This window comes from Echiichthys vipera, assembly GCF_963691815.1.
Source record: "Echiichthys vipera genome assembly, chromosome: 21".
Taxonomy (NCBI): domain Eukaryota; kingdom Metazoa; phylum Chordata; class Actinopteri; order Perciformes; family Trachinidae; genus Echiichthys; species Echiichthys vipera.
In genome coordinates this window covers 8,693,597-8,824,158 of record NC_139846.1, presented here as the reverse complement: position 1 = coordinate 8,824,158, position 130,562 = coordinate 8,693,597, and the positions used below count along the sequence as shown (strand labels likewise).

Sequence of the window (130,562 nt, the reverse complement as noted above, 5' to 3'; positions counted from 1 at the left end):
GTGCTAAAGTAAAGGCCGTCCAAACTGAGAACTATTCCTGTAACCATGACTGTAAATATATCATCTTGAAAATCATGGTCCACACCACAACTACAACGAAGACAGTGGCGAGAAATTCACTTTCAGAGCAATTTGATGAACAGTAGAAACACTGACAGCCAATCAAAATCCATTAAATATACGGGGTGTCACGTTTGGTCTTTACTGATGTCCTCTTTGACGATCGCCAGCAAATCCTTTTGCTATAAAATCTCCCAGGGACAGTTAAAGGGGATGTACTTGATATTATTATATAGCAGCAAACATATGTGTGCTATGTAAAGATGAAGTGGAGTTATGGCATCCTGAGCAGAGAATTAAATCACTCTCACTCTGTGTGTTGTAATCACAATTTATCTGTTTGACGGTCAGTTTTTCAAGTACAGAAACTTTAAAAAGGCAAAATCAATAGTCACCAGGAAGAAATAAAATAAATCTGCTTCTGTCTACTTTTATCTGAAATCCATGAGCCATTGTGTAAAATCGTCTCCAGAGGTTAATCTGCCAACATTGTTATAATTGTCAATTGAATATGTGCTTTGAGAGAATGGGGACGGGGTTAAGCAAACACTTGAATGATGAATTCAATATTTTTTTCCATCGAATTTAGAAGTTCTATAATGTTTTTCTCACTAAGACCCCACATAAAAACAAAACCAATAAACTGGTTGTACTGTACAGCCATTATAAGCCTGAAAGTATACATAGGTGTATATAAATATGTGATCTATTGATTTGATTTGACTTGATATTATTGGCTCCCATTGAACACACCACAATGCAACATATACTTATGGTTAGGCATCTCCAACTGTATAATGTAATACTGATGATGATGTATATTTAAGAAGCAGCCATTGCCATGACTTTTTCCTGTGATTGTGTGATTGTAGAGTTAGTGAGCCAGTTGCTTATCATCAATCTTCCTTTTGACTTCAGCGTAAAAAGAACATAAAAAACATGTGCGACATATTTCTTTTGATAAATCAGATTGCAATTCACCGTGGCTCATGAAAACTGAACATCAAGCTGCACAAAAGGCAACAGAGTGGTGTAAGGAATGGTAGAGGGGTTATCCTTCAATGACAAATCCCATCACAGCCATCAGCATCACTGACAAAGTGTGCTTGGCACTTGCTGTGCTTCTGTAATTTCCTGTTTGTTTTTAGGATGCACATTTTTGTAATAGCTAACTAACCCTGCACTTTGCTAATACATACAAATAAATTAGCTGTCCTAGCTGAGCCAGTTTGTTCATTAAAGGCCCTGAACAAATGTTCTCAATAAAATTTTGCACTGTAAGTGATGCCTTCCTACATCAACGCACTATTTTCTGCCAAAGTTAGGTCAGTTGAGGTTATTTTTTACATAAAAGGGGCTGGGCACATGTTTCTGTACTCCAGTCACAATTTAGCAACATTTTCTTTGACTCCCTAAAAACTTGTTATTTTACGTCCTGCGTCACTCATTAGTCGTGTTTCATTGAAGGTCAAGCGTGTTTAAAAAAATCAAAACACTTTTGAAAATCTGCATGAAAGAACAATTGAATTTGTTTCCATTATCTGGTGGTTGGGGTGAATAAATGAGTCTACAGCGTAGTTTTGTCACAGTTTGGCGCTATAGGCTAGACATGGCTGTAATCCTCCAGTAAAGAGAGTTGAAGAAGTAAAGGTTACAAAAGTCTTTCATTCATGTATTTTGATGTGCATTTTGAAGTATCACATAAGAAAAGCCTAATGGAAATGGCGGAATTCGATAAAACTTCAGTTGCTCGTTTGAGGTTGTTTTTGCCTTTGTTGAAAAAGAGTTGATGCGCTAAATATGGATATGGAAACACCTTTGCAGAATAAGTTTAGACGTAGCGTATAATTTATGGAGTTGCCTATTTTATTCACTCCAACCCAGTTGACAGAAAGTTCCTAATACACATTTCTTTTTTGGGAAATTTCAGAAGTTTGCTTAAAATGCGCTTTATGTCGGTAGTCGTTGCACAAGTTCAAAACATAAAATCACAATGGTGTGGTGTTTATCTTTACTCTGATACATTTGTACATCATACATAGTTATTGAATCTATAGTAAATGTAAAATATTAATTACGGCTGCCAGTGGTGGATTAAGGTGGTCGGAGGCCCCTAGGCTACTGTTTGTTTGGGCCCCCCACATAATTTATCATGCTTTATCAGAAAAACCTCCCCGCTAAAACAGTAGAAGAGTCCGCAACCTTGAAAAAAACTCGAATTTTAGGAATTTTCTTCAGTAGATCTTGGTCCTGTTGTTCTTTCAGTTGTTGTGCTTTTCTCTTTTGTGGTCCTCTATCACATTTCCTTTCTGACATTTTGCGCTGTACTGTCTAGTAACAGTGAGTACCGTATCATTTAACAACAAAACTGACCTTATGAACCCGGGCATATAATGGCAGCTGATTGGGTAAATGTGTCCCATATCTATTCCATCAGTTACTTTTTTTTTAGGTTACTAAGGGCCCTAATAGGAGGCAAGTGTTTTCCCCATTGTAGTAAATTTAATTTTTTTAGAAATAGTCTGGCCAATCCTGGGCCCCTAGGCTGCAGCCTAGGTCAGCGTGTGCATTAATCCGTCTCTGATGGCAGCAATAAAATTCAAACACAGGTTTTCAGGGCCTTTACTCCATGGTAACATCCCTTAGGTGTACAATCTGGTTAATATTTTGATATTGTTTTTAGTTCAGTGTTTCTCAGTAGAAGATCAATCTATATTTCCAGCACCAGTGTGTAAGAAAGATTTTGTTATAAAAAGTTCTTAAAAAGAGTAATAACAATAGGTTTGGAATTAGCTTTATAGTTTATCCATTTAAGAACACTGCAGCATTGGTTTAATTTATTATTTGTTTATAGACTACATATAATATACAAATTATCATAACCTTATACTGATAGACTGTATAGGCTATTGTATTAACTAATACACCCATTTTTGATTCATATATTCACTGAGGATGTATGTATATATATATATATACTGTACATTTATATGTATTGTTCACTCAATCACTCAGTGATCCGGTGCAGATATCTATAGGTATTTATCTCTACTTCTTGTTTATGTTGGTGACTACTCTGACCTGGGTGCACATCTCCTGTGTTTCATTGTCACTGCTGCTGCTGCTAAGTTCTTCCTACAGAGATAATAAAGGTTTCTCCCTATCTTACCTTTGTTAGTTATCTCATAAAGACACTTGAACACATTTTTAGGCTAGATTATCAGATATGTCAAACTGACACAAAACACAAATTAAATTGGTTTTAAACTACAGTCACTAAATAATGTGTTTTCACTTTTGCTGCCACTCTTCACAGGAAAGATTTTCCTGCTCCACTCAAGACTTTTTCATGGAATCAACACAAAATAGGCTTTTTTTCCCCATCTTGTCTTTTCCTTCGTCTTCTGCTCAAAGGGCACTGCTGAATTGAGAAGGAAAAACCTTCCACTTATCATACATAACACATCCACTTGATCTGATTTCATATTGTTCTTTCTTTAGGTCTGTACTATGAAACTACTATTATGGAATACCAAAGGCCCCGGGTCCAAAGTGAAAAGTCCCATTAATAAAGAAGAGATTACTTTCACTTGCTGTCAAGGCCCTGTGCTGCTAAAGGATTGATGCTCTCACATTAAATCAGCCCCTTGAAAGGTCCTTCCAAAACTGTATGAGTGCCAACTGTATAGGTGATTTTCTTTTCTATATTACATTTCACTTTCAGGGCATGTTCAGTGGTATTATCAAGGCATTGATGTTGGGATTTTACTTTGTTTGTTGGTTTGGTCATTTTTTAAAAACGGTGTATTTGTCATCAATGTTTGCCCATTCTTTTGCACTTTCTTTATTCCTTTTTCCTTCCTCCATTTCTCTCCTCAGCCACAGGGTTTGTTGTTCACTTTTTGTTGTCAGAGCCATCATTCAAAATGCAGGGCTTTCTTCTGACAGGCACTGAAGCAAGGAAATGAGAAATGACTTACACAGTTTAGCTCCTCTTCATTTTCACTTGCCTTATTATTATCAAACACATGCAAGCGCGTGCACGCACACACACTGCACACACTTTTCACAGATGATTAGTGAAGTCTCCACAGCAAAAAGACACCCAAATCTGTAAAATAGTGAGAGGTTTTTTGTCAACGTCCACACTCCGTGACATACAGTAGACTTTGACACTGCTGAGAGCGATGGCCCTTGCACACCACTAATTAGATGTCATTCATAATTGATTAAAGTCCGAATGTAAATAATAAATGGAAATTTAATTTTATTTGGTGTCTTGTCAATTACATTTACCTTGGGCACCTCTGAGACTGGATGTAAACACGACTGCATAAATGCAAAAATGATTTGCCAATCTGATTAAGCTAATTGTGTTAAAGGGCAAAGGGAGGCCTGACATGTCACAGGTTGTTTTTATTTCAGTCTTTACACATTTTTTTCTGATTCAATTTCAAATTCAGGACATGAGGAAAGGATGGACCGAGGCTCTGGTCTTGCTCTGAAGGCCGTACTTAAAATCCGACACTTAGCCGATTTTGACTTTTACTTCTTCCCCGAGAAGAATGCAAAAATAGAATAATTATACTTTTCTCTGTCACTCTTTATGCATGAGGTAGAATGTCAATTGTAGTTTTTGGTAGAAAATTATCCAATTAATCATCCAATGAAAGCACACAGATGACAAATCCAAAAGGTTAGTGCTATCTTTTTCCCTCTCTGTGCTGTTTATAATACAAAGGACAACACATTTTAATAAAGTTTGAGCCCAGAAAATAACTTTGTGTTATATATATATAACATAATGCAAAGAAACTTACCTGATCAGAGAAATTGCTTTAAACACAATACCATACGCATGAGTGTTATATCACATTGCTTGATTCTAGCCATCTTTCTTATACCCATACTCAACTGCATTCTAGAGAAAATCATTACAATTTTCACTACATTATTTTAGATTAAAGACCCTGAATATGCACAGTGTTTTGAGCTACATGGCTGATTAGACTTACTCAGGGTTGACTTGTTCAAAGCTAGGTATGCTTTTTATATATAGGGACATTTAGCTGGTTATTCTTGCTAGGGCTTCTTTTACTCAATTGGAATAATGCATGTAGGATTTTTAATTGTAGCTAAGTATTAGTATTTAGTAGTGTTGTTAATTTTACGAGATGTTCTGTATTTTCAACCTTGAACCTATTTCCCCATGTATTTCTGTGTAATCGACTAATTGCAACAACTTTTTAAAATAAATTGAGTGCAAACACTGGCCACTGTGAACAGCGCGGCAATGTACTCGCACAGGGCACCTGTACACCAACAATATCAACTCAAAATCTCTGCTCTTGCCACTGACAGGTTCAGATTGTTATCATAAGTGTGACTACATTATTAAAGTTGCTGTCATCCTGCCATGCTTTAGTGTGTAGCCCCGCTCTGTCTGTAGCTCTCCACTCTTGCAACAGCATTTTCCTTTATGAAAATGTGCTTTGGTAGGATGTCTTCTGGCTGACAGTAGTGTCCTGGTCAAAGTGAAAGGTGCAGTGTATCTGGAGTTATGTAGCACAACTACGGCTGCACGGTGGTGTGGTGGTTAGCGCTGTCAGCAAGAGGGTTCCAGGTTCGAATCCTGGCTGGGGGGGTTCTGTCTGCATGTTCTACCCGTACCTGCATGGGTTTTCTCCTGGTTCTCCGGTTTCCTCCCACAGTCCAAAGACATGCACGTGTTAGGTTCATCGACTACTCTGAAATTGCCCGTAGGTGTGAATGTGAGTCTGACTGGTTGTCTGTCTCTGTTTGTCTCTATGTTGTCTCTACTGGCGTCCTGTCCAGGGTGGACCCCGCCTCATGCCCGATGTCAGCTGGGCTCGGCTCCACCCCCCCTCGACCCACGATAGGGACAAGCGGTTGAAGATGAGTGAGTGAGTGATGTGACACAACTTCTGCCATCTGTCTGTATCAAAAGGTAACGTTAGTCTATGTAAGCTGCATGAAGTGTAGCTTGGCACAATTCAAATATGTGGAAAAACAAAGTTATTTATATCCTTTAGATAACACAAAGCTATGCTTCACAATACTCTCCCTCTCATAAGTCCAACTCCGGTATCCTCCGGCAGCATCCCTTGAGTTTTCAGAATGAGATTTCAGAACAAGACTATGACGTCTTTCCGTAATACATTTAGACATCTAATAACAATCTGAGCAATGTGGCATGAATTGACTTGAATTGTCAGTGCGCAGGTGCCCAGTTTGATTCAATGAAGCCCGGTCCACAGCGGCCAGGCTGCACCCTTGCGCTCAATACTGGACCAGTTTAAAAAAAAAACAACTGTTGCCACACACACACAGAAATCCATGAGAAAATACAGTCCAAGTTAAAAATACTAAAACTCCTCTTTAAGAAAAGTAGGTGAATACTTATTCCATCTCTAGTGATGATAAACTGAATATCTGTTGTGTTGCATCGATTTTGCGGCAGTTAAATGTTGTGTTAAAAGGTTAAAAAAGCTTTTGAAGCATTTATTTAAAATATAAAATAATGTGAAAAAGTTTATATCAAAAGTTACTTGTATGATTGAATTTATCTGAAAGGCTGGATGACCTTAAAACAGTTCACTTATTTTTTATAAATTTATCTGGATGAGCATAACTATAAAACATAAATAACAAAAAAATTACATGAGCGAAGTTGATATTTTAAACATTGGTATCATTCCAGAATTTCACAATAGGCGCATCCCTAACTCTAAGACATCAAATTGACTCAATGTGACAGTCAATTGTTTCTTTGTTAAATTTTTTTGACCAAACGATTAATCAGATTAGGGGCGCACTCACACTGTCCATCCGTACCGTGCACCGTGCTTTAGGGTACTTGTCCCCCCCTCCCTCTCCCCTTGCGGGCCAGGCCCGTTTGTACTCAGGCTACCTGGGCCTCAGCATAATGCTTCTTGCTGCCTATACGTCATCACGCCGTAACACGTCACACGCATTGATTGACGTCATTGTGATGCGTCGCTTTGTTTAACAAATCTTTCCATAGACCTCAGAGTTTTTGTGCGTCTTGTCCGACTGTTTTTTGAATATTTTCATCCGACCAAATCTGCAGTAAACGCTCCACCTCCGTGTCACACCAACGTGAACCTTTCGCCGCCATTGTTTTAAATGTACGCTTCACAGTAAAAAACAAAGTGTCAATTTAACTCTTATAGAGTTGAATTTATCTCCGTTTCAGATAACATTTGGTCCCACTCAAAAATAGAGTAAAATTTACTCTATGGCCAGTGTCAAATTTTCAGTGTCAATTATACTCAATTCAGTGTCAAAATTAACAATGAAATGTGTAAAAATATTTAACACCTAGTTTGTTTACACTGTTCAGAGTATTATGATTACACTTTATAGAGTTAATTTTACTCCAAATTTGGTTCTTAAAATGACACTATAATGTGTAATAATATTTCTCCACAGTGTTATTTTTACATTTTATTATATCTAGGTGATATGTACTATACTACTGAACTGCTTTGATCTAAATAATAATTAATAATCAAATAGAAATAAAACACAAAAACAAGGTTACAGTCACAACTTCCTTTAATGCTCACCAGATGAAGCAATATGGAACAACAAAAAGAGCTGTGTCATTCACTCCATAGGACATCTGTATGTCAAAAGGCCTGGGATAAGGCAGTTTGTCAACATGAAAGACAACAAAATATTGCTTTCTCCTTGTTACTTCATACGCATGGAAATGTTCTTGAAAACTTACAGTAAATAAAGGCAAAGTGAGCAGCAACATTTTTTCATGAATTATCACAACGGACTCAATCTGGTAAAAGAGAGGCAGCTCACATTCAACTGCACCACAAATAACCAACTGTTTGCGGTAAATAAAACCATTGTGTTTAGCCCAATTCACTTTCATAACTTGAACACTTGCATTGCCTTGACAATTTCAGAACCACCTTTTACCATTTCTAAAGACAGCATTTTTCCAGGACCAATGTCTAACCGACTAAAAATTGTTGAAGATCGCCAAATACATGCCATATGATGCTGGTGTTTTTTGGCCAGCGTTTTGGTGATATTTTTAAATGACTTGAGCTGTCTCTTGAAAAAATTATGCTTGCCTTCATAGCGCATGCACCAACTATGAAGTACAGGTCCTATTTTCTGGATGCAGCGGGGATAATAGATAAGAAAATGGTGCTTTGGTAAAAGTTTTTTCAGGGGATACAACATCTTGAACAGTTTGTGGTTTTCCACAATCAAATGTTTTAAATATACACACATTCCTTGAGATACTATGGCAGAAAATACAATGTTTATTATTTGTAGTAATAAAAGAAGTAGGCCCCAATGTTGGTCAGTAAGAGTTACCAAATCTCCAAAGAGGAGTGGAGTATTCCTCAATAAGCACCATGACTGAACCGCATTTAGTCCCAGCTCATTAGACTCTCCACCTAAATTCACTGCCACTGGCCTATTGTTTCTCTCCATGAATCCATAATCAAAACTTTGTATTCTTGAATTCAGCTCCTCCAGTGTAACATGTTGTTCTTTAAAATACAAAAACAACAGCTTCAGTTCGTACTGGGCCACTCCCTCCAAAATGTCATGCATCACATCAACTGAGAAGTTCTCAGTAGTGTGAAAATATGTCAGTGAATTCAATAAGCTTGATCTCTGGACACCAAAAACATATGGAGGAGATGGATTATCAGCCATTTCTTGACAGTGAGCTGTGTGGGTGTCTTTTGTGCGCAACACAATTTTTGAAGACTCCTCTGAGAATTCTGTTTGAAAGTCATCTTTTTCAGCTAAACAAAATCTGCAACAGTACCTTGCATTGAACGACTCCACCAGACCAAACAAGCTATGTATGCCTAAATTATCACCAGTAACCTGTACCACACTGCCACGAACACGACCACCGTATAGCGGAATTTCAATACCATCTTTCTCTAAAACTTTAATGTCTCGAATAACAGGAGCAAGAACTTCACTAAAACCGTACCGTTTAAGATCTTGTGTATGAAAAAGGGAACACAGGTGTATGTTGGCCAAAAATGAATTCCATTTTGGAGAGAAGTTTCTTAGGGTAAAATATATTGCACCCAGTTTATGAATGCCTCGCTTGGAACCGAGAGGATTTGCAACCTCAAAGTCATCGTAGAACATTTGTATCTGCACTGTTTGCTTTTCAGTTGAAAACAGAGGGTGAGTCTTGAACAATGATCCATCACAAATATCTCTTAGTCTCGAGTCATCAGTGTCTGATTTTTTCAACATTTCTGCAACATACTTACTTTTAAATATCGACTCCAATGTAGATAAAATTGGAACATACATGAATTTATCTTGAACAACCATCTGATCATATGTCCCAGTCTCTTTATTTCGTCTTGTGTCAAATCTGGAGCCAATTACACATTCAACTGGTTCTACAGTTTCCCACTTGCTGGATAAAAATTTGGATCGCTTGTATTCTGAATTAAGAATTGTGAAAGGATTCTCCAACCCATCAAAACATGCTTCAACTTTCTTGCATGTTTCACTTTCTCTTTCATCACTGAATACATGCTGAACAACAGTTTCTTTAGCATGCTGCTGGATATCTTGAACAATCTCTTCCATGGAAATCACAACAGAGTTAACTACACTTTGGCCTACACCCCCTGCCTTTAAATCAGAAATGACAGATGCACAACTATTTACAAGGTCTTCTGCAGATAATGCAGACTCTGCTTCTACATGGTCAGACAACACATCAACATCACTGGCATTATTTGTGTCAAGAACACTCTGGTCTGGTGAAAAATCACTTTCTCCTACAGAATCAACTGAACCGCTTACGTGGCACTTGTTCAGGTGCTTTCTAAAGCCAGAAAAGCTACCAAAAGAACGTGGGCATCCCACTTGGCCACATTTAAGATGAAGAGTTCGGCTAGTACAGAGACCATGAATTACCTTAAGGTGCTTTATAAGGCTGTTTGGACTCCCATGGTTAGTTCTGCAGAGAAAACACCTCATTGTTTGATCTAAGCAGACATGAATGCATTATTCTTGCTCGCAGTTCTGCAACTCTGGGAGTTTCTTTTGTTTCCCCAACGTCAATGTTGTAGATAGTTGTTTGCAGAAAAGTGAAAAAGTTAGCAAGGGAAGGACTGTACGAGGTACCAAAGATGTAATGGGCCTTAAATAGTTCGTCAAGGGCTCCCACTGAACCTGTTGCCTTACATGGTAGTGCATACTTGTCAATTACAATAAAGAAGGTGTGGATGCTGCTTCTTGTAGGCCCCTGAGCGAGTAGGTAAGGCTGGCTGCTTTGGCTGATGTTGTTTAGATGCTGCTGTACACTGGTTCCAGCCTACAACCAAACATTAAACAGCAATATTTAGACACCAATCTCTCGCAATAGATCACTGTACATGAAACTGAAGTGATGAAAAGCATATTACAAACAACTGTCCAGCATACTTTTATGAATTTGATGAGGTGTTCCACAGCCTGACTTGCAGACATCTTCCCTGGCCTCTTCCTACCCTGGGCAGATGGTGGCAGGAGATGAAGGAGCAGCAAGATGGCTGACATGTCACTGTCCCAGCCTAAATGTCAAGAAACATCAGGTTAGCATTAAGATAAGATAGGTTACAATTCATTATATCATTGATATCAAGTCAAGTGTGTTATTGTGCCTGTTTTCAGAAATCATAAAATAAAAAGACAATGTATAAGATATATAAAATATGAAATATTTATGCTACATGTGCGTTGAACTGGCAGAATTACAAACAGTCCCTGTCTTACCATTCTCAACCACAACAGTTGACTCAGCATTCCTCATCAAATATAGGAGCTCTGTGCTCGGTACAAGTCCGTGGCACTCTGTGATTACTTTTGCTTTGAGACTGGTGGGCCACTTTTCCAAAAATTTGTTTGCCGTCAGTTCATCAAACAGCAGCCTGAAATCTTGTTCTATCTGTAATACAAAAACAAAGTGCAAAGAAAGGAGAGATGAGAGACACTGCATGTATGATGCCCACTGTGTGCGCCCACATTTGTGGACTTAAATTATGTTGTGTCATGTCATAGATAATGTGTGTGAGAACTCGACTGAAGTAGCCATGTCCTGCCATTAGTAAGACATTTTCTCAGTTCACAGACACAGATACAACTGTTAACAGGAATCTGCAACTGGTACCCATAACACATGCTGTATGGGATATTTCATTGATTCATCTAATGAAGATGTAGATGTGGATTTCCAGTCCTGGTGTATCGAGAAACCGTGGGAAGACTGAGAAGACATCTGCTGCTCTCTTTTCATCGTTGACCATTGAATGACGATAAATGAAGGTAGCTTTCATCTTCTCACGGACAGTGTCTTCATCAGCAGAGTGTTTCAAAACAGCAATAGCTGCTTCCACTTCCTCATCCGATAACACTTTGTCAGCAGTGAAGGGTCTGGGTTGACCACGGCCTGGCCCACCACCTTGAGACAAAACACAATTTTATTGACTCCTGCCTACACAATTCATCAACATCATATGTAACTGATAAGTACACATACTCTTGGGAGATCTGCTAGTAGAGGCACCTCTTTCCTCTGCAACTTTTCTTTGAATGGTCTTCAACCGCCATGCAAGGTATCCAGAACCACTCTCTGGATCGTAGTAATGTTCCTGTGTAATTAAACACATGCAGACTGACTATACTATCTACATTTCTAATGGCAATGAAGTGTGTTGTAAGAACTCTTTTACTTACATATCCATGTTGTGAATATGGGTCTGCCAGATATGGAAACAGAGCAACTATCCCCTGTGCGTACATCACCCTGACATTTTTAGGGGGGGATGTCCTAATGTATGAATTCAATGATGACAATCACTCAATTAGACACAATTAAAAACAATCCAATATTAACAATGTCTCTTTAGAGCCTACATGTATGAATCTTACCCATGTGTTTGTGTCATCTCAGCAGCAAGTATGTTTATCATCTGTCTTCTGGTGGCATCTTGCAGGGATTTGGTTTTTGCATACTCTTGCATGATGTGTTCGCCCCCAGGCTTTGTTGTGAGGATTTTTTCAATCAACTTAAATGGAAACAAAATATACAGTCAGAAATGTTTAAACCATACGTACAATGGAGAAATTATAACAGAAAAACACCACCCATCAAATCAAACAAAATCCAGATTAAATTTAACAATGTCCACTACCCACCTCTTTTGCCTCTAAGTTTATGTGGCATGGCCTTTTAGGTTGACTTCCTTCTGCAGCGGCTGCTTCTTCAGGAGGGTCACACATTGTGAAGTTCAGAATAATTGTATCTTCAGATGCTGCTGAGCATGATGATGATGATGACAGAGAAGCATCTGTGCATTAAAGAATATGCACAAAACAAAAAAAAAATAGAAATGTTATTACTCCCATCCCAACCTTTAAGTTTAATATGAACACATTTGTGAATGGTCAGTGATTACAAAGTTCTTCATTGCTCAACATGACTCGGAAGGTTCCAGGTGACTCCTTCACTAATTCTTCAAAGACCTCTCCGTCAACTTCTGTGTCAGATTGGTCAAATACCTTCATATTTGGCTGCCTACATTCTGGTATGTTAAATTTTTGGCACACTGAAGTAAAAGAAGGAAAGGGAAAATTATGTTACAGTAGCAAGACCATTTCCTTTTGATGAGAATCAAAATCATAACTAAGTGGGGTGAGCCTCATGTCTTCACAAAATGCTATCGAGTTGAAACTTAAGTCAGTATTATTACCATGCATTTAAAGGCACAGCAGAAACAGTTATCAACTCAGAGGAATGTTTTATGGTGAATTAGGTGTATTAAATAAGTAAAAGGTTGTAATATTGTGTTATCCTGATGTACTCACTAACCTTCTTTCATGAAGGCATCCAATGTTAGGTCAGACAGCCTAACATACTTCTGCTCCCCACCAAATGACACACGGAGCAGCATATTCTATGAAAATAAACAAAGGTAAAAACAAAAAAGCAGTTGAACAAAGAGTTACCCATTAACGTGCTTACATTGTTCCATAACCTGAGCCTACTTATCACAGTCCATGCTTTACACTTACATCTGCTTCATTACTGTGAACAAGGCAAAGTGGCCATAGTTGAGTTAATAAACAAATCAAAAATATTTATTACACATATCTATTGAATGAATGTTGCATTCTGGAGCACAGAGGAAAGGAGACTGGACTTAAACTATGCCGATGTATGCTAAATTACCAATTTCTAAAATGTTAACTCCTATTTTGATCGACATTGTGTCTCATTGTGTCTCAGATTATTAATTTCAAACAGTGAGCCGGTCGTTATGGAGAAATAAACCCAGACAGGGTGAATGGAACCCGACACGGACAAGCACAACTTTACCACTTTATTCCTTAGTGAGAGATAGCAACAGTACAGTAGGCTAACTGACAAGCGCAACTTTGGCGGCAAACCGACCAACTGACCGTTAAGCTAACCGCGAATTAGCTTGAAGCTTAGAAGTAGCTTCAAGCTAATTCGCGGTTAGCTTAACGATTAGCGCACTAGTAAACAATAACATAAAACGTTACCATGAGACAGGCAGCATGTCTTTGTGTGTGCCAGCATTGAGGAAAAAGATACGCAGTTAATGGTTCAGCTTAATTGACGAGAAATGTCAAACTTCTGAACTGCTAGCAAGTTGATAGTTGTATGGGACATGTAGCTACTGACAGCCATTCAACAGAGGAATGGGCAACACGTCCTCAATCAACATTTATGAACCGATAAAACCGTGTTGAGAGGGAAAACAATTATTAAGCGTTCATAATGTTACTCACCCGACCCAGGCACGACTCCAGACCTGACCTGCTCCAGGTTAACCGTCAATGTGCTCCAGAGTGTTCAACACGTCAAGACTGGCGCGGATTTGTCACTCTGTGGAGTTAAAGTTACACTGCACGTCTGCGGGATTTTACACTGACTTTTAACTCTACTCTTAGAGTGGGTTTACTCTCCATATAGTTGTAAATACTCTATCTAGGTTAAAATAGGTTGACTCTGAAATATTGACACTCCATTTTTTACTGTGTGGTCCGTCTTTTTGTTTTTTTCTATGTCCGAACAGGCGCACATAAAATGACGTCAGAACCGCCGTAGGCCTTGTGCTCGTGCTCGTACATGTGCAAACGTGCTTTACAAATGCCCACCTCTCCCAAACGGACCGTGGCCGGCCGGCGTGCCGCAGCTAGGCGCGGTACAGTTGTACTCACACTGATCCATCGAACTAAACTTTAGCTGTGAAACGTGCTTGGGCAAGGTGAGGATGGACAGTGTGAGTGTGCCCTTAAAAAATTATTTGCTGACTGTTATTTTGAGGTTTTGAACAAAATTTATTTACAGTCTTGGCAGTAATGCATGACCATGTTTGACTGGCTCGAAATTTTAAATATTTATGGTGTTTTTTTAGCAGTTTTATTTTGGTACTCATTTATTCTGAGGTCTATATTAGGCCTGGTTAAGTTGGCCCAAGTAGGACAGCCAGACCATGTAATCAACTGTAGCATAGTGAAATAATGTGTAAAGTGTGCGTGTGTGCACGTTATTGTAGTGCTCTATATGCAAGCAATTTAAATAATCACAACTGGCCATCCACCGGTCTCTTCTTTGTTTTTTGACGTCTGCGTGGGTCCATTGTGCATGTCCATATTGTGAGGAGTGTGCACGTTGAGTCAGAAAAAAAGCCATCGATGCAGTCCTCAGAAGTAGCACATCATTAATAACGGAGGGACCTTTGAAGATCCTGCATAAATGTCTAATTAGGTTTGGTAACCTTTAGGAAACTCAAGTGGGTGAATACTAAACAGGTCCGGAGATCTTGTACTGCATGGCAAACTAAGCACTCAACATGTGGGAGAGAGTGCTGACATTGAGAAGGTTTGTCCCTCCGTCTGAAAGGGCATGCAATTTAAGCCACATTACAAGCACGTCTGAAGTCATTGGCCAATTTCTGGCCAATTTATCGTAGTTAACCATCCTGTGTACACACGTCATCGTGGAGGTGGAACAAAAATATGCACTGTTTTTTTTGTCTTGCCCTTCAAGCTGTGTGGATTATTGTTCTGTGTAGCTGTGACAAGCCTGCATGGCATTTAGAGGACCCCAAAGTCGGAGTATTTGAGCCACCAGCCATGTTCATACTGATAGTGTTAGAAGGATGTGACCTGGAAAATACCACTGTGAAAAAAAACCACTAGAACTGGTTAACACTTCACTGTCCTTGTCTCTGTGTAAAAAAATATGACATGACATTAGAAATACCGCCGTCTTGTGTTTTAATAAACGCCCTGCTGCTATTGAACTGCTAGGCAACTCAAATCTAATTTGACACTTTTATTACTGAGCACTTCCAGACATATAAACAAATGCAAACTACTGTTTTTAATGAAAAAACAACTACAAGTGTCTTAATCTTAAAGATGTTATGTATCAATTTTCCGATATATCGATCCAGATCCAAATTGCACTTGTACAAAAAAATGTCAATTTGAAAGAGTTACTAGCCATTATCTAAAGCTTTACCAGCACATTTCTATATTATTTGTGTCTCCCAATAGAGTTCAGGCTGCCCAGATTTTCTAAAAATAATCCTAGACTGTCCCGGTCATGATACCTCCACCTCCCTGCTATAAAGCAGTATAATCATACACATCCCAAGACATACATCACAGGCTCTCAAACATATTTATTAAATGCACCCCCAGACACACACACACACACACACACACACACACACACACACACACACACACACACACACACACACACACACACACACACACACACACACACACACACACACACACACACACACACACACACACACACACACACACACACACACAGAGACACAGTTGTCAGAGCACAGTGTAAAATCAGAGGGGCTGTTAATGGAGGCGGACAGCTCGGTTGCTGCTTCATCAAAGTGAGAAGGAAATGCAGATCTCTGTCCTGCAGGATGCAGGGAATTGGATCAGCTTCCTTCTGTCTGCTGAATTGAAACACATACCAGCAGGGATAAGACAGCCTTTACTACCAAACAGTGACTCTCTAATGGCTGTCCACGGGAAATGTTTACTCGCTGTCTCGCAGGTGTTGATACGCCCATCAGGAACCCCACCTCTTCCCCCTGGCCAGATAGCTTTATTTAGCTGCCAGCTATGTTGCAACCTTGAGGATATTTTCTGTATTTGATTGATACAAGAAGCCCTGAGCAGTTCAAACTTTTCTCTCTGATCAAGTTTGGTATCTGGTTTATGATTATAGAAATACAAGATAATAGCAGTACCACTGAGCCTGCAACTTTCAAATGTAAGTGATTCATCTTTTTACCAAGGAAAGGTGATATGAGGACATAAACTGCAACCATATTATTTACGCTGAGGCATCTAACCCTCTAATATTTTCTGTGCATTTAGTTGTTGTTGTTGTGGGCAATGTGAGCACAACTAGTTTATTATTAATACACTTTTTTATATCATGTTTGCATTAATGTTATTTGATTTGTGTTTGACTTGCTGGATTAGCCACAGTCCTGTCTGTTGATTAAATCCATGAACAGCTGTTCTATCTATAGATGTCTCCAGATAATGTCATGATAATAAATCAGTGTACAGTACATGTGGTAAATGGGAACCTAAATGACGTAAATTCAAATTATAGGAGCATTTTTTTAATATTGTTTAAGATTCACGGATTGATTTGTCCCCATACTTCTCAAAAGTGTTGTGAGATATATATCGATAAAATAGTATGTACATCATATAACTAGAATGTATTTCAGGTTATATGATTGGTGTACTACTTTCACTACATCTTCAACTTTGAACACTCCTCAAATAAATGTTCAAATCGCATCGACCTTGCAGGCACATTAAGATCCTGAGCCACTGATTCTGCTATTAAAGTATAAGAGTTATTTGTGGCGTTGCTTATTTGTGTTTCAATATTAACCTCTAATTACCTTGGAAAAGAATGTCTTTACTTTACAGCAGCTACCTACTTAATGTGTGAGACAGCAACAAAAACAAGTTATACTTCCTGCCATTATAGGTGTCAAAACAAGGTATTTACTAAGACTAAATGCTGGAGCTACAGCAATTCCATCACAGCGCATGGAACAATCTACCAGATGTTTTGTCATTAGGTATCAAAGCAAGCACAGTTTGTCTCCACCATTCAACGAGGACAGGAGGTTTTTACAATAGCATTTAAGTGAATCACTTTAAGGCTGATGTTATTTTAGGAGAAACCATGTCAGCCCTTGGGAACAGTATATGCAATATGTCTGCGCCATCTTTTGACTTCAAGGTCAAGGTCAGGAAAAAAAAATCTCAGTTATCTTCTTTGTTATATTTCATCAACTGCAGCCACAAATACAAAGTTTAAGAGATGAATATAATCACCTGAAATACCATTCTTACTCCCACGCCTCTTTTCATTCTGCTTCTGTCTCCGGAGAGCGACAAAGAGAAGGTGTCAACTGGGTGTGCCATATTGATGGAGCCGGGGGTCTACGGAGACCTCTAATTTTCTGAGTGAACGGTCCCAGAAAGAGCTAATGATATGTTAATGTTGAATGGCAGACAATAGGGAGGCCAAATGACGACAATCGCAATTACCTCTGAGGGACATGCCTTGTGTGGTTTTGTCACGCAAACAAACTCTGTAAATACAAATAATGTGCGGAACACTGGCTGAAAGGACTCCGGGGTGGCTGACAAAATGTCATGGATCCGAGGAAAGAATTGAGGAACTGGAGACCATGAAACTTATACTCAAACAATGGTGACGCCTCCGCACTTTGTTGAGCTCTAGAAAAAAAAGAAACTCAAGGAATTAACTGCAACTCATTGTGAGGGATTTGCATCTTTCATTCTCCTATGAGAACAATTATGCTGGTGCATATCTTACCTTTCCAAAAAATGTCACAAAACTCTCTTTGAAAACTTTAGATTGTTCCCTTTTGTTTATAACTTTTCCACCACTCTGGCTTGGCAGGGATACGGGATATCATTATGCTTACTTTAGCTGCAGCTGCAGTGGCTGTGTGGGGTGAAAGCGGTGGGAGGAGGTTAGTTTTGAATGGCACAAGATTGAAACATGCCTCAGCGGATTTTTAAATTCCCAGGTTTCCAAGTTTTACCCCCTTGTGTGGCTTTACCTGTGAATGTTTCTGTTAGGATGGATGTGTACCTGTTTGGCTAGGCTTAGATGGAGATTGCTTTCCCTCTATCCCCTCCTCTAGTGTGTGCAGCATATGGCCATTGTGATGGAGGGTAAAAGGAAATGACAGGCCATTTGAAGATGCTCTAGTCCCTGCATTATGAATAATGCAGAGGGTGCAGCGAGCAGGTTCTCAACGCAAGCTTCAAAGTTTATCGGCCTCCCCTGTCTCCCTGGGAAAGAGACTACAGTGTTTGGGGGGGATTAGACCAACACTGAGCAGGGACCTGGTCAAACTCAATTAAATACAACCAGGATAATTCCATCCTCTCATTGTGCCATTCGTTTATTATAAATAAACCCAGCATGCTCGAACCTTGAAATGACAATAGAAAGGCAAAACAGCCAATGAATTATTAAGCAGGGTGTCGACTGTTTGCTTAGCTGCTTCATGTAAAAATCTGTAAATTAGTGGACGACAGGAGACATGATCGAAGACCATTTTCATTAATTATGTCAAGACAAACACCCTGAGATCAGCAGAGAGGGGAATCTCCCACAGTGGAGTCAGACTTTTGTTTTTTTGCAGCTCTAGGACGTCTCACTCCGATTTAAACACAATGGTGGCACTAAAACGTGCATAAGTGGTGTTAAACCTTTGTTGACAGGTTGTAATAGTCCCATTGATAGATGATTTATTAGTCATCCTGATCTGACTTTATAATTCAGCTGAAGATGACTAATAAATACGAAAAAATACCTGCAGTAAATATTGCTGTTTGTTTAAATATGCATGTTTACGTTCACACTTTCTAGAGTCTTTTGAGATTTAATTAGCCCTGAAGCCCCTTCTGATGGCAGATGTAGGCCCACACACACACACACCACACACACACACACACACACACACACACACACACACACACACACACACACACACACACACACACACACACACACACACACACACACACACCACCACTGAGGCTATTGTAGCATGTAACTATTTTCCATGTCTACATGATGAACAAACATGTGTGCCACCCACATATACTGTGCTATATCAAGCCAGGCTTGGCTAATGATGATAAACCTACGTAAATGTAAAAAGTGCTGCTAATTAGGCCTATGTCGATTATGGCTCATTAATGCTGATGTTGCCCTGACATGTTTTTGCCAATCATCGCTGGAGAGGACTCCAGTGCATCATTTTCTAATTACTTTAATTCATCATTGTACTGACGCTGCAGGCATGTTTATATCTGCGGTCACATGTTTAAATGAGAATTAGGGGAAACATGACCCGAAATGAACAAAAACTAGGGTGTTTTTTTTTTTTTTTACAGAGTGGACTGCCCACTCACTCTTATTGTATTTTGTATGAGACATTGCTCCAAAAGATTTTCTTTCAGCTATCCAAGTCAAAGGAATTGGATGATGTAATAGGGATTTTCCCAGGCTGAGATTTCAAAGCTCAAAATGTAAAAAAGTCACAGAGTTAGAAGAACTAGGATCAGAAACAATCTGGAATATAATAATGCTTGCACCAAAAACTAGACTGGACATAGTATTATTCATGACTTAAGTAGGACCTATTATGCTCATTTTCAGGTTCATATATTCTGTGTTTTTTTTTACTTAAACATGTTTACAGGCTTTAATGCTTTCATGTTTGTCTGATCCTGCCCATGGCTGCTGCTCCTGTATTCACCTCTGAAACTCTGTCTTAGCGCCTGTCCCTTTAAGACATGATTGTAACAGAGTATAGTGGCAGGGGCAGACTATGAGACAATGGGCCCCCTGCTCTGTCTACGTAGGAAGAATACACCGAAATTCAAAGAGTCTTACTATGGTATTATTATTATTATTATTATTATTATTATTATTATTATTATTATTATTATTATTATTATTATTATTATCATTTGATGTTGTTTTGCATGTCTTTGTAAATGTTTTACATCTATTTTTTATAATTTTGCATCTTTTTATGGTGGTATTTTTAGACATTTTATGTTTGTTCGTTTTGTTTCGTCTTTGTGGTCGTTTTACATCTATTTTTAATCATTTTGGGTGTAGATGTCATCCCAAAACATCTACATTCTTAGTCTTAATGACTAAGAATGTGTCCATTCTTAGTCATTAAGCATCTCTTCGTGGTTGTTTTGAATCCCTGCAGTAATTTATTGTCTCTTTATAGTAATTTTTAGCCCTTTTTTGTTTTTTTCAGCACACTTTATTAGTCAAGTCCCCTGACATTTTGGCGCCTGGTATAGTGGCACTTTCTACCGTGAAAAAATCACCACTAAAGGTTCTCAAACAAAAATGACCCAACCAGACATGTTCCAGCCAGAATGTGATCTGGAATTGTGGAAAGGTAACAGCAACAGTAACCAAGATTACAACTTTCCCGGATGTTGGCATGTAGCTACACTGCAGATGACCATATAAAGAAATCCGACACGAGATGATGTAAGCTATCGAGAGTCGAGAGTAGGAAAAACAGTTGGAAATCTGAGGTTTGAGGTTTTTTTTTCCTCACTGTGATTATTTTTACATAATGTTTACCTCATTAGCATTGATCAAGTTTAATATAAAAACATGACATTGTAACACATATATAAAAAATAGGCTTTCTTTAAACAACTCTGTGCCTAAAGTATATAAAGCCATTATATGTGCAGATAAATGTGCATGAAGTCAAAAACCTTCCCTCCAACATGAGCCAATTTTGACATTTCTCACAATAATATTGTTGTTTTTGACCTTTCTGAGACAAAAACAAATGAACCTTTTTAAAGCTGATAGGAATTGCTCATCCTGACAATCACATTTCATATTTTCCACTAGCAAATTTTCCTCCACTACCTACTTTATCACTGTGGCCAATTGCGTTGGACATTGATGTATCATTGATGGATCCATTTGGAGCTATTTTCCAGTTATTATCCTAATTTTCTCTTCTTTTACACCCTATTACCCCAATCTTGCCACTTTGACCTACTTTTCCTTGCATTCCCCAGGCGCTTCGGGAACAATCTGTTGCACTCCTACTCATGCACATACAACTCAAGAGAATTATTTATATTGCCCAGGTCTGGGACCAGTCTAATTTGTGTGGAACTATAGAGTACACAAACCTCAGGTCTGACATTTCTCTTGCTTAAGGCAGGCAAACTGTGAGCGCCGCTGAGAGACAGAGAATAAAACATGGTGCTGCATCGGCCTTTGATCTTCCTTTCCCATTTTTTCTCTTTTTCAAAGGATCAGTGAGGAGTCGTCCAGCTGATGCCTGTGCAGGGGCCCCATTTCTCCGCCACCAACAGGCTGCCCCCGACAGACGGACAAAACATTATTTATTTTAATTTTTGTTCTGCGTGAGAGCAAGAAAACTGAGACAAGACTTTCTTTGGAGTTTCGTTTCATGCTGGGTAATCGCAGAACTAAATATTCACCAGCATGCATAAATGTGTGAGGACTTAGTCCCCAGTTGGCTTAGAGTTAAGCTTCTATTTCAACTCATTCCTCCACCTCCGTGCTAGAGAGGAGGGCATTTTATACTTGAGTTAAACCCTATGATGACGAACCTATAGCAATTTTTTCTCTTTAATACTGTATTTATAACCAATTCCTCTCATGATTAACTGCCTACACATAAAAATGCTTGTGTTCATGGTTGTTAAGTTAATGCCTTATTTTCTGGCACAAACATCACACGTCCTGTTAATCGTCTCTTTCTTAAAGAAACACGATTAAAGAAATCATGCTGTTTATCACATGCGATATATTGCTGTGATTTACTGTAAACACAAGAGAGCCATTGCATTACAAACAATCTAAGACACTTGTACTGCAAGTGGAGCCAAAAGACGAATGAAGAAAACCATTTCTTTAACAGGCAGCCAAGAGGTCAAACTCTATTAGCGATGTTCCAGCAGACAATCTGAGGAAAAGTCTGTTCCTCATCTCCCAGAGAGTCTCTGAAAATGGGCACCTCTTTGTCAGGGCAATTTGTTGATGATGCATGGTTATGATAAGAATTGAGTGAAGTGTCTGTCGCTTTCTATGGCCTCCAGAGCCGAGGCGCCAGGGCCAACACGAGTAATCAGCTGTGGTCCAGATTGAGCCCCTGATAGCAGAGGGTCCCTGATTGCTCATAAGTACCCCCAGGCAGCAGCCATTTAAGACACTCTCTCCTGATTTTGATTGACAGATGGTCAATCAAAATCAGCATCTTTGGCGCAGCTGCTATCTTTGCTGGAAATGACTTCAGATGTCTGTGTTCAGGTCTATCTGCTTAGACAAAAGAAATGTCATGAACTCCATATGTGATGTAGCAGCTGTATCTTGCTATCATATCACAGCATCTGCATTGGTATTATTACTACTACTTCCTGCTCCATGAAACTGAGGAGAGTTGTATTTGTTTTTTCTTTCTTTTACATACTGTACTTCACAAATAACATCTAACATATATATATATAAGCCTACCTTTTCTGTCAGGTGTCATGGTGTTTTTGTACATTTGACACTCTTGGAGAGTGTTAGCAAGCAACGATCGCAACGATCGCATCATCCAATGATTACAAATTGTGTTAATATTTTAAAAGTGTGGTTTTGAATTTACCATGCAAGAGGCTATCATGTTGGTAACCTGTGAATATGTAACAATGAACTCTCCACATCTCATCCTGTAGCTTTGTGTGAACGGCATCATAATGAGCACACACACACACACACACACACACACACACACACACACACACACACACACACACACACACACAGGCACACTGACCTTGTTTACTCCTGACTCACACTTAAAAAATCTCAGATGTGTGTTTTTTTTGCCAGGTTCAAAGCTTTGGAAACTGTGTCAATACCTGTAAGGAAACGGCATATTTACCAAGCAAAGATGCATAACAAGTTCATTGCAATCTCTTGCATCACTGTGAATTATGCTGTCAGTTGTGCTCATGAACCTCTCTGCTGTCGAGATGCAGTGACAACCGAGTCGACTACTTTTGAAGTTTACTCTACTCTCTGTTGTGGGTCATCAACTGAGTTGGATTTTGCATGTTTAAAAACAGTAATGGCCTTGATTTAAAAGTGATTTGATTGTGATTTCAATATTTTGTGGCTGCATTTTAACTGAGGGCGCTACATGATCTTCCATTCCAGGACCAGCAGGCTCAGGAGCAGCTTCCTCCTCTCTGCATACTGTTAGCATTATGAGTAATCACACTCTGCACTATATACACCACTTACTATGTTCATAATGTACACCTCAGGGTATTTATACAGACTTTTAATACTGTCCATACGGCGCATACTGCATTTACCTAGCGTATTCATAGCCCTTTCTGTTTGTTTCACATTTTATATATTCCATATTTTATTATGTACATACTCTGCACATAGCTCTGCATTTAACTGCTTTTTGCGCTGCAGGTTTGATGCGGAACAGCATATTGTTTTTTTCAGTACCTGTACTCTGTGACAGTAAAGTTAAATCCAGCCTACTGTAATCAGGATTTTGTTTCATGACATAATGTTCTTTCTCATGACTTTATTATGACATAGGCCTACTGCAGTATACAATGACTTTTTTTCAATCATTTTTCCAATATGCCTTACTGCAACTTATTTATCAACATTATACTGTGGCTTTTTTCACATTCCACAATGATTTTACGACACACGATACTATGATTTTTTTATGACCTACGGTACAATATTTTTCGACAAACTATACTATGATTTGTTTTTTAAAATATAAAACTGCATGCATTTTGTATTTTATAAGGACTTTATTACAGAATCGCATCGCATTCACGAAACAAAAAAGCTTAGAATTAAGAGATCAGGATCTCCTAATGATGAAGATAGCCATCATCAATCCTCTGCTGACCAAGGCTACAGGATAGGGGCTAAGGCAGTAGTGGGTCATGATGAATATCCTTTTATTTTTTTCTCGATGTGAGGAACGGAGAAATATTGTTTCTTAATGTGAAGGCATTAATATTAGTATGTCAACACTGCACAGGTATCTCACGTAGTTGTGATTGTTCAGGCCGGTCTCTCTTGCAGGAGCAGTTAATAATAATAAAATATTGATATGACATTATTAATTACATTTTTCATTAGGTAAGTGTGTTGGTGTCCCTATAAGGGAGAGCCTCTGACTTTTTATAACACTATATTGTAACTTTTTCGACATACTATACTGAGACTTTTTTCACATACCATTCTAGGACTTTTTCGACATACACTATACATGTATGTCAACCTATTAGGCTTTTTCCACATCCTATATTATGACCCAAAATAAAGTACAATGGCTTCATTAAAACATATAATTCTGACATTTTTTGACAAACTATATTATGACTTTTCATAATACTATGATTATTTTTAATGAACTATACTATACATTTTTTAACACATGTTTTATTACTTTCAACACACTTTACTATGACCTTTTTTATTTCTTTCAACTACTACACTGACTTTTTTTTATAACGTTTTGGACATAATATACTATGACTTTTTTACTTTTCAACATACTATATGGCTATTTTTTATTACTTTCAAAATACTTTTCTATGACTTTTTATCATAACTTTTTTGACCTACCATTCTATGACTTTTTGAGATATATAATAAAATTACTTTTTTCAATTTATTATACTATGACTTTATTCCAACACTCTAAACCAAAACTTTTTTGTAGATTTTTCAACACACTATACCATGACTTTTTTATTACTTTTCAAGATACTATACTATGACTTTTGTATTACTTTTCAACACACTATAGCATGACTTTTTATTTACTTTTCAATATACTAAACTATGACTTTTTATTACTTTTCAACATACTAAACTATGACTTTTTATTACTTTTCAACATACTAAACTATGACTTATTATTACCTTTCAACATACTAAACTATGACTTTTTATTACTTTTCAACATACTAAAGTATGACTTATTATTACTTTTCAACATACTAAACTATGACTTTTTATTACTTTTCAACATACTAAACTATGACTTTTTATTACTTTTCAACATACTAAACTATGACTTTTTATTACTTTTCAACATACTAAACTATGACTTTTTATTACTTTTCAACATACTAAACTATGACTTTTTATTACTTTTCAACATACTGAACTATGACTTTTATTTACTTTTTAACATACTAAACTATGACTTTTATTTACTTTTCAACATACTAAACTATGACTTTTTATTACTTTTCAACATACTGAACTATGACTTTTATTTACTTTTTAACATACTAAACTATGACTTTTTTACTTTTCAACACACTAAACTATGACTTTTTATTACTTTTCAACATACTAAACTATGACTTATTATTACTTTTCAACATACTGAACTATGACTTTTATTTACTTTTCAACATACTAAACTATGACTTTTTATTACTTTTCAACATACTGAACTATGACTTTTATTTACTTTTTAACATACTAAACTATGACTTTTTTACTTTTCAACACACTAAACTATGACTTTTTATTACTTTTCAACATACTAAACTATGACTTATTATTACTTTTCAACATACTGAACTATGACTTTTATTTACTTTTTAACATACTAAACTATGACTTTTTATTACTTTTCAACATACTAAACTATGACTTTTTATTACTTTTCAACATACTAAACTATGACTTTTTTATTACTTTTCAACATACTATACAATGCCTTTTTTATTACTTTCAACATACTAAACTATGACTTTTTTATTACTTTTTAACATACTAAACTTTGACTTTTTATTACTTTTCAACATACTAAACTATGACTTTTTTATTACTTTTCAACATACTAAACTATGACTTTTTATTACTTTTTAACATACTAAACTATGACTTTTTATTACTTTTCAACATACTATACAATGCCTTTTTTATTACTTTCAACATACTAAACTATGACTATTTTTATCACTTTTCAACATACTAAACTATGACTTTTTATTACTTTTTAACATACTAAACTATGACTTTTTATTACTTTTCAATATACTAAACTATGACTTTTTATTACTTTTTAACATACTAAACTATGACTTTTTATTACTTTTCAATATACTAAACTATGACTTTTTATTACTTTTCAACATACTAAACTATGACTTATTATTACTTTTCAACATACTGAACTATGACTTTTATTTACTTTTTAACATACTAAACTATGACTTTTTATTACTTTTCAACATACTAAACTATGACTTTTTATTACTTTTTAACATACTAAACTTTGACTTTTTATTACTTTTCAACATACTAAACTATGACTTTTTTATTACTTTTCAACATACTAAACTATGACTTTTTATTACTTTTTAACATACTAAACTATGACTTTTTATTACTTTTCAACATACTAAACTATGACTTTTTTATTACTTTACAACATTCTATACAATGCCTTTTTTATTACTTTCAACATACTAAACTATGACTTTTTATTACTTTTTAACATACTAAACTTTGACTTTTTATTACTTTTCAACATACTAAACTATGACTTTTTTATTACTTTTCAACATACTAAACTATGACTTTTTATTACTTTTTAACATACTAAACTATGACTTTTTATTACTTTTCAACATACTATACAATGCCTTTTTTATTACTTTCAACATACTAAACTATGACTTTTTTTATCACTTTTCAACATACTAAACTATGACTTTTTTATTACCTTTCAACATAATATTTGATGACATTTTTTCGACATACTATGCTATGTTTTTTTTCATATATATAAAACTATGACAACATGCTATACCATGACTTTTCTTTTTACTTTTTTGGAAATACTGCATTTTCTACGACAGAGCGCATATATCATAATCACCTGAAGCTTTTACATAGACCACAGATCGGCCGCCCCAAAGCAGTCAACCTACGGGAAACACTGCGAGCTACCTCGAAATGTAGCAATATAAACTTTTACATGTCGAGTTACAATCTTCAATTCTGTATTATTTTACTGTAATAAAACCAAAAAAAGGCCAAAAAAATATATTGAGAAAAAAAAAATGTTTACTACTGGTCTGAAATAAATCCCACAGTCTTTTAAGGAACCGAATGTCAATTTTATTTTCAGCAAAAAGGATATAAACATCATTTGCACAATTCTGCCTTTTCAAAATAAATAATAATACATATTGGTTGTACATGTTGACACCCAACTGTAACATAATTTGTTTAATGGAAAAACAAATTATCATACAGTGTGTCCTTTCACCACCAATTAACAAACAAACCATGGACATTACTGAATCATTTCTGAATGACAATATATGCTGGACTCTGCAAACTACAGAAGCAAAATTAATTTACTCACAAACTTCATCCTAGTAAAGACTGTCACTTCAGAAACAAATAATTTTTTTCTAGAGTCTAGGTTACGTGAATCTCGCTATCAAGCACAATATGGACTGCTCCTTCAACAAAGCTTTGTCATGTAGCAGACCAGGGCCCCCCTCCTTGTACAAAAGCATAACAACTGAATCCTGACATTTTATAGCTCAGAAATCAAACATTGGACTTACCAATATAAAGGCGGAAGAGAAAACAGACTCAGACAAACACTACATTGCAACATCTGCAAAATGTATTGTTAGGAGAATAAGATAAATTATACTTTCCTGTTTCAATCAATGGAGACGTCAAACTGACTGTCAGTCTTTTTGCTATTTGCACAACTTATGTCTTCACATCACTTCCTTAGCATGTCAACTTCATGTTTATACGGCATGAGTGCAGCTGCACTTTTTCAAAGGTGTTGAACGTTATGAGTCCATGAATAATGTGAAAAATGTTTATGAAAAACAGCTTCTCATTACCCTGATCCCCAACCAAAAGAAGAGAGAAAATAAAACCCACCGAAAATTGTTGTCAAACTTCCCATGAGCAGCCAAGTGACTGCTGATTAGCCTTCAGGGACACAGCATTTCATGAGAAATGTTTTTTTTTAGCACAAAGATAGCAAAGGAATGCATCAAAGCAAAAGTGCTGGGTCCCTGCCCATCGCTGGAATGAAAGGACAGGTGCATTCCCATAAAAATGCTCCAACAACATGTATGCATTCTGCAGTCAATGTCTGGACTGGAGCCCAAAATCTGAAACCTTTAATGTCTTTTGCACACAAGGTCTCCTCTTCAGTCAAGCCACTTTTGAAGTCTGTGTCAAAACTCACCATGGCACTCTTTTGAAAAATCCACACAAGGAGGTAAACAAACCCAAAACCTTTGAAGTCAAAGTGTTTTTCTTTCAATCTCTCTCGTGTTGTCTTTGAATCTTTTCCTCTGTTGCACTAAGGCAGACAAAATCATTATCTCTGACAATAAATTACTCTTTTTTTAATTTTTGAAGTCCGAGAAATGTTAAGAGAGACATTTATAGGCTATGAGAAGACATTGGCGCCGTCGCTATTGCCGTACAGGTCAGCCAGCTTTTTAAAGCGGGGTCCCCAGTTGCTGAGATAGTCATAGTTCTGATCTGAGTCTGTACTTAGTGACTCCAAAGAGCTTAGTGACTCTGCAACCGAGCCGCTGCCTTCAAAAGCATATGTCTGCAGAGAGTCATACGGTGGAGCTGACGGATCCACATCAGCATCCTTAAGTCGCTCCCAAATAAACTCTCGAAACACCACGTTGTCCGGCAGGGATTTATAAGATTGGCGAGTAGTTGAAGGGTAGTGAAAGAAGGTGGGAGTATCTGGTGTGACGTCTCGCCTAACATTGGGGTCTCTGATGACATTGAGGTTGCGAAGGGTAACCATATCGAAAGCCTCCGTGTCCTCCTCTCCCCCGCCCTCGTCGTCGTAGCGGACGATGTTCTCTCTGATGTCTCTCTCCTCCTCGAGAATCAGAGGCTCTTTCCTCCTCCGACGCATTGTCACAATTAGCAGAACCATCACTGCACGGAAAGGGAGAAGAGATGTCAATTTTGACTGACAAGTTGCATATTTTCTGTACCAGTCAGCAAAAAGATGCAGGGATATGTGACTTTTATATATATATATATATATATATATATATATATATATATATATATATATATATACATACCTGTAAATGCATAGTACTGTATATTATTCACTTAGTTGAGAATACTCTGCAATCCTCCATATATATACTGTATATATGTAATTACTTACATGTAGAGTAGATAGAGGCAAAGTAATTGATAAATGGTTGCAAAGAAGCTAAAAGTAAACAGCAAACTCAAAGTAATTGAGAAAATGATTGAAAGTAGCTAAATTAAACATTTAAATAAAAGTAACATTCAGCTCACTCTCTCCAAACAGTATTGATACACCACTCAAACATTGACAAATAAAATATACAAAAATATTATTATAGGCTCATAATATCCTCTTTTATATGAGTGCTTAATAACATCCTGTTTAAAATCAAATCAAATGAACACATATGAACAACGTCAGTGATGGGTTTTTGAGTTCATCTGGCAGGGCTCTGGGAATATAAAGGTTGAAACACCACTGCAATCCAATTAGAATTTACAAAACTATAACTGCAATATAATATATCGTGCCCCTCTGTGGTTTCCACCACCTACATTTTCCTTCAAGACATGTACTAATCTCCACCAAACTGGAATCTGTGTCCCTCTGAGATCTTACCAGAAGCCCTCCTCCAGCCGCTGTTCCCTCTCCCATACATTATTGCTGAAAATAACTCTACGCCCAAGCAAACTGGCAAATGTCTAATGATCCTCTATCCATCAATGTCAAGCCGGTGCCAGTGAAATATCGTTCGGTGGGCCCATATTTCTTTTCCTTCTCCAGCAACTGCAGGCAGCTGAGAAAGAGGCCCAGGAACCGAATTCAAACACCACTTCACACCCTCTAATAAGGGAGCAAATGGAAGAGATGGAAGGGAGGAAAGTGTCACATGGAAAGACTGCAGGAGATGAATGGGAAGCTCTCTGTAAGCTATTTGGTGACTGCTGGTACCGTACACCAGTTTTTTGAGAAATACCTGGCACGGCCCCTCCAGTCTAATACCCACTAATATCTGTGACACTTATTTTAGCACTTTAAGACAGAACACCAAGCATTTCTGTGGAAGATTGTTTCCTTTAATTTCAGGGACTCGAGTCATTCTAAATTCTTTCCGATTCAGTGGGGCTTCTACAAAGTGAATTACAAAGTGGCACATTGAAATAGAATATTCTCAGTGCTTTCCAGCAAAGCTCTTTAGGGTTTAATGCCTTGAAGGCAGCCACGATGCGTCACAGACTGGATGCTGGCCAACATCGAGTCACGTCCTACAGGGATGAGCAGGTGGAAGGCCGGGCATACAAATATTGAGTCTGTGACAGGTACTAAGGGTCCTGTAAGAAATTATTTCCAGCCCAGACAGTTGAGCAAACACACAACTAAGACACAACTCTTCATAACACATTTACCAAAGATGTCCGCTAAATGAAAAACAGAAGCAAAGGAGATCAATTCAGTGTTACAAAGGCTTTTTGCTATAATTGAATTGTTTAAATGATCTACCCAGCACAATCGATACTGAACAAGGTGAGTTTTCAGTGCTGCCCTTTCCTTACCAGCATGCATCATTGAATGCACTTTCTCATTAGAGTATTATTTTTCTCTAGGTGCTGTGTGATTCTGGTGAAACTGGACTGATTATTGACTCATTGCCTGTCTCTGTGTTGCCGTGTAATTCCTAAGCGAGGTTTCAAACAGCTACAGAAATTAAAGGTTTTGTTTATGTATGAATTTGTTAGGAAGAGCATGCTTGTAGTAGTGTTATCCTTGGGTAATGTTATGTTATCAACAGTTTTGGTTACATTATATGGTTTATAAAATACTATGCATTGAAACTGCTACTTAAGTTAAAGTATGTCAGTATAATCAAGTAAATGTACTTACGGTTTTTAAGGTAAAAGCACCCAATACAGAAAAAAATGGCCCTGTGACTGGTATATGATGATATATTATACAACTATTATTACTCATGCATTAATGTAAAAGCAGCATTTAGTGTTACAGTTGAGGTGCCCCCCCTCCACTTATTACTTATAATAGGTTGTCCTTAAATTTACAATATTTCATATCCCAATTTATAAGCTCCTCCTGTATGTTTTGTACGCAACAATTGTAATCTTTATATAAAATAATAAGAAACTTAAGCTGTCAAATCATTGTAGTGAAATAACAAGCTCCTTATTTCCCTCTGAAATGTAGAGTAGAAGTATAAAGTAGCATGAAGAGAAAAAAAAGTACAATCCTCTCAAATTTGACTTTGTATATAGCCCATCTAACCTCTTAATGAACAGTATTTAAGTAGGGTTTTTGTTTTGTTTTAAGGGGCTTAAATCATCCAGTGGTTGCTGAGTTTGAATAGGATATCAAATAATAATCAAGTGAATTAAAATTCAGCTAAATCGCTGATATTCTGGATAAAACTGTTAATACATGGGGCAGCTGGTGGCTCAGTGGTTAGAGCATTCGCCCAATGTAAAGAGGCTGAAGGTCCTCAAGGCAGAGACATTTCATATCTGTCTTCTGCAATAAAAAGGCTTGAAAAACTGCCAAAAAAAGAATCTTAAAAAAACTATCAATACATATTATTTGCTCTCGTGTCACTGGACAGATCACAGAGCCTCCTGTAACTGTTCTGATTAAAAGCTTAATTAAATGTGCAAATAATTATCCAGGTGTTCAGAATCGTATATAAAAAAACATCATGGGGTATTTTACATGCCCAACTTGTACAGAAGATTTTTATTTACACACAATGCAGAGTATTAACACACAATATGGTAGTTATCTGCCCTCAGGTTGTCTATTTTGGAGGACTCAAACCACTCAACTTGCTTTTGTACAACAAGTAGGGTTGGTATGCATAGGTTATACAGCATTACAGTAGTTGAACTTCAGTTCATAAACCATAGTAGGCGTATAATTCATTTTCATTTTTGACTTAAATTGCACACTATTTTCTCAATTATTGGATGCATTTTTTAGTCAAGTAAATACAAACAATTTACCATCACATTGAGTCAAGGATATCTTCAAATTGCTTGTTTTGTCCGACCAACAGACCAAAATATCAAAGATATTCACAATAAATCCTCAATAAATGACCTAAACAATTCAATAATTGTGAAAATAGTTGCGACTGGCAATCATTTTACGTCTGCTGAGAGAACTGAGAGAACGGAGAATAAGAAGCACAGAAGAGAGCTGGTACAAAAATAAAGGTGTCTAGACACATGAGGAGGTCTCATGCGTCCTCGTCAACATGACAGATATCACTCTCCAGCACAAATGACATTGCAACAAAATTCATTCTGCACCACAACTTGATGAAGGGCACAGAAACAATTTAGAATCCGCAAACACAAATCCTCCATATTATTGGCTTCTTTATCAGTGCCGCTGTATGTTTGCTGCATGATTCAAACGGCTTTTATGATTTGTTTGTTGTTGCTGATGTTATCTGTCACACTGTGAATCAGTCCGGATTATGCACCTGTGCTTCTTCGTTGTCTTTTTTTTTTGTTTTTATTTTTTTCTGTGTATCTTTCTGCAAGCTGTTAGCATTTTTTCCCTCTCCCAAATCCCTTAAAAGAGGTCTTTTTTAGCCTCTGCCAGGCTTTCATTATGAAGACAAATCTACTCTTAATTGACTTGTTCAGTTAAAAAAAAGGGTGCTCTCCTTTTCCTCTTTTATTTTTAGCATGTCAACCAGTATTATAGTGGATAATTACACAGTTTAAACACACAATGCAGCAGGTTGCAAAGTGCATAGTGGTGCTTAAACATCTTGAAAAATAAATTGTCTGCCGTCTGAAAACAGACACATAAATAGAGACACAGACAAAGGGGCTAACACAGGAGACAGACAGTAAAATAAGTGACAGATGAATGGACATGAAGATTTATAGAATGACTCTGATAAACAATACTCAGACAGAAATAACTGTCTGGAGATTTGGAGTGCTACGTAATGTCCTAATTGGCCCTCTGGAGGATTGAGCCATATCTGACCTATACCGGGGGAAAAAGCGCTGGATCTTAACAACATGATGATCGTCTCAGTAGTTTGGATGCATCATCCAAAAATGACTGAAACATTAGAAAAGGTTTTTAAATTACATCTTTGAAAAACAAACATAGTTGTATCCAGATAGTTCAGGAATATTACGGCAAGGAATAAAGGACACGCTCTATAATAAAATCTAAAAATATCACCCTATGATTAATGACCACTTAGCTTATGAGTATGCCGAGCCAAAGCTAATGTGCTTGCAGCTCTGTGCGGTCTAAAGGCAGGCAGGTGGAAACTGCACCCTTTGTTTCAACTGTTGTGATTGACGCTCTCAGACACAACTGATGAATCCTAAGAGTGTGGAAGTGGGGCTCTGAAGAGCTCTCCACTCACAGCGTTTGTATTGTAGTTATTAGACTGATGACAGTTAATGAAAATCAGTGCTGCAGGTAGGAGTGTGTGATGAAGGGAAGATCTAAGAGTGTGCACAGTTCTGACGTACTTGTATTTCCGTTTTACGTTGCTTTACACTTTAACTTCACTACATTATAGTTCAGGCCATAGAGGCAAATATTGTACTTTACAATAAACAGCTGACAGCTTTAGTTACTGTGCAGGTTCAGATTATTAATATAAAACATAAAAGCAGACGGTATTTGCACCCAGGTGTCAGAAGTCAACAACTCTATTTGCGACCATTTTTTTGCCTTGCCAATAACTTTTGTTGCCTAAACCTAACCAAAGAGAATAATATTAGATACGATAATATAAAGATAAGTGTCATGGGGGGGTTCAAACTCCAGGGTCTCCAGGGTGCACGTCCAGTGCTTACACACTCACCCACAGTTAACTTCCATTATTGAGCACTTTGTCGCTCTTTATACGACTAAAAGGAGGTGGGTGTGGGGTCAGGGGTTGAGGGCCAAATCGCTGCAGTGACGCAATTTATACCCGGGTGCAAACAATCCAACATGTTAATCAAAAAATAATGTACAATATGATATTCTATGTTAAGCTACCCAGCAGTATATAAAGTAGTTGAACCTGCTGCAACATTAAAGTGATACTTTAAAGGTCCCTTTTTATGCTTATTTTCAGATTCATACATACACATTATTTTTCTCTTATTGTCTGTCTAAAACACCTGTATTCAACATATATTATAGTTGTGACATCACAACCACACAGGAAGTCCTGACGGCTCGTTTAAAGACAAAGTCTCTGAATACAGGCTGTGTGTGTTTCTCTGTGAGTTGAGCGTTTTGATATTTCACAGTATTTATACAGAACCTCAACCTGCTTTATGATAAATAAATAAAAAAGACATTTTCATTTTTTAAAATACGGGACCTTAAATGTGTCACTTATTATAATGCAGTAATATAATATATATTTTTGTAAAATGAATACTTGGTACTTTAATTATATTTTGACATATACTTTTGTACTTTTATTTACATAAGATTTTGAATGCATGACTTTTACTTAACAGATTATGTTCACACTGAGGTTTCACAACTTTCACTTCGGTAAAAGATCTGAATATTTCACTTCAGTAAAAGATCTGAATATTTCTTCCACCAAATATGTAAGGCTGACAGCGCCTGAGCATGACAGCAACAGTCGTATTCCGGCTCGTGTCTCATCCAGAACCATACAATCACACGCAATCACAGCCTCAATTGCTACCTACAGATTAAAAGAGGTCCTGATGGAATAACATCAGGGAAGATCACAATAAAATATCACACAAGGGCTGTTAATAAAGGGGAAGAAGGGAGGGGGAGGGATATGCACAAAGAGGAAACAGAGAAAAGAAGGAAAGAGGCTGATCCAATTGAGCAAAACAGAGTGATGGGGACAGCTAAGGACACATACACACACAGACACACACTCACTCACACAGAGACAAGGCGACTTGGAGGTATATTAAACTGGAGGCCATTAGTTCTAAGCCTGTGGCTTGAGGCCATGCCGTGCAGAATAAAGCCAGCTTTCATTAGCAATTCTGGAATCAGGGTTGCACCGCCACATATTTCCCCCTGTTGCCCTTTTGAAGTTTTCATTCATCAAGAAAAGTATTCTCTTGCAAACTTCAAGGCGACTGGAATAAAAAGGCAAAGTTGACCCCATCAAAGAACTAATTCAAGTTATTGTATACGCCTTTTAGATCCTCCTCAGCTTTCAATGAAGATCACCTGAGCGTTAAACTACGACTACGCCCTGATGTGGTATCGCTTTATCTGTGGGTTTTATGAGCAATAATGCAGCCAGGAGGTGACGGATCAGTGCTGCATCATCTTTAAGGTTATGCTAATGAAGTCTCATTTACAAGCGTCTTCATGAACATCTTGGTGTTACACACCAGAAGCATTGCTTGTCCTTGAAATGCAGTACTCCATACAGTATGTCTCTATATGGCCGCCATGAAATACTATAATTAAGTTTATAAAATACACTAAAACATATCTGGGGGAATGTACCATGATAGTTTCTTTAAGGAGAGGAAATGATCTAAAATCTAAAATCTTACCAATGACTCGGTCTGCCTTCAGGCACTGCTTTCTCTCAACAAAATTACATTTCATTTTCAGCATAGTGTGCTCGAACGCAGAGGGAGCACTGTCTCATGAATGACACATAATCATAATTGGCAACGGAAAAAAAAAACCTGCTTGAGACTTAAACATAAAGCATAAATACTTACTAGACTCTTATGTTTCCAATCAAGTGAATGTATTCATCCAAAAATATTTTTAGTAATGCCATTAGAGCCGTACATCTTTTGCAGAAATGGAATTATTCTCTTACATTTCTCAAAGACAAACTGAATTAAATATCTTAAAGTCAAGGTAAAAGCCTTGAGTGACCACATAGTCCATCAGACCATCAGAAAATATTCTATCATCTACTGGATCCAGCTAAACACTAAAACCCAGCATACAGACTCTAGTTAATTGATCCTGTCCAGTACTTTTCTACTTGTAAACATCTAGCCTGCTATTCAGAGCTAGCTGACCTCGGGCACATGCATTTACCAAAAAGGAAATATGAGGGGAAGATAACTCCCTCTGGGTTTGACATGTGCAAGACCTCAAGATGCAATTCTGTTTTAGCAAAGCTTCTCTCACACATTCAACTGCCAGCAGAATGCATGATAGCAAAGATAAGTTCTGAATGGGTTGTAAATACTGAGGTAATCAGTGTTCAGTAGTGCAGCATCGTACCTCCACTTAAATCTAAACTGCAAAAGATTGTTGGCTTGGATATATTCCTGCTGCAACAAAGCCTGCAAGCTACTTCAGGCAGAGCACTTGAAAAGTAATGCTGTGTCCATTTAAACCATCCATGCCCAGCCCACTCTTTTGATTTGCTAAGGAACTGTATAAACATTTTAACAGGGAGGGGGAGAGAGTCAGAGAAGAGTGAGGGATGCTTTATATTAAGGTCCTTGTAGGAAGCATTAGTCAATAGGTAATAACGACCTTATTCACCCTTATAAGATGCTGCTCAACATATGTGATAATAAGACTATGCTGCAAAAATCATGATTAACTGATAATAACTGCTAATGAATGCATAATAATGTGTTTGTTACGAGTGCTTATACATATAGTTTAGTCACACCGGCATCATCTTAGAGATTCAGCCCCCTGTCCTAAACCCAATCATTTTTGTACAATCGCTAATGTGATGCTGCTTCTGTATGCTCATTTGCTTACCATCTGATACAAAAACTTTCTGCCATCGGCGCCGCTGCCGCTGCTGTTGGTCATGTTTCATGCGCATAACAATGTTCATGTACTGCTTTCCACTGCTGCTTTTTGGCATTCAGGGATTTTGCTTGTTGTCTGTCATATTAGCAGTAAGAGCTAATCGACTTGGCAACAAGCATACATTTCTAGCCAAAAGTACAATTTTCGTGCTTCGGTTAAAAATGTGGGACTGCAGTTAGTCTTCCCAAAGGGTTTACTCCTCACTGAGATCCTGGTGATCACTGCTTCACTTCAACCATGCAAATATATTTACTGCTTGTGCTCATATCTACTTCAACAGTCCATGTCTTTACTCTTTCAGGTGGTATTTGTGTGCTTGGCAACATCAGTGGCTATTAGCTGCTGATACTGCTAGTTGTTTTATTGCTTTACTGCAGATCTGCTTATGGACGAATTCTTAGCTTTTGCTTGCCGGTAATTGCTGTTGCCATCTACCTTTATGCTGTAATTTTATTGACATTAACCGCAAATTAAGGCATTATACTGAGCTGAGGTCAGTTTCTTTAAGATGTTACTTAAAAGCTGAGGTCTGAGGACAGCGAGCAGCACTGGAATAAAACATTTACAGAAGACAGACATAGGGGAACTGTAATACGGCTAATTTTCCTTTCATTTCTGATGCTGTGATAGACACTAATGTGTTACATTTAAATCAATGAACAGAAGAATGCATGTTTATCTTCAGCCTACAAGTTAATTTTTTGCAACTGAAATATAATCCCTAAGAAGAGAAGTGTGTTCACAGTTAACAGGTTAGAGTAAATGCAAAGGGAAATACAGTACTATAATTTCATTTCTGATGTTTTAATAGCCAATTCATCCAAAACATTATTATCAATGCACAGTTGTTTGTTTAAGCATATGGAATAAATGCACTCCTTGCCACTTTTTGGATGTATTGTTTTTTTTTTAATAAATTGTGGCTGCAAGGGTCTGGTGCTGAAGTCTTTCACTTTTTAATTTATTGTTTGGCCAAAATCAATTAAAAACTAAATTTAAATGTGCTGTGTTCCATATCTGCGTTATCTTTTTGAAAAAGTGTTTTTATAAAGTAACTTTTAAGTCGACTTTTTTCCTCAGACCCCACATATTAGTCAAGCTTTCTCTTTGCACCGGGAGAGAAAAATCCTGGCACTGATCATGAGGCCAAAGCTGCAAAAAGATCACCTCTACAGTAATGATTTCTCAAAGCGTCATACCAAACCTCTTGGGCTATGAAAAAAAGACAAGTAGTTGTTACCTCTGACACTGAGGTCATATAAATCTTACCCAGAAGTGTGATGATGCAGCCCAAAATAGCCAAGAGGGCGCCGGTGCTCAAGCCAGTTGCGGTGTAGGCCACAGCTCCACAAGATAAGGCCACGCCGTCAGAGTCACAGTCGCACACACGCACAGAGAGTGTGTTTGTGCTGCTTAAGGCAGGACTTCCACTATCCACAATCAACACTGGCAGCCGATACATGGGTTGCTCCCGTCTCCTGAAACCACCTCGCTTCGTCAATATGGATGCTGTGTTGTCTGCAAAGTAGAGTGAAATCAAACTTTTAGATGAGACTGGAGAGCTGTGTTTAATTTGCAAGCTTATTGTCTCCAAATTAATAATGGACTGCATATATATGACTGCATCACTTCTTTTCTGCAATGATCATTGATGCAGTTTCAAATGATTTTACAGTATTAAAAGCAGAAATGCCAACAGATGGTATCATCAACACCATTCATTATGTGACACACTGCTGCGTCTCTCTTGCTGGTCTTGACCACCTGTTGGCTAATAACAGCGTTGGTTTGATGCTGAAAATCTTATATGAAATTTCTGCGTGTGAGGAAGAAAGAGGCAGCCAGAGAACAACAATATGCCTTTACACCGGCTAAAGAAAAAGCCACTTCATGACAATTACTTCAATAGATTGAAATGCACTTTCAAATTGAGCAGTCAAACTTGTAATGTAGATTTCGCCTTGAAGGACCACTCCTTTGTTTTTCTGAGTGATATCCAGATTGCTCTTTGAGTCTAAGAACAAGGTAAAAATGAAAATAGAGATAGGTTCTCTTGTGAAAGCCACATCAGTTAAATCAGCAAAAATGTCTATACGGGAGAATAAACACACTGTGATGGGTTGAAAATAAAACACTTGTTTTGTTAAATAAATATGTTGTGGTACTGAATGTGAAACATTTTGTCCCATCTATTATTTGTCCTAAAGAGACAAAAAACACAAAAAAGGTAAAATCAGATGTTAATGCATTAAGCTACAGGGTTAAAGTACTGTGTTATGTGACTGCTGAACAGTGGTGTAAGTACTAAGATATTTTTCCTTAAAGCTGCAGTCGGCAAGTCTGGCAGACCGAGTTGACTCAGTCGAATTTAGAATGTTTACAACTCTCACGCCCCCTCCACCGGGCTCTTTACGAGTGCTCATTAGTGTGCGTGCACCAGATCCATGTGAACAGACCAGAGTCTTCTCTCATAAACAGGCGCGCCACTAGCAAGTGAAAACATCCAGGGCTGTAGTCCAGAAGTCAGAGTCCTTTTCAGGCGGGGGTTTGGGGGAAAATTTTGAAATGGGCTGATGAACATGCAATTGTGACGTAGTTTGAGAAGGAAGGAAAGACCAATGGTCATGTGTCACTCCCATCGGTGCAGGCCTACTGAGGAGGTCAAACACAGTCAAGCGCCGACCCGATGTCAAGTGGACCGGGTTGAATCCTCTGCAGGTCTCCTGAAACTGTGCAAACTAGAAGATATCACTGCTTTAATTCACCACTTTAAAACAAATTATTAGATTCTTAGTCATGCCGTTGTCGGAAAATAAATGAAAATCAAGAGATTAACCTGGTGCGCCAACAGCCTGTTTCCCATACTTGTCTCCCTGGTGTAGTAAAACATATCTCAGAGTATCTCCTTTTTATACAGTCTATGAGTATCTCTGTGAAAAACATAATCCTGTTTTCATCATCTGCAGTCACTACGGCAACCCCAGAGCCCCTCAGCTGAAAGTCTTCAGTTAACAGGGTCACTAATATTCAAGACTCCTGCACTAACGTTAGTTTCTCTGAAATTGATCACCTTGTTGAAAGTGTTGCAGGCTCTCTAAGAACAACACTTGACTCTGTTGCTCCTTTAAAAAAGAAGATAATAAAACAGAGGAAGTTAGCTCCGTGGTATAACTCACAAACCCGTGAATTAAAACAAATATCGCGAAAGTTGGAAAGTAAATGGCGCTCCACTAAACTGGAGGAATCTCACTTAGTTTGGCAAGAAAGTCTTAAAACCTATAGGAAGGACCTCCGTAATGCCAGAGCAGCATATTACTCATCTTTAATAGAGGAGAATAAGAACAATCCTAGATTTCTTTTCAGCACTGTAGCCAGGCTGACAGAGAGCCACAGCTCTATTGAGCCATGTATTCCTATAACCCTCAGCAGTAACGACTTCATGACCTTCTTTAATGACAAAATTATAACTATAAGGGACAAAATCAACTCGCTTGGCACCAATCTTTCATCGAACCCAGGAACCTTACAAACTGTACGACCTGATATATTCTTGGACTGCTTTTCTACAGTCGACCTTAACAAATTAACCTCTACTATTTCAGCATCAAAACCTTCTACTTGTCTTCTAGACTCTATTCCAACTAGGTTACTTAAAGAAGTGTTACCTTTAATTAGCACTCCTGTATTAGATATGATTAACATGTCTTTATCAGCAGGTTATGTACCAATGTCTTTTAAAGTAGCTGTAATTAAACCTCTTCTTAAAAAGCCCAGTCTTGATCCTGAGGTACTAGCCAACTATAGACCTATATCTAACCTTCCTTTTCTCTCCAAGATCCTCGAGAAATTAGTTGCCAATCAGTTGTGTGACTTTTTACATAATAATGAGTTATTTGAGGATTTCCAGTCAGGATTTAGAGCAAATCATAGCACTGAGACAGCACTGGTGAAAATTACTAACGACCTTCTAATAGCTTCAGACAAAGGACTTGTCTCTGTACTTGTCTTACTAGATCTTAGTGCTGCCTTCGACACTATTGACCATCACATCCTGCTACACAGACTAGAGCATCTGATCGGCATTAAAGGAACCGCACTGAGCTGGTTTAAGTCATATTTATCAGATAGATCTCAGTTTGTACATGTTAATGACAAATCCTCCATGCACACTAAAGTTAGTCACGGAGTCCCACAGGGTTCTGTCCTTGGACCGATTCTTTTCACCTTATATATGCTTCCCTTAGGAAATATTATAAGGAAGCACTCCATTAACTTTCATTGTTATGCTGATGATACACAGTTATATTTGTCGATCAAACCAGAAGAAACCCATCAGTTAGATAAACTTCAAATGTGCATTAAGGAAATAAAAAGCTGGATGACCTGCAATTTTCTGATGTTAAACTCAGACAAAACTGAAATTATTGTACTTGGCCCCAAAGGCCTCCGAAATTCAATAGCTAAAGACATTGTTACTCTGGATGATGTTGTGTTGTCCTCCAGCACCACAGTAAGGAATCTGGGTGTTATTTTTGATCAGGATATGTCCTTCGATTCTCACATAAAACTAACAACAAGGACTGCATATTTTCACCTGCGTAATATTGCAAAAATTAGGAACATTGTGTCTCAGAAAGATGCAGAGAAACTTGTTCATGCATTTGTTACTTCTAGGCTGGACTATTGCAATTCCTTATTATCAGGCTGCTCCAATAAGTCTGTTAAGAGTCTCCAGTTGGTCCAAAATGCTGCAGCTCGTGTACTAACTAAAACAAATAGAAGAGAACATATTTCTCCTGTATTAGCTTCTCTGCACTGGCTACCTGTAAAATCTAGAATAGAATTTAAAATCCTTCTCCTTACGTACAAAGCTCTTATTGGTCAGGCTCCGTCGTATCTTAAAGAGCTCATAGTACCGTATCACCCAACTAGATCTCTGCGCTCTGAGAATGCAGGGCTACTCGTCGTTCCTAGAGTCTCCAAAAGTAGAATGGGAGGCAGAGCCTTCAGCTACCAAGCTCCTCTCCTGTGGAACAAACTCCCAAATGTTATTCGGGAGGCAGACACTGTCCCCATATTTAAGAGTAAACTTAAAACTTTCCTTTTTGATAAAGCTTACAGCTAGGGCTTACGATGAGACTTTATTCTGCTTAATTATGCTGCTATAGGCCTAGTCTGCCGGGGGATAATACTTTTCCTGATACTCTGAGCTTCTCTCCTCTCTGTCTGAATCATTCATGTCCCATCAATGCATGTTACTGATTCAGCTTCTTCCCCGGAGCTGTTTGTGCTTTGTCGTCTCGCAGGTCTCTGCTGATCGTGGTGGTGCCTGCTGCCGTGGTCCTACATGACGCTTCCTGCTGCTATTGTCACTGTTACTCATATATACTATCACTAGTTTAATAAACTATAAAATTTGTAGCTGTATCGTAGCTGCTATTGCCACTACTCATCATTGATCATGTTTGCCACCATAATTATTATCATTTTCATATTCTGTCACCTTAGCTGTGCTTGTTTCTACTATTCTGTTGTATTAACTGCCTTAATATATACGTTATATTCACATTACTATAAATATTATAGTTACTGTTAGGCTTTGCTTGCATCTCTGGAAGTGTGTCTGTCTCTCTCTGTCCATCTGTGTGTCTTTTCTCTCTTTCTCTCTCCTTTTCTTCCTCCCCAACCGGTCAAGACAGATGGCCGTCCTCCACAGAGCTGGGTCTGTCTGACGTTCCTGCCTGTTATAGGGAAGGTTTTCGTTGCCACTGTACTCTACAGAGGAATTGTTGGGTCTATGTAAATCATAAATAAGTCATTGAGTGTGGTCTTTACCTACTCTGTAAAGTGTCCTGAGATAACTTTTGTTATGATTTGACACTATAAATAAAATTGAATTGAAATTGAATTGAACTAGTTAAACCGAAACACCGGCAAGTCATTCTGCTTTAAGTTAGATTTTTTTCTGCTTTAAGTTTGATTTTGAAGTTATCTAACAATGTTGCATGTCTGCTGTACGGGGATATTTCATCTTAATTTTTTTATTAGACGGCACAGGGATCCAGGGGTATAGCCCCGAATGCCCAAGTCTAATGACACGCTTGCTCATCAATGAACGGCATGGAGTACACGCTACATGGAGGTATGCTGGCTAACTTACTCATAGTTGGCAATTGCTAACGTAATTTAGCATACAGCTAACTTGAGGCGTGTGCCTGTGATAATGTAACATGCGCAAGCAGTAAGGGGGGATCTGTGGCGTGTGCACGAACTGTGCCTGAGAGTCAGCTCTGCGCTTAGTGGACAGGATGACTCGGGCGCTGCGGATTTTTGCAAAAAAACCCAACAGGTTCTGCGTGCATGTAGGCGCTTTTTAAAAAATCTTAAACCGGATGTTTACGTTGTTCTATCAGAGCATATTGTTGGCTTCAGTGAATATGATCAAAAAATGTTGCCGACTGCACGTTTAAGTAAAAGTAGGAAATGCTTTGCATTCAAAAAAAAATTTTTTTTTATGGCCTTTCCATGCATTTTATTGAGAGACAGATGGAGGTTGACAGTAAATGAGAGAGAGAGAGAGGGGGCGACATTCAAGAAAGGGCCGCAGGTCAGAGTCGAACTCGAGCTGCTGCTGCAAGGAAATGTAAAAATTACAAGTAGTTGTTTTACAAGAAATCAATCCTATCTATGTAACTCTTGGCAAAAAGAGCAAACGGTTGAACTATTATTACTAAGGTTTCCATTTGGTAATGCTGTAGAAAGAACTTATTGACATTTATTAATGTTATAATTAAATAATAAAAAAAAACATAATGAAACATAATATAAGCATACACATACTCAACGTATTGAAACCAAGAAGTGTCTTCCAGTCAGATTGCTCTTTATCTGCTTAGAGGTTCCCGTTAAACATCCAGTTCATCATTTAACACATGTCTGCACTCACATGGATTGCTGTGGCACAACTTGGCTGCTGCCGCTACCTCTGAAATGTGACATGGCAGCCTTCGCCGAGCTCAAACAAAATACTCATGGAGGCCATTTACCCTAGAGAGCACATCAGCTCTGCACATGCTTTTAAAACAGCAGGGATTCTTGATGGAATCAGGCACAATTATATGCTATATGCAAAATGTTCCTATATGAGAATCTAATTGTCTTCAACTGCCCACTGCTCTGTGTGTAGGTGGCAAATCATTATGGTACAAAGGCAGTTTTCAGCCTTTGTGTTAAAGTTAAAGTCCTCCTGTGTTCAAGTGCATCAAGACCTCTCTGTGGTGGATTGTGGAACAAATCTCAGCTGGTCTCCCGTTGCAGCAGGAAGTTTGTCTTTGCATTCTGTTTTGATGAACAATTACAAAAAAAGGGTTGTGAGGGCATTGTCATGGCAGAATTATGGTGGTCATTTGGCACAGCTAGGCACGCCGGGAGACACCAGTAACTTTGTACTTCTTCTCCTGAGTCAGACTGCAGAGTAGATTGTGTCCAGATGCAGGGCAGATATACAGAGCCAGAGTGAGCAATGGCCAAAGTCTCAATTGCATCGCTGCCAGGCTCAATTCAAAGGAAGTAAGCAGCAAATAGACCGTTTCTAACTTGACCAACACCCTTTACACACTTCAAAGGCCACTGGTCATTTTCTAATGGGAGTTTTTGGATTTATCGGCCGTATGCAACAGAGCTGACATGTGGAGATCTGACAAGGACTTAGACATTTAGAAGAAATCCCGATGAGTGTCTGTATTGCTGCAGCGATGCTGTAATGTAAGAGTTTAAAAGGCCACATAGAACACAATTTAATACCTTTGAAAGTATAATGGAAAACCAGTAGGGCCCCTATTATTTATCATCACATCACATTTTTTTCAGCATTCCCCAGCAGTTTACACCAATAATCTTCATGTTGTAATCCCTCCTCCTGTTCATGATGCCCATTAAAAGATCCCATCCTAATAAGTTTTCAGTATAAGTGATGGGGGACAAAATCCTCAGTCTTTGTTTTGTGCAAAAAATGTCCACTAAAAAGATTACAATTTTGGAATTCTGGTTTGTCTGGCTCAGACTGCTGAAGCTTCACATGATGCTAGCTTCAGATAAATCAGCTACAGACATTAGTTGCCACAGCCGGCAAGGGAAAATATCTTCAATGTCTTTGCAGATTCCCTAGACTTGGATCGAAATATAACACCAGGTAATGTTGAGGAATAATAGACGGTTGTCGCACCTTTGTTATCTCGCAGGGTGAAGTTGAGGTTGCCTGCCACAGATGCAGCCAGGGCGAAATAAAAGCGGTGACCGCTCAGAGGTTCGTCCTTATCCACTGCACTGATGGTCTGGATCACCTGAGGACGACAACATGACATTTAAGATTAGTTAGCCTGGTGATCTTTATTCAATCTCCCTGGCTGATTAGGTGTTAACTGAAGCTGTAAATTGTTTAATGTGGGCATGCAGTAAGAACTATGGAATCAGTTTAAGGAAAGAATTGTATATGCATTCACTCTGTTATAGATTTATGTACATGGCGGTATAAATCTTTCTTAAAAGGGCGAGCAACGGCGTGGGGGAGAAAATCAAGTTGATTCTGATTGATGGAAATGATTTGTTTTATAATGTTTGGCTGTGCTTTGTGTCATTCATCTCTTCAAGTACAGTAAGTGCTTATTTGGCAAGAGCTTGGCAACCTCTTAGGGATGAAGTGTTTTCTTTTGGGAAGTGATTTCTTCCAGAGCAAATCATCACATGAGCAAAGAAGTCCTGAGGATGGTTTAAGCCAGTCTTCTAGTGTAAAGGATAATTTCCTAAAATATCACATGCTGGTATGGAAGTGTTCAGGGGACAGGAGCAAAAGAAAGCTCACAAAAAAGTTAACACTGCCGTAAAAATGATATGGAAGCCCCAGAGAGAGCTGGTGGAGATACCATACACCACACAAACCGAGAGGAAAGCAACATTAATAGTTCAGGAATCAGGACTCTTCCCATCCGCTGTTTAATAAATTTGCAAAAAGTCCATCCTGTGCTCTTAATTAACATATTATTAGATATAAGTGACTGTACTTTCAACTCGACTGTTATGCCCACTAATTCCTTATTTATTATCGCCAGTGAAACATTGAAACCAAAGGGTCAGACATCTCTTAAAGAGACTCAGAAAAAGCAAGCACTGGAGCGACATTATGAAAACAAAAACAATCATGGTCCCATCTGTCGTTTCAATTTTAGAGAAATAAAAGGCATTTCCTAATTACACATATCTTTTTTTGGCCAAGATCCATTTGGAAAGCAAACACAAGAAAGCATTTTACATTTTATATTTAACATGAAACCTTTTTTTAAAGACTGGTTCGAATTCTGGCTGGGGCCCTTCTGTGTGGGTTTTCACCAATTTCTCCAGGTTCTCCGGCTTTCTCCCAGGTTCATTGATGACTCTGAATTGCCGGTAGGTGTGAATGTGAGTGTGAATGGTTGTCTGTCTCTGTTTGTCTCCATGTATCCTGTGATAGACTGGCGTCCTGTCCAGGGTGTACCCCGCCTCACGCCCGATGTCAGCTGGGATTGGCTCTAGCTCCCGCAACCCCAATAGGGACAAGCAGTTGAAGATGAATTAATTCATTAATGTAATAGTTGAATATATAAAAGCAACCGTGATGGAGCCTCTTTTTGGGCTTTCGATGAGCGATTGTCTGATTGTTTACTTGTAAATTTGTCCTGTACGCTTCAATAATATAACAGCATACACATATTTTCTATGTAAAGATACAGTAGAGTCTCTATATTCTTTTTTGTATTTCAAAGCTCCTTTAATGTGCATAATTTGGCTTTACCGAATCGTTATTACTAGTGTTATCAGTGTCATTCTGGATTTACATCAGAAGTGAATTCAAAATGAATAACAACAACACATAAACAATTAAATAACTAATTTATCATACTGATGAATGTTTATGATCAGAAAACATAACGGCAAATTGTTAGGCTTTGTACAGAAATGTTAGCAATGCAACTGTCACCATAAATGGACATTTCTACCAACCAACAGAGCAGGTTTTGGACAATTATAACAAAGTCATTAGACTTTTCATGAGTCTGCCGCTATATCTTCCTGGAAGAAAGTCACCTGAAAAGGTCTGATTCTGAAAACTGGTAGGACTATTACTGTTTTTTCCATTCATTTTAACATGCTTCAACCAAGTGCTTTCAATTAGGTTCCTTTCAGCACAATATCACAGCTCAAAATGTGCTTGACCGTTAAAGGGTTAATGGAAACAAAGGGTAGAACATTCTTGTTATTATTTAAAGCACAGTCACACGCACCTGGCTGCATTAATCTAACAATACATTTCAATATCTGGTCAGTCCTCTAATGGTTTATTAAATGTTAATAAATGCCTGTGCTATGCAGTCAGGCATTCATTATTACAAGTATGAAAATTACTCATAATAAGAACGGCTCTTGCTCGAGGCGATGCAAGACATGCATTCATATCTGTGAGTAAAACCAGTGAACGTTGTTTGTTTCGGCCCATTTTATTTTGCCTCTGAACCCGAGATTGAACAGAATCTTCATCCCTTTTATTATATAGCAGTGTTGACAACTATAAATAATTCAGGAAATCAAATTGCCAAATAAACCAATTTATTTACACCCACCAGCATGTGCTGTAATGTTTTTTTATCCAAACAAATGTGGTATCTGAGAGTAAAGTTAAAAAAAGAGAAGAGAAAGAGAGAGAAAAAAAAAAATTTCTTCTGTGCAGCAGCCCTTAGCTGCAGTAAGAAAGGGAAAAAAGGACAAATATCCCTGGGTACATGCTGTACAGGAGGAGCATATCAGACACAAACATGCCATATGGACGACAAATGATAGCTACCACGACGGCCATCAAAGTGGGAGTTACTGCAGCAGTGTCCTTATAAATTTAGATCAAGCTTCTGAATCCTTTGTAGGCAATCTAGAAACTCAACCCTGTGACAACTCACACCCGTGGACGGGATCCAAGAGATTCTTAAAAGCAATTCACACTAAATTATCACATCTCCCCAGCCCCAAACAGCTCTGCATCAAACATCACGACAAAAGCAAAATTATAAAAAATAAAAAGGGGCGAGAAAGAAGAAAAAATAAGTCAATGATCCATCAGTGTTGAAACACGGATTATCAGTTGTCGGCTGTGATTAAATGCTGCTGGTTACAAGCTGTCAGGTATTAGGGGTTGGTGTAGGTGTTAAAGGACATCCTGCCAATTATTAAAACTGGCAGGCGGGGGGTAAATTCATGAATATTTTACTCTGTTTCTTAACTAAATTAAAGTAGTTGCTCTTTCATCAGCAAAGAAATCGCAAAGTACAGTATGTTTTTTTTTTCTGTTTACTATTTGATACTGCAGTGCAAGGGAAATGTATATGGGGAGCAGAAATGCAAAGAGGTTATCTGCTCTAGTTCAAGAACATTTGGGATATCTGTATATATACAGACAGAAGTGATGTGTGTCCTAAACATGCAGTGTGTGCCTGCTCGGCTGCATATCATGAAAGCTGCCATTGATTGGGGTATCAAAATAACTCAAATGCCTCTGACTCTGTTATGCAAATTTCACATCAGATAGAAACCTTTCTTTGTGGTCCTTACACTGACGATGAATCCTATATACAATTTGAACCCTTTGATGTCCTTTGAATATTGCAGACGGTTTTGGAGCTTATCTCTATGAAGGTTTCCATTCCCCCTCTGCTGAGGGAAAGGAGTGTAAATCATCCTTAAATCAAACACTTTGTAATGTATAATGCCTTTCATTAGTGTGGCTCTGATGCAAGGCGTTCCTGAGAACCTTTGGTGGGGAATTCTCTAATGGGTTGAGTAGCAGACAGGAGGAGAGAGGCATGGATGTAGACATAAATTCTCACTGAAAGACACTAACGGCAGCGGCAGACTGGTGCCTGTCACAAAGCAAGACTGAGGAGGCCAATGAATCACAGAATTAAAGGTTTTTTGAGTTTACACATGGCTGCACGTCAGATCAAAACGGATATAAGAGGACATAGGTGTCTCTGTCACTTTGGAGGAGGAGGGGGAGGAGGAGGAGGATGTGCCGACAATAGAGGAACACACATTTCAATAGACATTCATTCGTTCTGAAAAAATGTCAACTTGCAAAGACTGGCTTTAAATGTTCAACTTTATTTGAAAAAATAAGGATTTCTGCTGGGTGTTGAAAACTCTTAGATACTCAGGACAGACAAAAAAGAACAACATGTTTTAGGGTCCTACAACAGCAATTCCAAGCATATTTGACCGGTTAGCTTTAGCTTGATAGTATTTTTTATATACAATGATAAAAAAAGTGATGTAGTAAGTGAGCGTAACCTACGGAGCACAACATTTTACGGATGAAAAATCAACTTGTCGGAGTACAAACGTAATATATGACCTCAAACCTACTTTGGCGCTTCTGCATGTTTACACCGATACTGATATATTTGCATTAAGCTTATATTAACCAGGCTGATTTATCGTTCTACCTCATCACAGTATACCTCATCAATATCTCTTCATTTACCAGTCACATTTGAGCCCGATTTGGTTTTAATGAAGTTAAACAGTTTGTGCGGAAAGCAGAAGTGGAGGAACGCATTGGCTATCATCTGACGATGATCTAACTTTTCATTAGCTTTTTGTTATTATGTATCTGCATTCATATGCAGGTTTCTGTTTATAGTTTCTCAACTCCAACTTTATTTTTACAACTCAAATGGCTAGATCAGACCGTAAACAATGACTACTGCTCGGATGAGATAGTCTTGGCCAGGATATCCGTTGGCTATATCGTAAAACCTGAAATATTAGCCGTCACCCTAATTTCCATCAGGTAAATACCTGATGAGCTCTGATTGGCTTAAACATTGTGATGTAGTGATGTCATCAGGGCTATTTCAGCTTGGGAGTGAGACTTAACTTTTTTGGCTGGACCACAGCAAAGTGGTCCAGATGGAAACCCAAGATTTACGTCGCACAAGATGGTTAAAGTTAGGCATTGACCTCCAACAGTTAAGGTTGAATTTGCATTCCTATAGGAGGTGGGCGTATGTTATCATGGACAACACCTCTGGCCCCTGCATGAGCTGAGACTGAGACTCAGACTGTGTAAGAAGGAGTGCTACCGCAGGCTCTTCGATTCCACAGCAGTCACACTTTTTAACACGAGCAAAACAAAATGTAACACCGTTGTTGTTTTGTCTCACCATCACCAACCATTTAAAACACAAGAGACTATCCTGCAATTTCCTGCTTGTATCCTGTGAATTATTTACACTTTTTTTTTCTAGTACAATGCTACACCCTATGCCTATATTAAAATGATGGATGTAATTATCCATTACGGACATATAAGTACAAGTGAAAGGTGTGTAAAGTGGTAATTTTATTTGTATTTTTGTTTTGTTTTGTTTTATATTGTTTTATTTGTCACCCAATCACTTTTTCACATTGAATAAAGTTCAAAGGTGATGACAGTTTGATGCACATGTTATAGGAGCAGTGTGTCAGCGTACAGTAGTGTGTGTGGTCGAGCGAGAGAGAGAGAGAGTGGATGTGCTGAGGATAGGTGTTGGTGATCGGAGCACAGGAGGAAGAAGCAGTAAAGTTGTCAAGTGGTAGTTAATGTGTAGGTTTCAGTTTCAGCGTGTTGCTGCAGCTCACGAAAGTGAGCATCAACCCTGGAGGCAAAACAACGACCCCCCAGTGCTTCCCGACCACGGTTTGGAAGCTGAAGCAGGAATGTTATCTTGCTCTGTTTTCCAAAGGACCAACATTCGAGGCTGTGGGCATTTTTATAATTGCTGTGGAATTTGTTTGTTTTCTTTTTAATTAAAAAAAAAAATAATAATAGTGGTGGAGAATGAGAAACCAATATTATTATTATTATTATTATTATTATTATTATTATTAGAAAAGGAATATATGTTTTTTCACATTTTAAAAAAACTCTTAAGTAATGGTATGAAACTTCAGATTGTTCAGATTGATATCGAGTCCCAGATGGGAGCTTCAGCTATAATTAAAAAATACTTATGTGTTTAATCCAAAGCCAAAAACTGAGTCTGTATTTTTTCATTGAAGACTTCAGTCTAGTAATTGGGACGAACATTGCGCCAGACATCGTTCCACCTGGATGATTGAGCTGAACCTTCACAGACCAAATGCGGACAGTTCCCACAGTACTTCCCCCAGTGACATCCTGCCAACAACAAAAAAACAACTTGTGTGTTCTCACCGATGTACAGTTCAAGCAATCAGGACGTGATTGTCCCAAACAAGTGAAGTATGTAAGGCAAGAACAATGACCAGAATGTATTGCACCTATGACACAAAGCATCTGTGCGGGGCGTCTGTGTGATCCTCACTGAGGAGACAGTTAAAACGTGGCCTCTATAATGAGGAAAGAAATGTCAGCTTGTGTAGCATGGCTAGACTGAGAGGCTTTGGTGTGTGAGAAATCCGAGAGATAACGAGCTTGAATAACACTTTCTCCTCTTTGACACCAGCAGAGCAAACACTGCGCTGCGTTTTAAAAATCTACTCCTTTACGTCTGTAAAATCTAGACTTTAGGTTCTAAGTGTTATATTGTCTTATAAGTGTAATTTTCAGACAGTCAACTGGATGAGTCATACGATGAGATCAAGCCAGCCACTTGAAAAGTTGAGCTAAGAGTATAAATAAGCATTGAATCAAATACGTGCAAGTGAGTTGCCATGGTGACAAGACAGCTGTCAACCCTGGTGTGTGTTGATAAATGAAGGAAGAGGTGGTCATACGCTTTTCACACCCTTTCTATGACATCGACGCCCCAAACACTACCCACATGACACCCGCAACCTTGCGCGACGACAGATCAACAGCCGCCGCTCACACATCCCACACTTCTGTCATCACACACACACACACACACACACACACACACCAACACACACACACACACACACACACACACACACACACACACACACACACACACACACACACACACACACACACACACACACACACACACACACACACACTTACTTTACAATGGTAATCACAATGTCCCGTTCAACAAATGACCTCTTTCGATCTCTTTCCATTCTTTATACGTCGGCTCCAGTTGATTACCAGAATCATCTGCTGAGATTTGTTTTAACACATTTGTTGGCATGATCCTGACAAGCTGAAACTGGTGGGGCTAAAGTGATCTCCTGGTGAGATCTGATATTAAATTTTCTCCATCTACTCGTCTTTTTATAGAACAGAGAGTATACAGCCACTCAGTAATGTCTTTCACTTCACTTTGTGCCTTGACATATCTGTTTTTATCTTCCACCTTGATGCAACACTTACAGTAAACTGATAATTTGGATGAAGGCTGGGGTGTGAAGATATTTCTTGTTGTTTGTGTGATGGATGTTGACAGTAGAGGCAGTAGTTAAGAAGTGGCAAGTGAAGTTGTTGAAGGAGTTTTCATAATATTTCCTGTCTGTGTCGACATCGGTGTAAATATATGTATATGAATGGATAGAGAAGGGTGTTAATGTGTGCCAGGGATACATAAAGCATATTAATGGCACATTCTGAGCCCTAGCATTGTATAGAAAAATTAAATATTAATGGCTATTTTTAATTCCTATAATTTAGTTTATTTCTGGGGGACAATCATGCTTAGGGACTTTAGCTCCCATAATGCTTTGAGAAATGCAAACAGGAAACACACTGTTACCAAAGAGTCTGTGGATAGTTTGGGGATACAATTACACATTGTAGCCCCAAACTATCCTCTCTGTTTTTTCTCTCTCCCTAACACACACATGCGCTACTGTCCGTCTCTCTCTGTTCTTCTCTTTCTGTTCTTCTCTCTGCGGAGAATTGTGCTACTATAATGTATAAAGTTGGCTGTTGTGGGTCAGGTTCAAGTGGTTGATTGACGGTGAGGATCGGCCCACTCATACAAGACAACATCACCTATTTTTCTTCCAGAATGCCGGCTGCCCTGTGAAATCATACAATGGGTGGCATTCTGCCACCTCTGCTCGGTCCAGTGTGAATGAATTAAGCTGGTGTTGTGGTATTCATTTATTACGTTGCTGCTCCAGAATCTCTCTGTGGAAGGGGCTTTTGCCTGAAGTCTCTCCCTCCACACCCCACCTCCAATTCAATTCTCTCGCAGTTTTAAAACCCCTGCTCTTGACTACCCAACATTCATGAATCTCTGGAGGATGCTGAGCCTCCTCTGGGATGCTGCAGGAGTAGAGGGAGGGGCAGGGGAGCAGATTGGGGGCAGCAGAATGCCAAGTCCACTCATGTATGTAATGGTTACACTGAAGTGATTGTACACTGTGACCCCCCCCTCCATCACCACTGCCCCTGCCCCCTCCACCCCATCATAATATCAATTAATATTATGGCAGAAGACAGACGCACCGATGATCCGTAACAAGTGGCATCTCTGGAGAGAGCCACTGCCACGAGACGGCCTTAATTAGGCCTGAAAAATGGCAGGTTATTCCATCCCTGTACTCCCTGTTAATATGTGCTACAGAGCCACAGCGTCAACCCCTGCCCCAACTGGCAAATGTTATTATTTCATCTTTGTCGCAGCTGTGAATAAGCCAATGGGCGTGACAGACAGTGGGCGGCCTAAGATTTCTAACAAAGCTTTACAGGGAGGCAGACACAGATAGTACAGCCAACTGTTCACTGCTACGGCCGGACATAAAGTACACAACGGGAGCATTTTAATTAATTAGGAATCAGGGAGATGGTGGAGCGCATATCTGACAGGCTACGAGACCAGCAGTCTGTCGGCTAACAGACGGTCGACACCTAGTTGTAATTCAAACTGGGTTTCGCATTCAAATGTCAACCTTTCTCCTCCCCTTTGCTCCGTATGTATTTTAGGGCATACATTTCATCATGAAATCTCCATTTTGTCTGCAATCATTATTCAGTCTGAAGGTGAAATCCCACTGGTGCACTTGAGTGTTGCCTAAAGAGAAGGCTGTATTTGTATGGGATTTGACAGAAATAGGTTTTGTGAAAAATACAAATGTTGGGGTCGTTTACACTAAGGAGATGATGGAGCACATTTCACAAGTGAAACACTAACTCATGTGTTTATCATGTGGATTTTCACATTTGCATTATATCTGCATGGGATTTTACAATATTCCACGAGTGATGTATGTGATTTTTGGTCTTTACTGGGTTAAGAGGAAAAAATAAAAAATAAAGACATGGTTTTGTCATTAACTGCATCACCTTCTTTCAGTCCAAATTTAGGTGAAATTTAAGAAATCACATCAACAACTTCACATATAATATTGGATGTAAAACACATTTCACATGTCATGATTCACATAAAAAATGTAATTGTAACTTTATTATGTGAAACACATAAGAAAGACCTGGGTTTCATGTCATTTTCAGGATGTTTTTAAAACAGGAATTTCACTTGGGTTTGTGTACTTTTTCCCTCCACCATGAAATAAAAGCAACCATGTGTGTGTGTGAGAGAGAGATAGCATTTTGTAGCCAACCTAGTGCTTGTTTTTATTTTACAATGAACTTAAACAGATCTGCATTTCTGTTTAAAATCCTTTTATGATGGAACAACTAAATAACTAACTGCGTGCAACATCACTCATGCGTGCAACATTTCTGTTTGGTTGAATATAAAAACATTTCCACACCAAACAAACTAGCTCGTAGTGACAGCAGCTCATTTTCTGACTGCACCACTTTATGACTGTATGGACAGAATTTGAATGCAGCACGTCTTCTCGCCGGGTGGATACAAACAGAGGCCTCCGTCACCAACTGCTCCTCGCTTTACAGCAGAGTAGCTCCTAGCTACACCTAGGGGAGACCTCACAGCTCAGCTATCACTGGCATTGAGTAAGCAATCTGTCTGCTTCAGCTGAGTAATTACAGATCTGCTCTACCTTTTCCTGCTGATGATGCTGTCATGGGCCATGACTGTTGCTATATCCTGGGGCCCAGTTTGATTGTTGGGGAATTACTTTGTTTCAGTATTGTCATAAGCTCTGTGCCGTAATTTATCAGGCGCTAGTGGGGGAAAATGTACAAATTATTTATTGAATTTGAAAGTCAAGGTATATTGACGGGTGATAAATTGCTGTTAGGGTTGTTTTTATATTGCTGAGCAACAACACTCATCTTATGATAAGTGGCAGCATCATTAACCAAAGATAGACATTCAGCTGTGGTAGAAAAGCATTATTCAATAATGATGACAACTAATGTAGTGGCAATGTATATTCCTGCAAGTAATCTGTACCCAAAGGGTAGAATATGATTAATTAAATTTAGATTTTACATCTCAAAATACCTCAAGGTAAGTTGTTCATTTAGTTTGAATGTAATTTTAAGTCTGAACAAAATAAAAACAAAAAAGACAAACAGAAAAATACTCAGCACCAGCAACACCCACAGAGAGCTTCACCTGAAAGGCGATAATGTGGTCAAGCATCATGCACACATGAAAAAAAGCACACACATGAAATATAGTCTCTCATTTTTTGCAAATGAAGTCATTTGATATTTTTGTTCACCCTCCTGTGAGCACGCTGCCAAACAACTACGGAATATGAATGCAAATAGCTTATTTAAAAAGGGCCTAATAGCCATTTTCCAATACAATGCATCATTCTGATCAATTGTACTTATTCAGGTCTACACGCCTCCTCCCTTCGTCTCTGATTGTATTTTCCAAATGCCAAGAGCAGACGAATCGCCACCACAGACACACGAGTCATTTAGCAACAATGAGGCCAAAAGTTAAACATAGGAAAAATGCAATCCGTGGCTTTTCACTCTTTCTTCTCCTGGATCATCAAACCTTCAAGCCTTCAACTCTCTCTGGGTCTCTTTTCAGCCCTGCTGCCCTCCATGGTGATCGTCTTATTACACAAAGCTTCAAAACAGAAAGTCAAACTTGTGGCAAAGCATCAATCTATCCCTGCATGATGTATCACATTATCATTGTGAATTACGACCACAGGCGGAGTGAAGCAGTGTCGTTCATTTAGTCGGCTTTAACAATACGGCATGAGAATAACATTTCTAATGAACCTAAAATACCTGCTATAAGATGTTTAGGATGTGTCTCATACTAATGATGCTGTCTCCCTGAAATAACCATGAGCTATGAAGTGGGTCTTTGCACAGTGGACTTGTTTTGAGAAACAAGCAAGATTTTTTAATGGCTTTGAGAGTCAGCAGGCTGTCTTTGTGAGACAAACTTCAAGCAAACTTGGAGAGATAAAAAGAGAGGGAAGCTTGACCAACCGCAGAGATGTTTCTGGGTCTTACCTGTCCTGGCATGGCGTTTTCACAGAGGACAGTTTCATAGTCTATGGCAAAGACCGGGGCATTATCATTTATGTCCAGCACTGTGATAAGAGCGATGCCTTTTCCAATTTGGGTTGGGTCCTCTGAAAGAGAAAGAGAGAGAAGTGAGTCCCTGTTCGTGTCAGAGCTTTCGGCAAACTTTCTTTTAAACACTCTGCCTTAACTTTGCTATGGTCCACTTGGCCATTTTATGGAATATTGATCTTTTTCATGTGTTTTAATTAATCACAAAGGAGGAGGGGGGTGCTGCTGTAATGAAATATGCATTGTGCCTCCAGCAGCTGGCATCCTTACCCACTCTGCCGTGGATCAGCCAAAGTGATTACACTCTGTGCCGGCTTGTTGTCGGGGGGGAAAGCTACGTGTGCGGACGAGCCATCTTACACTGTGGGCTTCACGCCTCTGTCTGCCTGACACACACTGATGGCTAAATGGCTACGTCTGAGTGCAAGATGATGATTTAGCCTGGCGTTGCCGCCACACTGGCCGGAGATGATGCACTGACATTCGGGCCGGCTGATTTGATGGTGATAAAAAGGACGTGCGGAGCCTCAGGCCACAGGCTTCTTGTCATTGCCGTGGTCCGGCCAGAGCGGAAGAATTGAGTGACTGCAGCTCAAATGCACAACATCCCTCAAACCAAAAAGTCCCTTCCGTCGCATCAGTTAAAAATAAGCTATTTACTAAAAATACTGTCATTAGGCATACAGGACAGTGTATTTTGCAGCCAACCCCTGAACTCAAAGATGTTTTCAGCTGGAAACAGCTCCTGAGTGTCACTATGTGTCAGAAGCCAGTCCCTCATGCATGAGGGACTGTTGTGACATTTCATATGGCTATTATTATATGCTGCCTTCTCTTTGTTGCTATATCAGGCATGCGCTCACACTCGGGAATCAACCGAGTAGTGTGTCTGTGTGCTGTTAGATGTAAATAAAAACACATCTTTGAAGCAAGGAGTGATAAAAAGGTTTTGAAGAAAAATGAATACCCTTTTACACACAGCGTTCAGTGTGAAAATGTGAAAGCACAGGAACTGCCAGGCTGACAGACTAGTTGTCTTTTTTAACTTATACTGATGTGACACAGCTGTCGAGAGCACTCTGCGGAGCGTGTGTCGATGATTGTCCATTGTGTTTGTGTGATGGCAGTGGAATGATACCAAGGCTGGAAAAAAATGCGCTTGCGTCCTTCGAGCCATCGAGAGAGGAACAAAAAGGCAGGCGGCACTTCTTCACATCACATTAACATAGTTCACCCGTGGGTGAAATCGCCCACCCTTAGTCAGCATCTCGTCCCCACAGCTCAGGGACACATAGAGGTCATGACGACCGTCCTGAGCGGAAATTAACATTCCCCGACAGCCCTACAACGACCCCAACAACTGTATTGCCCTCTGCACAGAAAGCGATGGGATGTTATGAAGAGGATAGGAGAACAGATAGTGTCACAAAGAGAAAGTATATTAAAACCTTAGATCCTTACAAGTTAACTGAGCATTCGCTAAGCTCTGGTGGCTTCCTATTTCTAACTAGCAACCAGATATTTTGCAGACTTAAGCAACAATGGCAGCTAGCAGGTTGTTTCAGCTGTATGTAGCTAGCTAGCTATTTAATTGAACATTAGCTCTATCTGTTTGTTCTATTTTTTTCTATCTGGCGCTCCATTGACAGGCGTTGCTGAAGCTGCTAATGTTACACTAAACTTTGATAACGTCCATAAGTTTCAATACAGTGGGGTAATCCTACCTTAAAAAAACATATTCAACCCAACAAATGAACGGAGTTAGCCAATAAAATGCTCCTTGGCCTTTGTTAGTAGTGCCTGTATATTATTCCTTTCACTCTTCTTTTGTTTTTGGTGTTGGAAAGGCTAAAGAAAAGACACCACACCCTATATTAAAATATGAGCATCAGTCTTGCTGTACAAACCCACTAGGGGTCTGACCGATGCAGCAGACTTGAGAGTATGTTCTGTGAGTAAACTTACGGCTCTCAATGGCGAAAATGGTGAGGTTATGGACCAAGTTAGCTTCTCGGTCCAGAGGCTTGGCTGTGCTGATGACCCCACTTAGAGCGTCCACGTTAAAGAAGCGCTCCAAGTCTGTGTTTCTGTCAATGGAGTACCTGGACAGAAATACACAGCCAAACATACTTTTAACACAAAATGCTTTTTGATAGTGGTATTGATTTGACATTTAAGTGTTTCTTCTATTTGTGAGAAAGGATTTTGACATTTTTCTTCAATCAAATTGTGCAGCAATCACACTGAAAACTCTCAGTTGATACAGAGAGAAGTTTAAATCAATCATATGTCACACATATGACATATAAGAGGTTATCCAAACTAAAAATTACAAATATTTAATACAAGTGCAGGCTTTAAATTCAGAAATGCAGCAAAAACTTCATAGTAGGAGTAAAACAAAACCCTTTTCAAGTTTGATCAAATTGAGGTCTGTCTTCTTGTCCCTCAGTACACGACACTGATCAAACCCTTTCAATGCACAGCAACTCATATTTCTAGAGAAAATTACAACTTCAATTAGCCTACATCCAAAGGGTATTATTGCAATGTAATTTGACTCTTGTGGCTGCATTAGTTCCACAATAATTTTAATTTCAACAGATGTAGTTAAATATATTGTGAACGCCGATAACAGTCACAAGAGAAAAAAGAGGCAATTTACAGCTACAATGATGCAGTAATTTGATTTTCTGATTAAGATTACTAACAATCCTCACGGATCAAGCATGAATACAATACAATATTCATTCAATTAATGCAAAATAGGTGGAGATCTCGAGAGTGACACTGCAACAGATTGACAATGTGAGTGCTTGTTTTGAGTCACAAATACCACTACACAAGTGTTAAGCCTTGACCCGCCTGCAGGAATGCCCTTTTCTCATTCAAGATGGCATTTCACTTTTTGCATATGCTGCACTCCTTGGCTCTCCCACCATCTGGCATTATCTTTGGGACAGCCACATGGGGGATTTTCAATTCTGTGTTTGCAGACAATGTGGGGTAGTTGAATAGATTAAGAACACATTGGTATTCTTTACTCGATTTTGGAGCTTTATTTGGGATTCTAAGAGCACATTTCACTTGTTGAAATAGCTAAGCATTACATAAAAATGGCAGGTGGACAAACTGTTACCTGATGGCATTGTTAGAGGTGTCTGGGTCATGGGCAGAGACCCTCCCGATTGAGGTACCCACTCTGGCATCTTCCGAAACAACCATCTTGCTCAGCGGTGTGGCAAAGACGGGAGGCTCGTTCACATCCTCCACTGTCACCTTGACTGATGTCGTGTCGCTGAACGGACCCAAGCTCAAGAAGTTGGAGTCAATATTCCTGTTTGTGGCCTCGATTCTCAGAGCAAAGCTGCTCTTTGTTTCAAAGTCTAGAGGCTGGAAGGAGACAGAATACACGAAATACTGTGTGTTAGAGAGGTTGACTTTTCTTGTCCAAATAATAGAGGTGACAGAAAGTGTTAAGTTCTCTGTTGGAAATGTACTTGAGGTCTTCACTGCTACGGCTCCGTGACATTTTCAGTCAGTCAAGGGTAAAAGAATAGTTATATGTATGTTAATCTGTAAATCAGTTATACAATGCGGAGATATTTATCCCCGTTAAGCATGTGGTTTCTAAAGACCAATTTCAATTTAACATGGAGTCAGATTCAAACAGTCATTTGCTGATGGATTATAGTTACTTTGTGCTGTGAAAGCAATTATGTCGATACTGAGAAAGGCACACGGCATGGTAAAAAAGACCTCATACAAGAGTTCTTTTGAAACATTTTGCCTCTTTGTTTGGCTTATCGAACTCCTCATTGCGACATATAATAAACTGCAATAGAACATTGATTTGACACTTTCATTGACAGGGACTCTCACCGATGTTGTAATTGTCTGAGTTTGGTGCAAAACAAACAAAGGATCAAATTGCCCATCTGACAAGAATCTCTCTCTCTCTCTCTCTCTCTCTCTCTCTCTCTCTCTCTCTCTATCTCTCTCTCTCTCTATCTCTATTTATCTATCTAACCCCCCTACAAAACAGCTGCAGCATTGAACTGTCCCATCCATGTGTCCTGAGGAGCCCATTTCAAGTACTATGAAAACCATGAAATGTAAAGTGTGAGCCAGGAACACTGGTGCATCCAAATGTGAGGCAAGACTGTGCAACGAATGAGTAATGTGTAAATGAATGAGTGGCTTTGTAACACATTCAACTTGAGATGTTTTATTTATATTAATGTAGGCAGATATCAAAGATGTTGTTTATCCACCGACATTTAAGTCGCTGCTACCTTCATCAATCCTTACAGGGATCTCTGCACAGTCTTGTGTTGAGTGCAAGTCTGAAACTGCTGTGGCAGTAAACCTTTGAGCGACCATGGGGTGTTAACTTCGATCGAAGGTGTTGGAGATAGCCAATGCTGATTTGTCATTAGTGATTATCACTTAATCAGCAGAAGACATCTTAAAACAAGGGGAGGTGGGCAAAGAGAAGAAAGGGAAACAGGCTGAGGCAGTTGTCCTAATAACCTCCAGTAAACAAGCAAAATGGTATCAATATATTTAGTGTTTGTTATAATCAAAGAACTATCCATAAATAGAAAGGCTAACTTTAGTAGATAGAGTAGATTTCAACTGTCGACGAATACACATGTGGTGCTCTAGTACATATTTAGAGGTTCAGGGCAGTGTATGTGGCATTGATTGGAAAACTAAATGACAGTGCCCAGCTTCCCCTCAATGAAAGACCACATCACCCAGTGCAACAACACAACATTTTTCTTTCTAAAGTGTAGTCACATGTAAGATTCTGGACAAAAAATAAAAGCATCTTTCATTCAGAAGATAAGAAAAATATACTATTGTGATATTTCTATCTAAGCACTAGCAGGTAGTGAATAACTTAACTCCATGTGGAATAGTCACACCAGCTCAATCAATATTCCAAGTACTAATCAATGCCAAGCCAGCTGCTCAAGTACAATACAGGGCGTTACCCAACAGCTGGAAAAATTTTGCCCTATGTCTCACTAAATTTCAGGAGGGAGGGTGTAGCTCCATATATGGGCAGGAAGTCACTGTACAAAGGTTTCAGTTTCTGTCAAACTCAGAGTCTGTCTTCGTTTTTTTTCTGTTTCTATATGCAGTACCTTCAGAAGGATGATGACCCCGTCTTGTGTGTTCTCATCTGTTGTTATGTTGAACATGCCAGGCCCATCCCCGTCCATGATCCTGTAGTCCATCTCCGCGTTGGAGCCTATATCAGCGTCAGCCGCTTTGATTCTGGCCACCACAGATTGCACTGGCAGCGACTCCAGCACTGTGTACTGATAGTTCTCTGGAAGAAGAAGGACAGGAGCGGATGCTGGTAATGGATGTGCTTATTTCACCAATCGACTCACCTTCGAGCAGCCCAGCTTTTCTTATACCCCTTCAGCTTTGATTCGGCTGTGTGGCTCCTCAATAAATTCATGTTGCATAACACAGCAGTGACACACATGGAATAAAACAAGTTGCTCCACTTCATACTGCAGCATAAGCAGTGCGGAAGGCAAGAGAAAAGTGAAATGTATAATCAACAAAGCAAAGACCAATTTCAGTTGTCACATTTTTTAAATTTTACAGCTGGAACTGAAGTCTGGATGCAATGGGTAAAAATTTTGAAACCAAAAAAGAGAAAGTTAGAAAAAAGAAACATGAGTGATGCTTAGATCCCATTGGTACCTTTCATGGGATAAAATGTCCACTTGAAAATTCTATTACTCCAAAACTCTCCATAGCGTTCCCTGAGCTTTTGTCTGACCCTTTGGATTTAAAGAAGAGAATCATATTCATAATCATAATCTCTCCAATCACCATGGCAGAGCTCATTACTAGACCTTTCTGTGTTCCTCACAGTGTCTCCCTCAGCCACCGTCTAAATGCTAATCTGCCTGACATTGTTTGCCGCCATGTAATCTTTATAATAGCTTTTTAATTTGCCGTGGGATAGCGGCTCTTTAAAAGACGAAGAATTGCTTTCCTCCCTTCGATTTGCCCCACGCAACCTACCTCTCTTCTCTCAACCCCTACCCCACCCCCAGCGAGCCGTCTCATGCAGCTAACCTTGGCTTCTCTCCTACATCTCATTGTTTCTTTCCAAGGTCTAGCTAAAGCTCCTGGACTCTATGTCCGCTCCGATATTAACTAATAGTCTATCGATTCTGACCCATGACCCTGCGAGTGCGACAGCAGGAGCAAAACCCCAAACTCCTTCAATGTGTCTTTCTTCCCAGCGTGACAGCCCTGAGTTAAAACGACACTGATGACTTGTTGGGCAAACTTGAACCTCTCTTCCCCCCTGGGGCCTGCAAATTGACTCTGCTACATGGCAGTCCAGTGGTGAGAGCATCAGCCAGACAGTGGTTGAGCTATCAGCGGTAAACCGTTTGCAGACGCTTCGGATTATCATGAGAAGCACTGAATGCCTTTGAATCTTAAAGCTGGGCCTGGAACCCATTTGCAACCTGTGAAATAGGCTGACAACAAAAAAACGGAGCCTGATTGATCCTGGTATCCAGCGCCGAAGCAGCCCCCAGCTCTGATGAAGAGTAAAGCGGGGAGGTGCACACCCTGCAGGAAGGCTGTTTTGTAATTTACTCGTAATAAGTCCAAATGTTTGCTGAAAATAAAAATGCAGCAACGTTACAAAGATAAAGATAGGATGGTGTTAGGGATGCGGTTAGCATAAACTAATGAGATTCAGTTTAAAATTTTAAATTAAATACGTGTGTTTTGTTTTTTCTTAGTACTTTCTGTTCAACTGTATTCTACTACACATTACAGTCAAATTGTTACAGATAATACAGCAAATGATTTATTTTCAAGGCTAACAGGAGCCAAGTTACACAATACAAAGTACGCTCTCATTTGGCTCTCTCAGTTCAAGTGTTTTTCCAGTTATAAAAGATCTTTAAAGTCCCATTCAGCTGTAACATAAATACGGGAAAATTAAGCAAGGAGCTTGTGGTTTAATTCTGATTGCTGAGTAGCTGTTGAAACATGGCATGTACTGTATGACGAGCTTAATTAACCCTGTGTGGGCAATCAGGAGCAGGAGTCTTACTGTGTGTGAACCGGGGCGGGTTGTCGTTGACATCAGTAAGCGTGACAGTGACAGAGGTGGTGCCGGAAAGTCCGCCCATCTGGCCGACCATGTCTTTGGCCTGGATGACGAGCACATACTGGTCCCTTGTCTCCCGGTCCATGTTGGGCAGAGCTGTTCTGATGACACCTGAAGAGAGAGGCATAGTGAGACATAACCCACAAATTAACTATAGTGCCCCTTCATCGACATGGTCCAAATGTCCTGCTCTGCCCCATCAACCTGGAACAAACTACAGCAGGAAATAAAGATTCCCAGCATGAATACTCTAGGGGATTTTAAACCGATTTTATGAAATCTGGAGAGATTTTCTGTGCAGGTCTGCTCCTGTTTTTCTTGATAGTTTTAAACTACTGCCATGACACTTTGCACTTATCCCTTTTATAACTTGTGTTCTATTTTGACTTTGTATGAATGTCTTGTTCTTATATAAACTTTGTGTTACTTTGGTGTTTTTTGTTAACCAGGTTATTCTTGAAAATGAGACCCCAAAGATTATCTGTAAAAATAAAGGTTAAATTTAAAAAAAAAATGTTAATCCAAATTGATTCATTTGATGATATTTAACACAAAATTGGATAAGGTATAATATCCCATATATGACACTGAAGCTAGACATTTAAACAATTTATCCATTTCTTTTAACTAAGAATTGTAATCATTTATGGATCACTTTTAGCGATCCACAACTTTTAGATCAATTGTTCATCAATTACTTTTAGCTAACTATTTCAGCTGTTTCAAGTACTTTAATCTTACTATTTTAAGTGTTTATCCATTACCTGTAACCATTTCAACTGTTATCCGTTACTTTTAGCTAACTATTTTATCTGTTTATCGGTTACGTTTAGCTAATTATTTCCACCGTTTATTCATCAATTTCAGGGGGTCATCCCTATGTTCCGGGGTCCTATGTTTGGTTCCTATGTTCACAGGTCCTATGTTCCACGCACATAGGACCCTTTTTAAGAAAAACAGGCAACATAGAACCCGGGGAACATAAGTAAGCTCCCAATTTCAGCTAGCTTTTTGAAGTGTTTAGGCTATTCATTATTTTTAGCTAACTATTTCAACTGTTTGTTCATTAATTTCAGCTGGCTACTGTATTTGAAGTGGTGAGACCAAACATTACTTGTAGCTAACTATTTCAACTGTTTATCATTTCACTACTAATATTAACCATTTATTTAGGATAGTTTAAGTTATCTTTTTTAAACATTCATCTATTTAGCTAATTATTTGAAACATTTATTAAATATACTGTAGCTGAGTAGTCTACTCTAGTTTTTGGACATATCTTTTGAAATTTTTCAAATCAAATTTCAAATTGTATTTTTTTTTGGTGATTTCCATATGTATTTTGATAGTTCTTTTCCCTTCAAGAAGTTTGACTGTGGACAGAAATGTACTTTACCACAGAGCTTTAATGCCTCCAGTTCACTGGGAAATTATTATTTTGATTAGCATGTAGTTCCTTCCCTCGTAGTAGACCACTAAGTACCAGAGGGCTCTATTCATGTAAAAATGAAGGTTCTAAAAATATGAATTCAGACTGGGAGAAGATGTTCACATCAACCCTTCAAGTAGCGATTCCAATACAGAACTTGAGGTAATTGGGTGGATGGCCATCATGACTGGTAGTTTGTTTACACAACAGTGCATGAATAAGGTCTCTTCCATGCCCTTAAATGTGCTGTCACTCCAAACAGTTTAGTTGTCTGACATATGATGAGGTTAATGTTAAGACACTGTCAGAAAAGTGAGCACATGCAAGGGGACATTTGAGCTACCATGGGAGGCATTAGCTGTCTGTTATCCTGTCATGATTGATCTGTCATCAGAAAAGTATCAGAGATGTGACAACACTGGCATTTAATGTCTGGCATCTGCACCTGAGCTGCTATGAAATGCAAGATGTGGTATGCATGCACAATATACTAAAACTCTTGTAGAGAAATCTTTTCATTAATGGTATATTCTTATCTCAACTTTATCTATGAACCACAAAAGTTGAAAAACGCCACGCATTTAAATGCAAAGAAAAAAATGTCCTAATCCCTCAAAAGCAATCACTGTTGCTTCCAAAGTTAATGACTTACCACACAATGCGTTTCATTCATTAAATGGCACTTATTAAAGATTCATACCGAACATGGAAGATTACTCATTAGGAAACACACAAAGCCACAGCACACAGTTGCTGAATAAATGAATCATTCTTATTCGCTTTACCCATTCACAGCCTGGTGAAGCAGATCAAAGCAGAGCTCTTGTGAGTTGGCACCTGAAGAATTTCTCATAATCCTTTAAATTACTGAGGAATTTGACAGGTAATTGGAGTCCAATCTCTTGAGGAAGAAAAACAGTATTTATGTGATTATAACATTTATTGTGGAATCACAATCACACTGTTGTTTTTCGATAGGGAATCACAAAGAATGCATTCTGCACAAAAACAGCGTTCTGATAAACGGCCATCACTAGCATCATTAAGGTCTGCTAGTTCTCTAGCACCATGTATATTAGGTTTGTGTGTTTATAAAGATGGACAGATGGACTGCTCCCCAAAAGTAAAGCCAAAACACATATATCGCCCCCGAGTGGCTGGATGAATGTTAGCTGATAGGACATGGATCAATCTAAAAAAAATCTAAATACACCTCAAATACATTTTTCCCAAAGATGTTTTCTGTCATTTTAGGTAGTTCTTAACATGCTGATCTTTGCTCAACTGTTATTTTTCCGATAAGTTTGGTGTCAATTAGTTATTTGATGTTTTTATAGCATACCTAATCTAACTCATTCTTGATTTAACAGCGCAAATCTGTCAATAGTATAGAACAGTAAAAGGCCATCTCTCTCTCTCTTTCTCTCTCTTGCTCGCTCGCTCGCTCACACACACACACACACACACACACACACACACACACACACACACACACACACACACACACACACACACACACACACACACACACACACACACACACAGACAGACAGTATTGGCAATTAAGCTCAATCCAGGAACATACTAGGAAGGACAAACAAATCAAGAAAAGTGGGTCAAAATGGGTTCAAGAGAAAAATGAAGATGTTTTTTTTACCGTCGACCGTGGGTGTACTTGAAAATAAACAATTCCATTAAGTGTTTAATTTTTTCTCTCTGCCATCCTTTATTTATGTCATTACAGTCCCTCCAGCTGAAAACTGTTATTGGCTGCTCTGAAGTAAATGGCTCAGTTAGCTAAATTATAGTGAACTGTCCACTTTCTTTTCTCCAAAGTCCCTGCCAGTGGGCCTACAATGGGACGACGTTGGTCAATAAAGCAATAATATTTTGCTGTTGCCCAGCAAAAACATGCCATTTCAGTCCTGCATCAAATAATGAACAGTGGGACATTGTCTCACAGCAGCAACAAAGTCAAAAACATATCATCTGATTTTTTTTTTTAATGCTTTTATGCTGAACAATCTTAGGCATCTATGTCAGTGCTGTGGATATTCACATATCTGCTCTGTTTATCCCTTGCATCCATCCTCCATCCATCCTTTCATCACTTCTCTGTTGCTTTTTTTAGTGTTAACTCATAGCCAATTAAAGAGCACCACCAATGCTATGGTGCTTGCTGCAGCAACACCTGTAAACCCTGTTTACTTGAGTTGCATCAGAAAAGGTTACTTCCAAGCCTACAATCCAGCAAGGCTCCCATAATGCCAGCTAGACTCAAAAAGAACAAAACTTTTCTTTTCTCCTCTCCATACAACATCACCATAGGGACAAAGAATGCATGTCTAGACTTAAAAGAGATATCTTTAAACATCTAGGAGAAGCATAGCTGAGGAGGAAACTGGATAAAGGTTGGATTATAGTAACAGCTACAATGGAGGGCTCCTAAAAGGTGAATTAAACTAGAAAAAATGTTAACCTCATGCAGCCAGCAGTGATACAATGGAACAAAACAACAAATAGGCTTCACACACAATTGATATACTTGTTTAATATCAGCGTGGTGTGTTGGAGCCTGAGAGATATTGGCTGTGGTTAATGATGCCATGAATCCTGATTCCAGCAAGCAAAAAAAAGGAAAAAACAGAGACATGTTTCTCCTGCCGCCTGGCCAGAAGCACACATACTTCTCACCGAGCGACACTGCTAATCCACACGCCGATGTTGCTAGACTGTTGTTTGTCTGCTGGGTGCCAGTCCCCTTCCTCTCTATCTCTGTTACCCCGTGCGGCGCTGGTGTCATTCCTGGGGAGAAGGGATGATTAAAATCCTTCTGTCGCTATCACGGCACGGGCTCGCTTTGCGCAGTGACTCCTTGCCTCCGGTGCAAGCCAGACGCATTGTAGCCATGCATTTATCTAGCTGTCTCCACACTACTGGCGGCAGACGGTTGGGCCATGCTCCCTGCTAAAGCCCAGATACTTGACATTTGTCTTGGGAAGAGGAAATAAAAGTGCAGACTTTGGTGAAACCCTCTGGCTCTGCGTGCAGCTATGAGAGGTACTGATGAAGGTGATGAACACTTAAACATGAAGGGTGCAGTATGTGATTTGCTGAACCCTCAGGCGTTCCACTTAGAAAGGATAGATCCCATAACACAAAAAAAGGCCATACAAACAGGGAATAAAACCTCCAACCCAGGTAGTTTATTACAGAGTGACATTCGAGCATCATGCTCCAATCATGGGTCAGTATGGTGGTGAAAGGGTCACAACACAAAATGACCCATAGAAACATGTTAGTGAACACTCATTTGTAATGTCACAATGAAATGAAAGGAAGTGTGTTCATATATGCACACAACCATGTTGCATCTCCTTTTCTATATTACAGCAGGCAGCCAGATTTATATCTAGCCTTCAGCTGTAATGTTCTTGTTTTTAGTGCAGCAACCACCACTAGAATCTCATATGGAGCCACAACAACACACACTTTTAAAGGAAAGGGTAAAGAAAATCAAACAAGGTATTTTAAAAGGCCACTCTAATATCTTAATCCCAGGCCGATCACAACAAACATGTCTCCACCTGACCTCTGCGTCCAAATTCCATGTGATGATTACAAAAGGACAGAACCTGGCCTCTTCCTTTATCTGAGCTTTTTCAGTTTAATTAGACTCCCAGGCTGAGAAGAAGACAAAGCTTGGTCCGTCCACCTGAGTGCCTGTCATATTCAGATGTCATACTTGTGTCACTCTGAGAGGCAAGCCGTGTCACATCTTAAATACTGCCTTCTGAGTGTAATTAATCCTCTCATACAGGCACCTGGCATTTTCTACTAACAAAATTCTTCTCTTGTTATTCAGCCATTGAGGCTTGTGAGCATGTATGCATGATTAGCAGTGTTAATGTGCGTGGATAATTGTCTCTAAAGGACTTGCCATATCGCCAAGGTGTATGGAGCTGGCGGCAGCTGTTCAAACCTCCTTGAGCCTGCCATCAATTAGAACGCAGTCCCTAGCAACATTTCAGCTTCACCTTCAAGCTAAACTTGAAGCTATCAATCAATATATATTACAAAATACTGTCTTAACTGAGCACCTTTAGGCGCAGCAACTTATGTATTTTGCCGACATTATGTATTGCTTGGTAGTTATTGGAGCTATTCAGGATTAAGTACATTTTCCCAAGGGCACCTTGTAGATTCAATTTGGGATTAAGAACCAGGGTAAAGAGACTTGTTAGACGAAAGAGAGCCAGGATGCTACCCACCTAACATCGGGTCACACAAGCACAGCCCCCCCCCTCCCCCCCGACCATTAGCCCTCTGCCACTTAATCGCTAGTGCAGTATTGCAATGTGAAGCTTAGAGTGTATTTCAGAACAGCACTTTGTCAAAGTCACCCTCTGCTATGGGCCAGGCGTGTGCTGCAAATGGGACTAATTAGTAACTTGCAAAGACAGAAGCACAACACTCATCCCACAACACTCAATCCTGCTCTGCTGTCAAGACAGCTCGTCTCACCCCCAGAGTGTATTCTATAAGATACATGGTATTGACAATATGTTAAAAACTAACAGTTAACACAAGCAATGTGGTCCCTTTCAAGCCAATACAAAGGCCAGACACAATATTTAACACCTGTAGGGGACATTTAAAGCAAGACTATGTTATAAGAAAAAAATATCAAAAGACTTCTCATATAAAAGAGTCAATTCAATACACATAGGTGTTTTTTTTTTTCTTTTGCAACAGGTCAACTTGGTGTGGTAAGAACCTTAGCTTATGGTAGTTAATGCTAACTAATGGTAATTTTGGTGACATTACTAAGTACACTTCATGACCCTTCTCTACTTGACCTACTGTTAAGCCCAGTTTATACCAAAGATTTGCTATGAGACAAGTTGAAAATTGAAACTGCTTGAAATGCGCTGGTCTGCCACATTCTCAAAACCTTGCAATTTACACCGATGTTACAAGATACTGTATGGTCTCTATAGCAACAGCTTGGTGTAGTATTTTTAAACTTTTAGCTGGATATAATTTGTAACGTCTTAAAATAAGAATCAGGATAGAGATGGTGAGATAATTGACAAGTTGCATTTCTAATAGTGATAAAACTGGGAGAATGAATGGCTTTGTTCTAGTAAACACCGCTCCCTCTCTTCATTTACTCTCTAGCTCAATTGACCCCGAGTGCACACATGCTTGTTGAGCCTCCGTCCAAAACTCTGCCATTTTGACCAACTTACAGTTTGTGACTGACTTGACCAGCTGAGCTCACTACAAGCTCATTGATTATTATAACAGGTGACCTGCCTTACATTCCAAAACCTAGAGACTTGAAAAGCTGAGTCACAGGCGTCACAATCGGCCTGGCTTGAGTCAAGCTGAGCTAAGGCAGTTCACAACGCAGCAACTTCTTCCTGCAATGTTCTAAAATGTATGTAGATAGGAATACAAAATAAAAAGTCAACTACTGTACAAGCACATTTTATGTTGTTGTAATTGGCATTTCTAAATTATTATGAGATGGAAAATCTGAAGAAGTAAAATTGTGTAAAGACACAAACAAATGCTCTGTCACTCTTTAGATGTGAAGATGCAATGACAGACGCTTTAAACATACTGACAGCTCAATAGAAAACAGAATGTAGGCAGACTGACATTTGATGACATCTCTGCATGACATCTCATCCGGTACATACAGTGTGCACAATTGCATGTAGCAGAAGTTAACTTTGGTTAACTTCACAATGTACTGTAGGGGAACATAGGCCACTCACTGTTGGCAATCGTCACCCATTAGAGCTTTTTGAAATATCAACCTCTGAGATTAAAGAATCCACTTAGCTTAATGAAAAACACGTCAGCAGCTGAGGCTGTGAAAGTATGAGCTCTGGTCATTGAGCTAAATGGCTCTAAGAAAAACATGATATGAGAGTAATGGGGACTTTATGGGGCAGACTTGCTGTTTCAACATCACTTAAATAAATGTCTGCTCTTGCTCTAATTGGTATTGGTGTCATGAAGTCTCGCTCGACACTTGTTGGTGGGTTAAAGTGCTGTCTCAAACTTTGTTAAAGATCATTGAAGAGCCAGAGGCAGCATTCCCTGTATTAGAATTACTGCTTGGACACAACATGATAAATGAGGTCCCTTTTTAGTTCCTCATGGTGATCATTTTAATTTATCCTAAATTAAGATGTAGCAGAAAGCAAGAAGTGAGTAATTTAATTAGATTTGACACTTTGTAAGTGCTGTGATTTTTCAGAAATTATAAAATAAGCACACCACAAATAGACAAATAAATACAAAAGTTTGAAAAAGGGGCTACAGAGTTAAAAGTTGGTGACACAACAGGATCGTTTTTTACAGGAAACCAACAGAGCATTTTTTAGTCGCATACATTTTTATTTCCCCAAGGTAGGTCTTCTTGAAAGGTAACAAAATTAAGATGAAGACAAAACTAACCGGGTGAACACTCCCTAATATTTCTCTCAATTACAGTTGTGTTTTCAAGGAGCAATATAGGGGAAAATAATCTTGAAAGAAATCTATCAAAGAAACTCCCACAAACCAACAGAGACTTTGAGACAGTAACGATGCTGCTAGAAAAGTCTGCAGGATTTCTCCCTCGACACACAAGCATCTGTTCTATAAGCCGCGGTTTATTTTTTTTTACACCTGGTTGTTTTTAAGGTTACTCTTGTCAAACATCATGTCTTTATGCTTCCCTGCACCAAGTCCCACATGGAGTCACACCCTTACGGCAGCTATCCATGCTCATCAATTGTGACACCAATATTGCATCTCATAACCACAAGATCCAATCACCATCTACGTGGACGCAAAGAGAGCAAAGTATAATCAGTCGTGGTCAGGAAGAGATGGGTGGCAGAAAGTCAAGGTGCTGGCAGGGGCCCAAGGGCTGTGTCTGGGTGCACATTTAGGTGTGTGTGTGTCTTCCTGTTGTTTGACAGGTTGATATACCAGCCGCTGTCCTACAGAAAGAGTACCAAAGTGGGATTTTTCTGTGAGATTTTACGCTTAAAGCCACTTTCCATTCTTACAGCTAAGAGACTCTTGGAGGACACCTTTTTTCACACACTGGTGGAAAGTTGGGCTCCAGTGTTTTGCTCAAGGACACATTTGGAGCCGCTATCGTCTGAGCTGCTTTTTTTCTTCTGGTGTGTCACGTTCCATGTCAAATGCGCAGCAAAAAACAGTATGGTGACAATCTTACAGCGGTTACTTATTTTCTTTTTCTTTATCTTTAATCTGCCCTTGTCAGCGCCATTTCCAGACCCAACTGGCAGCTGGTAACCCTTGCATGGTATTTGGGTCAATTTACCCATTTCAAGTTTTGGAAAAATGTAAAAGTGTACATTATTTTATGCGATAAACATGTACAAACAAAAAAATAATAATAGAGGACACATACTACTATTCCCCACACATTTACATCCTTCATGTAGTCTTCGGGTCAGTTTGACCAGCATACACAGTCAGAGACACACAGACATGCACACACACTCACACACACACACAAATATAATGTTACATTATTATAAACTAAGCTGTTTACTCTTACTGTCCCCCTTTCTTTATCCTCTGTCATGGGTCCACCTCCACCACGTCCACAAAAACGAATCACACTTACATTGTTAACTGTGTTCTAGTAGAGACTGCTTGAATTATTAAACATACATGTTATCTCTATTGTTTGAAATTGAGATAAAGACAATATATGTTAATGGTATATGAAGTAAAACACACAAGCACCAGGTACACAACAAGGGCGGCACGGTGGTGTGGTGGTTAGCACTGTCGTTTGAATCTGGGCTGGGGCCCTTCTGTGTGGAGTTTGCATGTGCGTGGATTTTCTCCAGGTTCTCCAGCTTCCTCCCACAGTCCAAAGACATGCATGTGTTAGGTTAATCGGTGACTCTAAATTGCCCGTAGGTGTGAATGTAGGTGTGAATGGTTGTCTGTCTCTGTCTGTCTCTATGTACCCTGCGATAGACTGGCTTCCTGTCCAGGGGGAACCCCGCCACACGCCAGATGTCAGCTGGGATTGTCTCCTTGGTTTTGTTTTTGTTGACCAATGGTTGTTTTGAAACTGACGGATTCTTTTGTTTGTATAATGGGTTCCTAAAGAGGACATTTTCTGGTTTCAAAGAAAGACTTATTTTGTTTTGGTCATTGGAACAGTGGGTTTGAAATCATAGGATTGACAGAAAATACTTTTTGTTTAACAAGATTTGGTCTTCAAAAAGTATTTTTCCGAAAATGATTCTTAAAAAAGGAGGGCCGTCTTATCTTCTTGACAATATGGTCATTTGAGGAACAACTTTTTTTCATCTAAACTACTCTATATCAATTGAATTGCTTGTTTTTTACAAAGTAAACATGAACATGAATTGTAAAATAGCCATCTGGACTGATATGGTCTGTCTTTGGAAAAAGTTGGACTGAATCATTCACCAGCTATTTTTGGTCTTAAATGATGGCTGCAAAAAAAACACCAGATTTACAAACACCCATGGAGAAGCTGAATTAATTGCAGAAAGGAACCAAGAAAAACATTGAAGCAAAAAAATATTCACAACTTCCAAACTCATCTCGGGGAAGGTGATCGCAGCTTTTTAATACATTAATTAGCCCACAGAAGTCTGAGCTTCTAAGCAGCAATGAGGAATCACTTAAAATCAAAGATTTACATCCTCAGAGAAGTCCCAGAGGAACTGTCGGAGCTTAAAGAGTATCCATGAGGAACTTTTTCATTTAGAGCGTGTAAAACATGTAAATGTTCGCCCCAAAACATGGAAATGTTCCCTAATGAAAGCTTCAGCGGGAGGCTTCATTAGTCGAAGGTCTCTGTGAAAAACAACACAAAGTTCTGTGTGCTGAAATATTTCCTTCCACAGACATCACATCCATTATACCACCACCGTATGAAGTAATTTCCTTTCTTGTGACACATAATAATTTTCCTTGAATTCTCTGTTTTCTTCCGGTGGTTAGTCTTATTGAATGTTTACAGTAAACCTTACAGGTCAGATTTTGTTGTGGAGCTTCCCTCGTATTTCTGTGTCCGCCAGAGTGTGAAAAAAACCAACATAAATTTCCTGCATTGCAGTGGCTTTCACCAGTTCATGAATTAGAAGTGCATTCATAAAAATTCTGGCATGTGTGGATGAAGTTTCTCTCGAAATCAGAGGATGAAGCCTGATTTCATGGGATGGCCCATATTTTTCTGTTTTCTTGCAAGAGTGCTTTGCATGGAGTAGCTGAGCCTCAGCAGGGCAGTATCTAATGAGCCAGCTATGAAGATGTAGCGAGGACTGCCGCTGCACTTCTCAGAATGAAACGCCCCACAAGTCAACAAACTACCTCACATGTTATCCTGCAGTTTCTGTGAGCCCTTCTTCTCAGGTTCTTAAAAAGATAAAATAAAAATGATTTTCTGATTGCTGTTATTTTTATTACCCCAAGTGATGATAGTGGTTTAAATTTTTCAGCTGCATTCTTTGAAAGTGCTTTAATTTGTTGATGGTAAAATAAAAGCATTTCCTTTGTCAGTAAATCCCACTGTATGGTTAAATCTGTGTATCATATCACAGCAATTTTGTCTGACACATTGTACCTACCTGTCTTGGGCTCCACTGAGAAGTACGGCTGTCCATGGATGATGCTGTAGACCACCCTGGCACTGTTCCCATATGTCGGATCATCTGCATCTGTGGCTGCCACTTGCACTACCATGGTTCCTGTCGGCAAACAACCCATCATTAGTTTCCAAGGCAGCATGCAGAAGCCAAGTCAAACAGAGCTAAATGTGGAAACAGCCATCATATCAACAGAGCGTGTGACCAATTCCACTTGAAAGAGAAAAAAACGGAGAGAAAGCATTGAAAATGGGATTTCTGAGGCAGTAAATACTATCATTAGTCCCTTCTTTTGTTGGAGCTGGTGTTGAGTTTTGTTTTGAATTTCATTTTTATACAAAATGTCTGAGTTTAAAGCACTTCAGCAGCACCGTAGATCTGACGTGTGCTGTGTACTGGCTCTCGGCCTCTAACGCTGCTAAACAAATTACACTTTCGGTTGTTGCCATCAGTTGCAGGGATGCTGCAGCAGGATTTAAGTGTAATTCTGAGCCTTTGGAGCTCATTTCAATTGTTTCCATTTCCCTCCTGCAGATCCGACAGCGTCTTTTCCGGTAACTTCAATCCGTTGACTCTAATTCAAACGGGTTCTGCAACCAATCTGTGCTCTGCTAAACAGGCACTTCACCCCCTCTAATTATTATATATCTCATATCACACAGATCCAAAAACTGCTTACTTTTTTAAAAGAGTCAAATAGTTTGAACTTGTCCTCCAGCACTGTCATAGAAGGACATTGTGTCTTTGTCTTGCACTAATTAGGGTCAATAAAACTCTGTAGATTAAAGAATGTTATGACACAAAGTTTTACAAAAAAGGCACAGTTGGAAAGGAAACTTTGTCGTTCTTTTATTCCCTTTTTCTTTAATCATACTATTTCGCTCTCCTGTTAAAATCTTTGTTAATATGCACAGATGGTAACGCATTCAGTTCCTGATATTTTGGTCCAGAAACTGCGACTGGAGAAAATGTCTGCAGAGAGGTAAATGACACTATGAAAACAAAATAAAATCTTAAGAGCCATTAAAGCAGATTGGTTGCACACATCTTAAGTGTAGTTTGTCTAGGATGTCAAATTATTCTGCTGGTACACAAGTGCATGGCAGATCTTGTGGTTTAGTTGGATGAATATGGATTAATTAAACTGAGCTTGGAATACATACAGCATAAAAGAGAATCACTTGACATCTTAAACAGTCACTATATCCTGACATCACAATGAGACAGAGAATCTGTGAAAAAGTCATGTTGCTCTCTAACCTTCTCTGTCTGCCCCTATGGTCATCTGCTACATCCACTGTGCCTGACACTCAACCAATCAGAGCAGAAGAGTCTCTGACCCAGCTTCAATGAATGCTCATGAACTTTGATCAAACTTAGAAACTATGCAGCACCTATCAATAATGAATCAAAATTATGTTATTGTATTGCATATTTCTTGTATAAAGTGTTTTCAAAAATATTTTTTTATTTTGTCGGTTGGTGGGCGGGGCTCGGTTTTGGTCCCATTTTGTCAGCTAAACAGTAACCTAAAATATGCAAGAAACAGGCAATACAGTGACAGAATATTGATTCATATTTGATCAATGTTACCGAGTTTCACACTTTGATCGCAGTTCAGAGCAGTCATTGACACAGCGTCAGACACTCCTCTGCTTTTTCTTCGGGCACCCTTGGAAACTAGCATATGCCATTAAGAGCACACAGAGAGGGCTTTGGAAACAAACAGAAACAAAAGATGGAGTCTAAAATGCATAACTTTTTCACGGATCATCTCTCTTATTATTCTGTCAGGATAGTGACAGTTTCTGCAATTTATTTCTAGCAGAAAGTTACCAACTTGAGCTTTTATTAATAGGTCTACCTTAGTTGAAGATAAAGGTAATTGGTATGGTAGCAAGAAGTCTTTCAATTTCTGCATGAATTTATTAAGGTGAAAACCAAACCATTTAAAAACTCCTTAACTCAAAAAGCCCTATTGGCACAATAATTATAATTTAATCAACACCATTTATCTTAATTTGAAAACCTTCAATATCAAATTAAGTGGATTTCAGTGGGTGATTTTGGCTGTAAGATAAAGAAACAAATTCATCCATTAATTAATAAAGTTCAACTAACATGTTTAAATTATATTTTATGTGTTGACTAGTAATATACAATGCCCACGTCCACTGGCTAGAGGGCCAGTCTTTAAATGAGTTGCACTTCCTTTTCCCTTGTCTCAAAGTCGATGGGTTTTTAAAATTCCAATGGCTTTTTGTCAAGGAAACAGGACAATGCTAATGACAGCAGCTGAGGTTTGATTGACTGGAAATAAATCTCATTACCAAATTACAATCTAACAGAAAATATAACATTTACTGTATTGTACAAAGTAAAAAAAGCCAAGATATATAACCTAATTTTGTTTAGCGCCCTATAGCACCTCAGAATTCCCAAACTTCCTTTGAGCCAAGACGGAAATTTGCTTTTAAATTGAACAGTGAACTCTGCTGACAACTGCCAACTGTTGTTTCTGCGTGCACTACAGTATTGTCCTCTCCCACTTCTCTTCAGAAGCAGGGAAGTAGACATCAGACATGATCCCTTATTGATTTCTTTTTAAACATACCGACTGAACATGGTTGATGTGACTTGAGCTGACAGCCACTGCTTAGAAGGTAACGCCAGAGAGGCGTTTGAAGATTTCACAGAGAAAACAATCAGCGACAATCATTGCCAATCCATTTCAATAGGTTGGGCATAATGGTATAAATTAGCCTTGTTGCTCCAACTGAGCTCATTAAATTTAGATCAGTCTTATATTAGGGGGAAAAGCCAATTATCTCTTAAATTATCACAATCAAGCACTGTGGTTCAGGCTATTGTTTTGCTGTTAGACTGTACGTCAGTGTTGGTCTTAAGGCTGACGCCTATTGCACACTGCGGCAGTGAAATCATCAACAGTAGACATTGAAATAAACTTCCAAAAGAAAAAAAATAACAAGCCTTCCTGGGTCATATAAATAGCAGCTTGAATATTTCACTTTAATGGCTAGCTGCACATACTGTATTTTGAGCCTATATTGCAGCATCGGACAAAAAAGTGCTGTCTTGCAAGTTGGTTTTTATTTTACTCTGAAGAAAACATCCTAATAAAGATCTCACTTTCTAACATGAGATGTATTTCACAGGCTTTTTACAGAATGAAAGTGATCATGGAAATTGAAGATTAGAGTCCTCCATTTTTGACCATAAACAGAATTAACAGGCCCAGGCCCTGGATGTGAACAATATAATTGAAAAAAAAGAGCCTGGAGAAGCTGGAGAAGTTATCACCAGGCCGGTTGTAGAAGGACACCTAGATTATATCATCACCTCTTAGTCATGACAGGTTATATTACAGGTAGTTTAAAACACCAAGGTCAAAGGATGACTGTATGAAAGAGAGCTCGGGCGACGTCTAAATCTCTATTACAGGTTGATAGTTAAAATCACGTCACAGAGTGCTCTGCAGACGAGGCTGTAAATTTACATTCAGTATGGACTCGGATAGAGCACAGCTTTTTTTTTTTTTCTTCAGGTTGTCCAACAAAACATCCTGTTCTAACAATATTGTCAGAATGAAAGGTAATCCCAGCCGGTTGTGCTGGATGTAAAAAAAGAGAAGATGTTTTTGAATAGATTCTTTCTGCTCCACAAGGCTGTCATCTGCTACTCACTTTTCCCCGTCTGTGTCCCTTCAATATTTGTCAATCTTCATAGACGTGATGGATCTGATCTTCACATTTTTTATGTATTTATTCCACCCGCAGCTGTGTACAAAACAGGTTTCCTAATCAATTTCGCATCTTGGGTGAGCAACTGTCATCTGCCAGTAATGAAAATAAATGTGGCATGCTTAAATCTGAATGGGAGGCAGGTATTCTTCAGCCACTTGCATTTACAGGCTGCTGCATCCAACTGTCAAGTACAATATGCCTTTCTGAGTGCACAATGCAAATTCAAGGAATATGACCCAGAATGTAACTTTTATATTAATACAAACTGCGTTGCATCGTCTGCATGCAGAAATACAAGCATGTGAATTAAAAAAAGAACATTTGATACCAAAACTCTTTGATTCACATTCACACCTGCTCCCAGACAATTTAGATAAAAAGGGATTATTGTTTAGAGGTCAATTTGTTTTTATTTGCAGAGTGTAAACAAATTACAGCACTTTTAAATAAAGTTAATAATTCCCTGCTGTTTTCTATGTGTGTTTTAACATACAAGGTACACTCAGTGGCCACTTTATTAGGTATGCCTGTACTATCTAATGCGCTCAAATACAACTGTTCTGCCATAAAATCAACTTTTATGAGGCCTATAACGTTCAGTTCAATGACAAAAGGAGGACAAGCCAATTAAGACACCTCTCACTATAATATAGTCCAGTACACCCAGTATTGGAAGTCGTACTGAAATCCTTTACTCACGTAAAAGTACTGAACAGTGGAGTATTTCTACCATTGTGTAGTAAAATCTTCCCTGTCATTGTTTTACTATTATATATGATGCTTCTGGATTAATATTCCTGCTGCATTAATATGTTGTGTTTTACTGCTGTAGATCTTTAAGGTTGTGCTCATTTAACTCCTTTATATACTGCTGGGCAGTTTAATCTACAGCAATGCATCATATTCTATAAGATCATTATATCTTTGAAGCAAGGCTGTCCTGTGAGAACTACGTACCTCGAAAAAGGTTGACTTTTCCCAGAGTCAGAAAAACAGCCCTGTTTTCAGCTTTGTGACGATCCAGCTGATCCCAGGGGCTTTTCACAGCGTTTATTTAGCTTAAGAAGTAGGATGATCTTTCCGACACATAAAGGATCTCTTCATCCTTCAGTGTAGTGACACACTAATTAAGCAGGCGGACGATTGATGCCATTTTGAGATAATCAGTTGATGCCTGCGCTCACCAAAATGTCTGCAGACACAAGCCTTCAGCCAGCTAAACTCCCAACAAGGAAACCATTGGTCAGATTTGTCATTTAAAAAAACGATGTATATGTTTCCCTTACTCTGCTGTGAGTTATCACCTTAAACTAAATATTGAAGAGAAAACAATGCAGATAATAGGAGTGTTGAATATGTGTTAATTTAAGTTCAGCAATGTTGTGTTTCATTTGTTATTATTGTGAAATAACTGTATTTTATCTGATGCAAAAAACAAACAGAAAAACATGATTTTGACATTATATGTAGGCATCAGCGATTGGCAAACCCATATCGATAAAACATGTCAGATAAATGTAATAGAGTAAAAATTCCAATATTTGTCTCTGAGATGATTAGACAATAATAGGTGTAACATGACAATACAATGTAAAATAAAGTACAAGTACCTCGAATGTGTAATTCAGTTCAGTACTAGAGTAAATGTGCTTGCTTCAGTAGCAGAAGCACTTGTTGACACTGAGCTGGGACGATCTGTGTGGCTATGTGACTTCTGTATCTATATGTTGATTTGTGTATATCTCTATATTTCTGTGACTGGCTGTGAAAAAATCCCTCAGGGTCAATAAATCTAATTGTAATCGCACAACATCACCTTTGATCTCAGTTATAAACATGAAATCCAGTACAGGACTGTTGTGTTTGACTGCGTTAGATTGTTCTGGTGTACCTAATAAAGAGGCCACTGAATGTACTTTTGTAACCCACAATGAAACGTAAAATCAACATGACCCCAAATATAAAAAAATATATAAACTGGATCAACCTTTCCTAAACAGAAACACCTTTTCCCTTTCAAAATTAAACTCCTGCCTGAATTAGACAGGAACAATGACAGCTGGATATTAGACTGGTGAGTAGTAAATTCAAGAGCTGTGGCCTTGAGTTGACATTACATTCTCTATGCTTGTAATGAGCCCTCAAACTGCTCTTTTGGCCCTTCGCTGTGCTGCGAGAGAGAGCAGAGCCTCGCAACTGTCACACCTCCAACTGTCCTCAAGCTCCCTTGTCTTTTATTTGACATCCCTGCCATGATTAACACAAAAGCCTTCAGAGATCCTCGGGCCATAAGGTCTCCGTGTGTATGGACGAGCACCGCCTCTAATTACTTTAATTAATTAAATTCACGATTTCCTCTAAATTGAAGCCATTCATCAGCGGTTCAGAGATGTGACCATTAATGATTTAAAGACATCTATAAAGGAATTATTGAGGACAAGAGGTGCATGGCCCTTCCTTGCTCTTTACCGCATTGATGGCTGCTTTGAGCAGATATTTACAAAGAGAGGTGATGCATTATTCTCCTGTTCTCTCAACTTGTGATGAAGGAGCTTGCAGAGTAAATAAAGTGGCGGGGTGACCCTGCAACTCGGCACTGGGGGTGTGAACGCATTCCTCCTCTGTGGTTGATGTACCGAGTTGTTGTCTTATCTCGGGTTGGACACGAGACTCCAAGCCCTTGTACTCTAATCCTCTGGTTCCTTAAGCCTGAGCTCTGTACCCCCCGTTGACAGCTGGCTGTGTAATCCTTCAGAGATCTCCCTGCCTGTGAAGCAAGGAAAGCACTGCTTTCCTTGGAACGACTGCCACTGCCACTGTATGCCTGCTGAAATTTTCATTTTGGCTTTGAAGGTTGTAAAAAAAAGCCATCAACACCTTTATTTGCACTAATTTCCATCTGTATGGTGCCATGTTTTGGTTTTGAGGTGATGCTGATATGCACAATGAGCTTTTCAGTTCTGCGTGTTTATTGGTGTGAGGAAGTGCAGCGCGCGTTAATTTACCAATGCTGGTAAAATAGAAAATTAAAGTGGCTGTACTGAATAATTTTATATTCACATGCATGTGAAAAGGTTTGTACTTAGTGGTTAACCCATAGAAAATTCTCCTTTTCAGATTTCCTCTATTCTTCGGAGCTCTAGCGCGTTTTCTGGCCTGCATCTTCATAGATGATGAATTTAACCATTCAATGCAAACTATCACACCAGCATGATGATGGAGGACAAGACAATTAAGACACAAACTTAAAATATGCAACTGAAACATACTGAAGCTGAAATATCCCCTTAAATATTCCCCAAAATGTATTAAATTCCAAACATGTCTACTAACACTCAGTCATACAACACAACTGTCTGTCGCACACATTTTTAAATGACAGTGAGAGTTATGTATGTACGTTTTATAGAATGAAATTCTGGATGAAACAAAAGACTGTATGGCAACATCAGGGATTTTGTGTACGGAATTACTCAATTTTCTCCCGGAAAAAACACGAAGAACCACTCAACCAAAGACCGGTACCAGAATATGTTGATAGTATACCATAAAGTGACTGACTCAAAGAAGATGGATATAGTCTGAAGTTACTCTTCAAAAGCAAGTTATGCTGATTGTGTTAACTCACTAATCTGCATCTACTTCTAATCTTTTTGTGAGAAGACTGATTACTAGCTCTCATTCTGATAATGAATTATTATTCATACTGAAGATTGGAGTGCCTTACACATTATTTTTTGTTCATGGCCAGGGCTCAGTATGAAATGTCTGCTATTATTTCCTCTCAGATGATGCATTGTGTCAATGTAAATTATATTTCCATAAATGTATCTTATTATATTTGTCAGTCACCTACAGTAATCTCTAGGTTCAGAATTGTGTGTGTACTTTGAATGAATTGTAACACACCATATATCAGCCTTATTCTGTCAGTTGACACCCAAGTTCCTTCCTGCCTCCATCCCATCACTCATAGCTCACTCCCAGCATGCCTGGGAGCGCCTCAGGAACCCCCTGAGAGAAGCTGGAGGAAGTTAAGGATGTCTTTGCTGCTCTGTTTAATGGATGGATAGAAATGTATTTGTCCGGATCAGACATGTTTCAGAGATATTTTTTCAGCAGAGAGGAACCTGTAAGTATCGGCGAGTATGAACTCTGAGCCCAATTTGCGGAAAACATGCCCGCGGCCTTCAAGCCTGATTCAGCCATTAAGTTTGCTTGAGTCAGTTTTTAAACATGCGCCACTCACCAACATCGCTAAGCCTAGAGGTCTTTGCTGGCATATGTGAGGTGATAAATATGTAAATTAGGGCACTTCAGACTTCATTACAATACTCTGAGTTTAGAACACCAGGAAATAACATTTCTGCAGCATTTTGTGCTCCGCTTCACCCATTTCTTCTTGACCAAAATGTTGCGGCAGCATTAATGGTAAACTAGAAAATTCATACCAAGAAGGAAGAAACTAACCCTTAGAAAATAAACTTAACTAGCATTTGTGAACTAATACTTTAAGAGCTATGTAAAGTCCCATATAAAAGGCACATGGCTGTGTGAAGGTCACTCTGTCTGATTCTTATACACCTGCTAAGTTGAAAAGCCTCAGGATGTTGTTGTGGCTCATTTGCATTTATTATCATTTTGAGCTTGAGCGTGACCCGTTCTAAACCTGGGAGGAAATCTTGACCATGCAGCAAGACGCTGCGAGTTAAAGACAGGGTGTGATATGATGGCTTCCTCCAGGACTGCATTTAAAACAGACAGATAAAAGATCAATCAGCAGTAATAAATGTTAATGTAATCAACAGAATATGAGTTGCTGAGCACTTACAAGAATTACAGCTGTATGTTTTTTTTGGCTCTGTAAATGGCAGTCTCAGTCTGTTGGTGCAACACTTTTCACCCCTTTTTTTGTCCGGGCGGAAATATCAACAACTACGGGAGACACTGCCATGATATTTTGTACAGAAATGTAGGATTCCCTGATAATTTGGCATGACTAATGCTGTGGTCACACCAGCTAATTTTCACTTTGTGTAATATTGGGGAAGCTGCTTTCGGTTACTGTGCTCTACTAAAAAATGCCCTTCATCAGTGCTTATACTTACATTCTTCCCAGCTTCAAATTATCACAGCAATATTTAATTTCTTGATTCCTGATTTTTATTTCATTCATTTTTTCCATTCAGTTTTCTTATTCTTAAATTTTGCGTAAAGCTCTTTCAAAGTCTAAACGTCCTACATGGATGATTTGCCTCGTTTAATGTTCCAAATGTGACTCTAGCGGTATAATCTGCAATCTTTACATTATCACACTTTCAAAAACTAATTTGAAAGTATTTCAAAGCTCAAAGACATCAAGAGGAGAAAATATTATTAAGTGATTGTTTTGAAGTGTACAGTATTAATAAAAAAGATCAATGACGACAGTAAAGCTGCACACTCTGGTTAATAGAGGCAAACATCGAAGTGGTTTGACCTGGACCTCAATTGAGTGTGGAACTCATACACTAGAACTTCATGTGGTTTAAATTATGCCCAATGTGATTAGCACGTATTGAGTCTTACAAAGAGAACAGGCTGGGTTCAAATTAATATTGCAAACTTCCACGAATACCCTCATGACCTAAAGACTCAGAGAGATGAAGACAAACCTAGTGAGGTAGAAAATTATCACATGCAGATGTCAAAGCTAGGGCAAGTCAAAGAGAAAGTTGGAGTATAAGAGGGAGTAGAAAAGAGAGATAAAGTAAAAGGATGGGACTAGGGAGAGAGAACTATATGGGAGTATGTTTAAGACAAATGGGGAGGCTTACCTAAGGGTGACATCTCTGGTACCCCTGCCAAGTACGGTCCATCAAGAAACTTTGGCTCATTATCGTTGATGTCCTGGACTTTGACCACAAATTCCGACCTGGGCTCTACGGGTATATTGGTGACTCGGTCTACAGCTTGAGCTTGAAGGGTGTAGTAGGCCTGCGCCTCCCGGTCAAGCCGCTTAGTGGCGTGGATGTCTCCTGTGTTCTCATCAATAGTGAAGATGGAAGTGGCGCCCTCTCCTGATAACACATACTTCACCTTACCATCTCCTTTGTCCACATCTGAGTGCAGCTGAAACAAAATGGAAAATAACTGATTAGGGCCAAAGTAAATAATCTATTAGAGAAAGAAATACTTCAATATTTTAGTGGTGGTACTCGACTTACTAAAGAAGGACTTGAGGGCATTTGTCTTATCAGATTTTTCCACTAGTAGTAATTGAATACTGATTACACTAGTGAGTGTTTTTCACACTACCTATTCAGAGATAATTAGCTAAATTGATTAAATGGGAATATAAAATTGGACATATTTTAGCACATATCATTCATACCCACTCATCATATCTCGTATAATGTATAAAATATCTTATATTAATGCTAATGAAATATGTAAATGTTGTGTAAAATATTCACAGCACACAACAAAAGCAAACACACATCATGTTTATTGGACAAACATCTGAATCAGATCTAAAGATATAAACATGCAGCATTCATGCATGAATTTGTTACATTACAAAATCCCCTTGTAGTTTGCATTTCTCTACAAAATAATGGAGTGGAATGAAATGGTGCCACTGCAATGCAATTGTGGCTTATTAACTAATGCAATAGTCACTAGGAATGATCAAACTAGCAATCTTCCATTAACACCTCCAGCAATTACTAACTCATAAAACACATTAAAAATAATACTACAGCTCTTACAAAATGCAATTACGATTCAACAAAAATAGATCTTCACTTATTTTATTCTCATAAACATAAAATACATAAATGTAATTTGGAATGCACAGACGGTATGTTGGAGAATATTTCAAAAATTTCATGCAAAGCTTCATAAAGCTGCAGTTTTTTAATGCAAATATTCTTCAGCCTGAGTGGAGACCCTGACACTATCTTTGCTTTTACACTGATGTCAAATGTTGATACTTCGTTTTGCCTACAAGTAGTCCAGTATTAAAACAGCCTGTTGGGTGAATGCTCTGTTGAGTGAGGCTGGACTTTATGTTCTGCCCTTTGGAATAAAAGAAACACAGATGGTTTGCTACACGTGAATGTTTCATCAGTTCCCTCTTGTTGCCTTCAAGGGCAGCCTGTTAGCAAATGGGATTCTACGTGTTTTTGACCTCTGAGAAGCTATAGCAAGTGCAGAGGCCACAGTCAGATCAGGCCCCTTTTAATGGCCACATAAAACAGCCACGAAAAACATTCATTCTATGTCTATTCTAGGTGCTATACTGATGATGTTATTATTAGCATTATTACAAGCCGCAACAGCAACAGAGGTAGTCCTTTCACCTTTTGGGTCTGTGTGTGTCATCATAGCAATATGTGGCCCTGGAGACACCTACTGTAGTTGGGAATAACAAAGAGGCGGTTTGGAGTATTTTACCAGATGTTTATATGTCTGTTTGTCCCAGCCAGGCAAGATAAAGTCACATAACTTTACAGTTGTGTGGTTGAGAACAAAATATGAGATGGGTTGTGGTCAAAGCAAAGGCACCAGAAATAAAGCATAGGAAATTGGGAGGGGGCTTTGGCCCCATTCTCTACGCCCCTGGCCCGATAAAAGTACAAGCAGGGTCCAACATTGACTTTTTACTACTGCAATTGGCGTTTATATACTATTTAGCATGTCATCTTGATTTCATACAGTATGCAATTTTAAACCAATATTACAGTAGTTTGCTTTAAGGCAAAGGACGCCAACAGACTGAACAAACTGATTAGGAAGGCAGAGTCTGTTGTTGGCTCCAAGCTTGTCACCCTGGAGGAGGTGGTGGAGGACAGGATGCTGGCAAAACTGCAAGCAATCATGGACAATCCCTCTCACCCCCTCCATAAGACACTGGACAAGCTGAAGAGCAGCTTCGGCAACAGACTGATACAACCCCGCTGCTCTAAGGAACGTTACAGGAAATCCTTCCTACCCACGGCAATAAGACTTTTCAATTCATAAACCTCCGTCAGAGCCTCAATCCCCCACCTGGACTGAATCAGATCTGTAAATTATTGCACATTCTCTGTCCACATATTCATAATATAGTTTTTTTTAGTATCAGTATGTATATTATACCCATACTACATATCCCATACATATCATATATTACATCATATATTGCATGTGCATATGCAGATACATTAGTATTTTATATTACCATCATCCTGCCACTGCACCTTACTATTCATTTATTCATCTATCTTGCTTTATCTCATGCTTATGTCCAATTACCCATCTTCCGTTCTGTGTTTCTACTTATTTCTTATACCCAGATATTTTTTATTAAATCACATTTATATTCTATGGTATTGTATCATATTCAGTTGTACCAGATTGCTGCAACAAAATAATTTCCCTTCAGGAGTGAATAAAGTAATTATCTATCTATCTATCTATCTATCTATCTATCTATCTATCTATCTATCTGTCTATCTATCTATCTATCTATCTATCTATCTATCTATCTATCTATTTATCTATCTATCTAGTAATGATAGAAGTATCAAAAACTGTGTGCAGCAATATTAATTCAACTGTTTGAATTAACATATGAATAGTTCAATTCAGAGGTGCAAGAAGGATAATTTCTAAAGCAATCTGAGATTGTAACATCATCACACTACAAATCATGACCCCTCCTTAAACTCCAGCCATGTTCTTGGAGCACCTGAATCATCGTTTGGGGGGCGCTTGCACTGGTCATGGCAGCAGTGGTCTCTTCAACCTTTTTTTTTTCCTTTTTCTTTTCTCAAGGCCTCACTTCCACAATGAATCACCACATATCCATGGGGGGTTTGTTCAACTGGCTTGGCTGAAGCTCACATATCGTGCACTGTTTGTCTTTGTAACAAATTCCACTAACCAATAATTTGATGACTGGCATGATCATGTATTACGCACGCAGAATTGCAGATTGAGCAAATTCATGTATTTTTCTGCTGATTGTTTTACAGAACTATCTGAGAAGGGATCATTCGAAACTGATTGGGAAAGGGCAAATGCTTTACAAAACCTACCTGGCAGGTGACTGGATGAGCCATCTGTCTATCAAACTTTCACAAAGTCAATTTAGAGAAGAGAAAAAATATATTTTCCATTGAGAAAAATCTTCAGTGTCATTCTTTTCTCTCAATGAAGAAATATAGCATCTAAGCTAACCTCTTTTGTCATTGTCCCCCCCTCACCCATCAACTGAAAGCAGCTCCTCACAGGACGCTGATTGGCCAGATGACCTCTGGCCGAAACACAAACACATTACTTGGAGCCTGACAAGATGGATTTTCATGTGACATATGAACAAAATTATCACGTGATCTCATGTTTTCACAAGAATTCAGTGACTGTGATTGTGGTCTCTATAATTTATTCGCCAATGACCAAATTTAGTCGCATTTGGCAACTGGCAAGTGGTCATTTTGGACCAGGTGTGTAGGGGAGGTGAAAATGACAGGTGCGGCCAAAGCAACCCCCCCTTAAAGTAATTTGGGCTTCCTCTATAAAATTCGAGTTTTGTTTCTTGGAATAGCAAGAATATCAGTAGCACCACTGTTGTAGCAGTAGAAAAATCCACACTCTACAACTGAGACTGTGGTTCAGTGGAAGAATTGGTTGTCCTCCATTAGAGAAATCAGCAGTTCGATCCCCAGCTTCTCCGGTCGGCATGTCCAAGGGTCCTTAGGCATGAAACTGAACCCTGAACCCATCCGTGTGAATGGATAAATGTGACTAATAGTGTGAAAGTGCTTTGAGTAGTCAGAAGACTAGAAAGGCGCTATATAAGTACAAGTCCATTAATCATAAACACACACAGGTCCGACAAGCTACATGTTTTACTTTACCACTACAAACAACTATCTTCCTATGATAGTTAAGAGGGAGAGCTCAGAAGAACAAGTCATGAATTTAAAGATGACCTTAAGTATGACTCCCACAAAAATAATCCTTGAGAAACTCTAAAGCAAGAACACTTGAAGCTTTTTTGGTGCATTAAAATTACAAGGAACCAGCCTTGAATAATCCTGTTTGAAGCCAGAGCTGTCTGATCGGCATCAACCCCTTCAATGTTCTGAACATCAGAGCATTCACAGAAACTACCCTATATCTTAGAGGAAGGTCATTGTTGGTGTTTAAAGATGGACGGATGGACCATTTTCATCCGTCAACATTTTAGCAGAGTACATATTTCGGTGTTTACTCCATCACCCCCGACATTACAAAACACCTCAAACAGCAAAGCATGCAAAGCATGCAAAGCAAGCTTTCAGTGGATTTATTCAGGTAATGTTTGTTTGTGTTTAAGTGTCTGAATCAAGGATTGAGCTGTTTGTCTGGTAAAGTGGCTCTTTTCATATAATTGTTTTCTCTACCTACTATTTCAAAACATTTGTTTAAAAACTCTCTCACAACTCTTGCAGTATAATCCAAGTTTAGTTAATAGCACGTGTGATGTCCCTATAACCTTGCTATTTACTACATTTCTGCATAAATAGTCTCTGTTTTGTAGCTTGTTGCAGGAAAACATTAGATTCTAAACGCTGCACTAGGAAACCCTTTATGCAAAATACTTCTGTTCCAGCTGAGACCATAACGCTACTCCATGTTATTAAATGGGACATCCAACACACTTGGCTGTTCCTCAAGATTTTTATGTCCCTGAAATTAAACAGAATTGGTGACCATGCATAATTGCTCCAGCTGTCAAAAAACCTTCAAAGACATTTCATCATACACAAATAAAAGCCTTCAAGTTACTGGACACATGTCAACTAGATGGGCAAACTATAATTGCCAGACCAGTTTCCAATGCGATGGCAAAGAGATGATCAAGTCTTACAGGACCCGAACAGAAACCACCTTGCTCCTCCTGAATCCAAGGTTTGCTAATCAGTTTGAGTCTCCTCGTCAGCACCTTTGTCAGACAGATCAGTTTTCTCAAGGAGCCTGAGGTTCCTGTACTCCTAGTAACAATGAAGAGACATGGTACCAATGACAGCCAATAAACAGCCAAAGGCTTTTGCATCTTAAGGCGACTGTGGTGCTTTTTAACTACCTCAATAACCTCCACCCGGGCGTGGCTGACACATCATCATTTGAGGTCAGGAGATCGTCACTATATTTCTACCACTGAATGATCCCCAGCTGAGGCTGGTAGCTGACTATTGCTGATGAAAAGGATCAAAGCCTGTCTAGAGTTATCTAATGGTTTGTTAGAACCTGACCCAATGTTCAAGAGCACAAAAAAGTACAGCTACTGTATTGATCTGTACAGAAATGAGGAGCAATTTGATTAATTTTTATCATCATGATTATTCCTTTTTTTTAATGCCAAAACACAACAAAGTCTGTTCCCATTGTGTACAGTGCTTTTCAATTAACAACACCTTGTGTTTTGTGTAGCGCAATGACAAAGCCTATTATACAGCATTTCTTTTTATACTACAATGCGCTCACACAGGATTATTGTTGAAACGCTTCCTTCAATTTATCTGTAATGTCAACATCTCATTATGGGATAAATAACAATGGTATTTCAGGTTCCAAGCCAGCGCTGGAGGGGAGGAGAATGATTAGGTCAATATTATATTGGTGGCACTGAAGGAGTACATGCTGAACAGAGGATACAACACCAAAGGTCCTTTATTAATGGAATCCATCAGCCCACTGATGGATGCTGTGTTAGGGGCGCGCTTGATGATTGCATTGGTCGTGTCCTCAAGCCTCAGTGTGCATATGTTGCCTCTCTTATGGAGCTCACCGTGTTTATTCACCATCTCCAGCTGTCAGGAGCAAACTTGAGGTAAACTGTCAGTTGTGGAGAGAGTCAACATTTAATCCTGAGGAAGCCATCCGTGGCCGTTTGTTTCCGGTAAATGCCACGGACAAGAAGGACAAAGCTGACATGCCAGAAAGCATGCAAGGCGGGCCAAAGGTCAAGCAAACTATGTGGACCTTTCAGTGAACTGTTTGCTGCATTTCTCATTCTCTGCCTGTGCAGTAGGACACACAATAGTGCAGCAACTGTCACCACATTTTCCATCTCTAAATCTCATCAACACCGAGGGCTACATAAAATATGTATAGCTTGGCAGGCCTTATTAAAAGTATACCCTGGTCAAATACTTTTCTCTCTCATTAATCTAACTCATTTAAAACAGTCACTGCTCATTTTCAGGTGGTATTTGAAGTTTCAACTCTTATTACTTTTTACTGGGCACCACAGTTGGTTCACTTGCAAAAATGTAAAGACTCCTCTGTAATTCTTCTCTTTGCTTCCCTTGAGGAGAGTGTAACACAGCATGCAGCACGGCGGTGTAGCTCAAAGGCACTTCCAGGGATTGTGAGGGAGGGGTGGGATCTGAACGCGAACCCTTCTGAAATCAGTGCTGACACTTATCATCACTTTGTATGCAGGCAGTTCTCCAGGGACCAGCCTGTTAGCTTTGTGTTTGCCTGTTTACCTTGTAGCGAGGGAGAAGGGAGAAAAGCATAAAAGAACCCATAACAACCCACTGATACATGCTTGTCCTATCACAAGAACGGCTGCAAATGTGTTCAAATTGTTCTTGTGTTTGAATTTGAATTTTTGTCATTTTATGCTACGTGAAAAGTCTTGTTGGAAAATGTTTAATTCTGTTATGTTCCTCTGTTTGCCCATTTGGCTTGGCTGTTTGCAGCACTGCAAGAAGAAAAATAACACTAAAAATGCTCAAACCCCAAGACTTATGTTTCAAGCTTTATATTTGCACCTCCCTTGAGGAGGGTACACATTCTCCTATTCAATGGACTGTGCACAATCCAAAATGGATACAAAAGTCCATACCTACAGGCAACCTGTGAGCCATTTGGATCCGGTACAACAAAACAGACTCTGCCGTTGCTTGAGAGCCCTTAATCAACAATCGCCCTCAAGATATTTCACAGAGCAGCTGAACGCCGGGGCTTAACAGGGTCTCTACGAGCGAGCTATGTTTCACAAACAACCCAAAAAATAAAAAGGTGAAACAAGGACGGCTGCACTCTGACATTGTTTAATAAATATTATACAATAGTTATATAATAATAAAATAAATAAATAAATAATAAAAATGATAATAAGGATAAACTCGAAAAGCACTCCTCAACTGAGACACTGAAAAGGTGACAAGCATAAAAAATAAAAATAATAATAATAATAATAATAATAATAATATATACCGTATATATATATATATATATTTAGAGAGAGAGAGAGATGTACTGTATATACTGTGTATATACAAAATGATAAGAAAATAATAAATAAAGAAAACCTGGATATTCAAGAAAGTACATATAGGCTATTTGCCTTCTGCGATTATCACTACACAGGTTTTCTGATGTCCCTGAGATATTGTTTCCTGATTGATTTCCCTTTCCACATTGTAAATCATACACTATAACAAGTTATTATTTCCAACAAAAATCACAAGTCTGCCAGCAAATAAAGGTTATATTACAGGAACCAGCAGGGAGTTCAGACTCACAATAAAGCATGCACAAAACGCATATAAAGAAGGACATCAGATGGGGGTAAGAAGGGTCATTCTGCTTCATAAAAGAGCTGAAAAGAGAGACGTGGGCTTCGGTGTGGCTGTCACTGACATGCTTGGCTTTTCATCTATTCACTCAGCCATGTTCTGGTGAGTAGTCATGGTGCTGTGCTCTGAGAGAGGCTCAGCAGCTTCTCTTTCATTTCAAGTCGGGAGGTGAGGAATTAGCGATCACCATGGAGAAACTGTGGTGCACAAATGGATGGGATCTGTACACGTAGGCTTATAGGTATTCTGCCAAAATGTAATGAATTATGTCTTTATGCTTCTACTTCGGTCCCTTCTCCGTTGTCTTTTATGTGTTTCCTTTACTACATTTGTTTATGGTTTATGTGTATCTCAATGCTTTTGAAAGTGCACGGGTGGGTTGTCTGATTTTATTGCGTTGCAAAGCACTTTGGACCTTTTTGCAAAGCACTTTAAAACTGTTTTGATAAATGTACATTATTGTCCTATTCAATTATCTAACAAACACCATGATGACATATACTTGTTTGCATTAGTGATATATGAAATTTAGTCATTGAGATGAGGCAGATTCCAGCATAAAGATTCATACGAAGAAGCATAAACATGTGGGGCAATTATAGAGATTAACTAAAACACAAATATCTCCCCAACAAAGCATACGGTCATGTGTTTTCGACCAGCTGTGTTTTTTGCTATATCATTTGCAGTTTATCAGTCTTTTTTCCCTGAATAACTCTACGTTATTTATACCAGATGAAAACCCTCTCAAGCACAATGATATTGGATACTAGTGGAGATATTTTCCTTTTTTAGCTTAACTCCCTTAAGTCATCAGCCATGCTTAGAATAACACTTACCTACAGAGCAAATGAGCTGGTGATTTACAACAACAGACAATTATTCTGTGAATTAACGTTGATGTTTTATGAGTAAGTAGTTGATTCAGAAAATTTTAAAAAGACTTACAAACTTATGTAGTTCATATGTGCATTTTTGGAAAAGCTTACACAAAGCATAGTGGCAGTAGTGGGAAAAAAAGTTATATTAAATTTTAGTTTATTTGACAAATATCATTACAGCAGACACTAACCACTATTTGACAGGGGAACTGACTTCAACAGAACTAGCCAGTTCATATGGATATTTGAAGGAGTTTTATCAACAGTACAGAATCTGATGGGAAATCTCAAGACGATTGAAAAGAAAGACGATTTGAAGCATCCAAGAGGAGGTCCTACTGAAAAAGAATAGCTGAGAGCAGTTTTTTTATAAATGGAAGAAATGTACGTGAACTAGTTTATTTTTGGGACTGTGAACTTTGTTCGAAATTCAAAACTGTTAACTATGAATGTGAACTAGTTGATTTTAGTCTGTATGAAGTAAGCTTTGAGCTGGCTCTTGTTAAATGTGAACTGGCACAACAGTGTGTGCATTGCAGTGACAGCAGTTAATATAGAAGTAGTTGGATTGTCACTTTACAGAGTAAAAAATGTGTTGAATATTCATCAAAAGATCTGCACACTATTACTGTAATTTATTGAACAAAATCTAATTCTATTTTTTGTCCCAAATAAGCTGCTTCAAAATGAGTGAAAAAGGCAGTTTAATAGACTGTTCAATCTACACAAACGGATGTGTGTGATGGCTTGACAGCAGGTACAAAGCAAACGCTGATAGCTTTTTTTAGAGGATAAATATGGAAATGCAGACAGGCAGTTTTCATCGGGGATAAGGAAGGTTCAGTGCTCTCTTTCTATCTGACGTGGCAACTGTTAACATACTAGAATCGGCTTTCAATCAAAGTCAGAAATGGTTTTCTGTATTCTGAATGCCATTTATACACTTTGTCTCCTTTCCGACAGCGGCAGCTCATATCTGCACCTGCTGGCTGAGTCATAACACCAAAGAGATAATGGCTCTGTTTCCATGTGGGGAGAATGAATTTGGGTTTTCATAGAAATGAGCTTTAACAATTTTAGTCAAGCTTCCGCAGGCAAAACAATGGAATACAGGCATTTTTTCAATCCAAGTTCTGATCCAAATTCATTAAATTAGTCATTTATGTTTCTGTCAGTATAGTTTTTCATTCAGTCAACATGAACTTGGGTGTCAGTATTTATATAATGGGCTGCACATAATGCACTGCCTGTGGAGGCTCTGCTTCGACAAACCAGAACAATCAGATCCGACAGGAAACTTTGCTGCAACCTGTGCTGGTGAAATTTACAGAGTCAAAAAATTGGTTTAGAAGAAATTACTGACAGTATCAATGATCTTCGACAGAAAACCCTTGTAAAATTTTAAACCATACACTGGAGATCAAAAATAGAAAACTAAGTATTATTACTTGATTTATTCTGAAATACTGTTATTTCTTAGTCTTGAGAATTTGATAGAATATCTGTTGTGGCTATACCATTGCTGTACTAGGATGTTTTTTTTAAAAACAAAAACCTTAATTTTTTGTGAAAAAAGCAGAGACCAAAATTAGACAGTAGCCTCTGTGTCAGAAGAGAAGATTTATACAATGTTTTCTTCTCTAGGATTCAGAAATGAACAGGAAGTGTAGAGGCCACAGCTTTGAATGACTTCAGCACACTAGTTTCTCACACTGCTCTGCTTTGATCTTAGTCCATTCTGACTCAGTCTCTTCCTCAGTTCACTAACTGTAGTGGGTTTCTTAGACATTACTTTTTCGCCAAGGATTTTCCAGAGATTCTCTATGGGGTTTAGATCTGGACTCTGACATTTCCTCCCCCAAATTTAACTGAATTCTTTATACACTTTGGGTTCAGTCGTTTCCAGTACGACACTGAACTTAATGTTTCCCATCAGACCCAAATAAATTGAACTTTAGTAATGTCATGGTTCGATGGATGTTTTCCGCAGCAGAGTTGGGCCTCTTGTACAGCTACATTGCAGGGGGAATGCAAATGTTTATGTGAACCTCCTTCAGCAACATGGAATACCTTCACTGCAACTGTCTCCCAATCAGCAGCTAAGAATATTGAAACAATGAAATGGCAAGAGTCCAGATCTAAACCTCATAGAGAATCTCTGGAAAATCCTTGTAAACAAAGTAATGTCTAAGAAACCCACAACAGTTACTGAACTGGACCAAGATCAAACCAATTTCCCCTTAGCGATAAATCAAGTTTTCTTTAATCTTGAAACCAGAGCAGGTTGAGAAACTAGTGATGTCCTGCGGCCGTAGACTGCTCTTTTTTCCACAAATAATGTTTTTGTGTTTTGGTTATTTAAAAAAACACACTAGTACAGCAGTGGTACAGCCAAAGCTGACAGTCTATCAAATTCTGAACAATAAAAAAAACAATAATTCAGAATTAATCAAGAATTCAGAATTTGTTCTCTTATTTTGATTTCCAGTATATCTGCAAGGCAAAACTTTCATTCAAGATATATCTAATTACATTCTGACTTGTTTTAATTGACCATATTGAGAATATGACAAGTGATATCTCTTTTTGATTAGTCATCAGTTTAATTAAAGATATTTACTCAGATATGTCACGCCAATGATCAGTTATTACTAGTCAAAATGTAATTTAAAAGATCTCAGATTTAATCTTGTTACCTGACTACTCACAAGTGCACGCCACTGTAGATATCTTTAAAGATTTCTTGAATTGTTGTTCTCACCAACCAGAGATCAACTGCACTATAAAATGGTGAGATTCTGATTATGACCAGTCAAAATGCAATTGTAGATTTCCAATATGCAATTAGAGATGTTTAAGTGAAGGATAAAACTTTAACTGAAAGAAACCAGACATGGACAGATATATCAGTCCTGGCATCAGACATGGACACATTTCAAATGTGTCGTTGTGCAGAAGTACCAAGCAGCTGGCTTTGGGTTTAAAAAAAGGCTATTTTTAGGTTTAAATCGATCTTTGTTTGAATGATCCGATATTGATTCATAAATAGAATCAATCTGATCATTTGAATCTAGAAGATGTGAGGAATCTATTGGTAACCATGTCATACTAGGTTGTCTGTAGAGTTGCATTCAATTGTGGACTGCTGTAGTGTGTTAATGTTAAATAATAAGAAAATCAACACGACTGTTTTGGGGTCAGTTCTCAATGTAAACATTAAAAATAATATATGGACCATGTTAGATGATTCCTTGTTCAATATACAGCTTTACTCCTCTGAGAATCTCGTTAATATCCAAGCAACATGGGTTTTCTAACTGATTTATCCCAGTCAGATAAGTATAGAATCGAATCGAGTCGAGTCGAATCGACAACAATCAATTCGGAAAATAAGTGGCAACAAGCAGCTGTTAAAAATAGTGTATCATCACTGTGAGCTATGTGATTTAGGTGTAGTTGAAAGTGAGTCCCATTTTCTTTTGTACCGTACATATTATAATAAGAGAGTTAATGTTCCATGAAATGGCTCGACGAAACCTTGAAACATTCTGGTTAACAGAGAAGCAAGAACTGAATAGCTGTTTAATTTGGATGTGGATAGGTCTTCTAACTTTGTCTCAAAAGATAAGATTATTTAATTATTATATATTCTGATTGTTATAGGACTATAGAGTAAATGTTTTTGTCAGTGAATTTTGTTGTACTCAGTGATGGTCTGAAGAATGGTCTGTGAAAGAGGCTTTAGCTATATTTTTCTCTCTTCTCTCCAAGAGAACAGCTGGGCCAGGCTTGTATGAATATAATCTGTTTTGTAACAATACTAAAGATGTAATTTATTCTAAAAGTACTACACATACATGCAGACAAAAATGAAAACTAGCCTACTGGTTTAACAGCAAGAGATGCAGCATATGTGACATCAAAGCTGCTTATCTACTGCCCAAAATGAGCTTTTAAATGCATTCAAATGCACTTTAATTTGATTTAGCACAATACAATGTGTTTGGAGTAGCCCTTGACACACACATGTTAATTAAAGACATGCAGGAGTGCTTCCCGGGCTTGTCAATCTGGTGCCCCGCTGCCTTTTGCAGCATGCCAGCCTTGCCACCATGAAGATTTGTCATCCACATCAATGAAAGTAATCAAGCTAGCAATCAGGGCAAGGTTTCACTTATTTTTTTATTTCGTGTCAGTGTGCCCTCAACACAGAGATACATAAATGGAAGACAGGAATAGGCATCCCTTTCAAAGTATTAAGGGAGTGGGGGAATCAAAGCTCTGTTGTCACAAAAAGGCTCCTTAGATGTTATCGTTGTGACGACTGTTTTTTTCCTCTATGCGCAAGTGAGTACAGGCTACAACTGACAGCCTATTGAAGGACAAATCAAAACGAAAATGTGAACAGTGAGGAGGAAAATGTATTTCAATATCAAGTGGTGTCAATACAATAATTCATCTTTCATGCTGGAGCTACAATGGCTTTTGGTTCTCCTGTCTGCAGGTTAAAATGTAGACATTTATAAAAACTGGACAACCAAGCAGAAAGAATCTGCAAAAATGATGTGAATGAAGCACTCATTTAAATAAAATAAGTGCTAACTGCTGAAAAACCAAAGTGCATTTAACTTTTATGAGCTTCAAATATGGACACATTGCACATTTTCTCTACAAGAAGATTCATGATGGATTATATCAACATATTCTCATCAACAGGTTTGTATGCTATTTTACGACAAGTTATGCACAACAATTCATATGATATCTAATGAAATATGACGTTCTATTTAACGCTTTGAAATGTTTAAAATGTAATAAAATGGCATACAGTGAAGGGTCATTGGGACACGATGACTCGTTCGAGGGAAAGTCCTGTGTTTTGAAACCTATCCACCATCCCCTGCGTGCCTCCTTATGGGGAACTTAGTGCTCTCATACTACGTCATCTGATTTCTTTTCATTCTGGACCTAATTTCTACAGTGATAAATATGCGGATTACACAATAATAACAGCACATTACTGTACTTTCCATAGTTATATGTAGGAACAGTGAATGAGAACCGCCTGATTATATATACATGTAGAAATTTCGCCTTAAAATCATTTCTGCAAAATGCATTTCAGCAGAATTTTGAAGTTGTCAAACAGTATTCCAAGTAATCTTTGGAATCGGTGAGTTATTTGGTGACATGGACAAGAACTTTTGTGTTACAACAGCCTCATAATCAATACATAAAATAGCAAAAAACTGAGAAAACAACAAAGATTTACTCAATCTTTTACTCAGGTTTAGTAGAATGGAACACAACCCAACTTAATGCTCACACATCAAGTATTTTGCCATGAAAACAGGCAAGTTACAAGCAAACGTGACAGCTCATTTAGCTTTGGAGGACCATGGGTTTCCTGATATGCTCACTGACAGTGAAATGGAGCAACTTAAACAGGGGACAGGACGCCGACGTTCTGCTGGGACTGAGAGTGGAATATTCAGTCTCAGAATCTTAATAACTATGTTTGCAAAGTTTGCTCCAATAAAACAATAGAAGTGTTTTAGGTGACATTGCTGCAGGCTTATAAAACACACAATTGCAGAACTACATGCAAAAGTGACAAAAAGAGCTGCTAGGGACGGGTGCAGGACAAACAGTACAGTATAAGAGGCCACAGTGCTATAAATATCAGTTGACATACTGTTCTGAACCTCTGGTCCCAGGCTCACAGTTTCAGCCTCAAACTCTGGCTCAACCAGTGTAACAACCCACTGAACACAAAAACACTGCAAAATCCCTATTGACATTAGCCCTAGGTCATAGATTATGGATATTATTTTACTAATTCATCACAATTTGACATTATATTATATATCAACGTTATGAGTTCCTACTGAAGTTACCAATCTGAAAAGTCTGCACAGCACTTTATCAGCTTTCAAACAGGCTAGGATCCTTTTAATTGGTGTTTTTTAATTTAAATTTTATGTAAAATACATTTGCAAAGACAAAATTGGACCAAGGTCGACTCATTGTGGAAGATTCAAACATTGCATTTATGACATGTTTATGTAAACTTCAGGCACAGAAAAAAGAATACAAAAAGAATGCCCATTAAATTAAAGTCCAAATAAAAACTAGAGAAACAGAAATTCAAAGGATAAAAAAAATCAATAGATTTAATATAATTAAGCAAAGTGTGTACTTAATATTTATTTAATATTAACTATTAAGAATATTAAGAAAACTTTAATTATAACTTTAATTGTTAAAGAAGTTAGACAAGAAATGTATCAAGACACTACATTTAACATTGTACTGTTTAAAGTAGATTACAAACTGAAACAAACATTTTATGGAGACTTTAAAAATTCAATGTGATACATGGAGTCCAGTAGACAGGGTGAAAGCAAAAAAAACTCAAATCGATATCAAGATATACAGAACATCTTAATATGCAGATGTCTGTTACTTTGGGAGCTGCACCTCTCTGATTAAGCCTAAAATACTGTACTTTTACATAAAATAAGACATACTGCTATTGACAGATGTTGCAGAAATGCAAAAGGAAAACTGAAATTAGGCAAAATTTCAGTTTGTGCATGAGTCTGTTTCTGTGCCTGCCTGTTGCTACGGACCCAACTCACTCTTCTCCCATCAATCAATTTGAATGACTCTTTCTTAAGGCCTATTGAGCTGGAGTCATTGACATTTTAAGAGAACTGGATACAGCGTTTGAGGTGGAGTCCCATTCACTCCTATGACGGCTACTTAGTCACGCATGAAGCCAAAAAAGTTCAACTGCTGTGTTTAACATACCCAGACGATCGCCACTGCTTCCACATTGTTTTGCCCATAGAGCAGGTGCACTTCCGTCGACCTAGACGGCTACTTCCGCTCTAGCTAAGTTCTCTTCTAGACTATAAAAATATTATCAGGCCAAATGGATCAAATTCTTATGTTACCATAAGTCATTGTGTCCGGATTGTGACACTCAGAAATGTATTAACAGATTTCCAGACGTCTCTGGGAATAAGAACGTTATTTTTGGGCCAGAGGGCATCATTTGAGCGACCCCGTAGTTGCAATTTCACTGTGTCAAATTGGCTTTAAAGTCCGGTGCACTTTCTTGGGGAATGGCTCAAGTGTCTGTTATAAAAAAGTGCTGCACTTGTCTGATTTATTTTCTAAATAACAACTAAGGACTACACTTTTAGTTTAGAAATGTGACTGATTAAAGTTAGCCTTATTTTCATCTGGCTCTCTAGAGAAGACATTTTATATGACATACTTCAGTGAGTTCTTCTATTCAGAAAATAGAAGAAAGTAGTCACAAAAGATGTTCAGCAGTCAACGAATCAACTGTTCAACAATGTCAACTACAAGTGCTCTATCATTATAGTTTTATCATACTGTGTCAGGGGTGTAAGGTAAAACCTTGTGATTGCGCTGCTCACAAAAACAGCAGTCCACTTGGTGTGGGCACGTCTACAAAGTTAGAATATTCTACAACTTTGGAAAGAGCTACATTCTGCCAACAAAAATGGGGGGCCTTTCCAAAGTGTCTGCTTCCATCTGTCTTGCAGCCACTCCCCATTGGCACTCATATAAAAAGGCCCTGTTAGTTTGTTTTAACGCCTTAAAACTAGCCAAAATGAAGATGAAGAGGGTAGCTCCACTGTACCATGTAATGGAATTCACTCTATGTTTTGTGTAAAGATGACTGATTGATTAAAACAATTGCCATCATAAGGGCCTTGGATATCTATGTGTCTACTGTATATGTTAAGGTAACTGGATTTGCTGTTTTGGTCTTCAAATTAATTTATAGACTGACTATCATGATGAGTTCAAAGACATTTAAACTCGTCCAGGTGGTTTGGGATTGCATGGCGCTTATGAGTCTTCAAAGTCACTTTAATTTAACTTTGAAGCGGTGTGCAACTGCCTGGGAAGGGATTTCAGCACAGCACTTCAAGTAGTTGTTAATCACATATATGTCTGTCACTAACTCAAAACTTCTTTTTTTTATTAATCCTCATATTGATATAAGACAAATAATAAACAGAATGACTAGATATTGAAATATCTGATAAATACATGTAAAAATAAATCAAGGAACTTCAAATGTGTAAAAAAATAACTAAAAAGTTAACAAAAATAAATAGGGGGATTAATACAAAGGTAAATAAGTAAAGAAGCAAATTAAAACAGAAATATCGATTTATGTCACATTACATCATTTAATTAATGCTTACTTTTATTATTAATATTATTTTTGCTACATTTAATGCCACACTAATTTATTTATCATTTATTTACTCTTGATGTAAGCAGCTTCTCCCATCCTTAGAAATCCACATGGATCGAGAAGGCAACTTCTTTAATTATTAATTTATGAATACATAATTCCCATTTTTATACTGTACTTACCATATGTGTCCCTTTATACCAGTAATGTGATCAGACCATAAGGTGTAGCAGTGTTTTGTCAATTGTAATGTATACACTAGGGATGGGTGTGAAAATGAAATATTAAAGCATATGTTTGTGTGTTCATGTGCTTTAGACAATAATCTCTGTCTTCAAAGAAAACAAACATCACAGACAAATGGTTATTCATGAGAAAAAAGAAATTATAGCAATAAAAAATAATCACATACGCTATCTTCACCATCATTTTAATCCCGCTGCTTCCAACATTTTCTTTTTGTGATTTTGACAAACACTGTTTTCATGTCATTCATATATTTTTGAATGCTTGGGGAGGCATAATTGCTGATGTTTGTTTACTCTTGTTTTTCACAAGCGCTCCAGAGCAAACAGGTTTCAATGGTGTTTGACATGTTATTTTGATTAAAAACATGTTCAGGGAGGAGTACTCATCACAAAGAGCACTCGGAGGTGAGCGCCTGATGACGGTGACATCAATAATCTCTTCTCAGGCACTATTCACCTACATGGCTGAAGATGACCGACAAGGACAATGAACAATCCAAATATTGGAGAAGGGATCAGGAGAATGATAACCACCTCATTATTACCCATAAATCACACAATTTAAAGAACTGGAGAAAGACATTACTTAACCATTTATGACTCTAACAGATAAAAGCGGTTTCAAGGGGTTTGGAACATTTGCTATGTAGTCGCAAAGAGCCAAGATCAGCCTGGGACATTTATTGTATGTCATCTCCCATCTCTCTCTCTTTCCCCTCACTTCCTGTGAGCTGTCTGCTCTCTCATAAAGCTGCACTTTGTCACTGGATGGAAATAAGTCCTCATCAGTGATGGGATAGGGAGGGGCTCAACGTTTGGATGAGAAGGACGTGAAGTTAAAGGGCAGGCCTCCTCAGTGTTGGGAATAAACACTGTCGTCACCAGTGGGAAATGCTCCATTTGTTTAATGTGCCATTTCCAAAGTGGAACCCTTGTAATCGTAGAGACATGGCAACCTCACCGTGTATACCATACCCTCTGGAATTTGATCAGAGCTAAAATTGTTTACCAATGTTTGGAGCCTGACATTTATTGTAAGTGGCCTTTGGTAAAAGTCATAGCTAAAGCGTGAAGAGGTTTTCTGATGAGCCTGTGAAGCTTTCTCCGTCTTCTGGGCAAATAACACAGAAACCGGTGTGTTAATAAAGCGATATATATCAGTCAGTCACATCAGCTGCAAAATAGATGCCTTTAGAGGGCTCGACCTTCAAACATTTGAGTGCAAATATGTGCAAACATGTAGTGGTGCTTGAAATCCCATATACAGTATATTAAAGGGATATTTTGCATGTTTGGAAGTGGGGATTTATGAGGAACTTCAGTGTTAACAGTAGTTAATGGACTGCCACCAGGCCACCAGGAAGTTTGTCGGAATTTTGAGCCAATTTCATATAGTAGCCAAACAGTGGAATTACAACTTCCTTGTCGGTCTTGGAATGCCATTAGGCCCAAAAATACTTTTCCCCATTGACTTATATGTCAAAGGAGACATGTTTTCGAGTGTCTCAAACCCTTCAGAATGACTTGTTTCACTATCGTTTGGTCCGATAACGTTTCAAAAGTTTGGAAGAGCAGCACGATGACATAATTTTATCCGCACTAAAGTTAGTAAATCATTTACTCATCCGGGAGGAGTCTCTAGTGAACCTCCTCTATGGTGCAACAGTGTGGAAATATGAAGGAAGTAGTGTTATTAGGGTATTTTTAGACAACTTTTTTGGCTTTATCCACCCCCAAATTGAAGAAGCAGACGGGAGTTTCAACATGGAGGCTAAGCAATGTACTGCAGTTGACAGGAGAAGCAACAAAAAAATAGTTTAGCCTCCTAAAAAAAAAAGGTGTGCCTAAATAATTAATGTACACTATGAGAAGAAAATGTTTGCTACTTTACCTGCTATCGGACTGCCCTTGTCTGGAGCAGTTATATCCATCTATGGTGGAATGGCTATGCTGGTAATTACTCTAGATTGATCCACCGCTAAAATAGCTCAACTATTGTTCTGATTGGTGTGAAATTTGGTACAAACATTTATTTTCCACTCAAGATGAATTGTAACAACTTTGTCCAATACTTTGTTTTATCACCAAATACCTGCACAACTACATGACCATCATCCTCAACTATACTCTGTGTTCAGTGCTAACTTGCAAATGTCAGAATGCTAAAGTGGTAACAAAGATGGTGACAAAGGTATAATGTACATTATTACAGTAACACAGCTGCTTAACATGAACACACAAGCTCAGGTGTTTCTGAAAGCTCAGATAAATCTAACCTGGAACTTACTGATATTGAAATACTTTAAATCAAAATAAATATGGATGCCTCACATCAGCCAATGTCATTAAACCCAAATGTAATGCATATGGCGCTGTCAGTGCATAGTATTTTTTATCTTCACATTACCAGTTCCCATCTTGATGATGGAAATGCTAACAAGTCATTAACATGGAAATCATTCCCATCATTTCCATACAGCCAGGTATTGGGCTTTTTTTCTGGGTAGTTTACACATCACCTCACCCAGCTTCCTGTTATTTCAAAAGAGTAATGTGGAGGAAACACTGAGCAGTGCAGACACTCTGGACATTCAAGCAGTATTTATGTTTCCTTTGTGGGTAAATGTGGTATTATGAGAAACTGTGTTCAAGCTATTGCTCACATGACATTTGGGAATCTTGCTGTCAAGAACAAGTCGATTTTGATTTTGTCTGCTGCTTGTGGGAAACCAATGCGTCACTGTTTTGAGTACCCCAGACAGCACGCCAGTGAGCATGACATCTCTGCTGTACTGTATGTGCCACCGTCTCTCGGCACCGAGGCAGAGACATCAAGAGTCAGCAAAAGACTCCTTGTGGTCCTTGATTCTAAATCAAACTAGAACTGCATGACTTAGCAAAATATGTTTTTCACCTCATCATTTATCTATAATAAGGTCAATTAATGGTCTCACACTGAAAAAATAATACACATTTTTTTTCCACTTCCTTTAGGCAAACAGAAACTGACTGATTTAAAATAAATGTTGTGGTCAATCAAACTATTCTTCATAATCAGATTTTATATATGAATGCAGAATCTGTAGGCAATGGAACAATATTTAAATGGTAGAAAAGGTCTGGTTTCCGTTTGTAGTCTGAGAAGCTTTTATCAATCACATTTGAGCAGGCTTTGGTTGCATGCAGGTAAACACTCTGGGCCTCATTTATCAAACTTGCGTGGAAAGGGGCGCAGATCTGAGTGCATAAATGGTCGTAGGAAAGGACCCACGTGTGATTTATGAAACATTCGTATCGGACCAATCTCAGCGTATGAATGAGCGGGCCTTGATAAATGCGGCGGCTGAATTCGATCGTCATTAACATGTTACGCCCTTAAATATTCCTGTTTCGGAGGCCTCGCCCACTGAGGTCAAACACGGAGAGGATGAACGCAGGTTAGAAAAGAAACTTTTCCGACACACAGATCGGCATCCTGACATCCGAGATGGAGCAAAATAAGGACGTGCTTTTTGTCAGTCTTAAGAGGGGAATAAAAGGGGCCCATAAAAACGCTGTATGGAAAAGAATAACGGAGGCAGTCAACCCGAAGCAGCGCTCCACTGTGACCCGGGTGCGCGTGTGCGCACTGTTGGACAGGTGTGCCGTATTCAGCACCCCTGCCGTGAAATGCACCTCCTCGCATTATAGGTGATATTCAAAAGATCCATTTAATTCATTTTGTAATTATGGCTGCAGTTTATTTCCACAGAACATACAAAAAGGTGTTGTTTTGTGTTCGCTTTTATCCAAGTTTGCGATTTTAAACTCTTTAAAATAGTTTAAAGACTGTAAGTAACCAATGTTCTGACCGTTGTGGGTTACCTGTATATAAATTACTCCTATAGGTGGAAACAACAGCCTTCTGATCCAGAATATCACCTATAATGCGAGGGGTGCATTTCACGGCAGCGGTGATGATTACGGCACAACGGTGGGTCATTCATTAGGCATTCCGTAAGAGGATACCTTTGTCACCTAGAACCATACCAAGATGTTAATCATCTGATACCTTGTTTGCTTTAATGCAATTTATCGAGGGTAGCCACGAGCCGAGGAGATGACTTTGGCTCTGCAGTGCGTCTTGCTGCAGCCGCGCGCCAACACATCCATTCATTATTTCATTGTCGGGGTCACGGGGGGCTGGAGCCGAGCTGTTTTGATATTTAAAAGAATTGTGTGTGTGTGCCCCCCGGCTCCCTGGCCACCACGTTTAAAAGTGATAGCTGAGCATCACACATCACCTGTACATTTAGTTTTTGCGATTGATGAATGCGTAATCTTTCATGGATGGTGCCTTCAGACGCACATGAGTACAATAAATCGCTCCAACCACAATTATTATATTTTTTTTCATCCGTTTTAAGAATCCGTTTTGATCTGTTCTTAATATGTGACTGCTTATGCTTAATGACAGCTGAGGTTTGTTCATTATTTTCAGACAGATTTTGCTCTGCTGCACCGCAAATACACAGGCTCAAATGTGCGTACACGATCTCAGACCAGACGTGAGATTTGATCGTAGCTCACGCTCACGTCCAAATTGATAAATGCCTACGTTTGCCATGAAAATGGTCGTACGCACGTTTTTCTGCCGTACGTTCATTTGATAAATGAGGCCCTCTGTGTGGAGAGCAGAGGCAGAACGCATTGGCTGTCATGCAATCACAGAAACCATTGGCTATTGTCTGACAACAATTTAGCACTTCATTACCTTTTTGTTTTATTTATCTGTTTATAAAGAAGCCACTTCTGACGCTCCAAAGAGGAAGTCTTAACCTGGATATCCGCTGGCTACACCAGAAAACCCCAAATATTAGAGGTTGCCCTCAGAGGCTAAAGGTTGGGTTAATTGCTTCCAAACAGTTTGGATGTCCATTTACAGTAAAGGGATACTATGTGAAAGGAATGTTATGTTTCTGTTAATTATGAATAAGTCATAGAGTGAGGTCTTGACCTACTCCAAAGTGTATTGAGATAACTTTTGTTATGATTTGGCACTTTAAATAAAATTGTATTGAATTGAATTGATTTTTCACCATTAAAATGAAATATAAGACCTATTTTCATGGACAAGAGCAATGTCTTTGTGTTTATGAAATAAAAACTAGAAATACTAGAATACTGATACTAATACTCAGTGCACCCGGAGGGCCAACACACACAGAGGGTCAGAGAGTACTTAATTATTCTAATTTTGTGTGCGTTTATTTGGCAGGACAGCTGAATGCCATGTAACCATTCAGCATATCCTTTAGTAAACCAGATATAATGTGTCCTTGATAAATTGTGTTTGACACACAGACGAATCAGGTCAAATTGCGCAGCATAGTTGGACCCACAAAGTCCATCACATTACATGCAGAAAATGTGCACAATATAGATTAAGATTAGAATTGTTCCCTAATGCATACTATTTAATCAATACTGAGGTCAAATAAAAAGCATAGGCTTACATGTTGCCTATCATCCATTATTAATGTTCAGTGCGAGTGTGTTTTTTTTCCCCCATCAGCTTGTCTTTTTGTGCTTCATTAAACATGTTCCTGCATTTCCTAAAATGCACAGACAACGAGCCTGCAGCTACCCATATGAATTTTATGTGGGGAGAGTACTTCTATGTACTGTAAATATCTCTACAGTAAGGACAGGAGGTCAAGTGTTTTGAGCCCTTTTGAAACTCAACGTGTCTAGTGAGTGAATTCAAGTCTATTGATTTTTAGCTTTTCCTGTGTGAAATTCCCTTGACATTAATGTTTAACGTCTTTAAAGAAAAACAAAGATCTGTGAATTAAATATGTGGTACACTTCCTGAAGAGTCTTAAGGTGGAATTGTTTGCATTAAATCCTGTCACTATTAATATCCGTGGAGGTTGTAAATAAAAAAAATAAAGACTTCCAAGCTCTAACTTTTAACCTATTGTAGGAGGTTAGGGAAATTCATTAAAAAGAATAAATAAAACTAGTGTATGTCAAAATATCTATATGTCTCAGAAAGGACAGTGAAGCTGTTTTACACCACACTTTTTCTGTGTATATGTCTGCATTCGGCCTGTGGACTTGATGCTTAAAATCAATATGTAAAATCTCCAAGACCTCCTGGCAAGCAGACACATTTATATGATGTACTTTAATTGAAGGGGTGCCATTTAAAGTAGAACAGATCATCTACGGAAAATAGAACAGACATAAATGACCCTACAAAGCATTTACCCATCTTCACATTCCATAGCTAATTATAATGAAAGCCTATAGCTCGCAGTCAGCATCGACTGATGCATGTCGACACGGTATTATATCAGTGTGTGGCGATGCTAAACTCTTGAATAACTACTACACTACATCATACTGTGCTATATTTTACCCATATGTAACCCTGCTAGATGTGTGAAAAATACTGAAATTCAAGTCCATCTTTTTCACGGTTTCAAACAGAGGAGTGTATTGTTGTGTTGCAGACAATCACTATCAACATATCAGACACTTTTATTCCAACATTTTATAGAGCTTCAGTTTGCCTGCTGTGGACCTTTATGTGCATATAACTGGATTTTATGAAAATTTCTATGACATAAAAAAATGTCTCAGGGAAAAGCTAGAAACTACCAGACCTACATTGAACTCTAACACATAACTCTATTTTCTTTGTTAAGACGACTTCTGGATTTTCATTTTGAAGAGATATTTGTAACATTCATGTTGTCTGTCTGCAGATGATATATTAATCCAATAAAAATAATTAATGTCCAATAATAATGGCACATGCCACTGAGTCCAAGGTGACGTCTTCAAATGTCTTGTTTTGTCCGACCCACAGTCCAAAATCCAAAGGCATCTCAATTTGTGATTAAATAAAATGGAGAAACAAAGAAAATCTTCATTTTTAAGAAGATAAAAAGAGCTTTTTTTGTCGCATTTTTGCATGAAAAATTACTTTAACGATTAATTGCTGATTATTCTCTCATTCCATCAACTAATCAACTAATGGTTGCAGCTCTAAACGTCAACGCAGAGATTACATCATCAGATAAATGTCCTCTTTTTTGAGAGGTGAAGCATTTCAAGAGCACAGTACAGTATAATATGTCTTGATCCCATTTTAAAATTTGACACATTGCTCTGCTGGTCAAACTGTGCTTGTATCTATACCAGTTTTTCATGTCAGATTGCTATGTTGGGACCTCCCCTCTCACCACTCTAGTTATGTGCTGCAACCTGTTGCACACAGTTATGTAAATGAGAGGAGTGGAGCGGATCGAGACTGAGCTAATGAACATATTGTATATCTGTGATCCGTTTATCACCATTATTATTGAAGTCATAGTGTTTTTTTTCGCCCCTATTTTTCTATTAGACTACAAAACTGAAAAGCAATAAAAAAAAAATAGGGTTAACAGTTATTTTATTATGGATATATCGATTATTTTCCATATTTTAATTTAAAAAAGTTTTCGTTCCCACTACGCAAAATGAAGAGAAGGTAATACTTGAGAGATTTGGTGCAAAGTATACTGGAGCCCACAGACTTGAGGCAGATAACTTTATTAGATGACTAACATTTCAACACCTGGTGAGTCAAACAGAACAGAGTATCACATTCTTTAAAAATCGATTTATCTTATATTGGGAGACGGTTAAAGCATGTTAACCTCTTCCTTCCTGATTGTTTTGATTCTGAGTTGTTTGTTCCGTATGTCAACAGCTTCCTCCAAGTTACTATTACAATGTGAAACAAAACCCTTGTAACAAAAACATTTAATACAATCAGCTTCTAAAGGGATGAGGTCTTACTGTAATTTCACAATCAACATTATTAGAGTCATAAGATGGTAAAAATAATTTGAATGTGATATGAAAGATGCACACACACACACACACACACACACACACACACACACACACACACACACACACACATTACTTTCATCTAATCATTGCTCTTTTGTGAATTACTGAACAATTTCATCTTTTCCAAGATCTAACAAGTATTAAAAACAATCAACAAAGATAAAAAAACACTTTTTGATGGAGCTCATTGACCTACTGTATACAACCTAGAGGTCCCCTTGAACTTCAAGTTAAGATTTCATCATGCAAAAAGTATGGGTGCTTCCCCAGGAAGTGCGCCAGGCTTTTAGGCCAATTTGAGAAAGTGGTCAAACAGAGGAATTGCAACTACCCGGTCCGTTACTTGATGTCCTCTGGCCAAAAACAACATTTTCCAATTGACCTACATGGTGAAAAAGGTGTATGTAAATCCATGGATTCTTTTATTGAGCGTAAAACCCCCTGCAAAATCACTTGTGTTAATCAGAATTTGATCCTTTCAGTCCGACAATATTTCAAAAGTCTAGAAGAGCCGCACGATTAAAACATGTAATCCCCATTCAAGTTGGCGGAGCGCTAAACCGGAAGTAGCAGACCCGGCCTGCAGAAGTCTCCACTAATCTAGGAGCCACACAGTTTTTGACATAATAGTTTAACTTTTTTGGCTTTACACGCCACTGGGCAACTTTCCCCTGTAACCAGTTCTCTTAACACATCCATGGACTCCTGAATCAAACCTATAAATCTTTCAAGCCTGAGTTTGGTAATTTTAAGAACAGTCACTGTGGGGACCTTGAAAGAGCAATACACTACTGTAACACAAAACACGGCCTGAGATGACAAGTCTCCTCACCAAATTCAGATTACAAGGACATTAATTTGGTTCATAAAAGTGGTTCTGAATTTAATTATTTATTTGACGGCCGTCTTGAGAGATATGCAGGACTGATATAACAATATATAACACATTTTAAAAAATAGCTTTCTTTCTCCCTTTCATTGTGAAGCACTTTGGGTTTACATGAAATGAAATGTTCTTTATACATTGATTGCTATTGCCAGGTTATGTGAGCATCTTCATTTTTTGCCCTTGATAACTCCTGGACCAACACATTAGAGTTTGTATACGTAACTAACACACATGCCTATTACTCACCACTGGCATCGATGTATATAATAGGAATCCTGAGCCTTGTGACTCAAGCCTTCCTTTAATCATTTGGGAAAATAATGAAAAAGCCCACCTGGATTATACTCTGTGACCAAAGACGCTGTGCGAGAAAGAAAATACGAGGATAAAGCCATCTCTTTTACACTACCGACAGTGCTGCTACAATCCAAAGGGATTACAAACAACTCAAACAAGCAGTACTACTTCAAACAATAAAATACCTTATTAAACCCCAACACAAGAGGGCCTTTGGGAAGGAAGACTTTTGATGTGTACACAGTCCCTCCAGTAGTGAATATATTTAGTCTTGCACCAAGAAAAAGAGCAAATCACTCTCTTGACTCCATTCTTCATTGTGAGGGATATCTGGAGCCAAATTCAATAACAACTTTAGATCATATCCCAATCCATCTCTGAATCATCACATCGTCTTTGCATAGCCTTAGCCCCTCGGCATAATTTAACGCTGTCTGACTATGAACTCATCTCCTCCATGGAAAATGAATGGGCTTGGTTCCAAGAACAGCATATCTTCACAGAAATCCCTCAAACATCACTGGACTACATATGTCTGAATTCAGGCTGTGTCAAAGTGATATCTACTAGAAGGATGAAAATGGGCTAAAATGGAGTGACATTTGGTCTGAGTGGAAGGGAAATACTTTGTTTCACACCTTAAGTTTACAGTGTCTATAGGCACTCACAAGTTTAAGACTAAGTACTATTCACTGGAAGAAAAGCTTAATACAGGTAGTTCAGAAATTGTTGTAATAAAGTTGTCACTCTTACAGATGTTTCTTATGGAAAAATGTATTCCATAGAGTAGGAAGAAAGATACAGAGGAAAGGGATCATAGACAAGCATTATGGCTAGTTATGCTCATGCCATAGAAAAAAAAAAATTCCTTGGGCATATTAAAAAAAAATAGTAATAGAGTCGGGTATGATGAAAATACAACAAAAGATTTTCTGCACCACCAACAGTAAGATCCACTTATTCTTGTTCTTGTTTAAAATCGAATGAATGCTTTGGGGTTGGAGAATGAAAAGAAAGAGAATTGATTCAGCCACCAGCTCTTTCCAATACAGTTATTGTGGTTCTGAATTTCATGAATAAGCCCTGGGGATCCAAAAAGTCTGATACTGACTCGATACAATTTTTAAAATACGTCATAAGGAGTCAGTAATGAGGGGAATGGGGGCTAGTTCTGTTCACTGAAGCAAATCTGAATCAAACAATTATGGTTTTACAGCATGAGAGCGGCAAAAGGTTGCTTATTGCATTCTGATTATTTACTGGCTCCTTTGCTTGTGAAACTCTGGCTTTGAAGGAAATTTGAACAAAGGGACACACTTTCATGGTCATGAGTCTGTCAGTCCACCACTTTGGTTCAGACTGAAAAGACTCAGATAAATTAGCACAAATTTTAGAACAGGGGTTCAAGCTTCTCAAACAATAAATCCTTATCGCCTGACTTTTCCTCCTGCACCACCATGTGGTTAATGTTTGAGTGTGAGAAAATGTGAATTTCTCCAATACTTGAGTTTATGAACATATATGTGAAAAAAAACAATACCATTAGTCTTACATATAATGCATGTTCTCCCTGTGTCTGCGTGGGTTCTCTCCGGGTTCTCCAGCTTCCTCCTACAGTCCGAAGTGTTAGGTTAATTGATGACTCTAAATTGCCCGTAGGTGTGAGTACGAATGGTTGTCTGTCTATGTCTGTCTTTATGTGCCCTGTGATAGACTGGCGTCCTGTCCAGGGTGTACCCCGCCTCACACCCGATGTCAGCTGGGATCGGCTCCAGCCCCCACTCGACCCCGATAGGGACAAACGGTTGAAGATGGATGGATGTATGCTAACGAGCAAATGTTAACATGCTTAACTAAGAAGGTGAACTTTATACCCCTACAGTTGTCATTGTGAGCATGTTAGCATGCTGATGTTAGCATTGAGCTCAAAGCACTGTAGTGTCAAAGTGCAGCCTCAAAGTATCGCTAGCATGTCTTTGACCTCATTTACACCATTAAAGGACAACCTGTATTTGGATTTTCTACATGGTGTGTAAATTCGATCTGTTCAGTTTGACAAAATTCTTTAGAAAACAAAAAACCCCAATAAAATTGAAAGATTCACCCAATTCCGCCTCTTTCTGGTACCTTAAGCTGCCCAGCAACTGTATTGCTTCCCTTGACCTGAGAAGTGTAACTATTCTACATTCTGAGAAAATAGCACAAGTCACTAGTACTTGCCAACCATGCTGTGAATGACTCAGGCCCTTTCTACTACCCCTTTCAGGTAGTATCTTCAAGGTTAAATGCACTTATTGTAAGGCTCTTTGGACAACAGCGCATGTAATGTAATGTGGGCAGAATCAAGATAAGAGAATGTTTATTCATACCAGATGTAATGCAAAAGTTTCAGGCTCAGGTAATATTATGCAGATACAGTACAGATCACATTCAATTCAAAATTGAAGATTCAAGAAACATGTTGATACCAGGTGACAATGTTGCCTCGGTTTTGTCATCCAAGAGACAGTGGAGGACAGAAAAATACAATACAGTATATATAACATAAAACACTGACCAATCTGCAGATGAAAAATCTGTTTTCCAGCACCACATGATTGATAGTGGATGCCTATTATTTGGCCAGTACAAAAGCTTGAATCAAAAGATTTACATTCTGGGATGCAATTAGTGACTATGTGCAATTAAATACAAATAAAAAAGACTGTATTGAGTTCAACACAATGATTTAGAAATAGATAGAAATCGCAATTAACACAACCAAGGGCATAGCTCCTTTCTTTATTTCTTTGTTATCTTTCTTTCTTTATCTGTAGCCATTCAAAACAGAAAAACAAAGTAGCATTATCTCTGTGTTCTCCTGCTGCCAAGCATATTTTTTACACAATGAAACGGTGACAGCATCTTGTGCTGCTACCAAAAAGGTCTGCAAATGATAAAATACACCTCCAAGAGCAAAAGGTACAGAGGCACCATTGTGAATCACCAACATTAGTCCGATGACTGGCTCATACAATACCCTAATTGCTACTGTTACTATGCATGGATTCTTTCTCCACAGAAAATGAGCCGCTGCACATCGTGTCGCTTTTCATGGCATAAAGCATTATCTGGAACCAGAACACAAAAAGTAAAAAAAGAAGAAGAAGAAAAATTATTTTTACACATTATTAAGAAATACTTGCAAATGGTGGTATGACCTACTATGAATTTTTTGAAGGTGCTACCTGATTTGGTTAACAATGCCCTGAGTGATATGTATTTATAAATGAAGAGCACTGATATGGGAATAAGCATGCCGCATTTACTTTCAACACAGCTCAAAGTGAAGTTTGTCATGCTTTCAGGGTGAATTTGAAGAAGGCTGTAGTAAAAAGGCTATACTAAGAGCTTTTCCAGTACATGTAGGTCACTTCAACTCCCTGTGGAAATATAGCCTGTTTTAGGATTAGGGGCTATGATTCATTATGACTGAATTTAATTACAGCGAGAGGTGGCCAATGTTTGCCCGGTTTTTAGCATATTAGGGTCCCTTCATCCATTGGATGGTAAATGTCTAGAGGAGGGTATGGGGGGTTGGGTTGTATCAAATGTGTGTGTGTATGTGTGTGTGTGTGTGTGTGTGTGTGTGTGTGTGTGTGTGTGTGTGTGTGTGTGTAGGAGATCGAGGAGGAGAGGAAGCTTCCGGTTACTTTAGCAGAGCTGCAATTTGAATGTGTTTACAAGCACATACACACACATACACATACAAGCAGATTACTGAGAGTAATCAGGTTAAGGTGAGAAAGTCAGATAACTCGTTTCGGCATTTCTTCTCCTTCTACCATTTTCCCCACCAAAATCCCCATAATCTGAAATACTACCAGTTTGTAAAAGCAGTTAAATACTGTCAACAGGAGATGGGTTGAACCTTCATAACCCTGTCAAATGAGCTCAAGTACCCTTGCATTGAACAAATTTTATTTAACACCAATAATATGGTCCATTAAAGGGCCTGGGGTGCCGGCCCTTTTCTAATTTCGATTTCAAAATACATATTTTATAATGAAAAATGATTGAATTTGTTAAATAAAAAGTTATTTTTATTGCTTTGTTGTGTGTATAAATTTGAGTTGTTATTCTCAAATACATTATTACAGAAATGCCCTTTGACTAATGAAAAAGCACTATTTACAGTCTTTGTCTATGGTCTGTGTACCAAAGGGCATACTTTTCAAAACAACTGAAAAATTTTACTGCCAAGAAATGTTGCCAGATTGGGCAATTTTCGGCTTTAGGATGGATTGTTGGAAAAATGAGCTTGAGTGGGTTGACAAAAAATGAGTCCTGGTTTGCTGTGTTATGTGTGTACAAATTTAATTACAGCGAGAGGTGGCAAATGTATGCCCGTTTTTTAGCATATTAGGATTGGATGGTAAATGTCTAGAGGAGGGTATGGGGGGTTGGGTTGTATAAAGTGTGTGTGTATGTGTGTGTGTGTGTAGGAGATTGAGGAGGAGAGGAAGCTTCCCGTTAGGTTAGCAGAGCTGCAATTTTGTCTGCAATAGTGCTGCCGTTTTCAGATCTTTAATATTCATATTCGTTTTTGGCTACTGTGGCTGACACTGCCGGAGCTAAAAGGCTGGTAGTAGCAACAATGGCTAATAGCAGATGTTGCGTCATAAGATTCCTCCATCCATCTTCAACCGCTTGTCCCTATCGGGGTCGTGGGGGGCTGGAGCCGATCCCAGCTGACATCGGGCGTGAGGCGGGGTACACCCTGGACAGGACGCCAGTCTATCACAGGGCACATAGAGACAAACAGAGACAGACAACCATTCACACCTACGGGCAATTTAGAGTCACCAATTAACACGTGCATATCTTTGGACTGTGGGATGAAGCTGGAGAACAGGGAGAAGACACGGGGAAAACATGCAAACTCCACGCAGAACCAGCAACCCTCTTGCTGTGAGGCGACAGTGCTGACCACCACTGTTGTAAGATGACAATCAAATTCAGCAGGGAAAGAAAAGACACACACATCACTGACTGTATGATAATAACCACAAGATTCAAACTCAGTGGTTTCTATGCTATGAGAAATATTAATGTTTAAAAATACTAAATGATTTCTTTAAACTTTGTTACATAATTTACTTTACTTGAACTTTTTGCTTTACCTGTGTTTACTTGTAGGTATGTTGCAGACTACTGAAGAGCTGCCAAACTGATTTCCATTGTTCTATGCACGATGACAATAAAGATATATTCTTCTTCTCCTCCTTCAGTTACATGGATTGCCACACAATCATCATACAGACATTCCTGCCAATGAACTGTAAAAACTTTGTTGCTTCTCTGGTTTTTCATTTAGTGCCATCATCCGGTCAAATTACCAAATGATACCTAAAAAAATAATTTAATTTCCACCAGCCCACACACAGTTGGAGTTTACTGGGCAGATAATCGATTGTTGTCACAATTAATACACTAAAAATCAGCCCCACGTCAATTTATACGTCTACTTGTGTTTATTTTCATCCTAATCACAAATATGTAATGTTATTTAATATAATTTTTTTTACCGAATCCTAATTTCTGCCTAGATTTGGATGAGTCGTTGGTGTAGTGTTCCTTCAGTGGTACTTTCCAACATACAGTTACATGAAACTACTCCAAGAAACCAAGATATGGTTATACTGTACTATGGAATTGGGTTTCAACTTCACAAAAATACCTCTGTTAATCAAATTAGTCTTCCTCCGTTAACATGAAACCAAGTTTTTCACCTAGATGGATGTTTGTGAAACGTCTGAAAGTGGGGAATAATCATATTACTATGAGGTTTGACGTTTGTTAAAGTCAAAGGAGGTTTGATAGACATTAAACATGGGGTCCCATAAGCAACAGAGGATGCTACATAATAAATCCATCTCACAACACACTTCACACAATGAGAAAATCTCTGAGTGTGTAAAAGGAGAAATTATAGAGATGAGGAAACTCAATATGCCGTGATTGTACATGGGGGAAACATCTGCCTCAAAGTCTGGTGGTGTATCAGGTACACTGAGATCAAACTTCTGTAATTTCATACTGATATCATGTGAAATGTAATTAGTAGGTGAATAGAAGGGGCACCGTTCTATAATGTCTTTGAGGAAAATAGTTGAGTAGCCTCTGACCGACACCTTTTCTCTCTCGTGCCTCTCATGTCTTTTTTCTGCTTTCTTACACATATTGCTTTCTATTTGCATATTTCACAAAAGCTAAACGATCTTCCCACCTCTACAATACCTTCTAGGAGGAACAAGTGGCAGACATTTAAAGGACTTCTTTATTATACATGAACTGCCTGTATGCAGTTGAGCCCCCCTCCATGCTTACATTTTTCGTTGAAATGGAGAAGAATGCTTAATACCACCATTATACCGAACACAGTAGTCTCTGGGCCACCTGTTATCCACTTTGTAGATGGAAAATATAGAGATCTCAAAACTTAACTTTTGTGTGTATTCATAGAACGTCTATACTCTCAGCACAGGCGGAGGACCTCTCTTGAATTATTCAAGATCAGACCTCAGAAAATCCAATACATCAGCACTTCAGGAAACTTCAGAAACTTGAACAAAAAAAAGCACATAAAAGAGAATTCAGACAGAAAACATCAAATAAAAACAACTATCTTACAAATCCCTCTTCCCTACAACAATCCTTAATATTTTATTAAGTTAAAGTATTACCAGATACAATGAAGCGCACTTATGTTATACAATTATTTCAAATGATATGCAGAGCCATTACGAGATCATCATACATTTGAAGAACCAAAGCAGAGGTGAAACAAGGGGAGAGCGAGTAAATCCAAGGTCTAAACAACAACTTAAATTTGAAAAAAGACATAAAGACAAACTGCATCCGGGTTAAGTGCAAACATATGAGAAGTAAATCACTGCACAAGACTTGCACCCCTTTTTTTCAAAATGTCTGGTACGCCTTGGTGTCTTGCCTACTTTGACAGCTCTACTTTAGTAAACATGTTGTAAACAAAGGAGAAAATGTTGGGCTGCAGCTCATTTTATGCACTGTGTCTGGAGAACAACATTTTTATATGACAGATTTATCAAACTTAGAGTGTGTAAGCTATACCTTGGAGCAAATGTGGTTTCAGAGTTCATGGGTGGAAGAAGCTGCAGACCCCACCCAATTCGGGCATTATCAGAAGACAAAAGTGCTTTTTGTTGTAAATAGTACCGTTTTAATGAAAATGCATGTGTTCGGGAAGTGCTGAACATAAAACGGAATAAACAAGACTTGGATTACACTGCACAAGTTTTGTGAGTGTTTGAAAATGGTAGGGCTGCCCCCAAATAGTCGACCAAGCACTGGTTGGCCAAAAAATCATTAGCAGACCAAAATTTCATTGGTTGATTGGTTGCAGGGAAACAAAACCATTTGGAACCATGTCTTAACAAAACACAGCAGGTCCCTTCGACATTGCGGTTAACTAACAATAGCCAATCATGTCGGGAAAGACGCCTAAAATATGGGATCAATTTGAAAAGAACAACGATGACCCCAAGAAGGTCACATGCAAACTTTGCAAGGAAACTTCAACTATCACTAGTCCACGACAAACATGACCTCCCACCTAAACATGAAAGTAACGTTAGCCGAACATGACCTACCACCTAAACATGTAAGTAACGTTAGCCAAACATGACCTACCACCTAAACGTGTAAGTAACGTTAGCCGAACATGACCTACCTCCTAAACATGTAAGTAACGTTAGCCGAACATGACCTACCACCTAAACATGTAAGTAACGTTAGCCGAACATGACCTACCACCTAAACATGTTAGTAACGTTAGACGAACATGACCTCCCACCTAAACATGTAAGTAACGTTAGCCTAGCTACCTGCCCATGGCGGCTGTTCCTACAGTCTCCTTGCTGATTTTTCCGACATATTCAAAACAAGAATCTGAAATAATTTGCCGGTGTCATTAACAGGCAGCACACTTACAGTGCGCAGCTGTGTGCACTTGTGAAATAATGGTTATTAATGATGAATTATGTATGCATATATTATATATATCTGCGTCTATTAGTGGACTAATCGCTCTAAATTTAAGTCTAAATCTAAGATTTGGTGTAGTTTTCCCAAATGTTAAACACAGGCTTCAATTCATTGAGATTTTTCTCTGTTTTTTAATCTCCGTTCATCGTGAAGGCATGCAATAATTTATGGCAACACTCAGTGAGTAATTGATATACAAAGGGTCATTCTGAAGGTGAAGTATTGCTTTAAAGTTAACATCTTGCATGCCTAATTTTAGACACTGTTTTGACAAAAAAAATGCAATTTTGTAGGAAATAGGACATTTTGAGTGCAGTCTTGTCATATTTATCAGAACTAACAAGTCAAACCTAAGCCTAAGTGTCATACTGCCTCATTTTGATTTTGTTTATTAGCTTTATGGTGAAAATATGCTTACCCATGTAAGGATGACTGGGCTGTTGGCTTAAATTTTCCTTTACCACAGTATATTTCTAGGGATGAATGACATTCTCTGCTGACCCATTAAAGAAGCTCAAAGAAGTGTTTTGGTCTTGTTGGCCTCAGTTTACACAACAGTCTCTTGACTTTGTCCTGACCTCTTTACTGTACATCTAAAAATTGCTCTGCTGAAGTTGACTCTAGTCTTTGCCCCTACATGAAAGTGTAAATAACGTTCCTCTCCTGTCGTTTCTCCTACCCCGCTGATAACTACCCTCTATTCTAGTTTACACTGCTGTTTTCATCCTTTTTTATTCTGTGGCTCAGATAAAGACTTTCCCACCATCCCAGAGGCCCCCAGGATGTCTCATGAGCTCCCCCCTCAGTAAGCTCTTGTCCCTGGGTACTGTGTGTATGATGTCCCCCGTCAGCTTGAATCACCCTCCTACTCTGGCTCATCACGCTGCTCTCACAATTCCCCAGCTGCGACAATGTGTTTGCGGCACCAGCGAGAGTGAGTAGATGCTATTGAGACTGACCTTTGCAGCAGCGCCCAGTGCTCTATGATTCTAACCCATTTGACAGTGAGCGTCTAATAGAATGCTAATGAAGTTGCTTGCATAGTAACATGATATGTTGGCTCCATTATAATTATCTGTGGGATTATTCCATGCCCATGATGCAGATTGTTTGATTATTAAACTGAATTACTGTCATGCAGAACACTAGGCTCGTGCTACCAGGTCAGAAATTACTCATGATGCTCGCTCATAAAAATGTGTAATGACTGTTGCAATAAATATCAAACGGTACCACTTGTTGCAAAGAGGAAGAGGAATATTTCCATGTGAGATACAAGGGATTGCGTCTAATCGGTTTGATTTGAAAATTTCACATAAAGCTATATTCTTCCATCAAGAGAATCCTTCCATTTTCTCGCTCCTTATTGAGGTGCTTTTATTTGTATTGGAAGGACTCCCTAAGTGAGTGTGAGCCTGAATGCAGCCTGAATTATAAAGTGATATAAATTCATTCATTACTCTGATGAATCAAATTTGAGGACACTTTATTTATCTATGAATAAGGTGAGATTCAGAACAAAGGTTTGCGTCTGAGGGCTTGTACCTTCCGTGATATGAGGCAGCAATGTACAATTCTCCACTCATTTGGACAGAAACTGTTCCATGACTGGCGATAAACCAATTAATTGGTCGGCCATTTAAGACAAATTTGAGATAATCAGCATCTGCCTATGCGTGCGCTCATGAGGCCAATTAACAAAACATGTCTGCAGGCAGCTTTGTCAGTGTGGCCTGCTGTAGAACAAAGTCAGCGCTCCCCCTCACGTCATACACGTCAGTGTTACGTTAGCAAGCCTTCAAATTGCTAAACTAGCCTACTAGCTTGAAAAACTACTGTATAGGCGCCAGGCCCCGGTCCTACCTGAGTAAAACATTTCTCCGATTTGTCCTTTGGTATGATTGTGGAATGGTAAGGGCATTTCTTTTCTTCGTGAGATTAAACCAGACATCAATAAATGTTTTCAAACTGTTGTTTTTGTTTTGAGTACTTTCACACAGAAATATAATATTAGGCCGCAATAAAGCCTTATAATTTATTTGCAAGCGAATCAAGGCAGTAAGCTTTACTCCTTTCAAACTTGACAAAGGCAGCACATACTCTCCTCCTTCCTTTTTTACCTTTCACAATAAAAGCGCTATATTGTGTAAATGTTATTGTGCAAATGACCAGTATGAATCTTCTCAAAAGAGCATTTTGCATAAACGTTGTCTATTCATCACGTCCCCGGTGTGTAAAGGCCTTAACTGTATAGCCTGTGAGAGGCCGTGCACACTACAAAGGAATGAAAAAACACTTTTGTGAGTTTTCAATAATATGCTGCAAGTAGCCTACAACTAAACAGAGACAATACAGGCGATTACACTGTTAAATAACCTAATTGTTTCTTACTATTTGTAACTGATTATTCTCTCAAAGTATTTGTGTGTTTATATTGTGTTTTAATTGAAAATTAGGGCATTCCCTCAAAGATTCTTTGATTTTCAATAAAATTTCAATGAATGAATGAATAATTGCTCAGCAATTGCATCACTCTAAGCATTGCTCACGTCTCATTTGTCATTATTATTAAATTGCTGTATTTTGCCAGATGCAAAATACAAAGCAAAAGCAGCAACAACATGATATCTGCATTATATATCAGCCATAGGCCTCCCTGCTCTCTAAATATCAGCATTAGAGATTGAAAAATCAATATTGGTCGACATCTATCCATAACAAAATGATATGTCCTCAGAACTGGGGTACGCAGTTTATTTTTGGTGATGTTGGGGAAAAAATTCATAGAAATCTTTCATCATATTGTATTTCAAATGCTCTAGGAGAAAAGACTTTTGCACCTCCTGTTGGCTCAGTTTTCAGGCCTTTGGCCAATCACAGGTCATTTCAGAGAGGGCACATTCCTATTGGCTAAGGACAGAGAGGGGAGAGGGAGATCTGCAGGAGGAGGTCTGACTCTGCTTTAAATTCAGGCTTTTTGCTTTTATACCGACTGCAGCAAAAGCATTATAACAAAAGTTATAAAATAGAAAGAAGATATTTCAAAGTGTAACAGGCCGGAGACTTAAACAAAAGATTCCAATGTATGTTTCAAAACTGCACGCCTGTAAACATTGCTTATTCAGCAGAAGCTACAGATTGGTATGTTCCAACTCTTGCAAATATTTAGAGATATGAACACCCGGCAGAAAATCACATCATGTTTATAAGTGTTTGTTAAGTGAACGAGTAGCTCTTGCCTCTTCTGTTGTTTGAATATGCGTTTCTTCTTTAATGTATGTTTTCACTGGCTTAATGTGACTCTAGCTGATTCCAGGCCAGTACATTTACCGGAGGCAGAGTGCCAAGGCATAATAGGACATTTGGTTGTGAAATTCAGAATCTGACAGAATGCATTAAAGCCAAGCAGACTGCATGCAAAGGAAGCAGCAAGGCCAAAGTGATGACTTCCAATTTGCAACTATATCATATTTTCCTTTGCTTCTAGCCAAACAAATGACCAAATTGTGCAGCACCTGTGCCATTGTTTGGACACAGTCCTATTAGAGTCCTATTGTTTGTCATATTAGATACCCACATACATCTGACAAAAGCAATTACGGGTAATGTCACTGGTGTTTTTTGCCTATAACCTGCTGGAAAGTTTAGAGCGGAGTACTGAGTTTTGGCTTCCTATATTTTGGTTGTTGTTTTTCTTTTACAGAAGCTACATAAAAAATTCATTTAGTAAGGTCATTCTAATGACACGGCAGGACCTTTCATTTCGCTCAAAATGAGCCACGAGGTCCGGGTGTCCCGCCCAGACTTTTTGACGCAGCAGCGCGCCCTTGTGATACAAAACAAACGCACACTATGTGACAACTATGATCTCAGGGAACAAATAATGTGACAGCTCCTCAAGCTCCCAGGCAGCTTGCCTGCGTGGAGTAAATGAATCTGATTTTTTCATATTCCTGGAAGGGTTAGATTGAGCTTGGGCACGAGGTCAGATGTAAAGATGTAGCCAGTCTGTTTTTTTTACATGTTGTTTTTGCCCTAGACTACTAGGGCAACCACTATAAACACACATATACAAAAAAATAAGTCAATATGTATGGAAGAAATACCTGAATTAAAAGGATTCGCAAATGTGTACCGCAGATATACAGCAGATCTCTACACATATATGAATGAATAATCAGCCTGCTCATGCCCTTTGGGATTTACTAACAAGAAAAGCAATCAGATACAAGCATTTGTAAAAGAAAAGAAGCACTTGGAATTCCTGACTACTGCACTTGCCTCTCTTTTGTAATTTGCAAATGGAAAAGGACACATCTGATTGAGACAACAGATGTTCCCAAACAAAATAAAACCTTGCCAGAAGTCCGATATAGTGGATCTAGGGAAACACAGATCAGTCAAGACAGGATTTGAGGATATTGTGGACGCTTTGACAAGAAATTACCTTTAGCTGATCTCCAGCAGTGTCACAAATACGCTGATTCTGATTTTGATTCCCTCTGGTGAAAACTAGCGAGGGGAACAATAGGACAGTCAAATGTATCCTAATTCCAGATGGAGACGCTAATCCAGTTCAGAGACAGCAAGGAAATGGGCTTGTGAGAGCAGACCTGGCAAATACATGCAGATGAGGGTGATTATCCTGCAGATGAGCGGAAAGAGGAAAACTAATTTAATAATAAGACCAGAAAATTCTGCAAGATAACAGGGATCTAGAGACCGATCCAAGACCCATCTGGCCTGCACGGCACACACTGGAGCCGTTTGCTAGGCGGGAGCTGTCCACTTACACAGTGGTGCTGAAAGCCTTGTGTACACCAAACACTGGGATAAAAACCAACAGATTTACAGGCAACGTAAACATTACTTTTGAATTTTTTATTTTTTTGTTACAGAAGTTGTTACAGTATATTATGGATAGTATTGAGAATCAGATCAGAAAGTAACATTTTACTTGAGTATTTCCATTTTATTCTGCTTTGTACAAAGCAGAAGTGCACTGTAACTAAATACTTTTATGCATGTCTTGTACTTAAAGCTATAGTCTACGATTCGGAATATTGGTATTATTAACACCGTTTATACAGCGATTATGGTCCTGTAATCCGATCTAGACAATATGAATAGCAAAAAGATCCAAACAAGTCCATCCGGTCTATCAGCCATAGGCCTGCTTAGAAATTAACCAAAGAGAACCAACTGTTCCAAAAGGCTCCTTTTGGCTCCAATCTTCTCCTCTCCCCTCGTCTCACCTGCTCCGCGTCATCCCACCTCGTCCCCTCCCCCTCCCCCTCTGTAAACTCTGAGCGGCTAGTGATTAGCTTAGCAGCTCAGCTACCGGAGCTTCTATTACCATGGAGAAGGAAAAGACCGATACTAGCAAGAGGCCTCTGCTCGCCCAAACGGCGAAGGTTGGAAGAAAACAAACCGGTTCAAATCTGTCTCAGAGGCTCAACTGATTTTTAGAATGTAGACCATAGATTTAAGTACATTTTGAGATACTTGTTTATGTATTTTACTTCAGTATTCCCATTTGCTACTTCATACTTCTCCATTTCAGAAGGTAATATTATACATTTTCCATCAGTATATTTACCTGACACAAGATACTGCTACATTAACCAGTTAGACAATAAATCACAGTAAAATTCCAGATCGTTCTCAATAACGCATCAAATTGTAACTCCCAAACGCAGGCGCAGTATGCAGTGTTTGTTTTATATCAATGAAAACAATACAATAATAATACTGAAGCCTCTATATCTGACAGCAGCACAGCCCGCTGCAGATAGACCCTGATCCGTCCTCGCAGTCACTTTCAACCTGTGCTTGGAGCTCCAGCCGGAGGAGGAAAGCTCTGTGTACAAATGTCACGTAGATGATTAAGCAAGTATGCTCGGGGTATGGAATAACTGAGAGTGTTCGCATCCTCAGTCTTGATGGCTTTGGTCGTGTTTCCTTGATATTTGTGCTAATAGAGCTAACACAGCACTGATTTTCTGTTTAGAGGAACATGAAGCGTTAAACAGTGAACTTCAGTTTAAAGTGACACCACAACATATATGTAGTGATGGACACATGCTGAGAGCTAAATGACTATTTTTTTAACCTTTTAACGCCCTGGAGTCTGGTACTTTTATTCTGGCGAGGTATTGTCTACGGTATTAATCTAATGTGATGTCTGATAACTGTGATAATTATATGATCATGATCAATTTTCACTTTTCATAAATTCCATACCGTTATATACTTCCAGTGGTGGAATCTAATATAGCACATTTGCATTTTGAGGTTTTTGTGTCTGTATTTTAAACGAGAATTTCCATTTTATGCTACTTTATACTTAAACATTTCAGAGGCATGCTAACATTTCAATGGCATGCTAATAAAAGACAATGCATCGTGATGAATTCAACAACCCAGCAATATCTAAAGAAGTTAAAAACAGCTCATAGAACAGTGAACACTTTAATGCACCAGTAAAGTAACATAAATACATAATATTATTTTTAAATTGTATCTAAATACTTCTTTCACTCTGCATGCATATTTACCTGAGAAAATATGAACAGTAGAATAGCTGTGTTATCATTTCTCATAAATACATGGTCACTGTGTCGGTGTCCCCTCATGCTAACTGTGCCATTTGTGACGTTGGGAAGGTTCCATACTTATTTATCTGCCAAAACATGCATTACTTTGATCTATCTCTTGTACCTTGGCAGATCGCTTACTTTACAAAGACACATTTGAATTATATATATATATATATATATATATATATATATATATATATATATATATATATATATATATATATATATATATATATATATAGCTTTACCGGGGACTGATTATACTGCAAATTACCTTTTCACGACATACACAGGCCTCTAAAGCTGCACATTTGTACGAGCTCATACTTCAGCCAGGTTGGAATATAGTGTGAATACCTTCCGAAACTGTCTGTGTTTTGTCTTTTCATTTGTTTCATTTCATATAGGGCACTGGGAATATGTACAACTCTGTAAAACACTGCAGCGTCCCAGATTTTGCAGGTCATTATGGTAAGAGATTATTGATATACAGATGCACAGAACTGTAAAAATAGGATATGTGTGAATCTGTTTATCATGAGGGTTTTTTTAAACCAAGAGATTTTTTTATTTTACATGCATGTAACAGAACATTGCTAGGCTGTTCTAATGACTCATTAACAATCACAAATCGCTTACCTTGCCAACGTAGAGTGGCTCATTTCCTGTGTACTCCTCCAATACGAAGAACTGGTTCCATACCCAGCTGCGTTTGTGTCTGTGCAGGGCCTCCCAGGGGTCTGGATCAGAGAGTGGGGTCTTCTTCAGATCCCCAGAGCTGGGATTCAGCCCCCAGCAGACCCTCTCCCGCATGGGAAACAGGAGTGCAAGGAGAACCAGGGCTCTGCATATGCCTATGCAACACCACCCCATCATCTGGACCTCCTCCGAAAAGCACTGAGGCCAGAAGAGGAGTTAAAAAATATATATAAAAAAATAAAAGAGAGTGAAGCTGAAATGTCAAAACCCTCAGGGTTTTATCCACACAGTCCTGACCCTGTTGTTTCACCAGAGTGCAAGAGCAGTCAGACCCTGAAAAGAGCGCACGGGTTGAAAAAGAGTCAAGCTCTGCATTTTGCTGTTTTGCTCTTCTTTTTTCCTGATTGGAGACTAAAAGTGGGGTGATTTCCTCCACTTAGGAACCAGAGAGTTGACATTAAAGCTGGGTAACAGGGTCAGTGGGGACCGGGCAGACTTCAACACACAGGCTGTATAATTGGCACCTATCAGAACAGAGAGACAGAGAGAGAGAGAGAGAGGTTGAAAAAAGAGAGAGACAAAGACACAGAGGAGAAAGGAGAGAAAGTACCGTCAGCAAAATTGCCTCTGTGACCGCAGCCACTTTAGACAGCAAGTAATGTGCTTGCTGATGCAATGATAATGACGTTTTTCACCAATCATGAAGAAATCGTCCAAAAAATGAATAGACAGTAAATATTGTGCACGCAATCAACACAATGTCCTTCACCTACACACATGGCAGAGAAAAAAACAGGGCGAGGTCAAAATGTTAATAAAGGTAAGATGGAGGGAAAATGACCTGCACATGAGCAGAGAGATTTCACAGTGAATAAAACAACGGTGGAATAACAATCAAACGCTATTCAGCTGGCTCTCAATTATCTGGGCTTTACCTCACCAAGGTCAATATTTTGTCATAGTTTCTTTGTGTAAGAGCGTGGCAGGGCTCGCCACTCAACACTAACAAGCCACATGATCTGTGTGGCAAGCTCTCATCACCAAGATTAAAAATAAATCTGAGCTGTCAGCAGCATGATGGCCCGAGAGCTCCTGACCTCTACTCTGAGCGGTCTGTTTGCCGGCCTGAGCACATGCGAGGGGGATCTGTCTCCCTGCCATCGTCATGCCATGACAGATCCCCCAAGATGCCAGAACACAAAGACTTGTCAAAGCAGAGAAAAGCATCAGCTCCTGACAGATAATGTTTGTCATGTCATAACACATCCCGGCAGTCCTGAGTAGTTGAGCAATTACATCAACTTCATAATACCGCTGGTGATATCTGACTAATTTGATACGTAACAACGGCTTCCACTCTATAAATATTTTAAAGGAGGACATTAAAACACACACAAGAGCTGGCTGGCAAATGTATCCAACATCTTGGGATGATACTGGCGGAGAATTGACATTTAAACTTCAGGACGTCTTGTGAAAGCAGACGTTTAGAAAACTAAGAGCTCATCTGCACGTATATGTATTCCCTCGCTGACCTCTCTTTCTCTCTCCTCGATGCAGAGTATTGGCAGGGCCCTGGACGTGGAAGGTAATTGCTTTGGCATAAAGTGACCTCTTTCTTCCCACACAGATTCTTGAGCTCTTATTTTACTTCCTCTCTCTTTTCCCCCCCTAGCAAAATAAAAACAGAACACCACACATGCTGTGGTAGGAATTTTTTATATTTTTGCACTGGGAAGTCATTATCTTGTGCTAATAATCCGTGCAGAAATAAATAAAAGTCACCTCTGCAAACCCATAGACGTTTGTGAGGAGCATCCTGAACATGCAAGAATTTATTTTGAAACGCCTCACTTGGAAATGTACTTATCCTTAAGCATTTTGAATTACTTGCTTTTTTTTTTCCTTTTCCGGTCAAAGTGAAGAAAGCACACAAACTCCTACAAGCCAAAACTTTATCCAAGAAGCCATAAATCTGTGGGAACATGCACCCTGGTCAGCTTTAATATACAGAATGCACGCTAAGGCCGCAACACATGAACGTGCACACACATACACAAAAAGTCACTGCCTTTGCATGCCAATTTAATGGTAGAGGTGGAAAGTGGAGCAGATCTGGCTGCAGGGCAGCGCCAGTTATGAATGCAGGTTGGAATTGTGTGTGTGTGTGTGTGTGTGGGGGGGGGGGGGGGTGCAGGGTCAGTTTGAGCAAGGTGTCCAGGTTAATGCTTCACATTTCACTTAACCCTGAACGCGAGAAGAGATGGGAGTCAGCTAAAGACTGGAGATAACACTAATGTAGTTATGGGTGCAGCAGATATTGGCTGGTTATAAAATGAGCGTGTACTGATTTACAGGCGAAATTATTGAACAATTCATGCTGCAGAGAAATCAATGTTTTCAATACATTTCCATCGTTAATCATTTTCAAGATTAAAAAGGAATGATGTCAAATCTAGCTTGAAATGAGCTTGTAAACAAATACAAAGAGATGAATGTGACAGCAGTGTTTCATGAGATTATTTTCTCATGACAATTTTCCCATTTCTTCCTCTTCTGCTCCTTCCTGTTGGTGTCAGGTGATTGACAGTAAGCAGAGCGTAACACAGCGTTGATATGAAAACACTCGACGTTGGGCACAATCAAGTGACAACAAAGCAGAAAAGCAAAAAAAAAAAAAAAAAACTTTGGTGGAGGAAAAAAGTAAACGAAGGCGTCGGGTTGACTGTGATGGATTATCTGACTCTGTGGAAGTTGTTTTTTCATACTGTACAGGAGTGAAAACCAGGTCTGATGCCTTCAAGTATGATGACTGACTGTGGAGCTGAAAAAAACAACCTATATTCTTCATTTAAAGGCAGTTTTAGCCCTCTAATAAATAGCTGGGGTTAGGGCTGTGCTGTATCTATATCGATATGAAAACGATGTAAAAACATGTCTATCATGATCATTTTTATCGCAGTTTTAAAAAACAAAGGGGTCGGACTGAGTTATGGCGTCATTGGGAAGACGCTTTATGTTCTGGTCCTTGTGTTATGTTTGTTTTGCACGAACGTTCTTAATAAAATGAGAAAATACTTTTTATTTGTCGAGTTTTTACTTCACACAGGAGTATACAAAAATAGGCTTCACCGTGTGGTCTTGTCATCTCAACTGTTTATTTATTGAATAGGAAGAAAACCTGCTGTATTGTGATATGTATCGTTATAGAGATGTTGCAGCTGCCATAAAACACTGGCAAAGTTTTGGTGCCAAAAGCTTGAAACGCAGGTGGCTTTTCTTATCATTTACAATATATCAGCGCATAACATCATCCTGTGGCAGACTCGGTCTACCAGTCGCAGCCCTTTTCAAACGTGGTCTAAGTCCATGTTTGAGTCCCTGAGGAGAAGCAGACTCATTGTTGGACAAACGTGTCAAAGCGATGATGCCAAATTAAGTGAAAATGTGAGATAAAGGCGTGAATGTAAAGCCTCCCAGTCATCCCCCGGCTCTGTTTCTCTTACACACACTGTTCTAATCCCATTTGCCAGTCTCACAACAGGATTACCAGTGCTACAGCACTCAGTAACCAATCACACGCTTCCTCTGATCCATATTCTCCTCAATCATTGAGTGTCTGAACTCATGGGCCGGAATACACAACACAAACCGCTGAGAAGTTAATTATGCTTTCAGACACTTCATAAAAAGGCTGCTTACGTTGTCATTTAAGCATACAGTAAAACATCTTTTTAGGAATATTTGAAGCTCTCTGCAGCATATGAGCAGATTTCAAAAACGCCACTTTCCTCTTTTGTTTGCCTCTTTCAAAGGGAAAAATCTGAGCAAAGGGTCAGCCACAGAGCGACCCTGTAGCTGGTGGGTCTTCAAGGACACCCACAGTATAGTCAGAGCACTCTTGCTGACGCAGGAGCTTGAACCCAAATGAAGGGTGGTCTCCCTACTCAAAGATTTCTAATACCTCATCTTGCATTCATTTGAATTCCTCTTGCATCCTTTGCTAGTAGATTTGAAGCTGCCTCACACTGTGTACGTATCACATGCTGCATGGAAACGACACGATGCAACAACTGTTGAGTTCAACAGAGGGCTTTTAATTCCCATGCTGTATTTGCCTTAAATCGTTCCATGACACTTGAAAGGGGTTGCACGATGAAGCATCGGTTTTCCAAACAGCAAGTGGATAATTGATCAGTGAAAAAGGCAGCAGTGTGACCCTGGAGGAATCGTGACAGCTATGCGTTTTAATTAATATTCTCGTGATAAAACGTAAAAACTACGTCTGTTTAATGCATGATGAATGTTTTTGGAATGATGCCTTCAAAAAAGAATTTAAGTTGTGACCTTCAGTTCCACACATGACTCAAACATGTCCTGTACTGACACCCACATGATACTTTCAATTATAAATGCTGATGGATTGTGCAAACTACCAGATCCCACTGCATGTTACACTCACTGTGGAAACGACTGGGCTTACAGGAAACCAGAACACATCTAGAGATCTCATATAACTTGAAGT

At 38.7% G+C, this 130,562-nt stretch overlaps 1 protein-coding gene across 1 annotated transcript; it reads right to left on the bottom strand.

The window, feature by feature from the left end:
- Positions 1-28,766: 28,766 nt before the first annotated feature.
- LOC310963475 (cadherin-7-like) lies at positions 28,767-126,214 on the bottom strand (the record flags this gene model as incomplete). The annotated part of the gene is made up of 11 exons (XM_083936327.1): positions 28,767-29,281; positions 38,442-38,690; positions 45,397-45,514; positions 56,536-56,657; positions 58,564-58,700; positions 59,738-59,991; positions 61,752-61,939; positions 63,707-63,874; positions 74,846-74,965; positions 84,444-84,738; positions 125,978-126,214. The coding sequence occupies 11 exons, from the start codon at positions 126,212-126,214 to the stop codon at positions 28,767-28,769; spliced, it is 2,403 nt and encodes an 800-aa protein (XP_083792453.1).
- Between the last annotated feature and the right edge of the window lie 4,348 nt (positions 126,215-130,562).